Source organism: Centrocercus urophasianus, unplaced genomic scaffold, assembly GCF_019232065.1.
Source record: "Centrocercus urophasianus isolate 14NV4802_14NV808 unplaced genomic scaffold, USGS_Curo_1.0 seq_12, whole genome shotgun sequence".
NCBI classification, from domain to species: domain Eukaryota; kingdom Metazoa; phylum Chordata; class Aves; order Galliformes; family Phasianidae; genus Centrocercus; species Centrocercus urophasianus.
In genome coordinates this window covers 15340933-15461861 of record NW_024884364.1, presented here as the reverse complement: position 1 = coordinate 15461861, position 120929 = coordinate 15340933, and the positions used below count along the sequence as shown (strand labels likewise).

At 39.9% G+C, this 120929-nt stretch overlaps 3 protein-coding genes across 8 annotated transcripts in view; 1 reads left to right on the top strand and 2 right to left on the bottom strand.

Moving 5' to 3' along the window:
• Positions 1–3771: 3771 nt before the first annotated feature.
• Positions 3772–16753, top strand: RIOX2 (ribosomal oxygenase 2). Of its 4 annotated transcripts, none has more exons than XM_042811118.1 (10): positions 3772–3810; positions 5844–6279; positions 7702–7821; positions 8700–8828; positions 11270–11373; positions 13611–13713; positions 14365–14530; positions 14780–14868; positions 15177–15290; positions 16051–16753. In XM_042811118.1, exons 2-10 carry the CDS (start codon positions 5848–5850, stop codon positions 16213–16215), a joined length of 1422 nt encoding a protein of 473 aa, XP_042667052.1. In that variant the 5' UTR covers positions 3772–3810; positions 5844–5847; the 3' UTR covers positions 16216–16753. The 4 variants fall into 4 exon arrangements, with proteins under 4 accessions (XP_042667052.1, XP_042667053.1, XP_042667051.1 ...); XM_042811119.1 differs by having other exon boundaries at positions 3791–3868; XM_042811117.1 differs by lacking the exon at positions 3772–3810 and adding an exon at positions 3995–4113.
• CRYBG3 (crystallin beta-gamma domain containing 3) lies at positions 16697–107086 on the bottom strand. The gene is made up of 22 exons (XM_042809649.1): positions 106962–107086; positions 92841–92919; positions 81942–82378; positions 62994–67845; positions 62144–62191; positions 61690–61805; positions 60472–60619; positions 53874–54010; positions 52066–52180; positions 50939–50974; positions 49729–49862; positions 48232–48358; positions 42974–43116; positions 40664–40790; positions 39621–39653; positions 35334–35443; positions 34675–34801; positions 26167–26306; positions 22800–22923; positions 20649–20807; positions 20005–20164; positions 16697–18628 (listed from the first exon to the last, which is right to left on the bottom strand). Exons 1-22 carry the CDS (start codon positions 107084–107086, stop codon positions 18540–18542), a joined length of 7566 nt encoding a protein of 2521 aa, XP_042665583.1. The 3' UTR covers positions 16697–18539.
• Positions 107087–116603: 9517 nt separating this feature from the next.
• ARL6 (ADP ribosylation factor like GTPase 6) overlaps positions 116604–120929 on the bottom strand; it is a 20027-nt gene continuing 15701 nt past the window's right edge. For all 3 annotated transcript variants that reach the window (XM_042810824.1, XM_042810825.1, XM_042810826.1), the window contains exons 7-8: positions 120915–120929; positions 116604–118364 (exon numbers count right to left, since the gene is read on the bottom strand). The exon at positions 120915–120929 is cut by the window's right edge and continues 41 nt beyond it. In XM_042810824.1, coding sequence (XP_042666758.1) covers positions 118339–118364; positions 120915–120929 — 41 coding nt within the window. In that variant the 3' untranslated portion in view covers positions 116604–118338. The remainder of the gene's footprint in view (positions 118365–120914) is intronic.

Here is a 120929-nt window from a genome sequence, read left to right as displayed (position 1 = left end):
TTTTGCAGTCAGCATCAATCACCTTCAAATGGCCCCTACCCCAGTTTCACTTAATGCATTTCTGTTTTGCTAGACAACCTGTGTGCACCTCAGGAGCCTTTGTTCTTTGATGGTAAGGAAGTGGGGAAAGCGACTGTGACTTAGCAGTGGGTCAGAGATCAGCAGAAAGCAGGAAGAGTTGAAGAGGCTTTGAAGAGGCTTTGTACACTGTGCATAACCAATGCCTCAAGAAAAATCTTCCTGTCAGCTGTTCCTGGCTTTCCGTCTGGCTACTGGGAAGGACCTCTATTTTGGAGAAATCTTGCTCACTAGTGCCCAAGATAGCACAGGAATAATGACCCAAACCAATGCATTTGGGGTCTTACACCTCCCCATGAGTAAATAGCATCACCTACACAAGGTGTGCCCTTCATGTGACACCCCCACACCTGTGCCTCATGTGAAACTACACTAATCACCTGCTTTCTTCCTAGCTGCTCATTTCAGAAACCCAGCTTTGAGGAAGATATTTTAGAATACTTCATCAAGAAAACAAACAAACCTGTTACTTCTGACAAAACTTGGGATTTTGTCCCACCTTTGGCTTCTGAGGTTGGAAGTTAGAGAAGCCATTCATGCCTGCATGCAATGCTGGTCCCCATCACAGGCCAGGTTACTACACTGAGATCTGAAATACACAGGAAATAAAAAGAATCAGCTGTGCCAAAACGGAGCCACATATAGGAATCCTACTGGTCCCAGATGGATGCTGCATGGAAATAAATAGCCTTTCTGGGTCAGGGTACTGGCTAAGAAAGTAACACTTTTGGCTAAGGAAGTTGAAATAACGATGTCCAGGGACATAACAAAAGTGTTCACAACTCCAGAAAAGAATGAAGAATACTTTTTGTGACTTGTCGAAGTAAGAAGCATTTTTCACTTAAATTTCCTGGTTTTATCTGTCATTTAATGAAGTGGGTTTAAATTTACAAAGTTGGTTCAAAATAATAATTCGTGGTGGCAAAAAATGTCAAAAGGTCACTGCTTGGTTAAGATTATTAGGAAATGGGAATAAATTTGGAAGTCTGAACCACTCTCTGGTTTATTTGATTTTCCTGCTGGAAATGTGTGGCAATGTCTCTTACTGTTTCAAAAAGCTGCATTTGTCAAACTCCCAGTTACAGAGCTGGAAAAGCTAGCAACACATTGTATCCCGAGCGATGGAAATCTGATGGAATGAGCGGGTACTTTGGCAGACGAGTCCCTGCCAAACAAATGATCAGAGCTAAGGCGGCTTTGATACTCTTCCAGGAAATCCTGTCATGGAAAGGAGAACTGTACCAGGCATGACAATGCTGGGAACGTAAAGTCAAAGGATGTACAGGGCTTTGGCAACAGCAACGGCACAGCAGACCTCAAGCTGAGCAGATGTGTAATATAAATATATTAAAAAATTACCATGACATTCTTGTTGCTTCACCACTATTATGAATGCATCCCGCACAGATGCTCCAGATTTCCTGAGAAGATCCCATCTAATTGCTCCAGATGTGTGTCCTAAACTTGTAGTATGAGCTAATGTAACAGCATTGTTTTCACATCATTTCTTTCTCAGCCTTAGTGGAAGGAATACTTATCCTGTAGCCAAAAGTGAATCCTCAATCTCCAACAGAAAAAAATACCCCAAATGATTCTTGACCCAAGACAGTTCTGTTTTCTAAATTACATTATAGGATCTGTGGCAGCAGGAGCTCTCCAGTCTGGCCTGCCCAAGACCGGCATAGACTGGCCACCAAACTGTCCCACACATGAAAGCATACAGGAGAAAGGTTTCATACCCACATTTACTTTCCTAGAATATCCTATACAGGTGCCTGAAAGTAGCTTAGTTTTCTTTGATAGTAGAAACTGTTATTTATTTTGCAACTGTGAATGTAACCTTTGGCAGTGTTCTCATCACGGTAAGCAATACATAGCAATTTCACTATGATAGCAGTGGGGATTGTTTCTTTTAATGATAATATTGCAAACGTTTTTCAGCAAAGCTTATAATTTTTATCTTCTCAATGCACTGACAGGGATGATACCAGGATCAATTATACTTCACAGATCCTTTCTTGTAAAATAACTTTAAAATGTATTTAATTACATTATGTTATTAACACTATTATTTTGCTTTGAGGGCTTTCTGGGCATTGTCTGACTAAAGTCCACAGACCTCCTTTTGAAGTTTGTTTTATCTTCCATAAGGGGATGGTAATAAATACTTTCGGTCAGGTTTTCTGGACAAATCTGCATGGAGGTCCTTAAAGAAGTTTTCACAAGTATTTCCCATTCCTGTTATTTGTGGCTGCTTTTGCCGTCAGCCGAATACAGTTCTGTTTCCCACAGTATTTGCTAAAAGCTAAAATGTCACAGACATTAGGTAAATGCATATTTGTTGGAGTGTTCACCCTGGTGGTATTCAAGCAGTTATGCTGGTGGTACTTTGTGGATTTTTGGAAAACAGAAATAACAACGTGTAGTGGCTCCTTGTCAGCAGCTGAAGTGCAGGATGTGGCCTCCCTATATTTAGCCTCTGCTGCTACACCCATCTGGATTAAGAAAACATCCTGGAAGCATTAATGTAGGTGATCGAGCTGCAAACAAAAGTCTGGAGAACTGCTTCATTCTTCAAAGCTTTATAATTCTTGCGGAAGGAGTAAGCGTAATTCCACACCGGTGACTCATTTTTCAGAAAGCTACAACACTGTATGCCTTCAAATATCCCAACCACTGATGTTTACACCAAAATATTCACAATGTGACACATTTTGAAAAGTGTCCTGAATGCTGAGTGATGTTGTGTTGAACTAGTAAGCCAGAACTAGAAAGCAGAGAATATCTTCTCTTCCGAAGTGACAGCCCAGTGAAGAAAAATACTTGACAGGGAGATGTAAATTTTTGTAAATCCTCCAATTACAGTTTGTACAATTAGGATAGTCTTAGTTTCAGCCCGGCAAAACTCATCCCCTAGCAAAACCTACACACTGCTCAGCCTGCATTCCATGGCCAAGAGACCACAATGCTTTGCTCATCTGGAGACCAAAGCAGTCCAGGCGGTGAAGGCAGAAGGACTGAATATGATGAATAGCATTTGCTTTTTTTTTTTTTCCTCCCTTCCCCCCAATCCCCACTTCTGTGTATTATATTTTGCCACTTTCTCCATTCAGAAGATAGGAATGTTGATGCTTTAATGAAATCAGAACCCCTTTGGATCACGCAGCGTTTGTTTGGAGGGACCCAATTTGCGCTGTGGCAGCAGGAATTGCTTCTGTGTGAACAGCAAACTAACCACGCAGAGGAGCAGGACTGTACAACAATCTTGTGCCCAGTGTAACCACCTGCAGCTATCAGCCATACACTGAACGGCTGCTGAGGTTTCCAAAATTCACCTTGTGCCAGTAGTTCTACGAGGTGTGCTTGGAGCTGTCAGCACACAAGAACAAAAGCTCACCCAAACCTGCCTAGTTATTTCTCTGACTCCTCACGTCACTGTAAAGTAACCCATTAACGGGCATCCTTAACAAAGACAACTAACATTCTTTTCCGCAAGCTTTTATGTGCTCAGTGAAGACACTAAAGACTTCGGGAATCATCAGCAGATGGGCTCTGCAGCTAAGCCCCCGATCCACGAACAAGACATACCCCGGGCACTTCGTTCTCCACTACCCACAGCAAAGCCCACACCCCAGCCAAGAGCGCACGCCCTGCGCACCGCCGCCATTTTGTGGCGGCCGCTGAACACCTCCTCTGGCCCCGCCCCGCTCCGCGGCCTGTGCGCCAGGCAGGGTGAGCCGCGTGTGTGTGTGTGGGGGGGCGAATTATGGCGACGGGACGGAGTTCGTGGGTGAGGGGGGTGAGACCCGGGCCTCGCGTGACGCGGGGCGGGCCGGGCCGGGCAGGGCAGGGCAGGGCAGCGGCGTGGGCTGCTGGGGCACCGGGTCGGGCGGCAGCGTGGGCGAGCCCCGTGCCCCGATCAGCGCGGCTGCACGTGTAAGTGCTGGCACTGCAGCTCTACGCGCTGCGTTCTTCCCTGCTGGAAAGAGCGTGATAGTGGCCACGTGTGGCTCCGGGCTGCCGGAGGAACTCGCGGTGAGACGCTGTATCCGGGAGCTGGCGTAGCAGTTTCTGCTGAGTGAGGGAGCTGGGGACTGCGTGCGTGTGCCTGTATTGGTAGCGCTGGAGTGTGCTTCCCCTGTACCCCGCACTGGAGTGCTGTGTTCAGTTTTGGGCCCCTCGCTACAAGAAAGGCACGGGGACCCTGGAGCGTGTGCAGAAAAGGGCAGTGGGGCTGTGATGGTGTGGAGCACAAATACTGTGAGTAGCGCCTGAGGAGCTGAGATTGTTCAGTCTGGAGGAGGCTCGGGACACCTCATTGCTCTCTAACTGCCTGAAAGGAGGCTGTGATGAGCTGGGGGTAGGCCTCTTCTCCCAGGTAACAGTGATATGATGAGGGGGAAAGGCCTCAAGTTGGGCCAGGGGAGGTTCAGGTTGGATAATAGGAAAAAATCTCCAAAACAGTGGCAGCACACTGGCACATTCTGCTCAGCAAGGTGGTGAAGTTACTGTCCTTGGAGGTGTTCAAGAGCTGTGTGGATGTGGCACTGAGTGACATGGATAGTGGGCATGGTGGGGTGGGTTGGTGGTTGGACTGGGTGGTCTTAGTGATCTTTTCCAACCTTTGTGTTTCTATGGTAAGAGATCTGTGTAAATGAAAGCGTGAGAGCATTTATTTTTGAGATCAGAGCCATTTTTGAGAGCAGAGCCATAATTTTACTTCAGAATGAAAGCAGCAGCAGCTGTGGCTGCTCCCATTGGCTCACAGACGTGCTCAGACAAGCCCAGTGCTAGCTGCAGTTAGCCAGACCCCAGAGGCTAGCAGGCAGTCTTTTTTTGTTGTTGTTGTTTATAATTATTTTTATGTAACAATATGTGAGCGGATTATCTGCCTAGAAGAACAAAGTAAATGACTTCCAACTTTAACTGCCTATATTTCGATTAAAAAGCTCTCTTGATAGCCTACATAAACCATGCAAAGTTTGACAACTTTGTGGAGATGTAGGCAGAGCTGTACCATTGTATGTTTTGCTGTGATTGCACAGCATCAACACAAAGGCCTAAAAGCATTCCCTCTCTTCTGTAAACTTAGTTTTGCTAGAACTGGCCACACCAAATGCAGTATTTACTGTGGCAGTTGCCTTCGGCTTTTTCAGTTCTTTGGAGCCTTCTCCCCTCCCAGCAACCAGCTCTTAAATTTGTGCTTGCTGTTCCCATGTTCCTCTCCTTGATATTGCTGCCTGTTGTGCTCCAAGCGTGTGCTGTGATACCAGGTGTTCCCTCACCTGCTTCATAGGTACTGCTGGGGCTGCTCTCTGGTAACTGCAGCAATGGGGTGCGAGCTTATCTTTTATCCCTCTCCACCCCTTTGCATGTTATTAAATCTCTTACATCTGAGCTATTAAAAAAAAATGTTGCTATTGCTACAAAAGAGCATTCTAACAGGATGGTTGGATTTCTGCATTTATAAAGATCTCTCATGTGGCCATTTGGATTCTTTGTGCTTCTAGTACAGATTCAGGTGTGGGATTGCCATTTCTGTGTGCAACAGCACCCAGTAGAGCCCTTTGCAGAGGAACTGAAAGCGGGTTTGAGATCTGCTAGGGGCATTATCTTTTCTGCCACTTGGAAAGAATAGTGAGCACCTGAAAGGAGAGCTGTTTCCAGTGTGCTGCTGTACCCCACTGGAGAAGGCTGGAGGAGCTGCACAGGACCCATGAGGTTATGGTGCTGGCTGACTGTTACATCTCTCTTCTCTTGAACAGGACCATGCCCAAGAAGGGAAGGAAGCATGCTGAGGTGGGGATGGAAATGCAGGTGCAGTCCAAACGAGCAAAGGTGGAAGCAGCTTGTTTGCCATCAGTCATGGATTTTGAGAACCCAGACAGCCTCTTCGCAAGCCTGATCTCTCCCATCAAACCAGAGGAGTTTTTCAAGGAGTACTGGGAGGAAAAGCCGCTGCTTGTTCAGAGAAACGATCCCCTACTGGCTGCTTACTACCAGTCCCTCTTCCAGCTGTCAGATCTGAAGGAGCTGTGCAGCCAAGGGCTGTACTATGGGCGTGATGTAAATATCTGCAGATGTGTAAATGGAAAAAAGAAGGTTTTAAATAAAGAAGGCAGAGTGAATTACGCACAGCTGAAGAGGGACTTTGACCAGAAAAAGGCAACCATACAGTTCCATCAGCCTCAGAGGTTTAAGGTTGGGTCATTTCATGAGTTTAAGTAAAACTAATATGTGTTTTGTAATGCAGTGTGTTTTGCTTGAGGCGTGCTGGACAGAGCTTTGTCTCTGCCCCCAGAAGGTCCAGGTGAAGGAGCTGACATCGGTGGCCTGCTGAAACCATATATGAGCTGTGTTAAATAAAACATGGTTTATAATTTTGTGCAGTCCGTCATGCTTCAGTGCTCTGCAGCAAGAAAAACATGAGTTACGCTATAAAATTAAGTATTCCTTTTTAAGGATTTGCTTTGTCACATAAAAATTTAAACAGATCTGAATGCGTAATGTTGATGATTATTTATCACTGTCTGCTTTAGTTTTTGTCCCATTGTTCTCATGTGCAAATAGAGCATTTATGCCAGTTCAGTGGAGGGTAAGGCGCAAAATAATGTAGGTGCAGGACACCACAGTTCTTTCTGATGAATTGGCTTTGAATTGTACCTTGGATTTGTACCTCAGTTTTGGTGATTGTCCTCTCTTGTTCTTTTCCATGCTTCTCCAATCAGAAGCATTCAGAATGAGGCAGTGGTGCCTGCACAGTTGTGTCAAGGACTCAGGTGCTTACGCTTGGATTTAAGTAGTTCTTTTCTGTCCTGTGGTGCCTGCAATTTAACAAAGAAGTATTCTGTAAGGACAGGAATGTACAGCTCTTTAACTCCTGAAAAGCCTGTCATTTTGGCGCCTTCATTTTGCCTAGCTAAAGCTAGCAGATGAATTAAAACCTATTAGAGGGTTTTGTGGTGGTGTGGTGGTGTTTGTAACTGCTGCCACTGTTTGCGCAGATGAGTGGTAATGTGGGGAAGGTGAAGTCTTATCAGCATTCTTCAGCATCTGTTATGATGTACTTCACCAGCTTTGTGCTTTGAAGGTTTTTAGAAGCATCTCTTGACATGCATCTGTTAAATTTTAATGTACATTTTCAGTTGTGGAGGAGCAAAGCAGTTCTAACAGATTGAAAGATACCAAAGGTGCTTGCTTTGAGCATCTCTAAAGCTGGCTTACTCCACACACAAATAACCTGATACATATGCTGCAATATATCTAAGGCATATAAAAAAAAAGCATGTCAGAGATGTTTTATCTCCTTCATTGTGTAACTGCAAAGTGCTACCTACAGTTGGAGTCGCCGCAAAAAGCTCTCTAATCTTTGTGTAGACTCTTTGGTAGTAGCTAGTATAATGAAAGTCATGCGTATGTTTCTTTTATTAAGAAGTTCTGTTGTTCATAGGAGGTGGTAGGTGAATTTCCATCTGTGCCTAACCCTGTCCATCCCTTCCCAGCCTCAGTGTCCCAGTTGGTTCTTCCCTAGAAGAACCACTGAGTAGCCAGGGAGCATGAGAGCTGGGTAGTGGCCAGGCTGGCTGAGGTCTCCAGCAGTAACATATCCTTTTCTTTTTGCAGGAAGAGCTGTGGAAGATTCAAGAGAAGCTGGAGTGCTACTTTGGGTCTCTGGTCGGATCAAATGTCTATATTACTCCACAGGGGTCCCAGGGCCTTCCCCCTCACTACGATGATGTTGAGGTAGGGCAGCACAACATTGTCTGTGGGAATAGACGTGGGGTTTTGCTGGTCTCTCTGTGTGGTTTTTCTTCCCTTCTCTCATAAAGTAATTTCTTACAGAAAAATGTTTTTCCACTGATAAGTTACAATGTTTCTTTATGGTTGTTTTTTTTCCCCCCTCTTTACTTTTACTGAATGGGTACTGAGGTGTCTAATGGCAGTATCACACAGAGTGTGCTTCTAAAAGAAGCATTCCAACAACCAGCGTGTTAAAAAAGCAGTTCTTCAAGTTGGGCTGCAGTACCAGTTTTTTTTCCACATTAAACACGTACATTTCATTTTTCTTTAGCAGCTCTGGAACTTGCAGATTCTGACATATCACACAGAATCACTCAGGTTGGAAAAGGCCTTAAAGATCATCAAGTCTAACAACAACCTAACCATACCACCCTAACTCTAACAACCTTCGGCTAAATCTTATCTTTTAAGTTAGTTGTCTAATGCTTTTTGAAGTAATTTGGGAAAAATGGGGATTTCCAAGTGCCTGCTTTAGGTAGGATAAAGCAGATCTTACTTCCTAAGTTTTCTTTCTGCTGTCTCTAAGTGAAGCCTAGGAAAATACTTTGGATGTAAATTTCTGCATTATAGACATGCACAAATTCCTCAGGAGAGGAATCCTGCTCCCTGGGCTGTGAGGTAGCTGGGAGCAGGGCAGGTGAAATACGTCTCTTCTGTTGTCAGAGAACCGCCCTGTGTCATCGTGTTTGCTTCCTGGCTCTGGTTTCTGGCATGGTTCCACAGACATCCCGAGTAAGACGGTGCATTAACACTTCTGATGAGTTGAATGCGTGGTAGGAAGCAAGGCTTCATTGTGCACTTGGGTTTATGGTCCTTTGCAGGTGTTCATCCTCCAGCTGGAAGGCGAGAAGCATTGGCGGCTCTATAAACCAACGGTGCACTTAGCTCGGGAGTATAACGTGGAATCTGAAGATAGGATTGGGAATCCCACGCATGAATTTGTGTTAAAGGTATTAGAATTGAACTTCTTTAACTGGGCTGAACTGTAGGTGTGAGAAAAGTAGTTATATTTAAAATGATTCTTCTCTAGAAGACAGTATCCTGAATTCTTGCAGTTGCAAAATTGTGGGGAAGGATTGGTGCACAAAATACTATGAGTATGAGAAATGTCATAGTTGTCTGAGTTATCTTTTTTCAAAGGCATTGGTTGCTTTAGGATTTAAATAATGGACCAAGAAGCAGTTCTTTCTGGAAATTCTCTAATACTTCTTTAGTTACGAGGCAGAGTACTGGGTACATGTTCGTAGAGTTCCCTGTAGAAAATACATTGGTTTTAATCACAGTTACGAAGTGTTTTGTGCTGCTGCATGCTGTCTGTGATCAGTCAGGCTGGTCCCTTTGTGCACTGTTCTGGTGAATATATGGCATATATAATACCTGACTGATAAACAAAAGCAGAAACTAAAAAAACTGTCTTGACTTGTATTGTTTTTCTTTTTTTCCAAACCTGAAAACCAGATGCTTGTCTGTGTCTTGTTATTTGGAATAAAAAGAGCGTTTAATGAGGGCTAATGAATACAGCCTTTCTGATGGCAGGAGATCTGGTGCTTGGCCTGTTGTGGTTTATGTAGTTGTACTTCAGAAGGGGGTTACTTACCCAGCAGGCAGTGCTGCTCTGTTTCAGAAGCCTCTGTAGTTTCTGTGCCTCGTGTCTTATCAACAGGGCCTGTGTGGGCAAGGTCCTTCCTCTTCCCTGTGTTCTGACTTACCTGTGCAAGCAGGTATGTGTAGGAACAGCGTTCTGCGTTGTAATGGTGCTGACCTTTACTGGCTGTGCAATCTGACAGTGATTTTCAGTTGTCAGAAAGTATTGCTTGATACAAAGCCTAATGAATTACAGTTATTCCTTTTTTTTTCTTTCCACAACACGTTGGGCTGGATTTTTATGGAATAACATTGCATTCCACAGGCCGTTTACTGATGTCAGTGCAGTGAAAGTACTGGCCTCTGGCCCTGAAAAGGCCTTAAAAATGTTCCAGGTTTGCTGTTCGCTTCCTGTGCCCCTTTTCTTTTGAGTCATCTCTGTTAGATTTTGGTTGTCTGTGTGACAGTTTCTGCCAAGGATGTACAGACCAGTATTTCTTCCCTAAACCTTTCAGTAGAATATTTCCCTTCTCCTTTCTTGCACTTCTGCCTGCCGTTTGCGGGCAGTTTGGAACAAACGGACCAGTTGGAGATGTACTTCAGATCTCTCTCTGAGTAGCTGGGTGTGCATGGGAGTGTGCTGGTTTGTGCCTCAAGTCCCAGAGTGCAGCTGGTCTTGGTGAGCATTCAGCAGGCTGTGGACACGGCTGGCTTCTTACTGATGTCAGGCACAGAGCTGGTTGGCGGTTGGCCATCCCTCAAGTGGTTTCCTGTTTTACCCTGCTGATATCCCCTCCTGTGTCTGCCCCTCCTTTATCCAGTTCAGAAGTAAGAACAAGCTGAAGTGCTCAGAACCTCGTTGTGTCTCTTGGGAGCTGCTCTGTCCCGTCCTCTTCTGCCTGTTGCAACCCAGAGTGCTTGTTCTACTTGATGAACGTTTTGCTTGCTGGTTCATTGCTTTGTGCTGATAAGATTACCGAGGAGATGAGATGAGTAGGAGTCACACTTTGCAGTGAAGACTGCTGTGAGCGACAGTGATCTCTACTTCTTTTGATGGGACCACATTTAAGGAAGAGTAAAATTAAAATGGAATCCAATTTCACCATTGCTGCTTCATGACTTTTCTCCTTGACTGTGCTGTGCAGCTCTGTAGATGTTTGTAGGGGAAACTGTAGGTAACCTCTTTATTGGATGTGATGTGGCCTGCTGCACACTTCTCTCTTACATTGACTGCCTAGTCTAAAGTGTATCTGCCTGGGGATTTAATTTAGGTAAGTGAGAAGAAAGGGAGGAGGGGAGAGGTTGTACTTGATATTTTTAAGTGCTACAGCTGAGAATTTAAGACAGCAGTACTGCAGCAGCTTATGGTCCATACAGGATATTTGTCCTTTCTTGTGGAACAGCAGCTTTCTACTTTGTTGAGGTCTGCTCTGCTAGCTTGCTGTACTTTCAGCAGGTTCCTCTCAGCTGCTGCTCTGTCCCTGTTACGCAGCTGAGTAGGACTGTGTGTGCTTTCTACCCTTCAAGGCTTGCTTTGTGTTTTCAGGCAGGTGTACAGTTAATACTAACAGTAAATTGGAAAGTTCAGACTTTCTAGCATAGAGCGCTCTGTTATTAAAATGTAAGTGGGGTATCTCCCTATTTTGTGATTAAAGAAACAGAACCAATCCATGTTGTCTGTCTGTCTGCTTAGAGAGCATTTTCTTTGTTTGGGTAACAGTGCAGTAAGGTTTGAACATGTGCCCTAAAGTTAAAAAGAGTATAAAAAGTTATAAAGAGTATCAACTCTTTTTCCTTTTTTTTGCAGCCGGGTGACTTACTGTACTTCCCAAGAGGGACAATTCACCAAGCTGACACACCTCCTGGTGTATCTCATTCTACACACGTGACCATCAGTACCTACCAAAACAAGTAATTCCTCCTTACTCTTTCTTGTTTCTGTCACTTCTGAAAATGGCTTTCATCTTCCAGGCAATGTGTGTGAATAGCATGGACCTGAAGCCCGCGTTTCAATGAAGTGATGTCTTACAGTTAAAATACAACCTTGTGATGAACTCTGCTGAGCTCTTTTCTGTGTTTGTCCCATTCAGTCCTTGTATCTTTTGTTTGTCTGTGAGGTAATGCACGGATAGGGCATAGAAACACAGTGGAATGGAATATGTGAGGTGCCCTACTGTCACCTACGTACCCTGCTGTTAATGACAAGATCTAGGCCAGCATTCAGGTAGCTGTAATTTCAGTTGCGGAGGTTGGGGGAAACAGAGGAGAGAAACACTTCCTTGTAAACAAAGCTTTTTATTCAGCAACCTCATTGGCATATTAATTGGCTACTTTATTGTTTATCATCAACAGGCGTTAATGTGGAAGGTAACACTACAACAGGAAGCTCACTGTCACGTTTAGAACTCTCAGCAGTGGCTACAATTGCTGTTTGTTTCATAATCCAGAGAGAGAGTCGGGGATTGCTCCTTTCATCTCCTCCTCTCTTGCATTTCATAGTCACCCACGCCGTACTGGTGAACTTGCTGCACATTCTTTCTTTGCTTGTGTTTTCTGCTTATCTGTGCTTTTCATCTCCTATCCCATGCATGCAAGGCAGATTTCCTTTGACGTGCATCCAATGCTTGTGCCCACTGAAACCTTTTCATCGCACAGGGAAATGCTGCTGCAACTCAGTCAGCTGCTCTCATGTGCTGGGTTTGGAGCCATTGGCCTGAGTTGGGAATCAGGAAGGATTTCTGTTACAGCATAGGACAGAACAAGTTTTGGCATGTTCTAGATGATTCTAAGATGCATTTCTAACCAGGTGTACCATTCTGTAAGGCTGGGATGTCAGTGCTGCTGGTAACTCTTAACTTGGGCAGTTCTCCACACTGGAGCAAGGTTAAGGTGAAGCTGTGTGAGTTCATCATCAAAAATGGGTTCTATGGCTTTTAACTTATAATCTTCTGCTGAGAAGGCAAAAAATTATTTTCTGTAAGTGCTGATGGCTGCTGCAGAGTGTTTGAATTCATTTATTCTCTAGGTGGCAGTGTTAGCACTGAGCTGCTTTGGCTGTGTTTGGGGGCACAACTGAGCTGAAGTCCTGTTCCACCTCCCATTCCCTGTCCTTTTTTTGTACACCACCCTCCTGTTGGCCTGGAGCTTTTCTCATCCCCGGTGCAGCAAACTGAACAGACAGGAGGGTGACACCAGGAGAAGCGTGCTTTGATGTACTGATGGAAGTGGGTTTGCTGTATTGGTGTGCAGGAGTGGTCCTAGGTGTGCAGGGCAGGTTTTGTCCGGTGTGATCAATGCCGAGTTGTTGTGTGTCAGGTAGTGTTGGACAGACAAGTTCTTTATAACAATGTTGCTGGAGACCTGACAGCCTTATGTGTGGAAAGGGCAGTTCCTCAGTACTTCCTCAGCACTTCCAGTGCTGGCGAAATGGCACCTTGAGGAATTTCGGGCTCTGAGCCCAAAGGGACTGCACTGTGCACTGGGGTGAGGTTTCTCCAGGCCAGACCTCCGCCTGAGGCAGGAAGACAAGTCTGGTGGCATTTGTTGTAAGCAGGGCAGTTTGTCACAGTAATGGGTTCCTGAAGATAGTTGCTGATGTGGGAATTCGGTGGAAGAGGAGGGAAGCTGTAAGAAATGTAAGATGTCTCACTGTTCTTTGAAGGTGAGGTAGGGAGAGACCACAGGTAGACAGGACAACATTTTTTTGCATGAGGGGCACACCTGGTCCTGGTGAGATTGACTCAGGCTACAGGACGAAGATGCAGGTGGGAACCCTCCCTCCTCTGACTTACCTCAGCTGGGGAATGGAAACATGGAGAGCAAAAGATAGCTTTTTGGAATGTATTCAGCCACAGAATGGGGATCTAACACACACAGAAGACCCCTCGCTACAAGGTGACTGTTAGGTATCTAAGTATCTTAAAAATCCCTGTAGAGATATACTAGGGTCTTCTTCCTGTGATCGTAACTTTGTAGCAAAGCTAAAAATGCATCTATGCTGAAGTTGATAGCCCTGGACATGTTTCTTATAGCAATGGAAGTGCTTCAAAAGAATGTTAAGTGATACTATCCAACACACAATAAAGTATGCCTGTTTTACTTCAGTGCAGCCATTTCAGTAATTCTTATTCTTTCTTCCCATCCTGCAGCTCCTGGGGAGACTTCTTATTGGATGCAATTCCTGGCCTTGTATTCAATACTGCAAAAGAGGATGTGGCCTTGAGGACAAGCATCCCAAGGAGACTGCTTATGGTAAGTAAGAGGGTCTGAGGGAAAAACAGTGCATCCAGCTGGAACTTCAGCGCAGTGGCAAGCGTGGGTCTTGCTGATCTGCTCTGAGAACTCAGTGTAAAGGCACTGTCTTGTCTAGCAGCTTTTGCAGACTTCAGGGTGGCTGGAGGTTTGGTGCAGCTGAAGTGTTGTCCAGTTTGCTGCACTTCCTTTCTTCAGTATCACAGTGGCCTTGTGTGGCTCACTTCTTCTCAAAGGATGCTTTTTGGTTTGGAGCTGTCAGGTAGGCATAGTTTCCACCAGGTCTAACTTTTGAAAAGTTAATGGAGCTGTATGTTGCAGCGTGTGTCCTTATGGTAGTCGGTTGTGCTGCTGATCAGCTTATCAGCATGAAGAAGGAACAGTTCTCTCCTTCAGGTACACTTGCAGGCCCTTCAGCATTGTGGGCATCCCCACAGTGAGGAAAACTTAGCTTCAGCTTTGATGTGTGAGCAGTTTATGTGGAACATGTAAAAGAAACAGTATTGTTGTTTTGGGAGAAAGTAATTGTTACCCTTTGGTGGTCCTCTCCTATCTTTCCAGATCGTTACTTCATTACTGTGCTTCTTTTTCTTCAGAATAGTCTCTGTGTAGCTGGAATTCATGTAAAAGGAACTGTGTGTGCATATTTAGCAGGTGGATATAGCAGACTCAACAAAAAAACTGAGTAGCATTCTGAGAATGCTTGCAGACCGTCTGGAGAACAGCAGAGAACTGAGATCATCCGACATGAGGAAGGATTTCATTATGAACCGTTTGCCACCTTGCTTGGGATGTGATGCTGACTCTTTAACTCCAGGTGAGTTTTGAGCTCAATACCAACTCCTTTTGCTGATGTGATGGCAGGGCTGTTGCTAACTCTGTCCTTAATGATTATGGTGTTTTAAGGTAGGCAAAGATTGCAGTCTAGTGTGAGCTTTGTGTTTGAGACAGATGGTGAGAACGTAACAAATAATGTAGGTACAAGAGAATGGCTGGGAGAGCAGGGCACAGAAGGGTCAGTTTGCAGTATTTATATGGTTTCCTTCCTTTCTGATTTCTTTTTTAGGTGGAAAACTGCCAAGATTAGACAGCAAAATCAAACTGCAGTTCAGGGATCATGCTGTAATTACAGTGGAGCCAGATCAAGCAAATTCTGTAAGTATAACCCCTGCACCACCCTTCTGTGCTTCATGCTGTGGGCGTGTTGCATGCATGAGAGTTCTTGGTCTGTCTCAAAGGGTTGTGCAGATATGGATCGGTTGGGTGCTGCATCCTCTTAGGATTTGGTAGGAGATGGATGATGAGATTGTTGTCAAACAGCACTGTGCCACCTTCTTGCCTTCCTGGGGAGACCTACAGAACTAAATGTAGTCCATGTTCTGCACAGCAGGTGCATGGTTTTTATCTAAGGTCAGATGGGGCAGATCATTACAATGTAACTGTTCTCTCCTGCTGTCTCTTAGGATGAAATACGCAAGGAAATGGTGTATGTCTATCATTCCTTAAAGAACAGGAGAGAAACTCACATGATGGGGACAGATGATGACGATACCGCTAGCGAAGAAGGTGCAGCACAGGTTTGTTCCTGACCTACGCACACAAAAGCTACATTGCCATGTTGGGTTTTGCTGAACATTTGTTATCTGTGCCTTGAATTATGCTCTGGGGGACAGAGCTATTGGCATGTACCAAAGCATCTCTTACTTTTGTGTCCTTCAGTACATCCTACTGGATACAGTGACATATGTGCAGCAGGGGGAGGGGTCACTGTACCTTCTGCTGGTCAGTGTGTACATCCTAGTTTGATCTGGCTACATTCAGTATCCCCTGGGATGCACAGCAGCTACACCATCTCAGCTGTTACAGCAAGGAATTCTGCCTGGTAGTTACTTAATTTTTGAAGTGTATTTTGCTGGACCTGTTGAGAAAACTGGTAGCTGAGGTCTTACACAGGCACTTGCACAACATGTTGCACAACCCAGAATGTATCTTCCTGCCCTTAATGTCTCCAACTATGGTAAGATACCCCCTTCAACAACCCATGGATAGGGAAAGGCTTCTTCAGTTGGGATGACACACACCTTAGGTCTCCCTGCCTCAGTAAGGGGTGCTGGAACATGTAGGTGTACCCTTCATGGTAGAAGATATTTCAACTGTATTTCCATTTATTAAGAAAATGGCCAGAGTGATGCTGATCTCCTGCAGGATGCAATTGGAAATCCCCATGTGAAGTGGGGAAGGAATGCTGCTGGTCAGCACCTACGTCCTGCCCTCCTGTCTGTTAGAACAAACACGCTGCTCAAGTGGCCTCTTTTCCCCATTTTTTCCCCCTCTCAGCCAACTCCTCATGGACTGCGCTTTCCTCTGTCACACCTGGATGCACTGAAGCAGATTTGGAGTGGCAGCACCGTCTGCGTGAAGGAGCTCAAACTTACCTCAGCTGAAGAGAAGGAAAACCTGGCCTTGGCACTGTGGACTGAATGTCTAATAGAAGTTTTTTGATGCTTTCGTGAATTAGCTCCTTATGGAATCTCTGAAGTGAAAGGTTCATTCCATTAATTTTATTTTTTGCATCCTACCTTAGTTTGTACTGCCAACGGTGTGTTGCAATATAAAAATACTTTGCTACTGCCTGTTGCTGAATGTCCTTCTAGTTCCCTTACTGCCGTGGGTAAGTGGGTGCCTCAGCAACAGGTGAGCTGCTCAGAAATGTAACAGTGGAACAGCTTATCTTGCCTTTAATTGCCAGATTAGTGCTACTCCTAGAAAAAGGATCTTCACATCTCTCAAGTGGATTCTGATGGGAGTGTTGCAGATATTTGGATAGTCTAAGATCTGTATTTAATGAGCAACCCCACACAGCGTCGTTGTGTCTTACTGAATATCCGTACTTATTTCCTTGTTTAGGCCATTTGAAAAAAAAAATTCTTTACAGGAACGTACTTGGTATCTGCTAACAAAGAAGAAACAGACAAGCAAAAAATTCCTTCTAAAAACTTTTATACAATTAAAATATACATGCTTGGCATTTTACGTGGAAGATCTCTGAAGTACAAAAGCCTGATTTATTTGGTTATGAAGCACTGGGACACCACCCCACATGATTTAGGTGCTCTCAGCCTGAAAGACCAGAACCTTCCAACCAGGTTTTGAAACTGCATATGGAAAGTGAGTCACTTGGAGAACACCTGATATACTGATTTACATTAAAAAAGCAGGACAAGTGCTTTAGTTGTAGAAATAATATATACATACATCGGGAGTTCTGTAACAGCAGATTTGTGATAACTTTAGAATGCAAAATAGTAAGTGCAAGTACACAGGTATTTCTTTATTTTTAAATAGTACGCTATAGAACTCAATTTCATACAAAAATAGACATCCATATATTTTATTTCTGAGAGTTATGTGTTTCCATTTAAGGTCAAATCCTGTTTAAGTGCACAGGAACACTTTTTGCTTTTGGAAACTAAAATTCCTTAGCTAAACTCCTTAAATAGAAACACTCTGCATAAACAAATAGAAAAGAAAATATTATCTATTCAATGAAGTAATTCATTTAGTCACGCAGGAATCCAGTGAAGCTAGCAGTGAGCTAAGGACCACCACTTCAGGTAGTAGCAGCCCTACAGGTGGCTGCAGTTCCTCCTCTGTATCAGTGCAGTATGAGGAAGATGTTCTTTTCCAAGCCTGTACCAACTGCAGTGCAGTAAGGTACTGTGCTCTGCCCATCTTAAGAGAGGGCGGGTAGGATGGTTGCATCTTGCTGACATTGAAGAAACTGCCAGCAAGTTGGGCTGGTCATCACTGATCTAACACCTCATCCTTTGGGCTAAGAGGACACTGATGAGCCTGAGAAACCTTTAAATGCCACTGTGCTGTTCCTGACATGAAGCAGGGCTGGCTGCTAGCACCTGGTGAGTTATCTTCTGAAGGAAGACATGGATTTAAGATCAAATTACATTGTATTAAATTAGTCTATATACATGACAACAAAATACAGCTAGAGCAAAATCATTACTGCTCCAAATTCTGTAAATCTTTTAGAAATCTAACCTGACCCAGGATAGCTTATACTCTGGATAGATGCACCTATGCCTACATGTTATAAAGGTGATCTTCAGGGATAACTCAGAAATTCACAGGTTGGAAACAGCCCCTGGGTCTGCAAAAGAACTTCCTAAACTTGGAAATTAGGTATTGCTGAAACAAACAAGACCAGGGCCTACCTGTAACACTAGGGAGGTAACAGGGTTTTATTGCCCCATTCCATGCACTGAGCTGGGAATTCCAGTTCAAATTTGTCTTTTGAACAAAATAAATTGCACTTTAGCAGGAGGTATGGATTGAGATTCGGTTTCGCTTTGAGCCTCAACTGTTTCTCTTGGTCTAAAGAAGTCCAACTCAACCTCTTTGAAGCTCATGAGGGCACCTGCTGAAGAACGAGCTTTCATCATTTTCTGAGAGAAAGGAAATGTCAGTATTTCTAAAGAGCCTTTCCCATATTATCCCTTGCAGTTCATATCCCACAAAGCATCTGTCTAGCTTTGTGCATTTACTTTAAGACTTCAGATGAAAAATAACATTAACTTTCATAAGAGGCTTCCGAAGAATCAGCTTATAGTTCAGTCCCTGGGAAAGACATGAGCTCTTCCTCACATCCTTCAGGTCTGTGCAAATTCACTTGGCTTAGGAGTGGTGCTTTGAATGAAGGAAGACAGAGGATTTACTGCATAAGGTTCCAGTGGTGCGTGACTTCAGTAGTACTTTTTTTTTCTCCAGGTGCTGATAAACCACATAAGGTTCATCTCTGTGGTGGGTTTTACTCACAGTATTTCAATATCCCATTTTTGAGAACGTTTGTCCTCTTCTGGCTCATTCATAATGATGTGATTCTTGTCATAGTAATTTCCTCCTTAAAAATAAAGCAAACTCATGAGGGCAAACAATTTGAAAACAAATGCTGAGAATCTCAACAGAATCTTTTAAAAGTGCCACGAAGTAGGAAAATTATCTTAGAGAAATTCTGTCAGAGATGAGGCAGTGTTTGCACTTCTACTGCTGTTTGTCTCCTTCAAACTCATTTGTCAGCTGGAGCCCTGAGGAGCTCTGTTAGTTCAGAAGCAGAGTCCCCAGTGCAGCTTTGTGCACAGAGGCACGACTGCTAAAGGCATTTTGCTTCGACAGAGCCTCTGCTCCCACTGTGTGGGTGGATTTTTAACTTACGTATTGCTACAGTGCAAACACATAGCGTCAGATCTGGGGGATTATTTAGTGTTGAATACTCACTTCAACCCCAGAATTACTAAGTCCTTACAATTTGCCTCCTTAGAATACATGTAGCATAGAAGTAACGGTGCCTTCTTATCATGCCATTAATAAAAGTTCACTGGAGAAAATTTATGCTCTAAAGAGCAATCAGATGGCATGCCTCACTCTCAGGGTAGAATCACAAAAAGGGCTGGGTTGAAAAGGACCACAATGACCATCTAGTTTCAACCCCCCTGCTATGTGCAGAGTCGCCAACCAGCAGACCAGGCTGCCCAGAGCCACATCCAGCCTGGCCCTTGAATGCCTCCAGGAATGGGGCATCCACAACCTCCTTGGGCAACCTGTTCCAAAGCGTCACCACCCTCTGTGCAAAAAACTTCCTCTTAATATCTAACCTAAGCCTTCCCTGTCTCAGTTTAAGACTATTCCCCCTTGTCCTGTCACTGTCCACCCTTGTAAACAGCCATTCCCCCTTCTGTTTATAAGCTCCTTTCAAATACTGGAATACCACAATGAGGTCGCGCCGGAGCCTTCTCTTTCCCAAGCTAAACAAGCCCAGTTCCCTCAATACATCCCTGCAGCACAGCTTTCTGATACTGTAGGAACTGCCATCAGTACTAGCATTTGAGATTCATAGGTGGTACTGCCATCGTTGGTCAGCAGGACTAGGACTTAAGCAACAAGAATTTTAACAAGTCTGAAAACATGACAGGTATTTCTCTTACTGAGGCACATCTATTCTCTGGTTTGCTTTTCCCTCCCTTTTTTGTCTTCCAACAGCCATTTCTTGCTCTAAGCACTACTTATAAACCTCTGGGATCGAAGAGTAAGGTTCTCCACAGACTTTCTTGTGCCACTGTTGGCAAGATTGTTTCTTGTGCAGTTGAATATTAAACTTGTGAGAGAGAGGGGATTCAGTACTTAGGTACAAATGAGCAGGAATACTGCAATTAGAACATATGAGTGGCTTTGTTTTGTTTTGTTTTGTTTTTTGTTCTGCTTTGTCTGTTTTTTAAATACCTTTAATATCAAGCACCAGTTGGTCACTGAGGTATGAACTGATGGTTCCATCCTCATTGAGTCTCCACTTCTGCCTCTCCTTCCCATGTTCTACCCAGAGTGCAACTTTGGCCCCTGGCACATCTCTGCCACCAATGACATCCAGACAGGCATCGTTAACCTAAGAAGCAAGAAGACAAGTGAGCTCCAACCAGCGCAGAGCCTTGCTTTTGTGTCCGACTTGTTTCTGTTTCAGGCACTGATAGTACTGCAGTAACCATAGTGGCAATTAAGCTAGGAGCAGATTATTCAGCAGTTGACTGATAGCTTGATCACAGAAGGTCTTCATGTATTCCCTTTCAGAGAAATTCCTAATTCTTCAAAGCTAATAAAACTTTCAGAAAAGAGAGACTTTCAAGAAAACCAGGTTCCTTCTTTCAGGAACATCACTGCCAGATGTGAAAAGCTGTCCATCCAGCTTGCCAAAGCAGACAGAGCAAATCTGTCCATACACAGTAGGAACATGTGGCCTATGGGAGCTTTGGCTCAAGACGCACAGGAAAGGCCAAAAGCGATTCTGGTATTAATGAGGAAATCTACACAGTGAGTTGTGTTCTTGAGGAAGTCCAGTTTAAAGTAACACACTCCAGCACCTGGAAACACACCTTGGATTTGAAGAGCCCACGACAGTAGTGCCAGATCTGGGTATCCTTGCCGCTGTATGGAGACACGTACACTGATGTTGCTCTTACATCTGCCAGACTTCCAGCTACTGTCAGGTATTTGCCTTGGGCTCGGTTCCTGATTCGGAGGTACACTGCTGGCTGAAATGATGGCAAGGGAGAGTCATATCACACAGACTGCAAAAGTTGATGGGAGAATGTCTCCATCTTACATCAGTTTTCTAAACTGCTGCATTCCCAGTTCTAAATGATCACCATAAATACTATTATTTTTAGTTGAAGTGAACGTGCACGTAAGACAGAACTAAATGTTTCTCACACAGACAGCTGTAAGCAGCAGTGGCAGAGAGGGTATACTTTAATGTATTTATAGAACTAATCCCTGTGATATGCAAATGGCTTTAGTTCACATTTCTTTCACTCCAAGGCCAGTAAATGGGCTATAATCCACAAGCTTTTCATTTTCTGAATACAGAACTTGCTGAGTTGCATATCCAGCAAGTTCAACACTACTAACTGGAATATGTAGCACAGAAGTTTGACCTTTGCTCTTGAACATGCATAGAAAATGGTACTCAGCTGGCATCACTGCTTACACAGCTTACTCAAAAAATAAGGCTGCTCTGTAGGGCTACTACAGGGTTTCAGTTTTTCCTCCATTATTCACTGATTTTGGAGCAAATAAAGGAAAGTGAACAACTGAAGGGCAGCTCTCTCCAGTACCAGTTTTGAACCTCCTTTTTTCCATAATAAAGTAAACCCTATGTTAAGAGACAATAAAGCCTCTCTCCTACCAAGCATCCATGAACAAATATGCATCAATAAATATACTGTATAGTTGTTCTTTACAAGGAAGAGAACTTAAAAAGGTACAACTATTGTGTCTTATCTTGAATCATGTGAGTTTCAAGCATTCAGATTTCTCTTGCACTACCTATAGCACCAGCAGACTTGACACAGAAGGGAGGAGGAAATGTAAAGTGGTGCAGGTTTGTAGAATTATCCCAGTCTTAAAAAAATACCCATATGCCACAGAAGCGTTAGGCACAATGAGCCGACTGCACAAACTCGAGGAAGCTTTCAGTCTGCAGGATTTAAAACAAAAGCAAGCTCCAAATGCCCAAATCCCCAGCAAAATACACAAGGTACTACTTAGAATGTTACTCACTGTTGCAATATACAAAGGGATGCTACCAAACACAAAAGCTCTTTGTATTTGTGGCTGAAGAGAGAATTCTGTTTTTAAGATCGGCACATATTATTTGCATTATTATTTGTAAAAACAGTGCCAAAGTGGGATCTTTTGCTGGCTACCTCTTTCACAGAACTCCAGGGAATTGTAAGCTTCCTAGACTAATAAATCATTAAAAAAAAAATAAATTCCCTTTTCCAGTGGGGAAGCATATAATGCCAAACTATTGCTAAACATGATCATGCTGTTCACTGCAACATGTCCTCAGTTGAATCTGTTATTTAAAAATAAAGCAGCATTTGTCACTAAGTGTAGACAAGCTATTCTCTGAGCAGCAGAACTAATGAAAACTCTTCCAGTGAAGTTACTGCTCACATTCCCTCCTCGTCTCCCTGCCCTCCTCCCTTCTGCCAGGACGTTGCCCTCCCACAGATGCGTGTGGCTGGGCTCACACACAGTGGAGCTCACCTGTGTTACTACCTGATGCAACTTGGAAAGGCAGAGGGGCAGAACGTGACACTGACATTACTTGCGGTGAGGTAGGGAGAGAAAATCTGGTGGCACAGCATAAACTTGCCTTCTTTTGGAAGTCCAGGCTACAGCATGGAACAACTTGTCCTCACTTCCATTTGTGTTAATTGCAAAACAAGTCAATATAGAATTGGTTTTCTCATTTCTATATGGCAAATGTAAAAATAGAGCATCGAGAGAACATGCTAATGCTTGGCTCCGAGAAGCAAGGAATTATTTCCCTTTAGGAGCCTAATATAGATCTCAGTAACTGCCAGTGGAAGAATTTTCTGCTTCAGTAACCTCTCCGTATGTCCTTCTGGCTGTCATCATCTGGCCTGATTGAAGAAGCGCTATGTGCAGCCTTATACTTGGTTAGTTTACACTAAACTCAGTCTAAAACAAATTGTCCTCACAGACTCTTACAGTACCTGCTTCACCGGACGAAGGGAGCCAATTACTTTCCAGCCACTGTACTCATTCCAGTTGGAAATCTCACCGGGCTCCAAGAGAATCTGCTTTCCTAAAAAATTACATCCTTCGTATGCAATCCACCTGGATACAGAAAGCAGAACACAGAAGGCTGCATGTTAACTAAACTAAATTGCGGGTTTATGTTCAGGACTGTGCTCTTCTAAGGCCCCGGTCCTCCCCAGTGCAGGGACACCATCAAAGCTGTATCACTATGCTCCAGGACAACACTCATTCATGCAGTTTGTTTGTTTTGTCTAAATTAAGATGCTTTCTCCTAGTTCAAACTTAGAAGTTCCCCCCAAGCTCCTCCCACAAATTTGAGAATCTCTGCATGAACCCAGATGGGAAGAATGATGGCTGCAGTGAGTGTGCGTTAGGAAATTAGGAAGCCACGGGCTGTGTTTTCTTTTTTAACAGCTAAAGCTATTCCACATATAGAATACAAAAATACATAACAAATATTTACTTCAAGCACCATAAATTGCTGTAACAGACTTTACTGCAGTGAATATATCTGAATGTGAACATGGCTGAAACCTTTAACACAGAGTTCAAGGACCAGTACATACAGATCCCTTGTTATCTAGACATCTGCTCAGTAGCTGCTGTGTTGCTGCTTACAAAGGCAGCCTCAGGATCACAGATCAGCTTTGTTTCAATCAATAGGACATTGTTGTACAGACAGTGAACCTAAATGTTTGACTCATTAACTCATCTGAACACAAAGCAAATACTGGTTTCCCCAGTTACCTGTTTTACAAAGTCAGCTGCCAAGAACAAGAGGGATGGCTGCACACTTTGCTTCAAGTCAGCAAGAAAATATCCACAAGCAGTGCTTACAGCACCTGTCGTGCACTTTTCCCATTCTGAATGTCTGGGGGAGCAGACAGCCAGCCTTGTTTGGAAGGAACTCCAATGCAGCTGAAACGGTCCAACAGTGTCGTGCCCCTTAGTGAGGTTATATCACTGCTTTTTCAAATAACGGGTATTGGATCAGCACTGACAATCACTGCAAGTTCTTTATACTTACAACCCATTTCTGTCTTTTGTCTTGTGATGCTTTCTGTGAAGCCACTGAAAATCTGCTTTTAATGGTTTTCCTGGAATACTGAGCAGTCTCATATGAAATTGGCTTATGTTGCCAAAGCATATGCTTATGCTGGCACATATCTGGTGACACAGACAAAATTCATCAGGGGTTTCATGCAGATAGCAGCTGCCACACCATGCCACCTTTCCCAGACCCTGGAGCCCTTCACCAAAGCACACCCCAGACTTGTGCTTTCTCTCGCTGAGGTGACACAACAGCAAGAAGCCATCACATATACATAAATCTTACTCTGTCATTTGTCTAAGGCTCACAGTAGGCTTTGGGACAAGGAGCCCCAAACCCCTCTAAATCCATCTTCATGAACTTACAGGCAGTACTCTACATCTCACAGACTTCCTGCAATCCCTTCACACCCTTAGTCTCTCAGCTGTAGTGAAGGATGAGAACAGGCTGTGGAGTTCGACTTCCTGGACAGCATCACAGGGAGCTCAGAGGAAGTCCAGCCAGGCAAGTGATTATTCCGCCCCAACTCTCTGCAGGCTGCAAAGCTCAGAAATTAATTGGAAGATGGGGAAAGGACTGGAACACTGCACATACTTTCATGTGCTTTTTAACCGTGTCCCAAAGCCCTCAGCCTTCCTTAACAACCAACTCCATGAACAACGCCATTAATTTCCATTTCTGCACATCTGTTGAGAAGGCAGGGACAGCTTATACAAAGATTCCCACATAAGGTACCCTATAGATTGTAACACCTCTACACAAGTATTTCTCAACTGAAATAAGTCAGGTGTTACTCCCAGTGACAGCCTTTCCTCCTGTAAACCAGCACCCAGGAATGTGTATGTGTTGTTTTCAGTCTTGCACTGTAGCTGCTTGCCATCACGGAGAGCCTCAAGTCACCTCATGGCGTCATGGGAGTTGACTTCTTCTCCTATTTAATAGTGACAGGACAAGAGCAAATGGCCTCAGGTTGTGCCAGGGAGGTTTGGGCTGGATATTAGGAAACATTTCTTCTGAGTGGTGAGGCAGTGGCACAGGCTGCCCAGGGAGCTGATGGAGTCATCATCCCTGGAGGTATTCATGAAATGTCTGGGTGAGGCACTGAGGGAGGTGGGGAAGGGATGGGGGTTGGACTGAGTGCTGTAAAAGGCCTTTTGCAACCTTAGTGACAGTACAATTCAAAAGCAACAACAGCAGATGATCGCTCTGGGAGCATGAGCTGGATTAGGCTCAAGCTCTGTATCAATCTCTAAGTATCAGACAAGTGCTCAAGCAGTCTTATCACAGATACCTGTAGAAGAGTTTTCACTTTAGGTGGCACCAAATTTGATCCATTTGAGAAATTCATCATAAAAATCACAACAGAGGTGTACATAAGCAGTAAACAGTCCACATTAGTTTCCTGCCCAAGTAGTTAAATTTGGCACTGTTTTTTTTTTTTTTTTTGTATCCAGTAAGACCTCTGAAGAAAACTACAGCCTTGTGTATGTGAATGCCATGAGAGAGGTGGGAAAAGGGTTAAAAATGCACAGAGGAAATGTGTGTCATATTTGAAGGACAGTGCTTTCCAGTCAGCCTCAGTTACAAGACCCAGCAAGTTCTCTGTTCCTGTTGTTGAAGTGCAGCCCTGAAACTCGGCTGGACAGAGCGGTTGGGAGCTTCTCCAGAAGGTGAAAGGGAGAGATGGAAAAGAGGTTGGAAGATAATTTCTGCAGACTTAAAATGGGTTTCACGGAAGAGCCTGGGTGTTTATTCCCAGTCGCAGGGGGGTTAAACAAACAGCAGAAGCAAATTACTGCTCCAGCTGTCCCATCCGCCCGGAGCTGCTCTCACAAGTCACTGCCTCTGTGGCAGCTGAGCAGCATGCCAAGCTCCACTGAGCCACTGCAGTGGCTCACAATAAATCACTGCACTTTGCAGCTGGTATTTTACAGCCCGTTAACAAAGGCAGTTCAAGTTTGCTCTACCTGTGAGTCAGGAATTTACTGATTTACTTTTGGCTCCTGGTTTGAACAACAGGCTCTACTATTTGTTAATGCATGGGGATAAAGGGGTGGTTCTTTCAGGGGCAAAATGCATCCTCTGCCCAGAGGTCTTGTTCATTTTGAAACTTGGTACAAAAGGTGAACCTAGCATTCAACATTTTAGGATTTTGAAACGTCCCAAAAGTTAGAATCTAAAATGCATCCTATGAAAAAAGGCAGCAGTTGTTAGGAAACACGCTTAGTATTAGCTCCCCCAAATAACAAGGATATTTCTCCCATACTTACAGTCCACTTCTCACCCATACAGACTGAGTGTAAAAATGAAGGTCTTCATTCAGAACGGAGTTGACAGGCTCACTGAAGTGCAGCTCTCTGCCCTTGCAGCACTCCAGTGCAAACAGACTGAGGGAGGGCTCAGCAAAAACCTGGTGAGGGGGGGGAAAAAGCAGTGTTTTACTCAGAGCAGTCTAACTTCACGATGCACACGTTTTACCACTTCAGTTTCATTTCCACTTGCCTGGGGGTTAGATCGGGCTCCCTCAGGGAATATAGAAGCAAAGAAAGAAAAAGTGCATCTCCCAACAAAACACATGTGCCTGAAACATACTGGATTTATCAGTGGCACTGTCGTGGAATTATATTCCCCACTGACATAAGGCAGAAAATGAGCCACTTAGAGATGTAGAGAGGCCTTTGTTTGCATTTGAAAAATCTCTCTATGATCTGGTCAGTATCATCAGGCCCTTGGTTGCTTTTCAAAAATCCTGTTTATTGACAACTGGAACAGGTTACAGCAGTTCTCAGGGCGATCTGCAGATTGCTATGAAAGCAGTGAGGCAAATCACAAGACTGTTGTGTGCTGACTGCCATTAGCTATTTGATGGTTTGTTCACTGGAATAATCTTAGGGATCTGAAAACTGAAAAATGTTAAAAGCAACAGACCTAAAAAGTTTTCCATGTTTTACAGACATTCCTATTTTTCTTCTGACAACCTTGAAAAAATTAACATTATTAGTAGAGACATCAATCATATAGAATTGCAGCACTCTTCACTTATGCCTTTCTCTACAGCAGAGAGACTTTCTTACGAAGTAAATAAGATCACCTTGCATAACTGTGCTACAGCTGCAAGATCAGGAGAAAAACAAGAGGAAACTCATTTAAACATAACAAGTCTGTGTCTTAGAATCACAGAACGCCAGGTTTGGAAAAGATCTCCAAGATCATCTAGTCCAACCATCCATCTATCACCAATACTTCCCCACTAAACCATGTCCAAACATTTCCTGAACACCTCCACAGACGGTGACTCCACCACCTCCCTGGGCAGCCTGTGCCACTGCCTCACCACACTTTCGGAAAAGAAATTTTTCGTAACATCCAACCTGAACCTCCCCGGCCCAACTTGAGGCCATTCTTTCTTGTCCTACTACTGTTACCTGAGAGAAGAGGCCTCACCTCACCACAACCTCCTTGCAGGCACTTCTAGGGAGCTATAAGGTCTCCCCCGAGCCTCCTCTTCTCCAGACTGAGCAATCTCAGCTCCCTCAGTCGGTCCCCATAAGACTTGTGCTCCAGATCCCTCACAGCTTCACTGCCCTTCCCTGGACACACTCCATGTCTTTTTTTGTAGTGAGGGGCCCAAAACTGAACACAGTACTCGAGGTGCGGCCTCACCAGAGCTGACAATCACTTCCCTGCTCCTGTTGGCAACTTACACAAGCCAGGATGCCATTGGAGTTCTTGGATACATGGGCAGAGGCACTGCTGGTTCATGTTTAGCCATGTATCTCCATACAAGGAATACTTAATGGTTTTTCAGCTTTTTAAACTTGAAATCATAAGCATTTTTTTGCAATTTTTATCCTGATTTATTTGATAAAGGAAGACAGAGTAGGTCTGACTGCTACAATCAGCAGCCTTTTTCTTCGGAGACGTCACACTGTGATAGCCAGCTCACTGCAGCAGGCAGAATTTCTTCTGCAACAAAGGTATTGCCTCAGGTGAAATGAATTTTCTTTACAAGGAGAGTGGTTAGGCCCTGGAACGGGCTGCCCAGGGAGGTTGTGGATGCCCCATCCTTGGACGTGTTCAAGGCCAGGTTGGATGGGGTCCTGGGCAACCTGATCTGAATGTGTATGTTTGGTGGCCCTGCTAGGCAGGGGGGTTGGAACTACATGATCCTTGAGGTCCCTTCCAACCTGGGTGATTCTGTGATTCTGTGAATGAAAAAATACTGAATTATACTTTATAATTAAGAGAACATAACTTTTATGTTTGAAGAGGCACGTGCATCTGAGTGAAGTATCTTAAGAACTTAGCTGTGCTTCAGCTCTTACAAACTTACTGGCTCTGACTCAGTGCACTTGGTATGTAGGTGGTTGTTTGGTTGTCCAAATCACAGAATCACAGAATTGTAGGGGTTGGAAGGGACCTCCAGAGATCATAGAGTCCAACCCCCTGCCAAAGCAGGTTCCCTACAGCAGGTCGCACAGGTAGGCATCCAGGCAGGTCTTGAACATCTCCAGAGAAGGAGACTCCACCACCTCCCTGATCCTGCCTCAGAGAAATTGCTTTCCTCCACTGACTACTGCAGAGACGTGAGTCATGCTACTCTTCATGGACAGGGCACTGGATGGATAATTTTAAAGAAGGATCATTCACCTGGCAAGATTTTTTTTTTTATAAAAAAGTTACACTCCTGCAAAACGAATGCTATGTGCAAAGCAGGAAGAGATTAAAACTCATCACTGTCTTTATTTTGGAATGTCTGTTCTTCCCATCTGCCTTCTGGTGGATGAGGTGTGTTTATAGCTTACTTTGCAATCTAGAACAAGAGATTGAGTGCAGGTAGCTACTTCTCAGGTTGCTTTGCTGAGCAAGACATTGCTACCACACTCCAGCTTGCAGAAAGCCAACTCCCTTGGCACTGGCTTTCACCTAAGTGGAAAAGCCACATGCAGAATTGGTTCAAAAGGGAAAGTTTTCACAAATGCATCAGAAGGCATAGGAAGCATCAGGTGGCATCCTTGTTGTTAGACACTGCTACCAAAGCCTATAGGTACTTCGGTTTTGCAATATCCAATATATTAAGGACAGGGATGCTGTGCTGGTCAGAACAGTCAAGTGATCGAGCATTATCCATTTATAAATTGTCCAAACAGCAAATGGCTGGAGTCCATTAAAATGACTGTACATGGCTGAGATAACTTGAACTTTAATGGCCATGTGAAAACCAGCAGGTTTTTCAGAATCCCAGTCTGTCAATATGCAGCAGATGTTGCATCTGAGACACACTGGGAACTGATCACAAGGATTGATGCCACTCTGTCCAGTGAGAGCTAGAAGGATTTCACTGATCTTGGCGCAGACGTGAAGTCCAGAAACAGAAAACACGCTGCTGTCTCAAGCACTGAAGCTGTCACGTTTCCATAACCATATATAGAGCAATGCTCTGGTTACTCACTTTATATGTGCTTTTTTACACCATCAGCTGGCAGCAGTGACTTGGCCTGGCTTTTCTCTCTCATTTTGTTTTCTTAGCTCCATAGAAACCACCAACGGTAAAAAAAAAAAACAAAAAACCAACAAGGTTTTGAGGCCATGCTACTACACTTTTCACAGAGACGTTTTGTTTGTTGCCCTTCTTTGAAGGATGCTGAGGTGCATTTTAACTCATTTTCAGGCTGAAGAGCCATCAGTGATAGGTGAGAGTGTGAGACTGCGAGGACCAGCTTACTCCACTAAGGACAAATCCTGATGGACCAGAGAAGAATGGGGCTCTCTGAGGGCCAGAGGAAAGGCAGCTGGAGACAACAAAAAGACAACAAGATACAAGAGGAGACAAACAGACAACCTAAGTTTAGGACATTACTTTAAATGGACCCCACTCCCAATTTTTGAAAGATGAGATAAAGGCATCTACATTAACCCACCACTGGCAAGTCATTCCCAAGGCTAGGTTACATTAGCTTCTTTTCACAGTTATTTCAGAGAAAATATGTGAAATGCTACTCTCTGGTGAAGGGTTGCCAACTGCAAGAATGACAATGCACTAAAGAATTCATTTAAACTGATCTTGTGTATTAAGGAATTAACTGCCTTGCTTAAACCAACACCAATAAAGTTTTGAAGGTTTAGTTTCTGCTGTTTTTAATGTCAATATCAACGAGGAAGAAACTCAAAAAGATTTAATACATTTAAGAAGCCAGTGATGAAGGAAGGCTATATTTACATAGTGTTTTCAAGGTACAAGCACCCCTACGAACTGTTAAATACAATGATATTCTTTACTTAGCAGGTGTGGCACTCTATGGTTAATATATCCCATAATGCAAGGAAGGAAAATGAGAAAGCCTTCCTCCCTCCCCACATTGTGAGGCTGAAAAGTTAAGCCATGGAGATCGACACAGAAAAAGTCTCTCGTGCATCTCAGGTTGGCTCAGCTCAGCCTTTCCTCTCCGACTTTCACCTTCACTTGATGGAGAGAAGCTGTGCACCACAAATTTTTCACAGTTCAGAACAGGATTTTGTTCATTTTGAACAGGATTTTGAACATTTTCAGTTCAGAAAATATGCGAAGCAAGTTGGAAGCATTAAAGATCAATGCAGGGCGAGCTTCCTTTCAAAAGCCTTTTCTTTGCATTGTAAGGCTTGGGTGCCTGATTCAAGGAGACAAAATAGTGTAGAGATACAAAGAAAGTAACCAAAAGTGCTTCAACTGAAACCCAAGTGCATGTGGGAATTTGCACACATTTCCTTATAATAAAGATAGATAATTGTCAAAAATTATTACTAATCATCCCACTGAGAAAGATTTACCAACATAACATATTTTTTCATACATCTTTTTTGGCAAACTTAGATTTGGCAAACTCAAATGAGAAAACCCAATAAAGCCAAATAAATCCACAGGGTTGCAAAAAAAGCATGGCTGCAAACTCATCACGGTCCCTGCTGACCTGCAGCTATGTAAACGGCCTTTGCCAGAGTCTCACTGGAGAAGCTTCAATAGCTGTATTACAGAATCCTTGGAAAAAATCTCTGCTTTTTAGTCTCGACTCATTTATTATTTACCACTGTTTTTGCTGAAGTCGTGCTCTGCTGGCTAATCCCTGCAGTGTGGGAAGGATGCCTGGCTAAGGGAAACGAGACTGCTCTGGAAGACAGCAACACCCACAGTCCGGCCCCAGCTGCACCAGATGACTCATGGCCTGGCCCTAGGAAATACTGATTACTTTTTGTATCTGATTTGGTTATTTACCTCACGGGAATGCTGCGAAGATTAGTTCACACTTGTATTTATCTTGAAGATAAGCAATATGGAAGTATTGGAAATATCATGATTAATCAGAGGAAGAATAAAGAACCTCAGAAGAAAAGAAGAAAAAAAAAAGCATCGTATGGCCCTACAACCCAGACATTTCTGTTTTTAGCAAATGAATTTAGAATTTTGACAAGCTCTGGGATTGGTTTAACTTTAAGGATCAAGTTAATGTTTTAGAAGGAAAAGTAATTGCTTGCTGCAACAATCTTGCGTACAGTTATCCTGGTAATGGCACATTATGTATCATGGGGAGTCTAACAAAATAATGTGTCTGCAACTAAAGGTGAGCCTCATTTCCCCTCCTAAGAACATCTTATAAGGGTCTCCATCACCAAAACTCTTTGAGAAACAAACCATGTCCCAGTAAGCAACCACAGCCCCATAAAGGCCCCAGCTGACTTCATGTGCTCTCTTGCCTTTGGGCACGTGGTCCCTGCTTTCCTTTTCCCAAATTCATGGCAGCACATCAGGCCAGTCCATGCTGGCACCAGCATGAAAACCCACGCCTCTGCTGCAAATGCAGCAACTCTTAACCTGCGTTATGTTCTTATCTACCTGCACAGTGGGCATCAACAATAATTTCAGCAAATTTCATCAGTGAGCATCTCTTTAACAAGGTTACAGACTTTTAGATAAAAGGAGACAATGAGAAGCAAGCTGCACGAGCTCCAGTGTTCCTACTGCTATGAAACAGACATGTATCCTACCAATCTAACTAGGTTTTCAACATAACTGCCTGTTCACTTCAGGAAATTAATTACTAAAAGATACATTTTCCAGCAATTTTTTCTCCACTTAGTAGAAAATTAAAAAGACTCTTTGCACTTTGAGAAGCAGCCTTATTCAGAAGAGAAGTGGCTACGTAACATATCATTATTTACCTTAAAATCTAGATTAACACACAGGTACTGCAATACTGTTTTTCTTCCCAGAATGTTGAAAACAAAGGATATTATTTTCTTATTATTGTGCTATAGAAATGCTTTCTTCCTTCTGCATAACTTCTTCGTAACCCATAGCTTTTCCAAAAAAATGGTTGAAATTGTTCTCAAAAGTATGCATAATTCCTACATGATGCTAGTGCATAAATGGGCAAATAACCAAAGTGGTATCATGACAATCTGAATTTCATGAGAAGTGGAGGAGAAGGAGTGCACGTGTGGAAGGGCTGGGGGCAGCACACCATGTTTAAATGATAAGAACTCCATTTTTCAGTGACGAACCCATAAAGACATCTCCCCAGGAGCTAGAAGTCAATCATTCTAAAACAGTAAGAAGTTAGACTGTCACCAGTCTGAGCCTGTTTTCCTATTCAAACCCATTTCGTGTTGCTATGAAAGGGTTGTTTTTGTTGTTTCTTTTCTTTCTTTTTTTTTAATTGGGTCAGCCCAATGATTTCAAATGACATTTTTCAATTTGTTAGGAAATTCAGCTTTTAAACACACAACATTGCTGGCAATTTTCAAAATAAAAAACAAAAAATTTTAATTTTCTAAGAATGTGTGTATACATTTTTTCATTTAGAAATGTTTGCTATAATTGCAAATATTCTGCTTGCATCAAAACTGCATTACTCTGAGAACAAAATTTTCTCAGGTCCTTTCCTTTTCTTCAAGGAATTGGCTAATCTATTAAAAAAAAATAAAAATCAGCCAAGGAATTGCAGAAGTTACTGCCTGGTTCATACAGACCAAGGCTTTACTGTTACCTCACACAGTCCCAAAAATACCACTGATATCTCACAGTATTTTTCCACCAGGCCAGAAAAGAGCACCAATGTGATGAAAGAGTACTACAAATAACTAATTTCAAATCTCAGTTGGTGTCTCTGCAGGTGTTACTGACCTATGCTCACTGCTCTGTTTCACAGCTACTTTGTAATTAGCTTCACACACACACACACACACACACGGAGACAAGGTACATTCAGTGCTTGATGTCAGGGTTCCACATTCTTCCCTATATGCATGAGCTACCAAGTTCATAGAATCATAGATTCACGCTCTAGGACTGAAAATGGGCTGGTATTCAAACATGAACAATGGATGTATTTCCCAAATGTCTCAGCAGAATTCAATAACGCTATACAACAATTCCACTTTGGAAAACATTTGCTGCTCTCTTGAATGAGCTAACAGAAATACCTTGTAATAAAAAGGGCTCTGTACCAACAATAGTGCATGGCAGACAATGCACAGAATGAACTATGGCTGTTTCTGACCACTGACCAAACCTACTGCTGCGTGCTTAACATCACGTCTTTGCTAAACAATGCCTCTGCACATTGTCCTGCATGATTAACACAGTGTGTTAGGGGGGTCAATGAGTGCATTTCTCTTTGTAAAGCAGGTGTGGTTCAACAGCATTTTACAGTATTAAATGCCATCACTTTGAGGAACACAAGGTCTCCTATTTGCAAGAAAGGAACTGAACCAGAGGTGCGAACCACATACAAAGCACAGGAAGATGTGCATAAGCTTTCCACGCAGAGCTTACTAAAGGAGTGGGCAGAGCAAACACATGCTTCTCCTTTACTGACAGCATTATGGACAATTTATGTTTTATGCTTTTTCATAGGAGCATACACAGATATCAGACAGAAACACAGACATTATGAGAGTCCAGAGGCATGAATTCTGTGTTTCGAATTACAGCAAGATCCAGAAAAACTGTATTTGTCTTGTAGTGGATAATTCAAAACATTCCTGTCCAATTTCATGGCCCTAGAGGATCCTGAATCTCACTTACTGATACAATAAGTCATCTGACTTCAAGATCTGCGCTTGGGTAGTACAATCAACATGAAAGTCATAGAAAGATGTCCATGTGTAATAATTACTCGTCCCACATATCAGGAGTCACTAGGGAAGAGGATGGCCAGAAATGAGCTTTGAATTGAATTATCTGACGTGTCATACACAGCCCACATTGCCATGTGTAGCATATTATATCACTTTATTTATTGACTTATTGATTTATTTATTTATTGAGAATTTGAGATGCCATTAGAACGCAAAAACCTTTTTAGCACTTCTGCAAAATGGTAAATTAAAAAGCATAATGGCAAGTCTATGCTACCATGTAATTTCAATTTTGTGTATACTTTAAGACTGAGTCTTGGCTGTAGGCCTAATATAAGAAACCCCATATGCTTAGACAGCACAACAAAAAGCAACATCTTGCTGTGTACCAAATTGCTGAGCTGTATCATAAATGCCAGTTAGAAAAACATCAAACAATGCAACTCCTACAAAAAAGAGTAACCTTCAGCCCAGAATATACAAGCATCCAAGAGCGTGTGCCTACATGCAGCCTGACTTGTTCCAAGCCTCAAAATCCCATAAGCCAAAAGAACAAACTTTACTCTTTTCCCTGAGTGGGAGTTTGTTTAACGCAAGCATTCACTTCAGACATCTGACTAATAAAAGTGTTCCAAAGCATTATTTTTTTTCAATAAAGTCCTTACGTATTCGATAGGCTTGAGGGATTTGATTGCAGCAGTTGGGCAGCCGCAGGAAGGGAGATCAATGTAGAGGCCTTCTTCCAGCACACAATGATTGTCATCAATTTCCCCTTGGTAATACAGGAGCCAACTGCAAGAATAGAGTAGCAAAAAAGATTAGCAGCTCAAGTTGCTTATTAATAGTAAGGTTTTTCAAGAGTTAGTATTTGTTAAGGAAGTGAAGGATAAAAAAATAATCTGTTTGCTCTTGTTAAGCTTGTGTTTTTGTAAAGCTATAGTGACTTGAATGGCTGTGTGACAAAGCACCCAAAACATAAAAATCAAATCATGTGGTATAGAGATTTCAGTCCTGGAATCAATAGACACTAATGGAAGGCAGATACCTCTCCTGCACAGAACTCTTAAAATCTGGAATAAATTCTAACGGGAGTTAAAAAAAAGAAAAGAAGTCACAGTAACTGTGAGCTTCCCTTCCCACAGGGAAAACAAAAGGCATGCTACCCAAATCAACAGCAGGGCAACGCTTACTGAGCTACATTGCAAGACAAAGTCTAAGATGTGATGGACTATGATCAGTGTGTTATGCTGATGATCTGAAATTTAGTAGCATTAGGAAAAAAAAAATAATTACTTAAAATGGTGGCATGTAAAACAACACTTACCAACCCCGAAGAACCTTAAAAGAACATGGTATGAATGATGTGAAATCAGAAACTTCTGCTGTGAAATCTATACATGCTCCTTGGAAATGTGTATTACTGAAAGCTTTGAGCTACAAGAACAAAACAAAATAAAGCCAATGACTAAAAGGGAAGCAAACTCATTGCCATTAATGTTAGCAGAGATAGTTGTGGTCTAAGATATATCCATTCAATTCACAAAGATACAATAAATAGAATAAATTCTCAGTTAAGGAGTCTTTTATAGCTGCTTTCTTTTCTAGAAAGATTGTGTTTTATCATCTCTGGACCGTGTCTAGGAAGTTGATGTTAATATCACTATTACAGTCATGTTAATGTAGTGGTAACAAGTGTAAGTTCAAATGCAACAGAAGAGGGCCCAGAGAACAGAGAAGGCAAGGACTGAAGGATGTTATCTTCTACCTGAAATACTCCTGAAGTGTGGCTAACTGATGGTATAGCTCAGTAATCCAGGTTTCGAAACTGGAGGAGAAGGCATTAACTAAAAGATACAAGGCTACTGTTAAAAAAAATGCTTTGAAATATTCTGTTCCCTGAGTGACTGCAGGTAGTTTTTCGTTCAAAAACTAGCAGGGGAATTTCTGGGGGGCAAGCTGGTGCAGCTTGGTAGATGTAGCATGGCTACGTTAACTTCTTTTGAAGTTCAGCTGAGATGGTTTTGCATGTCATGGTGAAGAACTTCAAGACACATTTAACTATATTCCAGCAATAAGATATGCTCAGTTCACTCTGAAAAGTAACAAGGTTGAAAGCACTGCAGTTAAAAAGAAAGAAAGGAGAAAAAAAAAAAAAGTGAGAAAAAAAAAACAAACAGTAGTATGACATAGCCTATGCTCATTGTCAAGTCACTTAGAATTCTGTGCTCCTAGGCTGGTATAGTATAATGGAGATGATTTTCACTTTAAAGCCTGAAAGAGAGGCTGGATAAGAATATAAAATTTTACTTTATCAAAAGAACAGCTCATATTTTGTAATGGAAGAAAAATACTATGGCTGTTGCAAGCAGGACTTCCCTATCATGTCCCAAATTGGCCTAGCTTCCTGCCAAAGAAAAGAAATCAAATGCTCTTGCCAGTACAGAGAGAGCAGGCCAAACATAAGCATTAGCAAATGATTTTATGGAAAAACTCAGACTGCATTTTTAAAGAAATGAATGCATTTCCTGCTGGAAAGAACAAGAAAAGCTTAACCTGGCCTTTGAGAAAACACTTCAGTTAAAATATGAAGGATAAGGCGTAATTAATTTTTCTATAAATATAATTGCAATGCTATGTTCCAGAGCATCTGTTTAAGCTGTAATTATGTACTCTTTTCTATGCATTTAACTTAAAAAAAAAAAAACATTATAGAAGTATATACACCATCGTTCTTTCATAGGCCATACACTATGCAACACTTTCAAAAAAAGGTTTGTAACTCACTTTTATATGGCATATGTCTAAGAATGAATGATGGTCTTCATCTCACTAAAGCTAGGATGAAGTATCAATTCGTCAATGAAAAAAGCTGCGTATTTGTTATTACTCTTAAACTTGAGCTAATGATGCTTTATTGGGTTCTGACATTACTTTATCAGGTTCCACTTCCTATGAAGTCAACAGACAGAATACTGAAAATACACACAAGTTATCACAGCAGTTCTCTCTGCTACCTACATTATCTGTGCAAGCCAACTGCTAATGAAAAAGGCTTTGTTCTTGGTGGACAAAACAAAGTTTCCTTTTAATAAATAAAATGAATCACTTAGAAGCAGCCATTTCAGTCATTCTTGCACCACATGCACTTTGCTAGTGATCCTGGCCGAAGTAGAGGATCAGGGCAGTTACTGAAAAGATTAACTTCCTTTTTTTTTTTTTTTTTTTTTTTTTTTTTTTTTTTTTTTTTTTTTTTTCTCTGAAGAGCAACTAAAAAAGTGGAAAAAGACACTCTTCTAGACAGCAAACACAGTACACTTTGCTCTGATCTATGTGTATTAATGGTGGGAGAATGGATACAGAATCATTCAAAATAACTGGTGTATGGCTTATAGAAGACAATACTTAAGTACTTGCCAACTCATATGCACCATGTATTTTCCAAACTACAAGACTGTTGCACATATGGAAACATTTCTTTACCTTGAATGGGAAAATGTTCATATTTAATTGAATACTACTCTTTACTCATTCTAAGTGATTAAATATTTCCCTACGAAGACTTACTGAAAATATTTCCCTTCCTAAAAGGACTGTAATGACGCAAGTTACATTCTTCCTCACTTTTAAGATGGAATCCTATAATAACCAGGATTGTGAGAAGTCAGGATAGTGTTTTTTAAAAACAAAACGAAGAATTTTATTAGACAACACAACAGGCAAAACAGTTTCATAGAGATCAGTAATTTCAGGTGTGTGTGTGTATATGGGCCGTTCCGAAAGCAATGCCTCCTATTTTATTATGTTGGCCCACAATGTCAGAGGCAAATGTTGGTGGTATGGCAGTAGTGGATGTGAGCAGACAGAGGTGGTGGGTGCTGTGTTTCAGTAATGGCAACAAGCCATGTTCCAGAAAGTCATGCAGATTTCTATAAGCGTGGCATGCAGGCTCCTGTGAACTGCTGGTGAAAATGCACAGCTACTGGTAGTGACTATGCTGAAAAAGTAGTGTTTTGTAGCTGAGAATTTGATCTATCAAGTAGTGTTATTGTGCTCTTTGTATCTGTTCTAGAAAATAAATAGGAGGCATTACTTTCAGAGTATCCTACGTCATACACAAAGATTTTTAAAATTGTTGCATATATCACTGCAAAATTAAAGACCGTAAACAAAATGTATTGAAATTTCAAAGGTTTGCATTGATCTTAAGGATCTGGAAAACCAAAGTGAAACAATGAAAGAATTTTTCCTGGGAGAGAAATGCTGAAAAAGTAGAAGAGCTGAAGAAGGACAAATATATTACATTTATCTTCAGTTTTCAGGATCCCATCAGATTCATCAGAGCCAGTTATTTTACCTAGTATCATTTACCAAGGCCTTAGAGTGAATGAACTTGCAAATCTTTGGCCTCCAACTGCCATATAAGTAGGTCTGGCAGGAAATCAGTGTTTAAGGCTAAAATAATACACCAACTATATCTTCAGAGAAGAAACATTTACTGCAGTCCTGGGGTAATCATAAAATTGTTGAACAAGAGAACATAGAGAAAAAGAAGGGTGTGGTCAACCTGCTAAGTAACACAACGTATGCATTTCCCACATGCTTATGGCTATGATAGCCATCAAGGAAGAGAGAATAAAATTATTTCCAGATGACAAAATACTTAACGTTTTCTGAAACACAGCCATTGAGCTCTAGATTTCCTTTCCTTTGGAAAATATCAAGTTTTCCAAAATACATTTTTCCAAATTTCCTTGCTTAAAAGCATGTAACAGAGAAAGCAATATAACCACTCAGATCACCACCCATGCTAGCAGCCCACTGCAGGACAGAAAAGGATAAATAAAACCAAAAATGCCAGAAATGAGAAGAGCCCTGCTTGGGCAGAACCTTGAGGTAGACAGAGACTATGCCTGGTGATAAATACAAACATTCAGAGCAGTTCTTAAATCGCTCCAAAGGTATGTTAATGGAATTGAGAAAAAGACCAGAAGTGCAAATCCTCAAAATTACAGCTTCTTAAAACTGAAGTGCATTATCAGGAAGGTAGATGTAGCTGTTTGAATGTGTCACAGAAGAAATACATCTTGTATTTGTTATAATCATGAAATTCCAGCTTTCCTTTCAATAGACCTACAAGTTTGAAGCGTGCAGTTCAATTTTCTGCAGTTTATACTTCATTATTCTTCAGCTCATACATAAGACAACATAGCAACAAACCAGACAGAATGCAAAATAATGGAAAGAACACATGCCACAAAGAGAAGGACAAATATATGTGATATCAAGTTTCCAGGAAAAAAAAAAAAAGAAAAAAGGAAAGAATAGGAAAATAGTTGGCCAGAAAGATCCAAATTTACCCAAGTCTACTGTACTGCTTTCAATTTTTAGGGACAGAATACTAAAAGGTGTGAACTAGAATAAAACTAAGAGCAGAACATTGGCAAACATAGCCTTTACACATCTACCAGCTTCCTCAAGTTATTCTTTAATGTACAGAGATCACAATACTGAGATATTCATCTGAAGAAATGAAGCGAGAAATTCAGCTTTACCTGTGTTTAATTATTAAATGTGGTTTAGTACTAGAGACTGTTACACAATATCAACATACCAAATGTGGAGGCTCATTCGTTCCAAGTGGTTCCTGCAATAATAAATATATATACAAGCGTATGAACAAATAAATGAATAATACAATAAATAATAACAACGAAATGAATTACAATTAGTTTCCAAGAAGGCATGTGAAGTTCCTGAAATTTCTAAACTACAAATTCAAGAGCAGAGATGCACACAGTTCCCATGTTCTTGGCAAAATTGTCTTTTCGCAACCTCTGCCACCAGATGCCTATAGACTCATTATAGGTGCCTGATCGTTCAGTCCTTTTCTCCACAGAGAAATTGCATCTTTAGTTCATGTAACTAATTAATTAGTTCATGTAACATGGAGTAAAGTCAATGTAAATCTATTCGGATTTAAGTATATTTATTGAAAAAATATAAAATTCAGAGCAATATTGGGACTTTTTTTTTTTTTCCCCCAAAATATGCTCTTCAAAATAAGGCTTAATGTTTGTACCTTTCCAGTTTTCAGTGCAATAGTATCATTTATTATATACTTATTACTGAGAATTTGCTTTGCTTTCCATTAGGATGATAATCTATTTGGTCAGGTTACTACCTTGGATTTAAAAATGGATAAAAACTATTTTCTGTTTTTATTCACCATACGCCTTACAAATATTTCAGTACGAAAATATAAAAAAAAACCCACAGCCACATAATATGGGCTAGAAAATTGAAACACAGATGCTCAAGAATTTATCAATCAGGCAAAATCAATCTTTCCAGGCCAGGTTATTGTTCCGTGAACGCAGCCTGACAAAGGGAAGTTCTTACTAAGTTTCCCCATCAATTTTATCATTAAAGAAAGAAAGATCCAAAGTGTCCTTTTCAGAGAGACAAGGTTCAGCCTCTACATTGTACAGAGTTATGGTATGTCATCCACAAGAGCCTTTACCTTGTTTCAAATAAAGCAGACAAATTGATAACAAAACTATTACAGAACTGCATATTATAAAACTACTGTAAGACTTCGAACTCAAAAGTCTGCTTTCATTTAAGTTTTTCCCTTAACAATCTCCAGTAACTCACCAACTTAATAGGTCGAATTGACATAATGATTTTACTGGATCCTCCCCAGTCAAAGAAACACTTATATTTTCCTTTCTCCAGTACATACTGTTCTCCACAGAAGTATTTCTGTTGATAAGCAACCCACCTGAAGAATGGCAGAAAAATAAAGAGAAAACGTAACATTTTCAAGGATAGTTTAATGAAAATATCAACAATTTTCTTGGGAGTTTTTCTTGACTAGCTTATCAGTGAAATGTCAAATTTGATTTGAGGCATTTAAGTGTCACACACTTGATTTACTGTTTTTACTTTACCAACACTACTTGGACACTTTGCTTAGAAGCCAAGAGGAAAGATTCTTGATTGATTATTTCTTAAATCTCTCCCAGGTCAATCTTAACTTGCTCACCATCACCTCCAAGACAGAACTTTCTTCCAACTTTTCCAGTTGGAATTAAGAAAAATGGTATAAGAAGAAACAGAAATAAATGAGGAAGTCTTGACAAGATGAGATAAAGCAAAAATTTTCCACAGTTGCCTGTTTGAACTTCTCATGCTTTGCTAATCCTGCTGTAATTTAAGAAGAAACTGATCAAGGGTGTATCTAGCCCTAAGCATGCTTTGTCAGCTGCCTAAGTAGGCATAAGCTAGTTAGGGAGATGCTACTAACCTGGCCACTTGTCTTGGTCCATTCCTTTCTTAGTTCCCTGGAACCAAGGACTGTTCTTCTAGCACTATTAGGGATATTAGAGGACATCTCCTTTTGTAGTCCATTTAGCATTTCATACATTTAGCACCATTTAATTATGTCTTAACTTACTTTCCCCTGTGTGTATTACTATATATTTTTATACCTGCCATCTTTTTGGCTGCTCAATTTTATGAGTACCAATTGAAGATTCTCATAATTAACATGGCTTATTTAACACGCCATGAAGAAATTGGTATCATCTGTAGATTTGAAGAGAACTGTTTGCTTCCTGCTCCCAGATTACTAAGTCTTCCTGAATAAAAATACTCACTATATCCATTAAATAAAAACAGATTTATCATCAATGCCTGAGAAACTGATGATTCCTCTCTATTAAGACTGTTCACTTCGTACATGTGAGCCAGCTTTCAGTTCCTAGCAGAACTTTTCTTCCAATTCCATGCAGCCTTATTTCTTCAATAAACTATGCATCACTCTGTCAAAGGCTTTTACTATTATTATTTTTATAGTACTGTGTCCACAGGGCTGTCTTTAATTCATGTGCATATCAACTTTCTCACAGAATACCAGAGATTTAGTGAGGCAGCACTTCCATTCACAGAAGCCATAGTGACTCCTTCCCTTCAGACTGTGATTAACCATGCATTCCATGATCTTATAGATTTTGCCATTTTACTGTGGACAGAAGGCAAATCCATTAATCTATAGGTCTCAGAGAGCCCCTTTTAAGCCATTTTTTGAGATGAAGTTATGTTGGCAATACATTAGACCTGTACACAATGGGCTGTTTCCAACCATGAGGTATGCACACTGGCCAGTAGTTGGTAGCCTTGCAACACTGCTCAGCTTATCCTTCATTCCAACTTCTGTGGTTCGCTATATCAGAGTTTTATTTGGTGCCAAGTATTCCAGTTCCCTCTGTTTTTATGCTTCTGGCATTGGTGTAGAAGCACTTGTAAGTTCTGTCCTTGCTTTATCACTTAAAACTGCATATGCCTGCCAACTTATTTACCTTCCTTATTTATTGCAGTTGTACTGTTTACTTTCCTCCTGAACTTCACATAGGCATACGGAACATCAATGAAGTCCATTGCGTGGATTTAATCAGTTTGGACCATGTATTCTTCAACAGCTTTTGCTTTAGCCCCTTAGCTTTTAGTTTAAATCTTTCTCTAAAGAGGGTTTCAATTTTCAGTGTCCATGGCCTGACTTTATTATGATTAAGGCACAGCATATCCTTTCTGTACAGGCTCTATTTGTATCCACAAGGTATTCCACTTCTTAACATACCTAAAATCTCACTTCTGTACCACAATACTCTACATTACTACTAAAGCTCTTGTATTATGAAACTACAGTCTATGTGATTTCTGGAGGGACCTCACAAACTTTCTGTACTAACAAGAGCGCACAGATCCAAATCAAGATGTAGGCCTGAGTTCTAGAGAAAACATTGAGATATTTTTTCATTTACCAAGGAGACAGAAATAAACAGTGTTGTCCTCCAACCATTTACAACTTGTTCCATGTAAAGTACCTCCTGTCCAAATATTATCTGAAAACAGCTGGATAAAAAAGTACATAATACTTCCAGTCATGTATTTCAGCAGACTTACACTCCACTTTTCACAAGAATTGCCCCTGTTTCTGGGCCAAATCCAGTCTGTTCCAAATCAGGAATTTCTTCATTGATGATGTCCAGTGCTTTCCCGTCTTCATCATCGGATTGAAATAGTGCCACTGATGACTCTATGAAATCCTAAGAGGCAGCATATCAGTTAGAGGATACAATGCCACAGCTCAGTGATACTTCACTACATAAAACATTTTGTCCAAGAGCTGCACACTGAGGGATAGTCTTTTCTAAAACAATGAACAGGCTTAGGTCCTTGTGAAGATCTTTAAGGGAGACTTTGGTATTGAAGAACCTAGCTGGATGGCTGTCAATCTTACACGTTCTTCATTTGTTTCCCCAATAGAGAGGAAGAACCTGCTGCCTTTTGAGTACCACCCTTCTCTTTATGAGAAAGATAGTGCAAAAGTACGTGCTTGTGAATGAGAATGGTGAGAGTGAGCATTTGTCTTCCAACAGCTTCACAAATGACTACTCCAAACATTGCCATGACTACAGACTTTTAAATCGAGTTTTCCTACTTTTTCCCTTCCCTGGGGCAAGGCAATAATCAAGGAGAGTAAGACCTGGGCAATCGTAGATCATTTTTTCAGCAAAAAGGGTTTGTAGCTTTTGTAGATGTGTCCTGTGTGACCAAACACACTCTACAGCAATAAAACAAATCTCAGACTGTACTGTTGTATTCTGCCTTACATAACTGTGTGACATTGTTTTGCTTAGCCAGATTACTTGGACAACTTTAATTAAAATTGAGCTTCAAATATCCACCTTTTTAAATACTCAGCAATTTTAACAACACAATTCAGTCACTGTTTGGAAACATGGAAAACAACAAACCATTCACTTTCCTTCTTTAAACTTTTATCCAAAGCATGAACTCAATTCAATTTCAGTGTTTCTGAAACATTCTGAATGTTGTAATGAGCCACAAATTAGAACGTTTTGCAAACTGTTAAGCAAATGCAGTAGCCAACAGATTGACACATAATATGAAGGCATCACACAGGAATTATTACATTAAGTACTTTTTAATATAGCAATTAAGCTACAGTCCTCAGATCACTATGCTGAAGGCTACAATGAGAAAACTAGCCTTACAAGAATCAAAAAAAGCACTTAAAAATTAAGGCCAGACCAAGCACGCAGCCAGATGGAAGAGGCTCTTTAAAGGAGACCGTCCTTGTACACAGGATTCAGTCATAATCAAAACCAATTTTAGAACACGCATTCAATGTGTCAAGCTCTGCATTGTTTACAGGACATTAAAAAGTGATGCAGCAAATTCTGTAGTAAAACTGGCTTTCCTACTACGTTGACCATCTATACCTCTTCCACTTATTTAAAAAGTTGCAACTACTTCAAGTATACACTAGAAATTCCAGTACGTCTGGTAAAATAATCAACTGCAGTTTCAGGCTACTACATAGAAAAAAAAAAAATATTAGTGCAGTTTTAGTGACAATGAGAAACAGCTAACTTAACAGCCCCAAAGCAAGAATTTTATATGAGTTCCTGAAAAGCCACTGAGTTCATATATGCACTTAATTTCTTTAAATTTTAAATACTGAACATGCATCCAAAATTTTAATTTAAAACACGTTTTAAATACAGTCATGACTTTCTCCTTACAATTTTCACTGTGGTTTCTTGTAAACAATATGAAATACTTAAAAATGAACTTTGAAGACAAGGCCAATTTTCAATCTGAAAACATCAGTGGGAAAGTACTCTGCTGCACTATAAGAGATTCAGAAATTGGTCTTTCCCTGATCATGACAAACACGAACAAACTCCAGCTTCACAGAAAACAGCAAACATGACCAGTCCCCCAAATCAGCACACAGTATAAGCTGCTGCCCTCCCTCAGGAACTTGTCCTGCATTTGACTCTAGCGAGTCCAATGTAGCTGCTGATAACAGAGCTGCCAGCATGTTGGAAAATAAAACTCTGCATGACCTTTCTCTCTTTCAAAACACTCTCTGAATCCCTTCATGAGAGCAGGTAGCAATTTGTAGCAGAAGTATTTCAGATAGACAAAATCTGAAATATCTTGCAGCATACCTACACGCATGTGTGTCATTAACAGAGAATGGACAGGGGTTGCATTCACAATCTCCGCTTTGTGAGTGATGAAGAAAACTTTCTGATTTCACAGGAGATAAAACTCATGCCTCAGCTGCACAGCAATAGTTGTTGTGTGTGCAGAAACATGGCTTGAATACTCCTGCTGCTAATAAGCTCCCAGTGAACCCGGCATGGCGAGCATAGTGCCAGTGAAACACTTGAAAAGCTTTGCACAGCCACATTTGACATTCTGCACTGACACAGGCTAATGAGGTATACTGCACTCAGTCCAGTTCTGCAGTCACTGACGTGCTCCTGCACCATGCTTCCCGCTCAGAGATGTTTGATCAGACTCTGCCTGGAGCTGACTCAGGTAAGCAGGGCTTATTAGCTTGGGATTGTGCTGTGCGAGCCAGGCTAAATTGTTTTCAGGCTTGGGCTGGCCTTATAGCCAACAGTGTCAAGGTCATATGGTGTCATGTCTGAGTTAAAATACTATGCAGGGAGCAGTACAGCTAGAGGTGGCACTGGTGAGTATCTGAACGGAGTAGGGGTCAGTCTCCTCTCTCCCTGTACAAGCTGACCATAAATAACTCAATACAGCTACATTTCACCTATTCCCTCATGTTCTGCAGAAACTCTTGAATCCACCTGACTAAAAAAGAATTTTCAGGGAAGAGGAATAAAGAATCTAGTATCTGGGAACAACCCTACTTAGTCTGAGACTATTACAGCCATTACTGTATTCTTCCTCACAGCATTGGTGAGATGATGGCAACAAGCTTGTACGCTCTCTATTTAGCAAGGGGCCTGATGCACAGACAGCTGGTTTTGCATTTTTGCCCAAGTCCTGTTGAAAACAAGAGTTTGGCACTAAAATGTTTTTAAGCTTCTGACCTTAAATCAGATAGAAAGTCACAAAGGGAACATACGGAATGCCTTAACACTGACCTACGTATTGTGCATCAGAGCATGGCAGTCATCTGTTGGTCAAGCCTAACAAAACGGCACTGCCATCAGTCATTTTACTGACTCCAGACAAACAAGCTAGCTTATCTCTTTACATTACGAGGAAAAATTTTAATAGCAGAAGTATACACTGATATACATTTACATATCAATTTGAATAGTATATGTTGATAGTTGAATATGAATGACACGTTTTCAAAATGCTAAGGATTTGAGTACTCATCTTGCCTACTGTAGGCCTGAATCAAATTAAAGTCACAGAATTATTGAAAATCCTGAGATGGAAAGAACCTACGATGATCATCAATTCCGCCTCTGGTGCCCTCACTGGACTACCCAAAATCCAAACCCTACATCTCAGAGCAGTGTCCAAACACTCCCTGAACTCTGACACTTGGGGCTGTGCCCACTGCTCTGGGTAGCCTGCGTCATGCTCATCTAACACCCAGCTGCCCCTCCCCTGACACAGCTCCATGCCATTCCCTCAGGCCCTGTCACTGTCACAGAGAGCAAAGCTCAGCGCTGCCCCTCTGCTCCCCTGCTCCCCTCGTGAGGGGCTGCAGCTGCCATGAGGCCTCCCCTCAGCTCCTCTGCTCTGGGCAGCCCAGGGGACCCTCCACCGCTCCTATTATGCCTTGCTCTCCAGATTGTTGAATATCTTTCTAGCCCTCTTTGGATCCCACTAACAGTTTTTTGTCCTTCTTACATTGTGGCAGCCAAACGTGCACCCAGAGATCCAAGGTCTTCCCGTGCCAGCTCCAGAATTTGGCAGTTCCTTTGGCAGTTCCTCTGGCTGTTCCTCTTGTTAAAATTACATGTTACATACAATTGTGGCACATACAGCTGCCTATACACGCATAAGCACACAACATCATCTCTGCTAAACACGTGTACAATTTTAAATCAGTATATATGTGATTTGCTCAACAGAAGATTAAAAAATATTAAGTTACTCAAATACATTATACATAGCTTGAAGTGTAAGAAGCAGTTAGAAGTAAATTCCTGCCAAATCTGAAAAACAAATTATTCAGAGGAGAACATTTTTCTTCAATTCATCGACTTCTTTGAATTAATTGAATTTCATAAAAACTAAACCTGCATGTTGTGAATTCGAGCACGACTCCTTTTGGCTCCCATTAACTCCACCCCACTTCTGCTGCAAAATAACAGTCAGTGTTGAGACAGTGACATTGCTTTGCATGCCTGTCTTCAATCTTCACAAAACTCATGGTTCAGGAACATCCCATCACATCAGAAAGACTGGATAATCTCAGAGTCAACAATCTAATTCTCAGAAGGAGCCACTCTTTGCAGCTGCATTTAAAGAGCAAGAGCTCTCACAGACCCAGAGTTTTTATTATTTCATTGTTGCCCCACACAACATATTTTAGCAGAAGAGATCTTATCACCGTGATTATTCATATTGCCAAAATTTTCTGGCACAAAAATTACAGAGACAGAAGGCAACACTGTTTTAAGGCTTTCAACAGCTGCTGTGTTGAACAATCACTTTTTGGTATTAATAAACAACTGTGTTGTACACTTAATGATGATAAACTTTTAAGAAAAAACTGCTTTAAGAAAAGTATCCAAGAGATTTGAATGGCTTGAAGTGCAGAATCACAGAATCACAGGGGTTGGAAGGAACTTCCAGAGATCATCGACTCCAACCCCCCTGCCGAAGCAGGTTCCCTACACCAGGTCGCACAAGTAGGTGTCCAGGCGGGTCTTGAACATCTCCAGAGAAGGAGACTCCACAACCTCCCTGGGCAGCCACTTCCACTGCTTCCACTTCTCCTCTTCCACTGCTCCTTCACCCTCATCATAAAGAAGTTCTTGCACAAATTTGTGCGGAACTTCCTATGCTCCAGTTTCTGGCTGTTTCCCTTGTCTTGTCTCCACACACTGCTGAAATGAGTCTGGCCTCACCATTCTGCTTCCCAAACCTTGCAAAAATCTTGCAGTGGGACAAGGAACTCCATGTGACACATTCCTTGCATAAGTTTTAAAAGGGCTACTCAGATGTTGCCTCTGCTATACAATGCATGGAGTCTAAATTTCAGCAACTGGGATAAGACTGACAGTGAAGTTGGGCATGACTTGGAATGATCAAACAGACAACAGCTGTACCGTAAATGAAAAATAACATCCCTCTTTATGTATAGAACTGTGTATAATTTGTGTGAAATTCACAAAAGTACTTACAGCCTGAAGGAACCGGAAAGACAGGAGAACACTGCCAGTTCCTCCCCATGTGTGTGTGTCCTCATAATCTCCTTCCTCGAGTAAGTACTGGCGGCCTTTGTAGCGTTCTTTGTCATAGGCAACCCATCTAAAGCGATTACACAACAAAAGAAAGAGAAATAACTAAAAGCAAAACAACTCCATACATGATTTTCCATAACAAATAAAAGAGGACAAGAACATCCTAAGAACACTCATATCTTAGACTCAGCTAACAAACAGAGCAAGACTTGTTGGAAATCTCAACAAGCACTCAAGAAGTGTTCCTTGCGTATCAAATCCTTCCATGTAATTATTTCTCCAATAACAGTTTATCTGTGTAATGTTTCTAGATGTATCTCTACTCATCAGTCATATCCCCAATACCAATATTCAGTACTATAGAGGTTAATGCATCTAGCTGCCATAAAACCCTAAAATTACCAATTGCCAGTGATAAAACCCAGTGCAAATCTCTCCCGCGTTCTCATAAATGAGCAGATACCACCCTGGTGTTAAAACTTGGGGATTTCAGCAGAGGAAGATTTCATCCATTCCCAGTACTTCCTGTTCTAATCTATCCATCTAATCTATCTAATCTAATACATAGCGTATTTGAATAGATTATTTGTGCATTCACAATTAAGTTTATTTTCAATGTTATGCTTGTGAAATTTGGATGACAGCCTGTGTATTAAATACATTTTATTATATTACATCCTTACATTGAAGTATTAACACTGAAACCCCTTAAGAAAAAAAATGAAGCTTCTGAAAACTATTTTATTGATAGAAGCAACCATCTTTTATGCTTCCAAACAACCTTAAATTGTTGGGTCTTAAGAGAGGGTGTGAAGTAACAATGTGTAGTTTAGTAGCTTTCTAGAACAGCTTGAGCTGTCCATCTCTTCAGTGGCTCACCTAAGCATCTGGCCCTTTTCATGAGAGTGTGGGAGGAAGCGAGAAGAAAGGCAAAAGATAACCAATCCAAGACCTCAAAGAAGGACAGTAAGGATGAACTCTCAGTTTCAGACAACATCCAACAGGTGACAAAACCATAAACAGAATAAGACAGTTTATAGATTTCATGAGCGTTTAAATATCAAACTGAAGTTAGACCAAAACCATGTATCAAACTAAATTAAAGCTTTATGCATATACTGGCACTAAGGAACTAAGTGGCCAAGTTTGCTGGCACAGAAATTGTCAACACTGACTTCAAACACCCCTCAAACAGTTTTATCTTCCTGTATTTCCTTAAATAAATAAGATGTATTGAAAAGTAGTTTTACCCAAGGCTGGTAACTGATAAATGTAAATTTCTTTCTTCTCAAAATATTTTACTAGTGAAATATATTCTAGTCATGTCTTAATTGGAATTTCTTAGCATTTAGTTATGCTAGATTTATTTGAAATATTCTCTTTTTTTCAAAAAAACAAAAAACAACCTAATAACAAAAACCCACAAAAAACACTTACACGCCACCAATGACACGTATTGATCCAATGCCCTGAAAATCCTCTTCATCACCAAACAGAGCCAAGACAGAATTAATATTTTCCGAAAACTCTTTGGACCACCCTTCAAAGTGGGTTTTCTCATACATTATTATCTAGAAAACAATTTCAAACAAAACCTTGAGTATACCCCATGCAATAGTTCAAAGTTTAGGCATGTGCACTGCTACAGTATGTGGCAGACAGTTTCTTTTCACCTTCAATAAGCTACCACTATTAAGAAAATTCAGCACTGTATTCCTGAAATTTTCTAATTCTTCTACACCCTGGAAGCTGAAGAGATCCTATGTGAATTTAGGTAGGCTTGTAAGACATCTGCAGGCATTTTCACAGAAGACTACTCATTCACACAATTCTATGACAGGTAATTGCACTTTGTAATTATATGATTGCGATTTATCCTTAATAACGTGCTTAGGCACTGTAAATCAACCTGCATGGAATCCTGCCTTGTCACGGCTAGATGTACTGAACAAACACCTTAAAACTAGACAAGAGGTCTTTCTCTGCACTTCACTGAAGTCATTTCAGTGACTGCAGTTAACACACTGTCTGGTTTCCTCATCTGCCAAACCAGACTAACCAGTTATCAACAGCATTAACATTTATTAATAATATTTAATACAAAAAATCTTAAATGTTGCATGTATTTGTAATTAAAAGCTACCTAAAGCATTAATATTTTTGTGGAGAAATAGAAAAAGGAGGGAAAAGGAACAATTATTCTGGAATAGCTATCTGGTTCACAAGTCACAGGTCTGTGGTCACACCCTTGACTATTGTATTGGACTCAGATAGAGGAAGGAAGCATCCTAACTTCCCTCCCATAATTTATTTTTGTAAACATGGTACATTAAATATGAAAATCCCAACCTCCTTTCATTATAGTGATGAATGTGTCATTCAGGAAAATACATTTTACATTACAAAAGCTTTACAATTTTTCTATAGTAAATTCCTATTCTTCTAGTATGTAAAAACCAAACTACGACTACTTTTACACCTCACAAAAAATGAGTAAGAAAGCAGATTTGACAGTATTCGTGAATTTACCTTCAGCAGCATGTAAACTTTGAAGACTCAATCTAACATCACAAATTCAACAAAAACAGCTTAGATAGAAATTTTATTTTTCCAGGCTCACATTTTGTTCCATCTCCTTAGTGCTTACCTTGACATTCATAGGCATTTGGACCTTCAATCCACCCTAAAAAAAGAAAAGAAAAAAAAAAAGGAAAATGGTACTTATACAAAATTTGAAGTTACATTTTGACATGCATTTTAGGTTACTATAGGAGCATAAAGTCTCAGTAGTTATATTCACTATATTCACTGACAGCTGAACCAAACACTAGCTTAAATACTCTGATAATTCATGAAGACCAGGGACACTATAAATCTGACCAAAACAATAAGCAGTGCATTGACTAGCCTGCAGGGGTTGAAACAATTTTAAAATATTAAATTGTTGTCTATTTGCACTTAAAAACAATATTTACAATGTGTATTTTTAAACTAATCTGCACTGACCAATTTTTAAAATCAGCTTATAAAGTTGTGTGGTATATATTTCAAGTTGCTTAAGCACAAATGATGAAATGCAAACAATAAGCCTGGGAAGGCAGAAGATACAGGAAAAAAAGTAACCTACGCAAATGTACTCTCTGTCAATGTTAACAAATGGTACTCTGCAGGGGAACAAGACACCTCCCTACCAAGCCATTATGTTGTATTCACTTGTGGCTTTAAAACTCTTTCTCTAGACTCGCATAAAGTGAAATGATATGTTGTACCCTTCCACATTTTTTTCATAATTAGACCTTCATGCTCTCTACTAAAATTTAAATTAGCTGCCCATCCCGATATTTTTATGCAGTGTGAGGTTTTAGGAAGGCTACTGAATATTTGTCAACAGTAGATCTCTCAACTGCCTTCCAACCCCAAAAGACTCTAGCTATACTATTAAAAAACAAACAACTTACGATCTTTTTTAGTTACTGAATTGGTGTTGGTTTCAGTGCAATTCCAAATCTTTCAGTTCTGCCCTATTTGATCTCTACTCTACAGCAGCACTTGCCCAGGAAGACACTTTGAGGACATGTTCTTACTGAGGCAGATGTAGGAGCTCATGAGAACTAGTAACCACTAGTAACGCTACAACACTGCTGATACACCATGACATGACAGGGGTGTTACACGTGTAAGGATTAACCCTGAAAGGATGTCAGTTAAAATCACCAAGGCAGCAAGGGTAGCAAAAGACGAGCACACCGTTTACTAGAGTTGTGAAGTCCTCACCATTTTTAAGGGACGCACAGATCTTACATCTGCTGAAGGAATTTCAGATGGTTCACTGCATTCTTCCAAAATCTTCATCTCCCCCTTGTAATTTAAATCTGAATAAGCAAGCCATCTGTAACAGTCATGATGAAGGACTTATTAATCTAATCAGATACATTACAAATACAACGATCTTGTCAAAATTATTTTTCTTTTTGTACCTGTTAGAGGTAAACTATGTATTGGGGAAAGCTGTCAGCGCATCAAAAATCAGGTATAGTTAAATACACTTACACTATCAGTGCTCAGGAGATCTCAGATACTTTTACTGAGTCTATGCTAATCAAATTAAAGAAGAGAAAATTTGTTCACTTGCATTAAGAAGCCAATTTGTTATACTACAACTATACAAAATCAGTGTCAGTATTAGGATTGTTCAGCCTGCAGGAGGCTCATGGGAGACCTTATGTCTTTCTACAGCTACCTGAAAGAAGGTTGTGATGAGATGGGGTCAGCCTCTTTTCCCATGTAACTAGCAACGGGGTGAGAGGGAGAGGCCTCAAGCAGCATCATTGGAGGTTCAGGTTGGATATTAGGAAAGAGTGGTCAGGTGCTGGAACGGGCACCTGTTCCAGGTGTCCACTGCCCAGAGAGGTGGTAGAGTCACTGTTGCCAAACGTATTCGAGAAACATTTAGATGTAGTATTAAGGAACATGGTTTAGTGGGGAAATATTGGTGTTAGGCGGATGGCTGGACTCAATGATCCTGGAGGTCTTTTCCAGCCTTGGTGATTCTATGATTCTATGATGAGAAACTAGCAGGAAATTTTTCCTAAGATTGTTATCATAGGAATCAAAATGCTTCTAACATCAATCTCAACTTTTTTGAGTGGAAGTTATTAAAATACTGTTATGACTCTCCTTTTAAAAGCAAGCTACTGTAATTTTGACATGTAGATTAAAAATATTGAGACTCCTTCAGACTTCTTTAAATCAAGAACATGGAGCACAGAGACATTAGACACAGGGTTAGTAAACCAAATAAGGAATGGAAGAAGAAACACGGTGCTTTATGGACGATTATTTTTTTAAAACTACACACACAGATTCAAATTCATAGTCAGTCAGTCAAAGTTCTGCCAAAACTAAAATGAGACTGTTTTTAATTCCTTCAACACCTCAACCTTTACAGATAGATTGCAAGTTCTTGGGAAGGAAAGTTTGGTTCATGTGGAAAAGGCAAACTCAGACTCTTGTAGTAGAACAGCTAATGTCATTCTGCAGAGAAGAGGAAATTTCCAAACTTCAGGAAATGTGTTGTCTTGCCCATTTACCAAGGAAACAGACTGTTCTGCTCAGCATGGACAACTGAGGGAGCCTGTATCATATTGCGTCACATCTCTGCAAGCAGTCTGTATACAGCTGTAGCTTGAGGAATATTTGTATGACATAATACTCACCTTTTGGTATTCAGCCATGATGTTACAGTTACAACAGGATGGGCGGCTAGCAAGACAGTACTTATTCTCAATGAACTAAAAGCTAATTATAAGCTTTTATATGAGCAGCTTCTTCTATTTATAAAGCCACTCAAGGACTGAACTAAAGAGACTTCTGCCAGCAACCAGAGGAAAAAAATCCTTTGAAAACTTGCTTCCACTGCTAGAAGGCCACTTAGTAGTACAATGTTGAAGAGAAGAGCTGGAAATACATAGTTATGTTAACTGATTTAAAGCAAAAGCCTAAAGCACTTTTCCTATTACTGACTTTCATCTCGTGATATTCTACCTGCTGGCAAACTGCATTAAAAAAAGTTCAGTACTCACATTCCTGATTTGACACGTATATATGGGTTTTTTTCAACATCCAGTTCTTCTAAATTGGCAACTGCACTTTGTATGCAGATAGGAAGTCCCTCTGTACTGGCTCCCACGCTGAACTCAATCTCCGGAACACTGCAGTCCTACAGAAACAAATCAAATGCTAAGGGTTATCCGTGCTTGGAGGAAGGGGAAAAAGCAAAAGTAATTCTTTCCTTTTTCCTATTTTGTCATCCTTTCAGCCAGGCTTTATATGATAAAAGATGTTTGTTTTGTTGTTTTCATTCTGAAGTGAAAATTGGGATTTTTAGAAGATCTGAAGGAACTATATTTCCAGCTCCCACTAAATAAACACACTTAGCAGCCTAGACTACTTTCCAAAAGCTCAGTTTTGATGCTGTTCAAGTAAAGGAACTGACAATATTTACTGATAGACAAACCATACATATGATATACTGTAGCATTTTTTAATTACTATTTTGAAGACTGTGATTATATATGACACATTTAGATACTTATGATGATGTACCCATAACTAAAACTTTCTGGAAATGTCCACCACTTCATTCCTGTTCTTTAACATACACTCCTGGTGGTAATAGATGGTAACTAGGTCAGATGTTATGCATCTGACTATGGTTTCAAGATGCGCGAGTTCAAGTTTCAATCACATTAAAAATCTATAGCATTTTAGACAAAGAACAGTAATAGAAAACATTTGTAAAGCAGATACTTCAGAAACGTTTCTGTAACTACAAAGCAACAGCCTGTGTTACCTTCTTGAAGGTTTTCTTCTGGTATTTGTCTATACTGGAGAACAACTGTCTGAACACCTGATCTGCTCTAGAATCCAAAAGGCTTTTTAATTGAACCATGCTAATTGCGTAACATTTATATAAAATTCATTGTGAATACTTTTTTTTCTCAGCAATTACACATTATGATTCAGTTTGGATCTTCTGTGAAGTCTTGATTCAGCAGTGCATTAACAGAATAGTCTTTCTGTTACAGTGAAAGGTGGCTCACGTGCTTACAGAGCTTGCTAAAGTTTAAGTGAAAACCTTCAGTTCTCAGTGCAACTTTACAGTATGCTTCTCCCCCTGAACCATGGATCTACTAGCATTATGCTAAAGATTTTGGACAGCATAAAAAAATCCAGCAAATCGTAAGTGTAGCTGGATGAAGATTTCCTTTGAAGGTGCACTGGAGAAGAAGCTGGAGAATAAGGATGCTGCCGCCCGCACATCTGAATTTTTTGGTTTCTGGATTTGCTCAAGAACAAGCCAAGGTCACATTGTGACAACGATCCCACATGGCCTGTGGTGTCTCCAATACCCAAAAGGCAAAACACCAAGTGATTGCAGAGAAAGTCAGCATCAGGGCACAAAAGTTGCAGCCCCTCATCTTGTCAAAATGCCTGCATGCTCGCCCTCTTCACACGAGTTTTGAGTGGAACTTTCAAATGAGGAAGTTATATCCCAGCTACAAAAACATCTCCGCTTCGTCAGAGTTCTTGCAGGAAGTATTTAACTGACAGCAATAGATGTGCCACTTCTAATACGTGCATTTCTATTATTTTGTTTTCCTCACAAGACCTGAAGTATCATCGTATTCTGCTTCGGCAACTTCTTGCACAATTGTGTTTCCTCTGTACTGTTGCAAGCAACAAATACTGTCAGGAAAAACAAAAAACCACCCTGCAATACCAGCAGTTTTATATAGATGAGTAAAAGCAGAAAGACTAAGAAACAAAAACTTCCTAGTGCAATACTACTTTATAAAAAAGTACTGAATGAACATTATATCTCAAGTTCTAAGTATATCACAAGACAAGCTTAAAAAGCAATCTCCCTGTAGTTTACATATTGATATGAATCTTATTAAATCACAGGTAAGAAATACTTGAAATTTGTTTTTCCTAATAAGACCAGTCAGATGATATGGCTGAAACCTGTGAATCCAACAGTAGAATTTGATAAGCCAAATCAGAAGTTGCATCTACATTCCACAAAAGAATTCCACAAATAATGATGCTGAACTCTTAGCTCTACAAGACTAAACAAGTAGCATAACAAAGTATCTTTGCCTGTGGGCTCAGACAGAGTAGGAGACAGTATGTTTGATTTTCATTTGGTACAAGGTAATTAATTTTTCCATTTGAAGTTTAGAAGAAGCCAGTCTGTATTCTCTTTACAAGTTTTCTTTCCTGATTGAAGCTAATGAGGCGATTCCACTTCAACAGGTAAAGAATCTAGCAGTTCTACAAAGCCTAGGCAAAGCGTGGATGATCATAATAAGATCTCTCCCATTTACCACCACCTCTCTCTTCAGCCAGGTTTTGACAGCCATAAATAAACTCTACTCATTGTGATGGTATTTTTGTATCTACTAGATTAAGTTCACAAAGTCTTTTCATAAAGTAGTAAACTGGAATTCTTCAACAAAAGCAATACCTACTTAAGTTAATAACACCTTCAAGCAAAAAGTACATTATATTTTCCAAACGTGTGAAAAAAAAAATCACAAATACACATTTTGACTTAAATAGTGAGATACACAGATTAATTTGCATGCTGGTGAAAATGGCAGAATTTAGTCTTGCTGTATAAACAAACATTATTTATTTGCAGATGTACACCATGTAGTATGACATTAATTTCAAAAATTTAAGCATGTAAACTTTAGCTTGGTAAATATTTACCACAGCATGTTCAGATTTGCCTGAACATACTTAACAGGCATCATTATTTTCAGAGCCCTCTTTAACTTTCATAATAAAGCCATCATCATTCAAAACAAAATGAAAACCACACACGTTATGATAGCACTCAGACCAAACCCCTTTCATTTTTGAGGCGTCGAGATTTTAGAATAAGATACCTATATGCAAAACCACTAGAACAGTGTTGCAGAACAGATCCCAAACTGGAAGGTTTCCTTTCTACTACCCCGCCTAACACCCACTCCACAAGCAGTCAAAACTTTTGCCTTATTCATTATCCTACTGACAAATCAGGCAAAAACAAAAGAAAAAGCACTGCAAACAGATTAAGTCTCCTCTGGGTAGTTGTCTTACATTATACACAACTAGTGAATGCTTAGGTAAGTCACAGCCTACAGGCACTCAACTCTGTCTTCCTTTATTCTGTAGTACTCTCCTCCTGCCTGCACAGTCACTCTGGAGTACTCACGCTTCCCTTATGGTCTTCTAGGAGCAGAGGTGATGAGGAGTCAGCAAAAACAACTATCTTCTAGTCTGTAAAGTGCTCACAGAGGATGGGGGACTACTCCAGACAGTTTGTAGAACGCAGACACTTCCAAAATAGTAACATTCCTCTTAGGGGAAAGGTTAAGTCTTCTTCTGAAGAGCCCTATGAAGTACTCTCATGACCTTAGCATAAAATGTTTCTTTGATGGCATTCTTGTAGCACCTCCAAGAGTTCCACTGTGAGGGATCCAGAGCCACCTTCAGTGATCTTAGCTACTCATCCTTCTTTTGGATCTAGGTTTCAGCACCAACAGCACCAGCAGGGCTAAGTACTTTCTAGCATTGTTAAGCCTTCTCCTTGAAGCTGTATATTTTGGTGATTGAAATAATCAAAATAGCCTACTTAAGTGACAGTAGCCTTTTATGTCAACAGCAAGACAAAGAATAACTAAAGCCTAGCTTTTCAAGCTAAGAGTAAAGACAATGATGAGAGAAGAGTCTATTGAAAACCGGGCCTAATTAGTTCTGGTGCTCACACAGTTGCTTTTTAATACAGTCTAGACAAGCATTTACTGTTAATGCACAGTTTGATCTTAGGATGTGCCGGCTTCTGTAGCATTCTTTTTCTCGCTTAATCCTTACTGTCAGTTCTCCAGATTTTTTTTATCTATTCAAAATTCTTTCTTCCAGTTATCCTGCTTTGTATCTCTCTTGCTATTCCATATAATCACAAAACCAAGCTTCAGAATTCATCATGGCCTAGCCACGATGTAAAACAAAATATTAAAGCAATTAATGTCTTCACCACCACCAATACTTCTGGGTTGTGGCATTTGACAATGTAGTCCCTGCTCAAATTAATATCTTCTTTTCTTCCAGCAAACCACGCAAGCAAAACACAGCCTTCATATAATATTGTGTGCATTTCCACTACAAAGAGCTTTGCTTAAGGTAAGTCCACAAGTAATCCATTCCCTACATAACCATCTTGCAGATAGAGATTACAAACTGCTGTTAAAGATCTCTTGTCACCATGTATAACAGTGGTTTACTGGATGACTCCAGAAAGGAAACACAAATATCTCTTCTCACATTTTGGTTTTTGGGAAAGCAACCATTTGCACCCTCCTCAGGCTTTCAGAAACAGATTGAGAAGAGGCCCCTGGTTACACAAGATCAATGCATTTGCAGTAGACCAGAGGAACTAATTTGGTTAAATGGATTGTACTGCAGGAGCTGCAACAAATTGGTACGTGCAGGTAGATTTCACTTGCCTAGACCCATGTTTATTTGCCTTAGTGGAATCAAAACTCCTCATCACTTCACACAGGGCTTTGTTTCATTAGTTGCATGTTACTTTGGGATCTTCATCCTCCCCTCCTGGCAAGTTGTTTCAGATTTAACACATGTGGATTTACCTAACTCATGTCCACATGTCAAGTCACAGGCTAATCACAAAGTTAACAGAATCTTTACTTTTTCTGGATGCTTGAAGCCAAATCAGAGCACAAAGTTACTGTCGTATTGTTTCTGAGCACAATAATCTCTGCCAGTTAAAAAAAAATAATAATTAAAAAAAAAAAAAATTAAGCGTTCCTCCTACAGTTTTAGTAAACATTTGTTATTCTATTCTTTGTAAGTCATGCTCTTCTCAAATACCTAGCCAGCTTTCAAATCTGCTACCTCAACTGAACAGCCCCTGAACATTTACCATAAAAAAAGCCACCAGAAGAATCAAAAGACAAGCCAGATAGCCTAGACATACAGCCAGTATGATCAAACTTGGCAAGAGAAAAGCTACTGGGCTACTTAGAAGACAATGACAAAAGTGAAGAGAATGATAGTAAAACACGTGATCTTGCTGATCACATACCTAAGCTGCCAAAGACAAATAGTTCATCTGTCATATTTTTCAGAAAAGATAAATTTAAAAAAGTTGTACAATGGCAAACTACCTCTTAAAACAAGTTCCACAGTAGCTGATGTGTAACCTCAAAAAAGGAGAATTCACAAATTGAGGTTGAGAGAATAAAACCTTGGTCAATTAAATCTATGCCCACAGTAGTCGCATACACCACTAGGTACTTCTAAGTAAGTTCACCCAAACAACCTACTGGACATTTAAGTGACATGGGAAATAGTTTTGATTATTAAAACAGGACACTGTAAGGAAGCTTTCCATCTGTGCTCCATACAAATGAAAAACATACTGGAAGAAGAACAACACTCAGCCTACTTAGCTATACTACAGATATTTTTATCCAGCATGATGGAAATAACACCAGCGTCTCTCCTATGCAAGGGCTTTCTTATATACCCTAAGTACACCAGTCTTCCCTATGCATCAGACCAGAGCACTATACATTATTACTGGAATTCTTTCATTATTGAGCTATCTTCCACATTATCAATCATTATTCAAATCCCATTTAGTCAAATGCTTTTAACATTTACTTGAGCTAAACAAATTAACTTTACTGTTCATGCTCTCAGCCAGCTTCTTCTGAGTTCATGTATTTTTAAGTCTTTTATGAATAAGTACTTCTACTTGTTATTATCACATTATGCTGCTGTACTGATGACAGAAAGGTCATCAATTTTAAAATGACTTGTGTACCAGCACAGAACAGAGAAATAGCACTTTTTCTGAAATGCTTTCATATTGTGATACAAATGATAATTCGGTCACAATAAAGGACCGTTGCACAGTGAATAAATGGAATGTTACACTAAACAAAAAGAGCATTAATTCTTCTTAAATCACAAGATCTGGTAAATGTATTCCTCATTCACTGAATAATAGTGGCTGCATTGTACTTTGTTTTAGACATTTGATTCCCATCTTTTAAACAAAATGCCCTTTAAATCTCTGGCTGTACACAGAGCTAGATGCTGTTAGGTGTACCACCTATCCACATGTAACACAATACAGTGGAGGCAGTGACAATTTCTGAAGGCTACGCTGTACAAATGGGATGGGAATCCCAATTGCTAATGTCCAAAAGAGAAACCATACAGACACAGGAGGTAGTTTAAACTTAAGATAAGCACTTATTTAAAAAAAAATATGCACTGATTCCATTTAATTTCAATTAACTGAATGGGTAAACAACTACAAGTTGCTGATTCAGGAAAAGGTAGGGGCAAAAAAGATACTCTATACCTGCTCATTACACTCAGGAAGAAAATAAATTTAGTGCAAAAGCTAACAGCACAGAGTAAATACTCAGCAACTAAAGCCCTGGGATTTACCTTGAAAGTGAAAAATGTGTTTCACAATAAATTTGAATAAAATCTGTAACACAGCATAGACACATTGTCCACTGTTAGTAATAGACCACTGCTGACAACAGAAACGTATTATGTACATGACTATATTGTTAATAAAGTCTATACCTTTGTTACATGTTTGATTGAACCCACTGTGAGGTTTCTTCGATGATGCTTCACACCTGGAAGATCCCAAAGGTTGTCCAGTACAGTCTCTCCTTCTTCTAGTACGTATTTCTGACCCTGGAATTTGGGTTTCTCATAGAAAATCCAACTGCAATAATGAAATCATGAACTGAGTTGTTGCTATTTGCCAAGACTGTCCTTACACAGCACATATACTGGAAAGCTTATTACTAAGCCGTTTCTATGATACAAATTATCACCCCTTTCTCACATTCTCTTCCATTCTCTTTCAGTAGTCACATTTACTTATGATACATAATACTTCATTTATGTGCTTTAAGTATATAGTTCTTTTCCTCCAGAAGGCTGACTAACATTAACATATGATGTGTATAAAAATATAATTCAATAACTATGTAAATAAAAAGCCTTATTTTACTAGAACAAACACACTAGTTGACATATCAAAGGATGTTCTGTTCAAGTACTACATAAGGCATAAAACACACACATACACACACAAATAATGGCTTTCAGTGTTTCATCAGAACATGAGAGAAATGCAAAATCAATCGTCTAAAAACTGTGTAAATGCTATATACATTACTATGGCCAAGAGTCAAACATACACTGTATGCACCACCAAATAAATTTCAAAGCAACAGCTGATATGGTAATGTCCCCAGCTTTCCAAGGTAAAACTATTACTTCATTTTGAACTACAGTTTTAAGAGTGGACAGTAGCCAAATCTACCATTAAGGCACCCCTATGTCCTTCTGCATCCACAATCTTTTAGGTGCTACATTACAAGCAGTAGTTGAATCTCTATATTGTATGGTCCTTTTGCAACAGCTACTCTGTAATGAAATTGAACAGCAAAAAAAAAAAAAAAAAAAAAAAAAGTTTTCTTTGGCATACATGTACTTCTAGTGACGATTATTGCTTTACTGTCTCAGTAAGCAAGAAGTCTAAATTTACTTGTGGTTCTATTAGGAACTTTCTGTTTGAAGTTAGTTCCCAGGAGGAACAATATTTTTGTACTGCAGCATGTGAAGCCTTGTTTTATGCTTATTTCACTGGTATGAAGTCTGATTATGAAGAAAGAAAAAGGCATTCTTGCAGATCAGATGTGTGTCATAAAGAAACAAAAACATAAGAAAAAACACACATACAATCTTTTGAAAAGATTCTGTTTAAATATGACCTGGATTTCTTACCATCCTCTAATTATCCTAAGTAGTGCTCCAATGGGAAAGATCCAGGATGTGGCATCTAGCACATCAGAATGAATTTCTTGTTTACTTTTGTCACCATGAATATCATAAATAATAATCTGAAACAACACACAACACATACGAATGAAAGCTCATTTTAAAATACAGCACAGACAGCTAATTTTTGCATGGAATAAAAACCACTCATTTTGTGCCTATGGTTTTATGAAGCACTCTGTAGAAATAAAACTGCAGACGAGGAAATACAGTAAGATTACTAGCGGCAGTATTTTTACCATACAATCTTACAATTAGCACATGCAAGCAGATGATACATTAAAATACAGAAAGCCAGAATAATGTCAGATACTTCCCATGAAAAAAATCTGCTATAACAAATTGTTCTGTATATCACAGTATATCATATTGAATCATGTAACATCCAAGTTCTACTTACCTTTCCTGGTCTTGGATTGTATGTGAGACTTGCCCTGTCAACGAGATTCTGAAATTAAAAAGACATGAAAAACAACTATAAATATCCACAACATTAGCACAAAGCATAGAAAGCACAGAAAGACAGCACGTCTTAACAGTGGCAAAGCCAAATTAGATCCCATCACAAAAAAGCATTCCCAATGCCAGAAGACCTGCTTCTTCAGTTGCACATTTGGTTTATGTGGACTTCCAAGCTTCTAAACATTACAAGAACTGTTTCTGTACCTTCATCTGCATTGCTTTAAATACACTTAAAAAGGAACGCTAACAAGAAGCAGCTGTATTACTCATTAACCAACTTACAATTTAAGTAAGAATTCGCAGTGAAAGAATAAAATAATCCCATAAGCAGATAATATATATTATTTACATTTTATATATAATTTATATATTTTTGAAAATACAGCTCTACTAATCTTAAAAGTGGACAAAGTGAAAGAACAATGTTCATACAAAAAGCAATGTCACGATTTTCAGATTGAAATGTCCTCAACATAGTGAAGCCTGCTTCCTATTTTATAGACTTGCCATTAGGCATATTTTTTCATTACATTTTCTGTTCACATCTCCTCTTTTATAATTAGAAACTGCTTTCATCTATCTTTCACTTGTGTGAACAAAAAAATGTATTTTTTTTCAATTATTCTATCGGAAGACTTTTTTTTTTTTTTTTTTTTTTTTAATCTATGATCTTAAACATTCTAATTAACCCAGGAAGGGAAGGGGCTGAAAACAGATGAGGTGAAACAGAAATTTTGAACTGGCGCTAATCATTTTGGTTATTAATGTTAATTGACGTGACATCTTACCACTGGCAATTCTCCCAGTTTGGGCATGGCATGATCTTGGGACCAACGAATCTTTGGCTGCAATATATCCTGGAGAATATTTCCAAATCTTGTTCCCTTCTCAGAGGAGTAATTGTTGGCAGATCTCAAGTACTGGTAATATGCACTCGTAGGAGGATGCTTTAGAGTAGTATCAGCTTTCAGTGAAACTGGATTGCAGTATGTTTGCCCAGGAGAAGTCTCATCTTGAAACTGTTCTGTTTGTTCCTTAGAGTCAAACTGCTCTTTTGAAAGAAAAGGCAATTGCTCAGGTAATGGATATGTATTTTGGTCATTTGAGAGAACGGTTCTTGTTCGATTGCTTGACCACTGACTGGAAAGACATTCTTCTTCTCCTCTCTCAACATCAAGCACATTTCCTTCATATGATGACTGGTCCTCATCCTCGTCCTCCACTCCCTCCTCATCTTCCTCTTTACTGAACTGAGTGGTCAACTGTAGGCGCTCAGAAACTGATTGGAGAAGGGACAACACAGAAGTATGGTCAGAGTTATCTTTAGATACTCCATTAGGATGGCTTTCTGGTGACATGTCTGCAGACAGCAAGTCTTCATGGGAGCTGTCGTCTTCATATATTGGAGACAAAGAGAAAGGATATATTCTATAGCGTTTGGCCTCCACACTCAGAAATGACTCTGAGCTATTGCCCTCTGTGGCTTTATTCAACTTGTTATCCTTTCCATAAAAACAGGTGGGCTCATTTTTATTTTTTGCCCTTTCACACATTAGATAACCTACACTGTCCAAAGACAGATCAGAAGGAGAAAGTGAGCTAGTTTGTATAACATCATTAGAGACAGATCTGTTCTCAGTTTGAAGGGCATCTTCATAAACGACTGTAAAAGAACTATTTTCCCACTGCTCAATTAGTGGAGAAAAGCCTGAAAGATCTGTCGATTCCTTCGTGTCCAGACCATTTTCTTCAAGCTGATCATTTCTCTGCACATCTGAATCCTTCATTTGCATCTCTTTCAGATTCTCTTTACTTTGGGCATAAACTGAGTTGAAGTAGTTTTTCCCTTCATTGTGGTCTCCAGTAGCAGGCAACTCAGAGTCAATGAACTGTGTATTTAACTCAAAATTGACAAGTGTCTCACTTGCCCCCCTTGCTGGTTCCTCTTCACTCTCCCCTACCTTTGAATCTTCAAAGGCTGCTTTTACTTGTGAAAACACTTCTGCAGCCTCTCTTCCACTGTGTTCATCCAGATTATCATCTGCACTACTTTCCACAGTACCCTGAGGACTCCTTTTGACTCTGTTTTCACTTTGTGAGCTGATACTTTCTTCATCAGGCATAAAAGACGACAAATTACCATTTACAGACGGCAGCAACGTGAGCTCTGGCATATCTGCATTATTGCATGAATCATTTAACTGCAATGGTCGAAATATTTCTTCAGTAACAGCTGCATCTCTATTTATTAAATGTAAAGACACATCAGATTTTCTACTTGTTGCTGATAATCCAGCTTTACTGCACATCTCTGATGCAGCCAGATGTTCATACACCTTTTTATTGTGTCCCTCTTTTGTTGGTATCATAGGGGTTGATTCTGGCCTCACTGAACTACCAGAAGATAGAAATCCATTTGTTTGACATGCAAATGCATTATTTGGTATATCTTCATCTCTTCGGAGCAAATCTATGCTGTTTTCCGTACTATTTAAAAGCAAAGGAGGACCTGAGCAAACTGCCTTTTCACAGTTTATACTTATATTCTGAGTTTCTGCCTTCCCTGTTGGTTCTCTGATTAGTTCCGGTGTTTTAGAAGATAAATTACCATCCAGATTTAAAATCTCTGGGTTTTCAGCTTTAGGTTTATACTCAATCTTTCCAGAATGCTTTTCACTCTCCCTGCCTTGCCACTGATTGGATGTCAGTTTTTGTTTGGCTGAGTTAATAACTTCATCAATTATTTCTCTTGCTTTTAATGCCAGTGCACTATGTAGGTCAATTTTAGCAGGGATGTAAGATGGTATCGTTTCATCTTGATTGTTTGTATCATGCATTTCATTTCCTGTAAATGAAAACGAGCCTCCGCCACTGCTCTCATTAAAATGTTTTAATGAATGCACAGCTGACTGGATTTCTTCTGCTTCCAGCTGCACAGTTTTCTGATCATTTAGAATATCTGTATTTACTAAACTATCCTTTCGCCCACAGACTTGACAGACACCAACGGCTTGTTTTGCTATTATTTCCTCTATAGCCAAGTGTAAAACCGAGTCCACTATTTCCTCAGCTTTCTTAAACAAAAGAGCAGCATCTTGCAAGTTAGTGCAGTCTTGTCCCACCCTGTTAGTATTCTTCCATATTTCTGCAAAATAGAGATCATTTGATTCTGTAGCTGCAGCAGCTGTTTGTTCACCTGTTTCAGAGCAAGCTTCTGAGATACTAGAAGTCTGGTTACAAAGATTCATCTCTTGCACAGCATTTTTGCACACCTCAGTACACTCTGAATTGGATGCCCTTTTCAAGGGACAGACAGGTGATAGCACTGCCTTTGCCAAGACATTGTCATCAGCCTGCTGTGCAGAGGATAGATCCTCTGCCTCAACACCAACTCTGTGACCAGAGGAGCTACAGTCCTCTTGTGCAATGCCTGATGTTTCCAAGGCAGAAATAGAAAGCTTTGAGCCTTCTTTGGATTCCTGAGTAGGTGAAGGGGACCTGGGGATGCAAAAATCCTGCACCTTTACTTCAGAAGTAAAATGATGGAGCACAGCTGGGGTGAACTCGGGTTCCAGAGAAATGGATGGGCATGAAGCTCTCAGGTCTTCTGAGCAAAATGGTGTTTCAGTCATTCCGTTCTCAGGGACTATTCTCCTAGACTCAGCAGTCACAAAAACCTGACCACTTTCAGAGTAAGTGGCAGGAGAAGGCACTTTTCCTTGGTTGTCAGATGAAGAATAAAGTACTGTGGATGACATCCCATACTTATTATTGCTTTCAACTTCGGAAGAAATATTAATATGTCTATTTTCACAGCTAGGTGGAGGTGCAGAAACAATGTCTACATCTACGTCTTTTTCAGAGATGACAGAGAAACGGTCAGGCAAAGGTTTACCTTCACATCTCAGGGCAGAATCAGAAACCCCCAGATTTTTTTCTTGTGATTTAGAAATGTAAGAGGAAAGTTCAGAAGTACAATTCTTAGATTCAAAAGGAGCAAGAGCCATCTCATTCATATCAGCCTCACTGATTTTAGAAGCAGCAGGTGTAGTATCATCTGTCCTTCCAGTGCTGACAAAAGGGCAAGGTGTGGGCTTTGATGTGTTATCTTCTGCAAGCGTAACTAATGATTTTTCAGTAACGTCTTGCACAGTTTTATGGGAAACTGTACCATGGGTAGGAGTGGAATTTTCTGAGAGGCTCATATCTACAGTCTCAAAAGATTTGCTCTTTTCACATTCAAGATCAGGAGTAGAAACACTGTCTCTTTTACCTTCTGAACCAACTCCTCTTTTCACTATAGTTTTATTTACTGATTTGCAATCAGGATGAAGAGAAGCTGAGTAACAGTCCCCTGTTTCAAATGAAGACTCAAAACTAACAGAGAGAGATTCTGTCAGCTGATCTAAGTTAGATTTCACATTTTCACATCCATGTGTGCATGATACAGCAAAATTTTCCACTGCAACCTCTGACAAAACCTTCTTTTTTTCCAGACAAGATAAACGCTGTGGTGTGGCAGTATCTTTAGAGTTTTCCACGAGGTTTAATTGATGCTCATTTTGTACATGCATTGGTTTCCCTAACTCATTCAGTTCTTCATTACAAGTCACCTGGTCCACCATTGGGCCTTTATCATTTTTAAGGGTTAATTCTGAAGCAGTCAGATTACCTGTGACTATGCACTCTTCTCCTCTGGAGTCCATGCTAAGCGAGGTGCATGTCTGCTCGTCAAATGGCAAAAGAACAGTAGCAAGAAAATTCTGTGGATTTTGCTCTCTTTCTGTCGTTGTCACAATTTTCTGTGCATCACTTTTTCTTGGATCACTATTTTTATTTGCACTGCCTGTGTGCTCACCTGCTTGCTGCTGGAATGTAGTACTGGAATGATATGTCTGTACATTTGATGTTAGCTCTGAGTGGTTATTTATTTGATGATTATAGCAATATTCTCCCTTGCTCAACTGGAGTTCTTTGTTAACTTTGTCATCCTGCATTTTTTCTGCAGACTGCTGATAGGAGTGATCACTACAGTGAATTTCTTTTTCACAGTTAGAAGTGGCATTTTTGTCCTTTTGAAATGGAGCTTCTGTTTCTCCCACCAGTACACATTCTTTTCCAAACAAACTGTCCACAGCACTAAGGGCATGGGTAATCTGATGAGTAGAATTTATTGTGATCTCACTGCTTCTACTAGACGACAATAATGAATCTTGTGAATATGTCCTCTTAACTTTGTTTGCTTCTAAAGCTGGTGTATGTTTTAAGTCTACTCCGCTAGATGATCCAGTAGGTAAAGCTGAGGCATTTGGCATTATTTCATGTTTATTGCTACCCAAGTAATGTTGAACTTTACCAGACTTTTTCAATTCCGTTTTTACTGTAGAAGAATTTACTATGACATCATCTTCATGATCTTTATCCTCATCTTCTCCATTTTCCTTTGTTAAGTGTTCTGATTTTGGAGAGAGAGTTTGGATTTCTCCATTTTCTTTGATCACTGAAGCATTTCTGTTCTCAGTACTTTCTTCCCCTTTTTCAGTCATTTCTGACTGACTTTTCAGTAGCTGCCTAATCCTTGCAGAACCTCGATATGTTGCATAAGTGACTGCAGGTGCTTGTGGTTTTCGTTGTATCTGCCTGCAACATAAAGCATTACTATTAGCATAAGATAGAACATGTAAATAGTTAGTGATTATAAAAAAGGTTGACACAAACTGTAAGTGACGTACATCACCATTTTCCTTCAAAGGCTAAGAGAAACTGTAGACTGCACACAACACTACCTTCCTCCTTTTTCTTCTTCTCTTAAACATGGATTTCTGTGACAAATGATACACGCCATCTTTTACCACAAAAAATCAACTTAAGCTATGAAGAAGAACTAGATGTTGCTATAAACAACATCCATCATCTGTGTTCTACTGAATAACGGATTTTTTTATTTAGAAAAGCCACTATAAGTCAACATTTGTAATGACATAAAGAAGCATACTTTTGCGAAGATGTTATACCCCACTAAAGCAGGCCTGTACTTAAATACTGATTACTTATTACTACAGAGTAATTAGGAAAGAAAGTAAAAGCAGATCAGGTAAGAATGAGAATTGCCTAAATGCTAGAAGAAATAGCAACATGAGAAGCCTAGGAACATGACAAGAAATTGGTAGATCCAGCCCTCTATCAGCTTCATGTTTAATAGCAACCAAACAACTCCTCTGCCCTGCCCTGCTCCCCCTAGAAAAGCAAACAAGCAAAACCCAAAAACCCCCAATGCAAAAACTGACAAGAAGAATCACCATGGAAAAAATGTGATCCTGATCTTTCCCTGCCCTCTCTGATATTCTAAGGATAAATTCAGAGCCTGTCACTATCAATTTTCTGAAGAAGCTTCTGAATTATGGTCTGAAGAACATTCTTTTTCTTTCTTAAAATTAGCCAACATAAATGCTCACCTTCCTAATGCTTCTTTCTCCTCCTTTTCTGTTGTTTAAAGAATTTTTGCAAAAATAGGACAGTGATTATACATATGTGAACATTAACTCTTCCTGTTAGAACAAAGCAGACACTCAAACTGCGCTTGAATTCTATTTTGCCATAGCTCCCACCTAAACTAGGACCAAAATTTTTAAAATACTCATCCAGCCTGAAACCTATATCTGCTTAGATTCTGGCTGGAAATGGCAGCTAACCTTCCTAGGAAACTGTCACACTCTTCAGAAGAGTCTCTTGAATAAAAGAGCTTGCTAAGACTTTGATTTCTAACGCGAAAACATTGCAATAGTCAAAAGGTTTTGAGTCTCAGGCACTTATTTCTATATTAATTTTACTTTCAACTTAGCACTACTAGAATTGAAGGCAAAATCACTTTTCGTGCAGCATTTGAACATGCAAAGAGTGTGAGTAAACTAAAAGTAAACTAAATTATTTGTATCATAAACATTAAAATAGATATATAAATGCCCGTTTATATGCAAGCTTTACATGCCAGACATGTTTATGCTAATGCCAAAAATACCTGAATATGTGGATTTAGATGTGATGAGAACTGGAAAATGAAATTTCTGTTGAGGATTAAATACATTGTACTTGGTGATGAAGGCTACAGCAGAATCTCAATATAGGGTTTACAGGAAAGTCATATATAAATACCATGTCTCCCACACATTTGCAAAGCCAAATGCATTTCATCTTCTATATACTAGCTTAGTTTCCACAGATTCCAGCAGTGGCAGCTGCTAGACATCAGGCACATCAATTAAGTTGCTATTTTCTGCGCCTCTTAAAAGAAGCACATATATTTCTGCTTGTAAGAGAAAGAAAAACGCAGTTGAAGAAGGAGTAGTAGGGGAAAAAAAAGATTTAAGACTTTTCTGTTTCCTTAAAAAAAAAAACACACAACATTATTTTCCACATTCTCATATTAGAAAAATATTTTCCAAAGCTCTAGATGTCCTAAAAATCTCAGGGGAAGTAACTGCTGAGCTCTATAGTGCACCCTATTTACTCAGCACGAGCCATAATAAAAACGAGTCTGAAGAACGCGTAAGAACTGATCATGTCACAAAGAATTAACCTCACTGGCTATCCTCTCCCATCTCAGTTAAGACACAAAGAAGTAAAAATGTCTTAAATAATCACTGGTAAGCTTTTAAAAAAATCCAACCATCAGTTCTACCATACTTTGGTCCATCTCAGATATAAAAGTCAGTTCACAACAGTCCTGAAACCAGACATTTCTTTTAAGAAAACAGAATGAGGCTTACACCAATTTGCTAAACAAATTCTACCAATTCTTCAAGGAGAAAACTGTAAAATGTCTTTAAAGCGAGCTTGTTCAATGGTATTGCAAGGTACTGAACGCTCATTTCCACCACAAATGAAGCACTATTTTGAATTAACTGATCAATGCCAATTAACTTTTACTGCGTGTCTTTTACTCTGTAGCTGCTTTTTTTCCTAATACATACTGGGATGAATTCAGAATTTATCTATAAACGTGGTAATAACTAGTGCTCTGACACAAACGTAGGAAATATCTATTTGTTCTCCCCATCCAACTTTGCCTTCAAATTTCAGCCATGAGCTCAGCAAGTGTTAAACTGAAAGCATCCAGAAACTGGATAAACAGCTTAATTTTAGACAAGACAAAGACAAGACAAGATTGACAAAACGAGAACCCAGCATGGAGGGGTACTACATTTACAGTGACTCAAACTACAGATCCCAGATAGGATTTCCACCATTTATTACACATGGGGTCAGGCAAAATAAGTACACTTCCTTCTTGCCTATCACATGCCTCTTATCATTTCTCCTAACTTTGTTTCCTTTTGTCTTCTGAGGTAATTTTGCACCCTGATTGACTGATCTGTAGTAAAAATCTGAGCAAGACTCAGAGCAACATGACATATAGAGCTCTGTGCACAAACCCAATTGTGACCAGCAGTGACAACACCACTTCATCCCATGCAGCCTCATCCTGTGGCTGGCCTCTGCCAGCATCTCCTAATTTACAGCTTGTCTCTTCCAAAAGCTTCTGCAGTGCATGCTATTTTAAACAGGAACTAACCTCTTGGCAACTTTGGGATCTCTGACCTTTGATCAAGGATTTGATTGTCAGTGTACTGTAACAATTTTGTCAATGGACCTTTTATTCCTACCACGTTCATTTTTAGAGCAAGTAGAAGTGTTTGCAATCCAACTGTTCCCATGCAACAAGGCATTTAAAAAATGAAAACCCATGCTCCCCTGTGGTAGTTGCAACTCAGATGGCTTACTCTAAATCTTGCTTTAAGTCTTATGAAACACATTAAGAAGCAGGCTCTGTCATGCAAAATCTTTTAAAAATGTCACTAGAGACTTGTTTCACAGACATTTAAAGTAACAATTCATTTCTGATTGTCAGGAGAGTACGCCAGTTCAGAACTCACCTTAAAAACTCTTTGCAATCTTTTTTTCAAATTCATATGAGGATAACAGATGAAAGCCTGATTACACAGAGAACCTAATGTGTAATTCTGTCACACATTTCAAATGCTGGGAGATTCCTTCTTTTTCTTCTGTATAGAAAGCTATTCAGTTCCCTATAATGCCTATTTCGCAAAAGACTGTTTGACAGCAACAAGAGAACGTGTCAACATGAGTTACGTTAAATTTGTCAAAAATAGGTGCTCGTAGAGATATTTCTATTCTGGAAGAGAAACAAAAAGTTCAAAGGGGGCTAACTCAAGAAAGGGAGGGGTACATCTTCTGACACATCTCGTATGATAGACAGTTTGTGTAACTTCCTCCAGAAGCAGCATTAGTTATAAAACAAGCTTGTTATCTTTAAAGCCTGGAAGCAGGAGGAATCTGATTACCCTGAATGCCTCATCTCAGTGCATCCATTAAGACTACATTTTTCCACTATTTTTTTTTTCCTTAAGTGTACGTCATCAAGTTGGTGACCTCACATATTCATACATATAACACAACAGAAAGCAGGTACGCTCAGATTATTTTCAAAAAGCACCAGGGAGATCATGCAGTATGATATAGCTCTACATGGATACAGCACCTCAAATCCCCAGGCAGCACAGATTCGTTTGCGCTTTGTGGCATCTGTGCTAGAAAACCCATGCACAACTAAGCCCAATGACCAGCTCAGCTCAAGCAGACCAGGAGTGTTCAAGTGCAAGTGTACTGCTGGGTGGCCTGTTTCTGCAGCACATACTCTTGGCTCTCTCCCAAGACATGCAACAGCCTTTTTTTCCCCCTCCATGCCTCACTCTTCCAGATACGTCCCCTCCAGTCCAGCTGTCTCCTACCTTTTCAAGGCTTAAACGGATGTGTTTTTCCTAATGTCCTTTCACAGACCACCTCAAAAGTAGCTCCCACACCAGAAAGGTCTTCTGGCTATAGGCTGAAAACCACTGCTCTACATCAGTATGCCTCCTGTGGTTCCCATCTACTCCTCCCTAATTGTAAAATAATTATGCCATTGTTTATTTTAATTTTTTCCACTTAGGTTTTTTTTTTTTTTTTTTTTTACTGCTTACTTAAACTGGCAACTTTTTAAAAATTTCGTTAAGGTCTTCTGTCTGGAAACAATTATCTCAAAGGCGCTCTGAAAAACCTTCTGTTGACTCCAAACTATTCAACTAGCTGGTTTCTACAGTCATGTCAGACCTTCAGAAATGGAAAAAATAAATGCCTTACTGAAAAAAAAAGTCACTGAGAACTAACTGAAAATTTGCCATATACAAGTTAGATCAATGAACATTATTTTTTAACTGGAGGCTATAGCTTCATGATTTAAATCTTAAGTTTAAAATACCCAGTGTCCTGAGACTTCACATTTGTATATTCCAAAAGGTCAAATGTTTGATTTAAACAAAGTCATCTGCACACAGTTGATTTTGCAGGAAATTTCACAGCTAATGTTCCATAAGGACAATTAAGAGTCAAAGACAATCTTAGTAAAAACAAATGCTGTCTCTGTGACCTTGGAAGGAATGTTTTCTCTTTCCCTATTTTTTCATGGTACTGTATCTTGATTATCTTCCACATCTGGGAAAGTAACTATATTCTGCAGCCTGAAGATAGAAAGGACAGATCAAGGCTTACCCAATATCAGCAGCTGCAAAACCAAGATCAGCGTGAAGAGTCTGGGATCACTGCTCTCTTTCCCCAGTACCTCACAGCAGCAGACCTTTCTGCCCCTTAGCTGGGTGAAGTATGCACAAGTACACATCTGTGTGCCAACTTCACACCTAGCATGCCTCATGTAGCTTAGCCAGCAATCCCTTGCCTCCCCATGCCAGGAATTCAGATATTCAGGTGCTCAAGATCTGCTTTTTCTGAGGAGCAGGATGCTGGGATGAGGAAGTCTTCGGGCACGGAAGTGCGAGAGAGGCTAGGAAGTACCATGGGAAGTGATCTAATTCCATGCCCATTCTGAGCAATAAGATCAGGGTGAGGTGTGCCTGAGGATGTCATTGGGATAGGAATCCTGGGCACATACACCCAGGCATGTTATCTCCCTCACTTTGAAAACACACTTCCCAGTATCAGAATATCCCAAATTCCTGTTACTTTTCCTTCCATTGGTGTGCATCTCTGAGATAGGTTTGCCTCCATCTCCTCCAAGGCTTCCTAGAAAACAGCTGAGCACAGCAATAAGATGCCCCCTCAGGCTCCCTGTCTTAATGTTGAAGAAAGTCAGTCCTCCTAGCCTCTTCTTAAGCAAGTGTGCTGCTTCAGATGTGTTATGGAAACAGGAGTTTGACTGCAGATGCTCGACACAAAGAGACTGTTCTTTCCTTTCACGTACACTGATGCTAACATGAGACAGGTAGATGTTATAACAGCAGATGATCTAAAAAACTGCCTTTAAATATAAGGGAAGTTCTGGGCTCGCTCTTGAAAAGGCCACCAAAGGGGATTTTATGTTCTCACAGTCCACCTGCCTACTTAAAGAAGTAACCCAGAAATAATGTTCTTCTGATGCTACTTATCACCCCAACAACCGTGAAAAGGAAGATGTGAAGGAAAAGTTCTTATTGAGAAATGAATACCCAGGAAGCCTGGACAATTCCACTGCAGGTACAAAGAACATCTGAAATTGAAAACAGTACTTTAAAATTTCTAAGAAACAGTCACTATTAATTGTATAACATGTTCCACAGTTGAATAACTCAGTTTTTGTTTTTAAAAAGAAAGAATGGAAAAATTCTTTGGATGTCAGGGGGAAATTCTTTACAGGGAGAGTGGTGAGGTACTGGAACAGGCTGCTCAGAGACGTTGTGGATGCCCCGTCCCTGGAGATATTCAAGGCCAGATTGGATGGGGCCCTGGGCAGCCTGGTCTAGTATTACGTGGGGAGGTTGGTGGCCCTGCATGAGGGAGGGGGGTTGGAGATTCACAATCCTTGAGGTCCCTTCCAACCCAGGCCATTCTGTGACTCTGTGATTCTGAGAAAAGAAGTAAATAACATTACAATTTATTTTTCAACTTAATTAAATCAGTTGAATTTTGCACCATGCACCTGTTATAAATTACTCTTAGCACCGTGAAGCTTTCATCCCTCAGAAAGGCACAGATCTCTGTTTCAGTGCCAGCAGCCACCTTTCCTTTGGCGCACGTCCCAGCTTAGGGCAGGTATTCACCCCCAGCAGGCAGACCTGGGCCTGAATTTCTCCAGCAGCAGAGTACTGCCACTAACCCACAGGCTGCTGAACCTCACCACAGTCCTTATCGTCACAAGCTGTGTGTTCAGCCACAGAGACTTTAGGTCTCATTGAAATTTGAATCTTGGGTACCTCAGAGCTATGTAGGTATGTAGATGTATGTACCATGTAGGTATATTCTAATACAAATAATTACCATGGCAGTTTTTTTCTTCCTTTTGCAGCAGTCACCCAACAAATGCTTTCAAAACCAACAGACACTGTTACGCTGTGCACACACTTATGTTTTAATACATTTAGGTCCTGTATTTAAAACAAGTATTGGGTAGACAGTTACAGAGGAAGAGGACATGGCTCTGATCACAAGATGGATTCGATTTCAGCAAATGCCACAGTAGCTTCCCCACTTCTATGTTATTCCTCAGGAATTACCTGGTGAGATCATTGCTTGTAATCCATTGATTTACTCCTGACCGCACCAAAGACAACTATGAAGAAAGATGAATGCTGCTACTTGCTCAATGAACCGAAACCACAATCAATCAGACAAATTGATGCCTGTGTTTCTGAATCACAAGACTGCTTCTGACCAGTAACACAACGGTGAATGAAAAGCTCTGAAAGAGACATGTGAACCAGATTTATCTAAAGGATTTTACAATCTGCTTTTCTAGCAGAGCAAAATAAAAGGACAGCCTTTTTAACAGTATTAAAATGGGAAATACTATGCAATTAATGAGCAAGCAGCTGTTTTTCTAGACTTTAAATATATATATAAAAAAAAAAAACTCTCACAAAATTCAACAATGTATAACCTAAAAGATCTACACTTGGTTTCAAACTTCTCACTTCTCCAGACTACCTCTCCTTCTGGATGAAATACCTTGCAATACTACAGCTAAACTATTACAAGAACTTGGTTCTTGGTAGGGTGCAAAGTGTAAAAGCAAATTGTTCTGAGCACTGCTTTTGAAATCACCCCCTCATCTTCTACTCACTGTTAGGAAATCCTTGCAGTTGTGGGTGGAAAGTACTTACTTCCATCTCCACAAGGATCACAACAGAAGAGAGAAGTTAGCATCCTAAATACTCTGTTAAATTCGAGTATTACAATCTTAACTAGTGGTCAGGATTTTACAACAGAAACATTTAGAGTTTTCAACAGCTTTGATTTTCATCTCATCAATCATGTTCAGCAATGCAATAAAGCTTCTTGCTGAACTCCAAAACAAGCCATGCAATTTCACAAGTAATACAGTTAAGCATTTCACTGTAAATAACATCCACTTACTGTTATTGGATGTTACAAAAAATTTTAAAAAATTGTATGAGAAGATAAGCAAATGGCAAGCAGTCAACAGAAAAGATCTGAGTCATCACTCAGTCTCTTTCTTTTTTTTCCCCCATGGGAAAAAAAAAAAGGGAATCATTTGAGTTATGCTCTCAGTTTCCTGTAAGGTGTACTGCCGATTACCATGGCAGCATTCCTAAGAATCTGGTAGGTATGTAATGTAAGAAGGCCATTTTCAGGAGTCTTAGGGAAACAGCTTCAATTCTGAAGACAATCTGCTTCTTCCTAGTTAAAGGCAAGAAATATAGTGGAATAAATCATGTTTTGTGTTCGTTGCTTACATTATGAAACTTTGATCTCTCTCATAGAGAGACTTTCAGTGGTGAGAAACTAAGTGAAAGTGCATTCCCACTGTTTCATTGGTTTTACTTTTAAGTATTATTTCATCAATTAAAGGTTGTTTTTTAACTTCATTAGAAAGCACTGTAGAGCCTAAAACTAAATACAAACTTTACACTTTTATACTTCGTACTCACCTACTGAGGACTATTAAGATTTTTCTACATGTAGCAGTCAATACATTGTCTTACTTCCCACTTACAGCTAAACAAATGTTATTTTATGACTGTATTTTACCAACAACACCCCTTCATCATCAACTTTTTTTACAGAAGAGAGCAAGCCCAGTTGTTTGCATCAGTACTCAATAGCAAGGAGCTGGCTGACTGGCAGAGCTCAGAGGGTTGTATCAGTGGCGCAAGCCTGGATGGAGGCCTGTTAACTAGCGGTGTTACCCCAGAGATTGGTGCTGGGTCTGGTTTTGTTCAACACCTTCATCAGTAACCTGGATGAAGGGGCAGAATGCACCCTCAGCAAGTTTGCTAATGATACAAAGCTGGGAGGAGTGGCTGACACACCAAAAGGCTGTGATGCCATTCAGCAAGACCTGGAGAGGCTGGAGAGCTGGGCAGAGGGGAACAAGCAAGTGTAGACTTCTATATCTGGATAGGAATAATCACATGCATCAGTAGAGGTTATGGCCTGACCTGCTGGAGAGGAGCTCTGCAGAGAAGGACCTGAGTGTCCTGGTGGACAACAGGTTGGCCATGAGCCAGCTGTGTGCCCATATGGCTAAGAAAACCAATGGCATTCTGGGGTACAATAAAAAGAGTGTGGGCAGCACACTCTTGAGGGAGGTGGTCTTCCCTCTCTACTCTCTGCTGAGGAGGCCACATCTGGAGAACTGCATCCAGTTCTGGACTACTCAGTTAAAAAAAAAAACAACAGTGATCTCCCTGAGAGAGTACAGTGGAGGGTGGCAAAGATGATTAAGGCTTGGAGCATCTCCCGTATGAGGAAAGGCTGAGAGATCTGGAACTCCTCAGTGTGGAGAAAAGACAACTGAAGGGGATCTTATCACTGTTCATAAACATCTAAATTGCAGGAGTCAAGTCGATGAAGGCAGACTCTTTGAGGGTAAGCATCAGTAGAACAAGAGGCAATGGGAAGAAACTGTAACATGAAAGTTTGATAATGAAGAAGATAATAAGAACTTCTTCACTGTTAGAGTGATGGAACAGTGCAGCAAGCTGTCCAGAGAGATTATGGAATCTCCTCTGAAGATACTCAAGATCCACCTGGATGCTCTCCTGTGTGACTTATTATAGGTAACTGCTTTAGCAGGAGGTTGGACTAGATGATCTCCAGAGATCCCTCCCAACCCCTACAATTCTTAGATTCTGTGAAATAATCAGCCATCCCAGACAACTGGAAAACTAATGGATGCAGTAGCTGGAGACCTAGCCAACTCAACTCTCATCATTCATCTTCAGTATCACAATTATTACATTACTGTCTACAGTAATTATTGCCTAGAGACTTTGTACAGTTTATCATGGTTTTGTCCTCTATGCTGCTTCTTCACCACCTGCCAACATCTGGATAAAGGACCAGAAGCCCTTAAGGTACAATTACCACTGAGCCTGTCAGCCAGCGAGGATGATGGAGAAATAATGTGGCCTACGTGTTTTGTCCCTTGCAAACACACACTCCACAGACTGAGCTCACAAATTCCATTCTCCTTGGCTCAAGGCCTGGAAATTTGAGTCTCTACTAAAAGCCAGGCCTCCCACTGAGGGCAGAAGTAACCTCAGTCTACAAAGTCAGAGCAGTCTCATTTCCTTGTATTTTGCAAAACATTGCTTTGAGGATATGAGGTTAATCAGGTTGTCTGGGTCTCAGTCTTGCATGCTCTGAGACTACCTGACAGTTATTAATTTCTGAAAGTTTCTTTGTTCTTTTTTTATTGAAAAAACACCACACAAAATAACTCTCATGGAGATTATGCAACCTAACAACTGTTCCTCTCTTACTTATCACTGCAGCCTCCCCCTAACCACAGATAACAACCTCTAATTTAATATTTAACAGTAGTTTAGAATTAACAAGTTCATTTAAAATGTTCCTCATGACAAAGAAAACAGTTACAAGATTAATAAAACATCTTTGCAGTCACCTTAAATATTTGTAAAGCCCTACATTTCAACTCTTCTCTGAAATAAATGTTAAAAACTATGCAAAAAAAACTAGCAATAAATGGAATCAGCAGTGCCTTTGAATACGTATGGATCACTAATGTGTTTCATTGGTCTTTTAGGACCCAAACCTCAAGATATTAGCAGACAACCACATTCACATCACCATTTTCCTTCATGATACCTACAGACCGTCCTGTTCCTTTCTGCTACATCTTTTTGCCCATCACTGTTCATGTTTTTAGCACTCACAGCTAGCTAGTTTGTAGTACATCCTACAAAACTATCAGGCCATCTGCCATCAATCAAGAGTGTTTTTTACAATTTAACTATGCTAAATTAAAAACAGCTAGATAATATTTAGCAAAGAAGTTAGCACTGAAGAAAGAAAAAAACCACCTGTTCTACATCCTTTAAGTTATAATAAACTAAAAGAGAATAAAACTGACATAATCATCTCGATATCATAAAAAAATAGGCATTCTTAATTCAAATGTTTAAAATGGTGACCAATACAAACCTCTGCTTCCACACTATTGTTTCAATTTCTCTTCAGTAATTGCTTCAAAACATAGTTCACACTGTGTAGTCAGGCAGAGAAAAACATACACAGAAGTTGCACAGAGATTGCCCAACTTTTCAGTGTGCTGAGCCAAAAAGGGCAGAATGTAAGCTGTACTTTTGAGAACAATTTTAAAAGGAAAACGTGTTTTAATGTTTGTCCAATATTGCAACAGTTGCATTTAGAAATTTCTGGGAAAAAAAAAATATTTCCTACATAGACCAGCTCACTCTAACTTTCAAACCTGTAACAGATGTTTTTATTCTTGCTTGATTATAAGACAAGTAAACCACAAAGATAAAAATCTACACTGATTTGCACAGGTTATCTCACAATACAGCCCATACTAAAATATGGTCAATTGAAAATGTCAACTTTAACTGATTTCAATAAAACCTATGTAACACAAAAAATACCTGCACAAAACAAAGAGGTCACTTCAATGAGCTATTACTCAAATCCTCTGAACTGTGTAAGCATTCATTAATGCCTTATGTACAAATCTGCATTGCTCTCAACACTGAGACTGCCCAACCTTCTCAACTATGCATTTAGACAGCACGGCATCTCATCCCAGCATCTACTCAAGTGCACTGGTGTAAAACAAATAGAACAGCAAAAAAAAATAAAAACCCTCAACACAACTGTCCCTCTCATTAATCCTAGTCACAGACCTGTAAGCATCCATAAAACTGGAAAGTCAAACAAAGCTGCTTCGTACATTGAGAAGTCAGCAGAAGCCAGAGTTTTCCATCTGGAAGGAGAAATGAGCACCATTCTCTTAGATCATCATCCAGGGCACGGAGAAAAAAAAAAAAGACTGAATTCTTCAGAGGTGCACATGGTTGCCTCTCATCTACTCTTCCTTTGCAAGCCGCAATCGCCGTGTTTAGTTCCCTCATATTCTGGGCCTTTAGCTAAAACTCCACTACATAGTCATCTGATTAGATAGGAGTACTGAAGATAAATGACAGAAGTACAGCATATGAACTGATTAACTCTGTCATCAAAAAGATGGGTTGGGGTTACTGACGAGGACCTGCATTACAGGGCTGAATGGCTAGAGCAGCAGATTTCTGCAAGAGGTGGCCTTGGAAAGCCTTTCCTCCTGGTTATGCCATTTGGAAATTCCCATGGTATTCACTGTAACCACCAGACGCAGATATCTGCTTCACTATTGCTTGCAATATTACTGGTGCTGGTGAAAAGATAAATTCTTGCTCTCCTGAGCTGTGGTGTGGTGTTCTCAACAAGTGTCAGCTCCCTTTTTTAATTTGCCTGTACTAGAAACCCTTTTGAGGGTGAAGAAAAAACTGCATAAAGAACAAATTGCCACCACCATAAACTGAAGAATATGATCAACAGCTACATACGAAGAAAGTGAGAAAGAGAGAACACTGAAGAAAACACAACAGAAAGTACACTGATATAAAAGATGGAAGAAACGACATGAATTGAAGAAAAAAATGAGAAAGATCTACTGATACCTATCGCATTTTTTTACTATGGTCTCTTCGAGGGAAGGACTGACATGCATCTGCACAGCTCCTGGCATTATGACACACAACTTCATCTTTAGCTTCCAGAGCACACTACCAAAACAGCAAACAGCAGTGAAAGGCTCCTGAAGCATGCCAGTCTGTTCAACATCTTGTAAGAAAAAACTGTTCAGAAACTAGACTGAATAACATTACGCATTGAGGCCTCTCAAGATAACAACTACAGGGATAGACCAGTGAAGTGGTCATGGGCTGCAATTTACATTTTGGAAGGAGTGTCAGAAGTACTAGTACATTAAGAATCCATCATAAAAACTGGCTGACTGTAAAAATCAGACCAAACCAAAGAAAACACAGTCATTACTATTACAAACAGTATGGTATTTTGGTGGTGGAAACACAGCCTAAGGTTCACCTGAAGAGGTGATGTCCCCTGATTATATCCAGATCGCCACTGCGTTTATAATATAAAGGTGAATTACAGATGCTCAAAATCATCAGCCAAACTGAATAACAGGGAAAGATATAGGCATTCCCAATGTGAAAGCAAAATTTGTTTTGCAGATACTTCGCGAACCTCTGATCTTCTGTCTGGAGATAAAATGCTTCACATGACATAGATAAATAGATTGAATGCGATTCAAATTAACTTTAAAAAACAACAAAAAAAACCAACAGTTAAAAAGAAAAAAGGAAGTGTTCATGTTCAGTGAATCTACCAATTGTGAAATCTCAGAGTTACTTTCCTTTCACTAACCACAGGAGTACTTGTATAGAATCACTGAATACAAGTCACTACTTTTGGCTTAAAATTTGAAATACACATCCTGGTAGTGAAAACCAATCACAGGTGGGCAAGTTCACCTTCTGAATACCAAGCAGAAACTGGACCACATACAGTCAAATATTCAACATAACAGCTACAAATACTTTTGGAATACTACGTATGTTTATACCAGAGACAGAATATCTTGTAATTACATGGTGAAGCATAGGCAATATTTTAGCTTTTCTACTCCCGGATATGCATCGGTACCCTTGGCATCAATTTTTTGGAAATATTTTTTTGGAAATATTACAGGACTGTTGAGGATGTTCTATACTTATGCTAATTGAGTACTTTATATAACCTTTTAATTAAAGAAAAAAATGCTAAGAACAAAGGGAAATAACATAAATAAGCAAAAATGCCAAGTTAAATAAACCAGGAAAGATAACTTAAAGATGTGGAAACCTTACTTGCAGAAGTAAAAGCACTGAAGTAACAAAATACAAAAATGACAAGAATTTTAACTTTAATTAGCCCATAGTACAGACATAAAATAAGTTCTGTATTTTTTTTTTCTTCTTTTAAATAAGTCTCCAGTTCTTAATGCATTTCTAAATGCCACGTCTTTTCTCTCCTCATATCTAGAATAATCTACAATGAATCTATCACCCATGGTCAAAAAAACTTCTATACATATAGAAACACATTTTTAAAGTTGCATTTTGTAGAAGTTGACTTCTCCCCATTTATTTATGGTATTTACTACGGAGGCTACCACAAAGTAGAGTCAGGGACACTCCAACATCCTTGGGAACATCAGTCATCCGCCCTCCACTCAACAGAACTTAGTCACCATAGTTCTCTGCGCATATATGCTTTTCTGTAATTTAGTATTAAAATATAAAACTTACTTTTTCGCATCAGCAGATCGTTTCCGGCCTCCTTGCTGATCCTGTGAACTGCCTTTCCCAATGTTATTTAAGATCATGTCATCTTTATCTACTGAGTCCTCTTTTATTCTAGCCGTAGAACAGACAGGCTCTTCAGTTTTTGGATGCTGTGGTTGCGTGCCCTCTGTAAGGGTATTTGTGTTCTGTAAATCCTTTTCACATCTGTTGGGTTCATCTTGGCAGGCGGATGGTTTAGAGTCTACCAAAGAAGATTTTGTTGCAAGATTAAATAAGCTTCCAAGAAACTGGAAAAAACCTTCTCGGGGTTGCTTGTCTTTATCTGCTGCTTTGTTTCCAGGAGTCAAACTAGGAAGGCTATTAGCCTTTTTCAGCTCCTCTTGGATATCAGATTTGCTAAGTTCTTCTGTGGAATGGTTCTTCTCTTCATTTGGATACACCTAAAATAAAATCAAGAGATAGATAAAGGCAACATTTCTTGTCATTTCCCTGCATTGCCAAATTTCTCATTTTTTACTCGTTTCTAAGCAAATCTGTTTTAAAAACAAAACCCTGTGCCCATCTTCAAGAAGGCTACGTAGGCTAGAAGAACCACAAGGCAGCTGCTGTGGAAGTAGAACACAGGAGGAAAGATGGAGTACTATCATTACTTCAACAGAAAAAAAACAAAGAAGGAAAAAGTAAAGAATGAGCTTTCATGCCCCTATATTACAAGTGAACAGGAGAGTTACTTAGTTAATTTCTTAGTTAATACTGGAGTGTATATTTACTGACAAATATGTTTTGCCACAAGGGAAGGACCAGATTAGACCTTAAAAAAAAAAAAGTTAAAATGAAAAAAAAAGTAAGTTGTTTTCAGCAGCTCTTTCTTAACAGATCATATAAGGTAAATGATACATTGCTGTACTAGCAGACAGACTGCTCATTTTCTTACTGTTCCTGAAATTTTCAATTCTTCTGAGTGCTTCGAGTCAGGTGCTACCCACCTGCAGCCTCAACATGCTCTGGACCTAGGAGGACCGCAACTAACAAGCAGCCTCACTCTCCTTCCTTCAGGTTATACTCCAACTCAGGTGTACCATTAAATACTTAACAAGCAGACTGAAAAAGCGCAGACCCATGGAAAAAGCTTTGTGCCTTTATTCAGTTTACACATGCACACAATAGCAAAACACAAACATAACATGGTCATAAGTGTTTAGTAACCTATTCTTTTAAAAGCAAAATAAGAATTATGAACAGAATTTAGATACAAAATTCGACTTGTGCCAAAACTTAATCCCATCTGTTATCCTTAGTGACCCCCACGGCACACTCTCTGGCAATCTTCCTTTTAACTCCACAGGTAATCACACAACTGCGTTTCCAAATCTATTTGTGCTCTCAACACAGCTCCATAGTTTGCCAACCTCAAGCCGCACTTTTGTACACAGCCAAAGTCCTACATGTCACTGCTTCTCTGCATCCAGTCCACCAGAGCTGTTTACAGCCTAGTGAAAATAATTATCACTAACACAGGTTGACACCACCATTCATTTTTTCTCCTGGAAGAGCTGCTGGGAACCTCCCCTCCAATCTTTTCCATTCTCTGCCTTCACAGAGAGTACTATATGCCATTGCTGCCTATTTCACCTTTACAATACTATTCTTGTAATTTCAAGCCAGTTTCTTAAAACAGAATAAGGTTTTCTTAGATGAACTCTATCCTGCTCAGCAGGACAGGGAAAGGAAAACATGAATAAAAAGTCCTATGCAAGTTTTAGTTACATCAGTAATATCACTGGACAGGGCTAATTGTTTCAAATTGGATAACACCTACTCATCCAATCCAATCCAATCCAATCAGAAAGCTACTATTTTCATTAGCTTACTAATCTTATTTCAACTTGAAAATATATGTATTTCAAGTAACTTAGCAAGTAGACTTATTTGTTGATAGTGCATCTAGGATCATGCTAATGATGAAAAAAGTGTTTTAATGAACACCACCTCATCCATGCTTTTTAAAACTGGTGTTGCTAAGGGGTAATGGTTTTCAATCTTCAAGGAATATTTTGTCACCTTCTTAATCAGATAGAAGATGCAATTGCTTAATATTGAATGACTAGATTTATGTGCTGAAAATAGAATTTCTTAGGTGAGGATAGAAATTAAAAGGCATTAACGTGCCTTGAGAAATCCATACAACCTGTATTTTATTCATACAGGTAAGACATTTACCTACATTAAACTTCTACTACACTTTCAACAGCGAGTTAAGTTAAATTTTAGACTATTTTTCTGCCCCCCCCCCCCATGACAAACCCTACCTGCTTCCCCTCATACTGCATAAATTAACTGCAGATGTATCACTAAGACATAAAGTCATCCATGTAAAGTGAAAAAGCCCTGAATCTTACAAGTCAACTCTATCCAGACCCATGCCCGGAAATGAAATAGAAGACAGAGCAGCTTACAGGAGTGCCATAGTGCTGGCTGGTATCTTTAGTACTAGACAAACTATCCAGTTAACACGCACACCTGGGATTAATCTCCTGAGTAATTAACTTTATCTTATCGTAACTAAGTGCTTTGTAGAATGCAGTATAAAACAGAAACAAGAAGTTTAATTTCCAAAGTTTGATGATACTTTGAGTGTTTTACTGTAATCAACTTCTCAGCATTGTTCAATACCTGCTTTTGATTTACGTTTAAGTGTGGGTGGGTATTTGTCCCTTGTTTTGTGATTAATGTGATTCACACAAATTTGGCAGGTTTAGAAGAGTATCTCAGTACAGGAAGTGCATACAAACCTTATTATTTCCTCTGCAGATATAACTGTCAAAGACTATAAGCTTTTGTCATGATTACTACAGTATCTATGAAATTAACAGCTACGTGTATTAACTGTAAGAGAAAATATTAAATTCAAAATTTGTTAACTATTTAGTATTATCTCCATTTAAATTTATTTATTTATTTATATTCTTAAGACATCTGTATTCAGGAATGTTTTTTTTTCTACTAGGAACTGAGACTTCAAACATGGCTAAATCTCTGCATATTGAAATCTTCCTCTAGCAGCTCTGAGACATTATGCTTGCAAAACACTGCTTCTTAAGTATAAGCATAATTTATATCCTGCATGAAAAGCTGTTTTGTAGTCTCTGTTTCCAGAAACAGAAATTTATTTAGACTTTCTTGCTCTTTAATCTTCCTTTCCTTGCTTAATTGCTGCTGAATCAAAAGAACAGGAAGTTTTAATATGAAAGGGTCCTTCCATACCTTTTTAACCATGAGGAGTATCTCACATAATAAAGCCCTGGAGAACATTTACACTATGCATAGTTAATGATATTGTGGATATTAAGTCCCAACATAGAACCTATGCAAATCTTTCTTCCCTCTCTACAATATAATCAATTTTATTCTCCTTATGTTCTACCCTACTCCACTTTGCTGTAAAAGAGAGCATCAGCTATTGATGTTCTACCATTTGCACACAAAATTTCAATTTGAAGTCGAAATGCCTTTAAGATGTTACACAAAAAACCTGTTCCTGTCTCAGATTTTGAAGTATATATTTTAGGATAATGGTATATTCAAATTAATGAGTCTAAAGCGCATGACCTGTAAATCCAGTAAGTCATTAATACAGCAGGAGGCTTCAGACACAAGCGCCTGAGCAACACAACAGTATGACAGCAATCGCAGAAGGCAACACCATGATAACTTTCACTTTTTATCTCCAATGTTATTCTCTGAGCTCGCCTATATATACAGGTATATACAGAGCAACTATTACCCAGTACATCCCACTAGTTTTCAGCAGCCCAGGCCTTTAGTTCATCTCAGCAGAACAGCTGCATCTGTGTCGCAATTAAACTTGAGCAGATATTTAATGGTGGAAGGACACCACTGACCCTGATACTACTTACACTTTGTTTCATTAGTCAAAAGAATAAGATCCTCTTGCAGTGCCACAGTAGCCTGAATAGTTTCTTAGGTGTACCACGCTAACAACAGCTTTTGGGTAGAAACCTGCCTGTCAGATCTCCTTCGAGATCCTTAGCGATGCAGGGAAAGACTTAAGCTTTCCTATCATTGCACTGTCTTTCTGGAGACATCCTTCATACATTGACTGCCACCAATCTGCCCCTTGCCTTTCCTTTCCCATTCTCCATGAACTCTCCTGCTTGTGACATGCTATATAAAACTTTCACGAGTCTTTATCACTTTAGCAGCTCCTGACTCCAACTTTTCACTAGGCACCCTGAGGCAACCAGCAGCAGGCCGGACCAGATGACATCCTGGAGTCCCTTTAACCAGAACTACCTTATGGTCCTGTGACCTCACACACAGTTGGGTTGGCATGGAGTGGAAACTTGGCAGAGCAGGAAATAAGACTGCAGCTTTAAACAGGTGACTGAAGAGGCTGTGGTGATAATCAAAGCTGTATTTACTGTGCAGTCAGGTGGTGCAGTCTCACTTTGTTTGAGCAACCACTGCTGAGGAGTGCTGTCAGCTTGGACTTAACATAAAAGCCCACAGTACGTGCCTCAAGTCTGATTACTATCTGAGTTGATTTATTCAGCAGAAGACAGGTATGTTTTCCAGGCTGTAATCCACTTCTGGCAGAGATACACCCCAAAAACTGAATTACATACAAACATGGGGCTTGCTACTGTGGTGAGCAGCTCCCCTGGTGAGCAGAACCCAGCAGCACCTGAACAGGGGCTGCTCTGCCAGCCAAGCTTGCCCAGCCCCTAATTCATGCTGCAACCAGCAGCCCTGGTAGCTGCCCTCCTCTTGGCAGCTCAGTGGCAGAAGTTCAAATTGCCAGAGGTTCTCATTTGGCAGGGTTTGTATCAGTCTGCCAGGAATACAATCTCTTTTATTGCTTTAACAAGTGAATGAAATGAAAACATTAACAGCATTAAAACACAGATCTCCATGAACAAAGGCTTAGCTCCCAGCCACAGCAGTGAGACATTTCGGGTTTCACTCACTGAACGAATACTCATTATGAAGCAGCAGCAAAAGACAACTGCCTGGAGACCTTTCACAGGTGGTTTGTCTTCCTTTGGGGGAAGCTGCCAATGGAGAACACCCCACAGGCCACGGGATGCACCTCCACACTTTAACCACCTCATTTTATCACAGCACTGTTGTGAGAGAAGACAGACGGTCATCAGGATTCACATTCAAGCATCCTAATCCAGTAATTTAACCCCAACAATTTACTCATTCAAGAAGTGGTAGCAGCACGACTCCAGAATTTCTCTTCAGTAGTGTACAGAAGTAGTGGTGTCAGATTAAAATGTTGGCTGTTTTGGAAAATTAACAATGATCCTGGGCCTAGCTTTGACCTTTCAACATAGCTACATGGCCATATTACACTTCACAATTTCTGAGCATTTCATTTGATCTCAACAGCTCTACCATACACAAATCTTGCACACTAAACAAAATCCACATGGAGATAGCCCAGGTTACTGACAGATTAGTACATTCCCATGAGGACTCTCTGCTACATGTTTTTCAGCAGATTTCCCTTCTTTAGGTGGGTGTAGCATCTTTACTGTAATCTTCCACTTGATTTGCAATGAGTGGGACACACTAAGCCATATATAATGTAGGTGCATGTTATTTTCAACTAGCATGAGGCAAAGATGTTAGGCACTCTCAAACAACACGGAATCATAGAATCACCAAGGTTGGAAAAGCCTTCCAAGATCATTTAATCCAACCATACACCTACCACCAATATCTCCCCATGAACCGCATCCCTCAGTACGGCATCGAAATATTTCTAGAACAACTCCAGGTACGGTGACTCCACCACTTCCAGTACCTGATTGCTCTACTTGGGAAGAAACATTTCCTAATATCCAACCTGAATGTCCCCTGGCACAACTTGAGGCCATTTCTTCTCATCCTATCTCCAGTTACATGGGAAAAGAAACTGACTCCAATTCACCACAACCTAAGTTGTAGAGAGTGGTAAGTTATTCCCTGAGCCTCCTCATTTCCAGACACAATTCATGCCAACTGTCTCTACTTTGTCTACTGCAAACCCGATGAAAAAGGACTGGATGTAATGGGAGAGATTAAAAACAAGACTCACTTGAACAAACTGTCACAGCATTAAGAAAAAAAAAATATCAGGAAAAGGTACTATTAGGCAGTGAAACACATGATAAACAGATCTCCTAAGAGTCTTCTGTTGCTAGTGTTCATGAGAAAAACAGATTTAGAAACCACTCTGACACAAAGCATTGGGTTTGTTTTTGTTTTCATTATACCAGTAATTAAAGTGGAGTTGGACATGATGCAAGGGATCTCTCCATTGTAAAAAAAAAAAACCTGCTTGTCCTAACTAAATAAATGAGGAAAAACAAAAAAAAAATAATAACAAAGACAGCCCTGGAAGTTTTGGGGCTTCAACTTAATCTGGGTTCTGTATTTCCACAAATAACTGATGCTTTGAGCCTCTGGACCTTTTGACTTTTTAATACTGTCAAGTTCTTCTTCCACATCCTCCTTTCTCTGCTTGTTTTAACATGAAAAAAGAAAAATAAAATCAAGTCATGTAAACACTAAAAGAGTAATTAGAAAATTAATGAAATCATGGCAAAATTAGATGTAAAAGTTAAACAACAGGAGGGACTTTTTAGTTAAACTGTGTAAGTTTTGCATTTTTTTAAAAATACATCTACTTAAACAACGACTACTTAATTTAACATTTGGAAGAGTGATGGCCTTTGTTAAAAGTTCAGCACTGGGACTTCTAAAATTTGTTTATTCATTTGAATTTTTCAAACACCGAGGGAACCTTAACACATTTCAGTTGTCAGATGATGAAAGTAAAAATGAAACAAAGATGCTCTGAAACTCGGCATTCACATAAAATCTAAGGACATATTCGCACACCTTTCCTAATGAGTGAACAAAAAGGAAGGTAGTAAGCACAAAGGCTTCAAATAAAAACAAAGAGAAAAAAGAGGATCAGTTTTAAATAAAGTTTCTGCTAGGTCACCTTCATGGTGAATTCTAACTCAGGAAAAGCCTCTAGAATGAGAAAACGTATGTTATAATTTAAGAAACTCTGTTCATACGATTTGAATTTACTTCAAAAATTCTCCTCTCTGAATTTTTTCCTGAAATTACTTTAAAGCTCTGATTAAAGAGTAAGAACTGGCACTCACTTCTCAATATATAAATATAGACACATCTCCTAATTATGATTAGGTCTAGTATAAGCCACAAAGAATGGATTTAAATGGTTTTTTTCTTTTCTTCTCCTTACATCGTCCCAGAACTACTCTTCCATTCACTGCCTTTTAATTAAAATTCTTTTACAATCATGAAATGATTTTTACTCTTTCACTTGATAATTTCCTGATATTCCAAAATAAATTAAAAAAAGATCAAATTCACCTTTTCAGTGTGAAAAAAAAAAAAAAGCACCTACAAGTAGGCAGTACACTGGGAACAGGGTAAGACAGTGTGATTTCCCCACACACTTAAATTCTAATGGCAGGCTATAGCTTCTGGCATTACTCTCTTCCCCATCTGTCTCCTCAGTGGTTCTATGCATCAGACTCAGCAAGGCTTAAGCCCATTGTATTTTCATCCATCCTGAAATGAAGCTGCTCACAATCTTCGAAGAACTGAGTAGTAGAGAAGGAAGCATGTTTCAGGTTCATCTTTTCTAAAAATCTCCAGTATGACAAAAGAACTTACCAGGACACTAGATAGCATGATTTTGAAATGTCTTCCCAAACACATACAACTGATAATACCATTACTTTAACTAGGTGTCGTGGGCAAACAGAATGTTCTATGCACTCTTCTATAACATTTAATCCCAAAGAAAGTCTGAACATTTACCAAAGTGCAAAAGATTTGCTGTTGGATTCCATAGGAGAAATCCTGATCATACAAGCTCCTAAGAAAAAGGTTTGATTTTTATTTGTTTCTGAGGACAGCAACAGCTACATTTTTTAAAAGTAGCTCAGTTTTTTAAAAATTCATGGTTGGCAGTAATATTCCAGCTTCCTTGGCTCCCAAAAGTCAAAGAATCATTTCTTTCATTTCTATTGGTTCTACAATGAGGGCATTCAGCAAGCATGCAGACATTACTTACATAATATAACATGTGAAATAAAAACAATATGAAACAAAATGATGCTAAAGGAAGTATGCGATCAACTATGACATTTGGCTTAGTTTTGATCTCTTTATGTAGAATTTAAAACTAATGACAAAGTCAGAATTATGGACATTCAGTAAGAACAGCTACATGGATTCACTAAGTTCAAGGAACTGCTGAGTTATGAATTGTAAACACTGAGAAAGATTCCACAATGCTCTTGCACTACCTCTGTCAATATTTGACCACTCTTATAGCAAAGGGAGAAATAAATATATCATCATAGCTAAATGGAACTCCCCATGATCCAAGCTGCATGTGTTGCCTCTTTCTTGCTAATTGCAGCTCCAAAAAGAATCTGGCTTCATCTTCCCACATAACTGGAGTCATAACATAAAATTTAAATAGTTTATCTACCATTTAAATACAGACATCTCTAACATGAAATAAAATCAATGCGAGAACGCAGAGTTTCTGAATAATCTCTTCTCAATGTTCACCGTGTGCGGGAGTATTTATCACAGGACAACTAGCAAAAGGTTTAATTTGTAGCAAGGAAGCTCTAGATTGGACACTAAGAAAAGACTTCCTAATTACAAGCTTTAAGAAATCAGTGGAACAGTTGTCTGATTACAAAGTTGTAGAGATCTTAGGGATCTCCATCCCTGGAGGTCTTTGAGAACAAGTTAGACAAACCTGCATCAGGTATGGCAGATAAAGTGCTCTCACCTTGGGGTAGAGGTGTACTTTCTGCCTCTGTTATCTATGAAGACTGAGAATCCCTGTTTCTAGTCAGTTGAGGCAATTATGATCCAGGCTTTAGCCTTTGGGCTAAATCATAAAATATTTAATGCTATCAAAATGCTGAAGCCTAAATTATACATTTGGTAGATCATATCTGTACATCCTTTCTCAAACTTTCGCAACTGCTTCGCAAAGCTCGCAGGACAGTTCTTATGCTGAGTTGCTTAAGAACTCTTTCCTGATCAATGACTGGACAACATGCTTTTTCTTCCAGGCACTGTTAGAGGAAGGATGTCTGGGGATGACTGTCAGGCAAGTCCATCTGCCTACACTGCCAAAGCAAAGCCTCAGATGGTTGAGAAACCCATGTAGGACTAGTCAGGAATTGAAATTACTCACTGCCATGGAAGTAACCCAAGCACCAGTCACTGATGCTGTAACTACAGTATAGTAATACCACAGAAGTCCAGGTCAGACCTGTGGCACAAGCACGACCAGCAAAAGTGCTGTGTGATTTCTTCAAAGCTATACTAAGTAGGCATTTAACAGCATGCAGCTCACTACACTTGTTGCATTTGTTCAATTAGTAGACCTATGTTCTATTTGTAAATCTCTGTTTTAAGGATATTGCCAAAAACAACAAGGATCTACTCATGGACTTGTACAGGAAACATAATTGCAATATTCCCTCCAAAAGCAAAGTCCCTGTAGTGCTAAAAGCGAGGCTAAAGATAAACTAACACATGCTGGACACTACATAATGCAGATAATTAGGAAAGACAACATGAAACAAGACCTGTTTACAACCACGCAGCCGCATGTTCAACAATCACATAATTCAAATGGAGCTTTTACACTTTTTACAGCTCCATTTCAAGGAAATCAAGCCAAATAAAATCTGTAAATAAACAGTAGCAGGCCGTGGTGTACATTCTGGCAATGAACTAATGTAGTAAACACATTTCAATCACATTTTTTAGAAAGTGATCAAATGACGATTGATAGTAACATCCTGGCACATAAAAAGTTTCAATGGTGAGACAAAAAAGAAAAAATGCCTCTTGCCCTTTGCCAAAACTCAGCCAAACAGTCCCTAGATACTGAAGAAACTATCCAGTGACTGCACGACACACAGGAAGAAGACCACTTCCACGTATACTTTTAGTGCTTAGTCAAGGTAATACAGGATGAAAACCTCTGATTCACCTGTGAAGAAGTCTACTCTATCCACAGAGGAGTCTAGAGGACTAGTCAAGGTCCTTTTAGGAAAAGTGTCACAAGTTATCTGTATTACACTGCTACTAAGACTAGGAACAAGAACAAAAGGAAGTGGTTAGAGTGAATGAACTGCTAGAACTACTCCACAGGGGATGATGTTACAGCAACTATTTGGAAGAGGATTGTATCACCAGGCCCCATTCTCCTATGTAACTATTTATCATATTTTACTAAATCTGAACACAACTTCATGGGCAGCTACCACTTTGCGTCAAATGACTCACAGGAGAAAACTCTGATCACATGGAAACATGTCTGTTTTTGCAGTAGAATGCTTACAGGATAAGACAAGCATGATTAACATGGGTAACACTAGTGAAGAATAGGCAATGTGCAAGTATTTCAGCAGAAAGATCTTAGAACTCTCTGGCTGGCAACCAGTGAAACATCAAGAAAACACTTGCTGGTTAGATACTCATAAATTATACAGAAACAGTACTTTAGGGGAAGGCCTGAAACCATCATTTGATAACTTCCTCCTTAACTGGCTGACTGCATGCAGAATAGGCACTAGACTTCCACTTCTTTCATGTAAGTAAGTACATGAACTATGTTTCAGTAACATGAAGTATGGACAATCTCTTTTTTCATATGCACACCCTAGCATAATGGATCCTAACCCAGAATATGGCAACTATGTGGTACTTCACAGTGCATGAATACCTCCAACCTAAAACCACAGAAAAGAACCACAAGCAAATGTGGCAGGCTTAGCTCAATTCAGTATTAGTAAACAAAAATCATACCTTCAAAAGTGCAGGAAGAGTTGTATTTTCCTTTTGGTTGCTCTTTAAATTTATGGCTTCGCTCCCTTTGTTTTCAGAACTGAAAAACAAAGATATTTTGCAACACTGAGGACTTGAATTATTCAATTGTACTCGAAAGCCAATAGATTCAATTTAAATACAAGAGAGCATTGACTTAAAAGGACAAAAAACATGTTTTCCAACACATAGCCCATATTCTGCATACGCTGCAACTGAAAAAGCCATGCCCCAAAAAGCTTAAGATGAAAGCAAAGTACCTATTTCACATCATACTGACATATTCATAACTCAAGCATACAGAAATGGCAGATAGTGTACCTAAGGCTATCCTCCAACTGAAAGAAAAAAAAAAAAAAGAAAAAAAAAACCAACAACAAAAACACACCAAAAAAACCCCAACTTTATGTGTATATGTGTTACTTTTTTTCTGGAAAAGAAAATAATGGCATAGTTGATGACTTGCCCACTGCAGCATTCCTTGGCACAACAACAACTAACGTGCAGCTAGAAGGCATTCACAGTACTTCAGTCCTTACACTAAGGATTGCAGTCAAATGGAGTGTGCTCAGGGCAGATGGAATCATCACAAATCACAGCCATCAGATTTATCGAAACTCTACTGAACAATGAACATACCTAATGGGGTTTGCAAGCAAATTAAGAAGAAATTGTAGAAAGGTGACATTAGGCGTGTTATAATTACCAAGGCAACACTCACTGTCCATTATAAATGTCAGTAGTCCAAAGTCTCATATGTCCTTATAGCCAGTTTACCTTGGTCAAAACATTCTTCAGAATCCCATCTCTGGAACGAGGGGAACATTTGTTTTGCCCCAATTCTTACAGTCATCCTTAAGTACAGTCCAGCAGCAAACATTTTAATAAAAACCTTTAAGCTACATGCAACTACAGAAACCTTATAAAGGAAAACATTTAAGGATGTTAATGACAGATCACTTCCTGCATTGCCTATCATATCAATATAGCATGTGAGAAATATTCAGTTTTACAGTGAAGCGATAACCACTTCAAACAGCCTTCTTTGTTAATTTTAGAAATTTAGCTTTGCTATTTATAAATGACAAGCCGTTACGTTTTTATTTGTATGAAGAGATAAGCAGAAAACTATTTAAATAAAAGAATAAAACACATTATTTGCATTTTATCGAATTCTGTCAGGATTTGGATGTAGACTAGAACCCCCGTTACCACTGACTATGAAGCCACATTTAAGCATGACACAGTAGGACTTCCGAAAAGAAAGGTTTTATTCCAAACGTGCATTAGGCACTGCAGCTAAACATACACGAACATTCACACAAAATAGAAAATAAAGTCTGAAAACACGATGGTTTCCCTACAAGCTGCTCAGGGTCAAGCTTCCCTGAGCCAAAATGAGAACAGAATGCTCTCACTGCTAAGGTTAAGATCTTTCTGATCTGCTTCAAAACAGAAAAGAAAAGCCCTTTCCTGTCTTTTATAGATCCTCTTCATTATAGAGCCATGTACTTCCAGAGCACCTCCGGTAATCTTTCGTAACGCATTCCAAAACACTAAGATACTTTTTCAGGGAGAGCACACAGAAAGTTCTGTCTTTATTTGCCTCCTTATAACACAGAGCAAATAAATTACTATTCTCTTCTATTAATTTCTTGCGCTGTTTATCTATTTTGTGAAGGAGATATCTCCAACACTTCTGAGCAGCCTGGCACACTAGAAAAATGCTCCAAAGTACAAATTACATATGTAACCTATTTTCTCCCACCACCCTTTAAAAGAGAATTAAAAAATCTTCTTGGATCTGCACAGCTTTTCCTGATGCCAATACGCCTCACTCAGTGCAGAAGTTCTCCATACTACAAGCAGAAGAACAAGTCTGATTTCCACTAGGCACTCTTCTTGCCTTCAGGATATCACTATCTATGGAACTGCACTGCAGAAAAAAACTTCAGATCATCATTTCTGTTAAGTTTTACCAACAGAGATCATTTATATCTAGTTCTTTTAGCACTTTGCTTTGCTCATATTCTTCCTTCATGTTCTGATTTTTTTTTTCCCCCCCTAATCCTTTCAGCATTTTCCTACTTTTTGTTTTGTATCTGAAATACATCCCCATACTACCTTCTCCTCACTGGCCAGGCTCACACTGCTTTCTATGAATATCCAAAGGACACATAAAAACTGAAAGAATACAGTTCAGCACATAAGCATCTTAAAATCAACTAATAAAAAAAAATTAAGACTTTCCTTTCCAGTATTAAAAAAACATAAACTTGGAAGTAATTCCAAGCACCCCTTCATGGCTGATATTCTAGCGTTTCTGCATTCCTGAATCTTTTGCCTTAGGGTGTAGTTCCCCCATGTTGACTTTGTCAGCAGAGCAAGCTTCAGAAGTTTCCACACCTTCTTCCTCAACCTCAGCTACCCTTTCCCACCCCCAACCCAGCTCAGCAGGACTCCAGCAGCACCACGGTCTTAGATAAACATGAGGGAGAAGCAAAAGTTTCCACACCTGGAAGCTCAGCCAGTGATTCTACTGCATAGCAGGCAGGTGCCAGCAGCACATGCTCCTGAAGCTCACATCACAGGTAGGGCTACTTCTGGTCACCTTGTGTTCACAGGTAAGGCTCAGTTTTTGTAGTATCATTAAGGTTGGAAAAGACCTAGTCCAACTGCTGACCCATCCCCACCATGCCCATTAACCATGTCCTTCAGTGCCACATCACACAGCTCTTGAACACCTCCAGGGACAGCGACTCCACTGCCTCCCTGGGCAGCCTGTGCCACTGCCTCACCACTCTTTCTGAGAAGAAATTTTTCTTAATATCCAACCTGAAACCACTCCCTCTCATCCTTTTGCTGTTACCTGAGAGAAGAGGCCAACCCACACCTCATCACAGCCTCCTTTCAGCAGCTGTAGAGAGATAAGGTGTTCCCTGAGCCTCCTTTCTCCAGACCAAACAATCCCAGCTCCCTCAGCTGCTCCCCATAAGACTTGTGCTCTGCTGTCTGTCCTGCTGTGAGTGGATCTTCCACTGAAACAAAGTGACTTGTACCAAATGAATGGTGTTTACAGCACAAAAGCTCACTTTGCTGGGAGAAAAACAACAAAAAAAAGCCTCTTGAGTTTTTGGAATAAGAGGCAAGAATACTCCTACAGCAAAGTTTATGGGCCCATTCAAAACTCCATGCTTCCATGCTTAAGTCCCTCCCAGTGAAGCTAGAGTAATTATGCCATATATATTCTCACACTGCAACACAAGCCAGTGCTGCTCATACGAGTTTAAACTCAGAGATGCAGTGAACACACTTGTAATTGTGGATGCTATCATTTAATATTTATTGGTAAATAAGTAAGACAAACTTTATGCTAAAAATGATCCATTCTTCCAATTTCTTCAGTATACTCATGCAAGGCTACCATTAGTTGCAAGATGTAATACTTCCAAGAACTGTATTCTAGAGTGGTTTATACTTTTATTTTATAGGACAATCTCTGATATTTAAAATTGTTATAAATGTTAACTTATTAACTATGTGATATTATATCACTGAATTGTTAAGCCTTTGCTAAGAACTGAAAACTACAGACTGACTGTATGGACAGGCTCACCCTATGCACATTTGGTTTGCATCTGCATTAACAGTTCACCTCCGTAAGGTTTCATGGTTGCCTCAAACTTCTCTGAGGCAGTGCTTTTTTGGAGTGCTTGGCCACACCAGGTAGCAAGCATAGTACTCCTTGTTCAGCAGCTTGGAAGTTAGGTTTGAGGTTAGCTACCCACATCACTTTGCTAAATCAGCCAGCCAGCTCTCAGAGCTGCAGCATTTCCACTTCTCAGCCAAAGAAGATGAATCTCACAGGTCTACAATCCTACACTTCCCAAAGTGCTGTTATTATACAGCCAGTGTGACAGCACACTAAGAGAGACCATAGATTTAAGTTTGCCAAGAATTAGGCCTAGAAGCTCTTAAAACCAAACAGCCTTGTAACTTGTTTTCCAGCCCCACAGAGGTTCTCCTGCCCTTCCTATAAAGGGATCTTGTGACAAGAAGGTCACAACTTCCTCACAGGTGGTGAAGCCAGCTCAGGACACCGCTCTCCCCGCTGACACCCACTGCTTTAACAGCCTTCACATCTGCCTGGACTCCTTGCACAAGTCTGGGGTCTACTTCGTACTGACTTTTGGGATGTGAAGGAGCACAGTGTGATCCCGAAACCAAAGAAAGCATCTCTGTTCCTCCATGGTGCTTTCATGGACTTCCTACCTATACAGGCTGTCACTCACAGATGGTTGCAACTGCTTTTTTTACATACAGGCAGTTACTACTTTCGGTTTATAAACAATAATTAAAAGAAGGCATAGAAATAATTGTCTTGAGTAATAAAGATACTGTTAAGATTAGAATCTAAGATTTTTGGCTACTTCTCAAGTAATCTACTGCCCTCCTATGCTATTTCTGCCTGACATGGTTTTGCCCATCATTTGTTGGTGCATCTGACACAGATGGGTTAATCTTCAGTGAAGGCTGAGGGATTTCTTCCTCTGACTGTCTTGCTGCTTTTCCCAACTATCTTGCCAGAATGCGTCCTGATCAGTGGCACTTCTCTAAATATTTGAGATTAAATACAAGTTAAAATAGATCCCATTCTGTACGTTTTGCACAAACTTCTCTTTGTGTGATTTTCTAATGCTTTTTGTTCATCTGCTGTTGCAAATCTGTTCTGACCTTTCTGTAATACCAGGACAGGTGGCGTCTGAATCAGAAGCAGATTTTGGTCCAAGTTTTTAATCATAACACTTACATAGGAAAGGTCACAGACTTTTATAGGTAAGAAAAATGTTTATATCCTGGTACATACATGGTAAAGTTGCTCACACAAAACACAGAAAAGTAGACAAGTATTCAAATCCAGTTAACACATAAGAGGGCTAGGAGTCAAAAAAGAAAGAGCTGAAGGGAGCAAATTTAAGTACGTGGTTTGTGAAATATTTTCCAACTGTCTCTAAAAACAGAACAAGACAATTATAAACAATTACATGTTCAAAAGGCCCTCGCAGCACCTCTGCGCAGCACCAGGAGTCTGCTTCCTCCAGCTTTGTTCTTCACAACAATCCCAGGGAACTTGCAAATTAAAAGCCCACCCTCTCTTCCTCTATTAGCTAACCTCACCCATATTATGCACACAGCAGATTGTGAACATGCTGTGTCAGATAAAAAAAGCTACAGGCAGTATGAAAGTGCGATGAAGCACAAGCGTGTGCGCTGTGATAAGACTGACCAGATGCAAAGCTTATTAAACTGAAGCTAACTACTGTGGCATTTTACCTTCCTTTTACAAGGTACCTGCTACGGATTCCTGTTTGAGAATGAGGAAATTAACGGGCAACCCCTAAAGGAAACTGGGACAGCTGGATAACGCTCAACTCAAACAATATCATGACAATACTTATAGATGCTGTCTTTGCCTCTTGCTCCCACCAGGGAATACTCCAACTCTACAAACAGAAGTCACTTCCAACACAGTGGGTGCAGAATTTACTTCTTATGAAGCCAAGATATAAAAAGATGTTGCCAGAGAGGCGAGAGCACTACCATTTTGCCTCTCTCCAGGAACAAATGATTCCCCACACAGCCAAACCCTCCTTGACACTGCATTAAGTTAATACTGCCCATTTTTAGCTGGGCTCCTTTTCGCATCAGCACAAGAACAGTAGCCATTCCATGAGAGGACTCATCACTGTATTAGAACTCCTAACCTGAAAGGCCTTGTAGGATACCAAGCAACCCTAAGCTGCTACATTTGGACTTATTGGTACAGCACTAATTAACTAAGGTTGACATCTCCACGTTTAATGATATTGCTTGTGATACATCCTTCCAGGCATTCTTTAACATTTTCCTCAAGATGATGAGTCTTTGTTTTGGTATTGTTGATACAATTCATCCTCAGGTACAGTCATCACGTAGGCTAATGTAATTTTTGTCTTTCCTTTCTAACCTTTATTTCAGCATTTTGGAACATGACTCTAGTTTCTGACCCCTGCCTTTTATCCCTTTCTGAAAAAAAACAAGCACTCCTCTTTGTAAAGCTGCACTGCATTTGGTCTTAACGTCATCAGTTCTTTCCAGTTTTACTTAGTTACATAAGTAAAGCTAAGATAGCAACACGTTCAATGGTAACCTTCTGAAAGAACCTACAGAACACACAGGTTGACAAATATGATCACCCAGTACCTTAAACCAAAGCTGTGAGTGAGCCTCCCTGAAGAATGTGAATAAGAACACTGCCAGTCAAGTAATACTATCAAATATAGATGCACAAGACCAAAGTCATCGTGAAATTTCAGCACAGCACAGGGTTCTCAAACCACATGAACAGACCAGTAGCAGTTATGAAACTTTTACAGTACATCTGCAAAAAGCTATAGGTTAACCAGAACTGGTTTCATCTTTGTTCCAGCTTCTAAGTGGCAATTATTAAGAAGACTGCTAAAAATTCAGACCTTTGAGTAATATTTTCTATATATACATCAGTTGCCCTACTTGCCATGCAGACCATTATGATTACTGAAGCTGGCCTCCCAAATAATCTAGATCACAAAATCTTACCTACGCACACCTGCGTTATACCTGCAACATCTTCCTGAAAGACGCCAAGTTTTAATTAAAAAAAAAAAAAAAAAAAAAAAAAAAAGAAACAGAAACAGTGAACAATGGAAAAATCTACAGTATTTGTACATAACACCTTTCCATGTTTACTACTACTACTAAATCCACGAAGTCACTACTAAAACTTAGGCTTGCCAGTCCAAACTTGTCAAGTTTCATCTCTCCTCTATGGGATCAACCTACATATACCTTCCTCAACTCACAGGTCTGCTGTGATGAGAAGCACACAACTCTAATTTCACTTGCAGTTATGTACCTCGAGGCAAAGCCATGCCTAAATCCGTAATCCTATCATTTCAAAACCTACTCTTAGACAAACTAAATGCTATTGAGCTACTCAAATTTATTCTGTGAGGCGGCTTTTCCAGACATCAAGCTGTTCGGGACCTCTTTTCAGAGCCATTTCCAGTTTGTTGGCACCCTTCTCGTAATAAAACATGGACACTTTAACCAGACTCACTACACTAGTAACTAAAGTTCAGCCACAGAATACATATAGTTTATCATTTATACTTCTGAGAATCACTTTTCCTATCTAAGCCATCATTTTGCTTTGGCAGCTCCTGTTCAGTGACTGCTATCCACTTCAATGCAACTTCATTTGCTTCTGCAACATTGCTACCTATATGGAAATGCCCATAAAAATACACTCTACTCACCTGTAAGCTTCCCAAGCTACAATCTCCTCTTATTTCAAACTGCTTGTAGAGACGTTACAATGATTGATTCAAAAATACTTAAACTTTTTCACGTAAAAGACATAGAAAATTATTTTCCACATCCAGTTCTTCATATCCCTTAGCTTGTTCTGCCACCATTACATTTGTAAATGCTTTAATTGGAGCATCAGTAACAGGCCAGATGCCTTAAAGAGTCTGAAGTTACTACTTCAGCAGTTTATCAACTAAAGAAACAATCCCATCAACAAAATGTTTGACAGTTCCCATCCTCCAGCGATGTCAGGATCAACATCACATTTACTAACTTCGCAGCTCACCTGGAAGACTTGATAAATCAACTTTTCAATCCTTCCCCTTTAATCCAACCAAACAGAATAGACATAAAAGCATAACTGAAATGCCAACACCTTGTTCCAGATCCTAAAAATTACACCTGTGTAATCACCCATGTCCTGTGAAGCCCAGAGAACTGTTCAAACCTGACCTGCAAAAAGCGTTTATAGAATTTTAAGAGTCAAAGTTTTGACGTGTGTGTTGAATAATATCTGTTAAATGAATTGAAAGGAAAACATTAACGAAAAGTCCAGTGGCAAGAAGATGCATCTCCAGCTTGGGGAGAAAGCAATGAAGATTCATACAAACATCTGCATCAAATGTCAGTCAAAATACAGCAGCATTGTAAGAGAAAATAAAGATGCTAGTATTTTAACAGAAAACAGCAACAACCACAGAACTATTTTCTCTCTCCTCACCCTCCACAAAACAGAACGCAACTCTTTTGGACAAGCTTCAAAAAGATAAATTGTAGCCAACTTCTCAGCAAGGTTCCCAAGGCTAACACTGGTCACGGAAACCAAATGGTAGCAGCAGTGACAAAGCTTTACTGCAATTTCTGACAAGGCTGTCAGGGCTTGTCTTGAAGAGAGAGGGAGTGTTTGCACAGAAATTTAAATGTGAAGTTCCTGGCTCCTACTTTTGTGCTTACATGTAAGCCACGCACGTAGGGAGGAGCCATTAAAATAAATGGAAATTTTAAAAACAAGCCAGTGAGTTTGAGATCAGAACATGAAAGCAAAGCGAAGCAACTATTTAAAACAAATAAAGGAAGTGGGAAGGAAAGGCGCAAAAGCCACAGAAAGGTAAAGGATGAAGAAAAGGGAAGCAAAAGAAGGAGGAACTCAGGCAAAAGCAGCGTTAAAATCAACCAACCAATATAAGCGCTGGAATAGCATAAAACATATTATATTCAATTCAACAATCCCACTTGGAAACTGGTGTGATTACAGAGAGTATTAAGCAATTTAGGAGGTTTTTACTGAAACTGAAACAAATTTTCCTCTCAGACCTATTTATGCTGCTTGTTTACATACTGCTTTTGCTCTGATGCATAGTAAAGCTAGGTCAGCTTCATGCCCTGTGTTACTATTGCTGCTTCCCATACACTAAGCGAGCTACAGGATGCGCAGTACAAAATGAAGAGATTTTGTTAATCCTCTTTCAAAATGCAAACTAAAAAACCCCCACAACAAACAAAGCCGTGAAAAATAAAGATGTTATAAAAGTACTGAATGACACATTTTAGGAAAAAAATTATGTTAAAAATGCAAAAACCATTTCTTGACATCAAACAAGTCCCTTTAAACTCAAAAGGCTGGAACTAAGTGAAATAAGTATGACGGCCCCCGATCGCCCTTGATGAATAACTTAATCTGTTTTACACATGAAGGAATTCAACAGCCATACAAAAGGTAGAGAAAAGAAAGAAAAACATTTCTGAGTAGGACCTACTTCAACACTGGGCAGTAGGATTATACCAGATTACACTAAGGTTTTTCTTCTGGCATCTGTCAAGCATAGTAACAAACATTAATATAGAATCTACTCTGTCTTTGCTAGCTTGAGAGGTTCAGTCAAGTTTTCAGCATGCTTATGAAATAAATGTTTCTTGCAGCTGACATATTAGACCTGGTATAATATCAGAAGCAGATTCAGAAACTATTTAAGGTTAAAATTATTGAGTTAATAGAGAATAGACAAGTCATTATACAATTACTTTCAAAAGGCACATAAGCAATGTAGCACTGCTACTGTCTGGAAGCGTAACAGTATAACTAGCACACACTGAACTGCACGCAGTCCAAAAAACCTTCAGAAAACAGAAGTGGTTGGGTTCTCATCTCTGTAAGAAGTTTTGATAATCAGAAATACAGCAATTATATTTCTGAGTTTTGTTTTTTCCCCACCTGTGAGTCTTCTCTTCACCTGCTGATGGATTAGTTTTCACCTCTGTGAGACTGCCCTAAAACCAATGATTCATAGATACTCTGAAAATATGACAATAATTACAAACACAATTGGAAGGAGACAGCACTGTTAACATGTAAAAAGTAGGTTTGTTTCTTTTAAGGAGTGCTACCATTATTATTAATGTTCCAGTAACATTTCCTCTAGGAAATGTCTCACAATCACAAGGCCAGCTGTTGGGCTTGCTCCTTCTGGTCTTGCTCCCACGAGACATTGACTTCTACACCTAATTTAAACCAAGTGAGGAGCCCCTCTGTAGCATGATACAGAATATTTACTTATTTATAAGTGTAGGCAATCACTTTGGTAATCTGCTGAATCAGGATCTTTGCTACAGTTTTGAATCATTCTGAGATAACAGTCACAACAGAAAGATCAAGGAAATAAAAAGAAATGGAAAAAAAGGTCAAACATAAGTGAACAGAAACTTCACATAATGTGTTCTTGCTTTGGTAAGTTTGAGTTCTTCTAAATGACTGGAGTCTTTGCCTTGCTGGTTCCACAAACCATCACCTCTGCTGCACGTTCATAAATGAGCTGGAATTTAATGGTAATAGCAACTACAAAATTCCCCTTTGCCTTTTGAAAGGAAGAGTGTCTTTATGAGAAAACAGATTTTTTTTCCAGCAAACAATGGATTTCTTCTAAGATGCCAACAGCATGTGAATCAAAACCAGCCAGGAGGTAGCAAGTTTAGAAGAAACAGAATCATAGAATGATTCAGTTTGGAAGGGACCCTTAAGATCGCCTAATTCCACCCCCTTGCTATAGGCAGGGCCACCTCTCACTAGACCAGGTTGCTCAAAGCCCCATCCAGCCTGGCCTCAAATGCCTCCAGGGAGGGGGCATTCAAAGCCTTGCTGGGTGAATAAGTTTGAAATGCATTGCTCCCATTTCAATCCATTCCTGGTAGTTCCCAAATACAATTTTTTTTTTTTTTTTTAACCACTACAAAAATACATGCGCTTTATAAACAGGAACAATGACTGGCAAGCCCAGAGGAAGAAAGGGACTCTCTAATCTCTCCTTAGGCAGTATAAACAACGTTCTTCCACCTCTGAAAGCTCTTAGTTAGAAACTAATGGATGAACGGAACAATAATGTCGACTAAGAAAAAAATAAAGGAGAAAAAGGCCCTCTGAAACCAAATAAAAGGTTGTTTTTCCCTGTTTGATGTTTCTGATACACTTCAGCGACACAGCAAAAAGTACATGGACAAGCCCAACAAAGGCCCACTTGTGCTGGTAGTTATTTGACCAACTAATGGCACTTAGAGGGAAAAAGATAAACCCGAAATGAATCTGCTACACAATATAAAGTGCAAAGTATATGCAAAATTTTGGTGGTAGCTCTGGGTTAAAGCAACTGGTGAAACGTCACAGCTCCAGACAGTTAATAAGGTAACTGAGTAGGTCACATTCACTTTCAACAGGACAATTGCCAAAGAAAGGAAGCTATTCTGCCCTGAAAGAATACGCAAGAGATTGTCTTGTAAAAGCCATATCTTCATCCAGGCAGTCTAAAGAAACCTGTATTAATAACTAACTGAATAAATCAGACTCCTGCTAGAATTACGAAAATCAAATAGGATTTTCTGAACACTGGGATGTAGACTGCCCCAAAACAGACACCGTGGTTACAAATACCTATTTTTATTATTGAGAATAGCAAGTAGCAACGACAGAGGGAAGCATTAGGTGAAGGATAATTCACATTTATTTAATTTGTATGTAAAAGCAGACTGAGTCCATAACAGATGCCCTCTGCCTTGTGCCACCATGACACTTGCTAAAAATGGAAAACAACCAGTGCAGACCAGTGGTAAGGAGCAGATGGAGAATGACTTTTGGACATGATGGGCTCATCTCCTCACTTGCAAAATTTACAAGTAAGTCATATTCAGCACAGGGTACATGAAGTGTGATGCATTTCTCTGGAGGCCAGTGCAAATACACTGCAGATATACATGGCCTTGCACACCACTGCGCTTCACTTCCCGATCCCTCTCCTTGGTAGTTCAGCTGTTCTGAAACTCAACACCAGGTACAGTATCTCGACAGAAAAGTTTCATGCTACACAATTCTGATTTGATCCAGTTCCAACGTGCATCGTTCCAACTGTTTCAACAGGAAATTAATCACCACAGTGCATATGTACCGACAAGGCTTCTCAAGAGGCACATTCCCCATCCGCCTCCTGCCCTCCACACCTGAACAACAAACACACAGGAGCCCCAGCTCCCCCATTGTTCAGCAATCCATTCCTCCGCACCCAAGGCTCACGGAAGCAGCACACCAAGCCAACCTGGGCCGCTCACTTCAGCCTGGCACTGCTAATGTATGCAATTACGCTAATCTATGGAGAAGGCTGTCAGTGGAAACCAAAGACGAGAGCGTCAGCATTCCAGGCGAATGCACCGCCCGCAGCCTGGCGCAACAAAAAAGCTCTTCAACATACCAAATTGGGCTCCTCTGAGCTGCTGGAATTTTGCTTGCTTCAAGAGGAATTGTGGCACCGATTGCACTGTGTGGGGAGGTCATGCAGAAGGCCAGGACCTTATGGGGACAGCTCGAGAAAGGCAGGGCTCTTCGTTGCAGGAAATGAAACTGTGATTTACATGAAGATAACTGGCTCCAGCCCCAAGTTACGTGCTGCAGGTCTACCACGAGGACACAACACAGATAGCATATCTTGCTCACAAACCACCCAACCGGCATCACCCTGCTCCCCTCACTCAGGTGACCACTGGGCTTTTTTGTTTAGTCTCAGCCGCAGCTGGTGAGGAGGAAGCATGATGAGAGGTAATGGCCTCAAGCTGTGCCAGGTAAGATTCAGGTTGGATACAAGGAAAAATTTCTCCTCTGAAATAGCACTGAGGCAGTGGCACAAGCTGCCCAGGGAGGTGGTGCAGTCACTGTCCACAGAGATGTTCAAGAACTGTGAGGATGTGGCACTGAGGGACGTTGTTAGTGGGTACAGTGGGAACAGGCTGGTGGTTGGACTGGGTGATCTTAGTGGTCTTTTCTAACCTTAGTGATTCTGCAACACCTCCGCTGCTGCCTCTCCATGTCCCAAGCCACTTTCAAGCCTGTATTTTCTGCCACATCTCAACCACCCTGCCAGGGGTGATGCCATGCTGCTCTGTGGTGAAGGTGCTCATGATTCAACAGCATCACTCCTGATTTTTTTTTGCAGGAAATGAACATATTGGTGCTTGTGAAAGGCTGCTGGAGGATCTTTAGCAATATGCTGGTGTGTCAAACACAGAGCAGTTGCGATACAATAAAAAAAACCTAAAATTAAAAACTTTCACAATCTATTTACAAGACCACCTAAAAAGAGAACGTACAGTAGTCAGCGTAACATAACAATGCACTCTGTAATTTTTCATGACTGGTGAGAAAGAACCACCAAGATGCCTGTTTAAAGTTTGCTTATTTGCCTGTGTAGGCACAAACGTGCAGAACCAAGAATGACTCAAAACGATTAAAACCAACATGCTAAAAGCAAAATGAATAAGTCGTACACCTGAGGAAATGAGGCCTTGCCAGCTGACACCTCCTCACCACAAAAACATGCTCATTCACTCAGACCAATAATAAGACTCCGCAAGAAGCAGAAGGAAACTTTATGTGTGGTTCTTTCCTATCTACATGTAGAAACCAGCCAGCAGGAAAAAAAAAAAAGAAAGAAAAAAAAAAAAAAAAAAAAAAAAAAAGAAAAAAAAACAAAAAGTAATAAATGCACTATATTTTAAATAAATTTTTCATCTTATTAGTACTTTCTTTAATTAAAAAGGAAAAAAAAAAAAAAAAAATTATTAACAACCAGGTTACCAGAGACCACATATTTTGCATGGAGCCTTAAACACCCCACTAATATTTATACTTCATTACCATCTGATTTAGAGCAGCCCGGGAGAACGCGGAGGGGTGTGAGAGCTGTGTGAAGGAAGAGAGCCCCCAGCCCGGCTGCCTCCAGTCCCCGCCGACGGGGCCGCACGCCGGCTGACCCCCAGAGCTGGGCACCCCGCCGGCAGGGCTCAGTGCTGCGCTGATGCTCGCTGAGCTGAGCTCCCACGGAAACTCCTCCGCACACCCAGAGCCTAAGCGTCCACTCCAACCAGCATCCGGCTCGCCTCACACCATCCCAAAGTAGCGCTGCGTTACAAACGAACACGCCGAACCCCAAATCTCCACAACCGATCAACCGACTGAGCAGCCAGGAGCGGTGCCGGCAGCCTCCCGGCTTCAGAAAGAGCCGCTCCCCCCGGGGCCGGTTCCCGGCAGGGAGGTCGGGCCCCACCTGCCCCGCGCCCCCCCCTCCCGGGCCCGCCGCCTCTCCCTTCCGCCCCACCTCCTCTCAGCCCGCCGGTGTAGCGACGTCCCCGAGCCGAGGGGGGACGGCGGAACCGACCTCGCTGTGCCGCGCGGGCCCCTACCTGTGCGCGCCCGCCGGCCGCCCGGGCGCCGCCGCCTCCTGGCGCGGGGGGCTCCTAGCGAAGAAGCGGGAGAAGGCGCTGGGCCAGGAGGGACCGGCCCGCCGCCGACTGCCCCCGCCGGACATCGCCGGACCGGGGAGGGGACGCAAATCGCCGCCAGCAGCAGCCCGCCACCGAGTCCCCGCGGCGGCAGGCGGCGGCCCACGCCTCCCTCCACCCCGGCGGAGGCGGTCCGTCCCGTCCCAGGGGCGGGGCCACCCCTCAAGCCCGACCCGGCCCGGCCCGGCCCGAGGTGGCCGTGCTCCGGTTACTGCCCCCGCAAGCATACAGGCAGGAGCGGGCCGTGGGCGTTAAGGTCCTGCGCGGGTATTGGTGTGCGAGCGTGAGCTGCGGGAGGAACGAGCGAGCCTGCTGCCGCGCTGCCGCCACCGGCTCCAGCCCGTTTGCAGCTTTCACTTGTGCTAACTTTGAGATGCCGCACGTGTCTGTGCGTGCTAAGTCGGTAAGCAGCTTCACTCGGCTTGAGGGGTGCCACATATCACACAGGCCCCACACTTGTATTAAAATCAAAGAGTACGGCACTGCAACCATGTTAATGCCCACCTCAGCTGCATGAAAGTGGCTGACATGGAGGAAGGGTGTTTCTCCTGCCTGTTGGGAGTTATTTCTTCCTAATAAGGGATTTTTTATTCACTGACATCTTCATTTAATGGCTACACTTGATGACTTTGTGCGTCTTTTCCAACCAGAAGGAGTCTAGATGATTTTTCTCCCTCTATGAGGACTGTGTCCTTCCTCAAGTTAACATCAAACTCCTCCTACCACTACGGACAACCTTGCCCTTAGAACAACCCAGGGATGAACAGAAATATTAGCCTTATTTTACAGATAGGAGGGTGGTGAACCTTAACAGCTCACTGTCTGCAAATCACTTGTAAAACCAACTGACCTTGATATCAGAATTTTTAATACAGAGACATGCTTTCATCCTCATCCCAATGAACAAGCCTGCATGTCTTTGTGACCGCCTCCCTGCCTTTTCATGCGGTGCTTTTTGTATCAGCGTCCAAGACAGGGAGCAGACAATTTTCTCCAGGATGCTCCAAAGCCAGTACAAGTCTATGAAATGTATAATGACAGAAAATTATAGAGAAAAACTCACCACATTTTGAGAATACTTACACACAGCTGCCCAGTCTCGGGAAAACAGCAATCAGGGCCACAACCATAAAAATGTAACAGGCTCCCTATGGAACCTTAAAGAGGAGATACTCCCTTTACAACCAAAAGTAATCAAGGCTCCAAAATTGAACTAAAAGAGTGGCAATTTACTAAAAGCAATTAAATGGAACTGCACAAACAGGATGCAGTGAGGCTTCAGCTCCCAGTGACTCTGTTACTTGGGATTCTTCCTCACCACAGACATCTCACACCTTCCCCACCTCTTGCCTAAGTCAGACCTAATCCCTAGCTGTAGTAAACCTGAATACAATAATTAGCACTTACAAAGCATCCGGTAACTTCAAATAATTTCAGCATTAATTGATCCTCATAACCACCTCAGGATGTAGTTAAGTACAGCAGGACACGTGGTTTGCACGCACTCAGAGGCAGCCAAAGCACTTAGTTGCACCCACACCATGTCAGTGGAGGGAAACTGCTCTCTTCTGCTCTGCAGCACTCACATGCAGGTAATGCTGCATTGCTCAGGTAGGGAACCACTAAAATACAGCTGAAACATGGGTGCAGAGAAGCAGCAGCCCAGCCAAGGCTGTGTGGCTCTACCTGTTTGGTAGACTGAAGTGAAAACTAGGGGAGGGATGTAGTCTTAAAGTCACCAAGCCATACATTTTCCCTGCAAGCACATTTTAGCACAACATATTAAATAGCAAAAAAATAAAAAATAAAAAAATAAAAAAAAATAAAAAAAATTATTCTATCTTGGCTACTTCTTATTAATAGGCAACCCCATTTTCCAGGTTCTTACAAAACATCTATGTTGGACAAATTGCAATAATGAGCGCTCCTGTACTTTTTTCCCCTCTGTTTATAATATATTATGGCAAGGCTTCTAATATGCAGCGTGACACAATAAATTAATACATTACATGGTGTGGATGTAATATTTCCTTGCAATTTCAAAAGATGTTAGCCTGAAAAAAATATTATCATGAAGCATGTTAGCAGGGATTTATAGGCTATACTGCCTATCTAGCTATGACCTTTTGTTGTAAAGCATGCACTCACTGTCCAGCTTCCAGCAATATGGATCCTTTAACTACAAACACACTGTTCCTCCATTTGATTTGCTGAAAATTGTTTGAAAGAGTGACACATGGGCAGCTGCTATTGCTGAAACGCCTTGGTGTCTGCAGAAGACAGCTGAAAATGGCTCATGGTATTAACAGTAGTTACTGAGAGCCCTAGCTGTATTCTTTATTATATTGGAGAACGCTTGCACACCGTGCCACTTGTGGCCAAAGTTTAGCATGCTGATTCAAATTCCTAAACCAGCTTTTCAGAAGCCTTCTCCTATTTGTTCTCCACACAATCCTTTGTGAAGTTTACATGTATTATGCAGCAGTACTAAAATGGAAAATTAATTGTAGAGGTAAAACAAAAAATTAACAAAGACCTACAGAAGCTCTTTTAGGGTAAACTTTCACTATGCCTGGGAATGAAGCAAAAAGGATTTGATAACCTTGCATTTTAGTGAATCTTACACAACCAGACTCCACTAGAATAGAACCAAAGTCATTTTCTGTTAATTCCAACAGAACATAGAACTTTCTTCTAATTAGCACAGCTTGTTTGGAAGGGTTTCCAGATATTTCTGATAGAAACTCATATCAACTACACTTATGTGAATACGAATATGAAACTCATTTGTGCTCTTACTGATGCTAACCTTTGGAAAAAACTATACCCTAACGAGAGCTCAGTGATTCAGCATTTCATTTAACAAGGTCTATGTTATGGTAACACTTCCTTGCTATACACTATCAGCCTGACAAGAACAATGAGGATGAAAATAAGTGCTTTGGTAATCTAATGTCATCCAACTTCTAACATATGGTATATAAGGAAAGAAAACAGCACAGAATAGGAGAGCTTTCAGAAGGAGATGTCCTACATGCGAATAAAGGAAATCCATGAGATACAGAACCAGCAAGTTCTACACTGTGCTTTCTTCAGCATTTTTCTTCCTGGAGCGTCTCTTCCCTATTAGATTTTTGAATATATACCTTTCTGAAGAAATCTACACACTTTGAAATATCACATCACTGATATTGTAAATACTTACGCTATTTACATACATATACGTAAAAGTACATCTTTCAATTTGCAGATTCGCCTTTTTCAGTTGTGTTTCACGGCTTTCTAAAAATTAGTTCCTGGACCCCACGGCTTCCTTGAACCACTAACAGAGAAATACTGTCAGAAACACACCAATCCCTGTGCCTATCTTACTAGCTTTTACAATGCAGAATACTTTTTAATCTCAAGGCCTTTTAAAAACATTACTCAAAAAGGTTTCAAAATTAAAATATCTACCAAAAAAAGTAAGTCCTTACCACCATCACAGCAAGCGCATTGTATACTTCAAAGGGAAGAAGAATTTTTAGCATCTTGTAGAAAGCAGTGTGAAAATCTCTTGAGGACTGAAATCAGACCGCTCTCTACCAGGTAATCCCTACCAATTCAAATCAAACAGGATCATAAAAAGTTTCAGCAGCATATATTGCAGAATCCCATTTATCTAGCGTCACAGAACAACTTAGTTTCCTCTCCACTTCATTTAAATTTCCAGAACCAGAGATGGGAAAAAGAAAAAAAAAAAAAAAAACCAACAGTAAAAAAAAGGACTTTTTTCTTACGGATTCATACATTGTTCCAAACTGACAGTAAATAGCTCAATCTCATTACAGAACAAAACAAAAACAGAACCTAGTTCTTCACTGAAGAGTACACACAGTGTCACATAATAAATAATATGCATGGCAAACAGAAATAGTGTAAGAAATATATTAAGTCCAAGTCAGCAAGAATGCAAGGGATCTTTAATCAGACTCTGCCAGCTGGCTGGTTAAACAGCAGTACAACAGAACATTTAGATTTGCCCTCGTACTCAAGAAATGAATTTCTGAAAGATCCATGTTTCCTCCTACTTGTTGGAAGGGTACTTTAACTAACTAGAAATGCATACATCTCTACTGCCATATTTAAGGATGTACTGGAAACATAACAAGGTTATGTGTGATGTTTCTGTTCCATACCCAAGCAAAATAATGCATCCGTTACAAAGATAAGAACAGAAAGAGGGAAGAAGCTGAGGTTATGTAATAAAACTATCACTTCTAAAATCATCAGTTCTACTTTGTCACTGGTGTACTTAACTAGAACAACAGTTAGGTAAGCCTCCTGGTTCTGATCAAGGGCATTACAGACACCTCACAGGATTCTCCGCAAAACAGTCTCCAAAGTTTTGAAGTTTCAAAAATTTTGGTGCTTCTCTTTCAGACCTTAGAACCAACCAACTCCTCTCCTGGAGAAAAGAGAAATCTCTGAGGTAGAAAAGAATTAAATGTCTGCAGAAAACACACAATATATACACAGGTTGGAATGAAGCTCAACTGTTACCTGTTTATAGACAGTCATAGATATTTTGGAGCGTGGTAAATAATATTTGATTATTCTTTCTTCCAGAGAAGTTGTATATTTTAACAGTAGCTATTTATTTGCTTATAATTGCTTGTGCTCAGCTAAGAAGTCTCAGCAAATTTGATTCAAATCTGATGCCATAATTACAGGCTTTCCATTTCTTTCAGTCATCTCTTCATACAGCTGTAAGCTTTTCTCTACATCAGGAACTGACTGAAGCACTTATATTTAGTCTGATGGCAACACCAGATCAACCGCCATTCACTTTTGCCCTGCACGAGTCAAGGATTTACTTACTAAAATGCTTTACATTCTAGGATGACAGAACAGCCACCTTAAAGTAAGCACAGGAAATACTAATGTGCTTTAGTGCATCTTTTCACAGAAGTTTTGTGTGCTTTCTTGGTCCATTGCATGACGTATCAGGCAGAGAACTGACCAGTTATGAAATGGATGAAAGGTAATTTGGAACCTAACAATATTTCTGCAACCTAAACTAGCTGACTTTGGATATGTATGTTTTATTTTCCAGAATCTGTAATTCCATACGAAAGGCCTGTATATACGCTGCTAATGTTAAGTCTGTCTTGAAGTGGCTGTTATGCAGTTGCTTTATGTATTGTTCTTATTTTTTAATGGCATCAATTACGGAAATACTAAAGCTCAAATATCAATTGCAGCATGCAGTAATATTGTCCAATCACTGGATTGAATTAATTTTCAGATCTATTCAACCTACTTTGAAGCTGTTCCAAAAAAAATGTTTTGAGCACTTACTCTTTATTACCAACAGAAGACCTCAGAAACAGAATTACATGTAGATTCTAGGCACCTCAGAACCGAGTTACACTTCCTTTCTGAAACCAAACTACTCTAAGAACATAAATGATCTCACAAAAGAAGATACAAAGTATTAGAAAGGAAAAGCATCACCTTTACCAGCGAGAATATGATATCCTGGAAAATAAACCCTACATCCATCCTTGGTCCACTCAACCAAGAACAAAACTGGCCAGCAGAATCATATCATATACAGTGATGTCAAATTTGGACCAAGCTGCTTTTGTGTATTCCATTTATATTACAGTAAATGATGAGTAACAAATGATGAAAACAATACACACTTAATGGTTTATTCGATCCACCTGTTGCTTGTTACATCCATATTTAGACTTCCTTGTTTCTGCTTGGCTTATGCTAATATGTTATAATCTTATTCACAAGCATTTAAAGAGATTTACTTACATAGTGAGTACGTAGGAAGAAAAAACAGCATTACAAAGTTTTTTTTCTTAGTGACATTGTTCAATCTGTGTTATGACCAATTTGGACAATGCTGGAAATGCTAAAAACACCTGACAACCACTAACAAATCTTCTTACTCATGACTGCCTATTTTTCACAACTCATGTTATGCCATTTCCTCTAAACTGGAAGCATCACATGCCACTTAGCTTATCCAATGGCTGCATCCTTTGTAAGTGGAAGGAATTTTCCCAGTTCTGACTGTACCACACCACAAGCTATTGTATTATTCTCAGATATTTCACTAGAATTATTATGGGGGCAACATGGCCTCTGGAGATCTCTGCCTGAGCTCTATTATGCGATTTCAACTCCATGTTTTAAACAGCTTTAAAACCTTCCTTTGTCTTTTGAGTCTAGATAGATGCACCCGTACTAGTGCTTTAGTTCAGCTCACAAGAGATACTCTGAAGACTGTCCCCACCGATAATGCTTTCGTTTACAATGCAATATAGGCTCGAAGCACACTAACAATTATCTTTTTATTAAACTATACTGTGAAACTGAGAGTCCATCTAATATGAGCTAGTAACTCAAAAGCACTCAGACTGAAGGGCCAGAAAAGAGCCAGGCTTGAAGAAACCTCAGAGAGGAACAGATTGTGCACATCAGGTCCTCAGCAACAACTATCCTGGTCTGCAAAACCAGTTTTGTAATAAGGCCATGCTCTTCACTAAGGAGCTTGTACTGCCGAACATCCACTTCAATTAACATGGCTCCTTCACTGAGCCAAGAGGCTTGGGCTTCCTTAATATTCTTTTGTGTTAGCATGACTACTCCAGCCCACACAAGCTCCTTCCACACATCCAAGCTTCCTCCATCCTTTTCTTACTGCCTTTTCTTCCCTTTAACGAGAACAGTGAGGCAACTCTTCAGAGAACTCCATTTGGTCCAAAAACTATCTTGTTCAATCTACAATCTGCTGATCTCCCAAGATGTTTTTTAAAAAGACTGCCCAATATGAAGTTTCTAAGTGTACATTTCATTTACTAAATGAGTTCACCTAATTTGGCTGCAGGGCGACCTCACTGCAGCCTTTCAGTACCTAAAGGGAGCCTACAAACAGGAGGGGAATCAACTCTTTGAAAGGGTTGATAATGGCAGGACAAGGGGAAATGGTTTTAAGTTGAGGGAGGGGAGATTTAGGTTGGATGTCAAGGGGAAATTCTTTACTATGAGAGTGGTGAGGTGCTGGAACAGAGCTACCCAGAGAGGTTGTGGTTGCCCCATTCCTGGAGGTGTTCAAGGCCAGGTTGGATGGGGCCCTGGGCAGCCTGGTTTAGCATTAAATGGGGAGGTTGGTGGCCCTGCATGTGGCAGGCAGTTGGAGATTCATGATCCTTGAGGACCCTTTCAACCCAGGCCATTCTGTGATTCTGTGATTTTCAAAGGTGTCTACTGAATCACAGAGAACTTATACTCCCCTGTGAGTTGATACCCAAGTAATATGATTGCAAAACAACTTCATGTTCTGAAAACTATTTTGTAAGATGTAAGATCACTTAATGGTTAAAAAAAAAAAAATGTTACCAGCCTTTCATTTTAAAGATCAATTTTGAAAAAGGGTAGTGGGAGTGGGTTTCATGCAATTGTTAGAAAAGTGGAAGAAGTAAACATAGCAGATTTTCATAGATCCTGACATCCACTGGAACAGAACATCTTAGCATCACACTCTTGAAAACAAGCAGAACTTCACGTGGATAGAAATATCTGGCCAATTAAGCATCAATCCAATTGATTGAACGCTAGTAAATTAATTATAAAATGCTGGTTCACACCAACACAGTTGCTTTCATGATGCAACTTACTGTGACAAGAGCTACAGAGCCTTAGAGCTGAAATATGGTAATGGAATATTATTAAAAGCACTTGGAACTTTTACTTGTTGAAAGACTGCACTGTAAATCCCAAATTCTGATTAGACAGTACCCATAACATTGCCTTGGCATAGTAACAGCACATTTTACAAATTAGGCAGTCAAATATGGGCTGTACAGCAGCAACAATAAAAGACCAGGACATACCAAAGTAACCTTCCAGAGCAAACTTTTCCTGACCTTTCCAAAAGAGAACAGTTGAAGTCTTTTCTCAGTAGTTTCCTCTCTTGCTTTTCTATTCCAATCTCCTGCGATCTTCTCTCATTATGTATTTTGTTTCTCAAAAGAAACAACAGGGAAGGAACTGCAAAGTGTCACTAGCATAGTACTTGAATAATTTAACAAGAAAAAAAAAAAAGGCAGATCCTCTGACGTAGACAAAGTTAAAAGGAGCAGAACAGAAAGCTTAGGAGCACAATTTGTAAGGATTTCTGTGCAACAGAAATGAGGCAAGCCAGAAACACTTAAAGTAATAGATGACAAATGATAAGGAGAGCAATCATTTCGAAGTTCTATTTTTTTAGATTCAACTTCACATAAGAAATGTTATCTCTAAGAGAAATATTTTGAATCAGAATTATTACGACTTACTGTTGACAGAAAGTTATTTCATAGTTACAGCTTCAAAATAATGACCTGTTTTCTAAGAGAAGCAGCAAGACATGTGGACAACTTTTTTAACAAGGCACTGAAATACAATGCTACCATTCCTTGTACTATACACCAGAGTGCCTTCCTGCAGACAGCTAAGCAATGCCACTGATCTGCTATGTCTAATTTTTCATAGCAAACTATCTTTCTCATTAGTACATAAAAAACAGGGTGCATATTATTACAGTTTGCAAGGATAAAAGACGGATCTACTACATTTACAACCTAATCTTAGAAATCCACTTGTTTAGCAGAAAAACTGCCCAGGAGTCATCAGGCCATGCTGAATCTCAGCGTACCTGCAAGTAGCTGCAGGTTTAAACACACAAAATTCCCAGGGACTTGTGTCCCGAGTACCAGAAGCAAAGCTAGAAAGAATTCAGATCCACACATTTCCTTGATTATCCCTTGCTTGTAAAGAGGAGATGTAAAAGGCAGTACTTTGCATGCATAAGTGACTTCTTCATGTTTCAGTTAAACATGCTATACAGTTTTATACGTGATCAAGCATATTTTTAAAAAAATTCATAAATATGTAGCAGAGAAGCAACAGTGCATCGCACTTGCAGGTTATCAAGATCAAAGGGCCTCAGAGAGTCTTTCTGTCACTCTATTACCTTTCAACTTTGCACGTAACCTGTCACCTATGGTAACATCGAGAAAAAATGCAGCTTTATGTTGCACAGAACGATCCTAAGTGCTCTAGGAGACACATGATGGCTGAATCAGTAATGGAAAAAGGAAACACTTGAATATCCTCAGTTCTCACTTCTTCAAAGAAATCTCCATCCAACACAAAGATCTACTGAGTTGCCAAAAGAAAAAAAAAAAAAAAAAAGGAAGGAGGAACAGTAATCATCACAACCAACATAAACGCTGTTTTCAAAGAGCTTACTAACCGCATCGGAAAGCAAAAAGTAGAAGGTAGCAGTGTACTTCCCTCAGATTTGTGGGTGAAAGAACAAAGCCCTAAGTTCAAACAGCTTCCCATGAAAATAAAGGCAATCCATAAGAAAAACACAGTACTTTGTGTGGTCCAACATAAATAAAGAAGTTATCAGGAAGGCATTAAGGTCCATGTACAGAAACACTTTTATTCAATAAAAGCAGAAATGGAGATAGGTTTTATTTAAGAATTTAAATCTTGCTTTAAGAGGGAAAAAAAAATACTGCCAACTTAAAATTAAATATCTCATTTAAATAAGTCATCTAAGTGAACCAGAATAATTACAAAATATTCATACTATGAAAAAACGCTTCCAACAAGTACTGTTACCATAATATCCAATACAAAGTAAACCAAAAGTTATTTGCCACAAAATTCCAAGTTAGTAAAACCTCTCAGAGTTATATATGAGTTTTCCTTTTTCATATTTAATTATGTTCATTTGAGATGCAGAGTTGACAGAAGGCCAAAGGTGGCACAGAAAAGGGCTTCAAGAACAAATATTTTCACAACAAACAACTGTCAGAAAAATAGTAATCTTCCCTATAAAAAAGATTTTTACAGTAAGCATTCCCTTGAGCAGAGCAAGTGTTTAATAAAGCTGAAAATACATGAAAGTTTTACCATTTCAGGTAGTTCCCTTTGCTCCAAATATTCCTCTATTAAGTGAGCTATAAAATGCATTGCTTACAGAACATTTCTGTGTTTTAAGTGTTACCATAGGGGAAAAAGTTTCTGCAAAACCTACATATTGCATCTCCCACAGGAATCAGATAGTGGGAACAAAATACAGTAAAGAATCCTTCATCACTCCCAGTGCAAAGTTCTCCTGTTAATCAGACATGGGAAGAGGCATTAAAATGGAAAGAGGTGGCATGACAAAAATAAAGTGCTTAGCACTGGCTTAATTTGTTACCTAGAGTGTACCTTTGAAGTCAGAAAGTTTATTAAAGTCATTCTTGAAAGTAAAATAGTTTTTATGCACAAGACAAGTATAATACATATTAAATTTTAGTGATCTAGTAGAGTAGTGCCTCTTAACTGTATTTCCAAAATACATTTTTCAGTCATATGCTCCATGAACACCTGAAACTGCAGTCTTGCTTATTAGAAAGACGGAACTGTATGCAATTAAGAAAAAAAAAGATTGAGAAAAGAGGTAACTGTTTCACTATAAAATCTTATTTGCATTAAAAAATGGACAAAAAATCCAAATGAGATTATCTGAAAAGCAAATTTCTCTATCATGTAGAGACCATCAACGAACATATTTATGTCTAAAAAAGCAAAAACATGACATGTTGTATATCTGAAGTTTTATTGATGGGAATGCAAGTATAACCATGACATAGCAGAGAAAATGTTTGTAACATTTCATAATGAGAAATTCCTTAAAACATCTGCAGTCATTTGAACTCATGTTAACCTCAAAATATTCTTCTAGTAGTCTATTGCAGATGGTTACTTGAAAAAAATCTCAACGTCAAAACTTTCAATTAAAAAACCCTACTGTTTGTAGGAACTCTATTTTAGGTATTTCATATAGTTTCATTTCAGGAAGTACTGACTATTCTTCTTTAGGAATATAAATACTCCCATTTGTTCAAAAGTTGTTTTCCCCCCAGAAGTGGCGCACTGCCCCTCATGGCTAATTATCACCAAAAACTCAAATGAATGCAGATGCTTATTACTTACACATTTTTGGTTTTAAATATGCTCCCCCATCACACAGTTCAATTTAATTAATGGAAGTGCATACCTGAGATACTATGTTATCTATATTTACTTTTTCTGGAAGAGATACTAAAAGGAAACGAATCATCACGTAATATTTAGCTGAAGTGCTCCATTTTCTTTAAGCCTTTCTTCATTTCCAAGAACTGGTCAGCTGCTAACAAAGCAGCAGAGAAAACACCATACATCTTTTATTTATCTCTCATGTCTTCATTGCTTGCATCTGATCTGTTAACAAACAGAAACATCTAGTATTAACAACAAGTAAGCTGAATAACTGTTCCATTTCACTTTTTGAACACATAAACCCAGTATGTCCATGTTACAGAACAATGTCAATAGATATTTTTGGTGTAGTTAAAAATGGGGAGAACGGTGCAGTTTGTTGCAGTTGTTTTCAACTTGATCTGTTATCCAATACTGATATTCTCCCATAGCAAAGCAGTTTTCCCTAAATATAGGTCATTAATCAGGAATAATCTTACACATGATTCATTTTTTTAATCATTTACAAGCTTATAAAGGAACTCCGATAAGAACAAAGTCTGAAAATCATGAAATTCACATTTCAATTCCTTGCACACTTACAGTTTCCACATAACCAAACTAGTACTGAATGCCCAACAGCCACAAACACCAAAGTTTGTTTTTGCATAATTCACATGGAAACATCCTTGCTCTCAGTAACCATGCTTCTCCATACAGAGAGCCTGATTGCCACTTCCAAATTTACTTCAAACGTTCTCTTCGTTTGCATAAATATATTGCATTCCCATTATAAAATGTCGATGTCAGCACAGTTTAATTACAAGCAGTGGTAGGGAACAAGAGCTATGTTTAGACCAGCATGAGACAGGCTAGTTTTACCTTACTGATGATATGGTGCTGCAATAAAAATCCCCATTACAAAATGTGGAAATAAGCAGCATCAGCATTTGCTGAGGAAAAAAGGGCAAGATCTGTCCCTTCTCAAATCAGCAAACTTATGAAGAGCTGCAAAAGACCCATAAACAGGTCTGGAAAAAGGAACTGAGGAAAGTATTGCTGTTAAGAAAAAGTACACTACATTTCATTAAGTAGGTGGCTGCTCCTTCACTTAAGTTTATGACATCCAAAAAACCGGGATTTAAGTACCAACATAACTTCGAGTTGTTCCAGTTTTTCCCCTTCAGTGCTCCAGAAATGGGCAGGAGAACTGTAGTAGAAATTGATTCTTGGAATTGAAATTTATTCTTCATCCAACGAAGGTATAACCACCAAGTTTAAACTCAATTCCACTTCAGTTTTTAGGGAAGACTGAGATGAGAGCTAGTGGTTATTCTTCTAGGTAAAATCTTTGCCAGAAGAATTTCAGCTCAGAAAATTAATAAGTTTAACTATCCACGAGAAATGAATAACTATAAAGAGCTTTATAAATAAACAACAGTACAACTACTTGCTTTCAGAACTTAGAAATCTACCTAAACAACGTAGAAGCACCTCAGATGCTTGTCTAACTACTTTACAGCAATGTATTTAAGTAGCTTGATGTGGTGTACAAAATCGCCAGCTCCAAATTTGGACTGAAATAGAGTTTTCCTCAAAGACAAGTAGAGGCCCAGGAAACAAGAAGAGACTACAAAATGAGAACTATGCCTACAATTAGGAAATACATGATTTGGAATGTATTCTCTGTGATACAAAACAACAGTGAAGGAGGTTCCATAGTAAGACGCTGCTTCCCCGCTACAAAATTCTTTTAAATATTAGAGGATGCATAACTTTTCCTCTGCTAGGCAGCAAATCTCCTTGGGAAGACTACTACCAAACAGCATCCCTTCCCCTGAGAATATTATCATTCCTTAAAATGTAATAAAATGAAACCTTTCTAACAGTATCCATGAACAAGTGGAGACAATCAGGTACAATGCTAGATATTTAGTTGCACCTTTTAAGGAAATTAACGGCACTGAATCTGGTACACTGCTGACATCTAGTGGCTACCACAGCACAGAACACATCCACACGAACCATCTCACACACATTTTCTTCTCAGATTATACTACATCATGTAATGCATTTACAATGTAAGCAATGCACATTAGACAGACGGAGCTAAAATTGGAACAATACTACACTTCACTGTTCTATACATTTAGCTGTACATGGGAGGACAAAAGAGACCAGATCCTTACCAATATGCAACATAAGGAGATACAGAGTAAAAAAACCAAGTTTGCAATTGAGAGTTTGTATGTAAAATATTGTCTAAGCCAGATCCCTTATTTTCTATGTAGTTATGAATGTCTACATACACTAGAATACTTATAACCTAAGCTGGCTGAAGAACTGAAGTTGAATGACCAAAAGCAGTGCATTTATTTTTCTAAGCTGCTTATTCCTTGTTTCCAAATACACAACAAGGTACAGAAAACTGGGACAGGAAGGTAAGAATAAACTGAAGTATTAACTCAGTTACTGCTATACAAATTGAAGTTCAAGAGCACCAGGTATCATTAATTCTGCAAGGAATAGTTTTGCTTTGTTTGCAAGAGTATGTATAATGTTTCAGACTGTATTTTGGCAGAGGATCTGATATGATCTTTGTATGCATATCAGGGGGATAAATGAAAGATAAGTATGAGATAGAGCATCAATACTCACTGTGTGATTTGATCTGACAGCAGAATTGGACAGAAAGAAAACAAAGAAAATAAAGAAAAAACTTAAAAAAAAAAATAAAATCAAATAGTTTAACAGAATGAAAACAGAGCAATAATTATGTACAGAACAGTATACCTTGGAGCCAGTCCA

Bases quoted from the DNA above. Each gene is read 5' to 3' on its own strand.
- RIOX2 (XM_042811118.1), top strand. From the start codon at position 5,848: ATGCCCAAGAAGGGAAGGAAGCATGCTGAGGTGGGGATGGAAATGCAG. The intron at 7,822-8,699 runs GTAGGGCAGCAC...GGTCCTTTGCAG, and splicing joins CTCACTACGATGATGTTGAG to GTGTTCATCCTCCAGCTGGA. The intron at 14,869-15,176 runs GTAAGTATAACC...GCTGTCTCTTAG, and splicing joins AGCCAGATCAAGCAAATTCT to GATGAAATACGCAAGGAAAT.
- CRYBG3 (XM_042809649.1), bottom strand. From the start codon at position 107,086: ATGTCCGGCGGGGGCAGTCGGCGGCGGGCCGGTCCCTCCTGGCCCAGC. The intron at 50,975-52,065 runs GTGAGGACTTCA...TTCTTTTTTTAG, and splicing joins CTGTGCGTCCCTTAAAAATG to GGTGGATTGAAGGTCCAAAT. The intron at 18,629-20,004 runs GTATTTAAAAAA...TTTATTTTTAAG, and splicing joins ACTGGTGCTTGATATTAAAG to GAGGAAATTACTATGACAAG.